Here is a 115,729-nt window from a genome sequence, read left to right as displayed (position 1 = left end):
GGACGCGAAGACATATTTGCCTGCTCCCAACCGTTCCTACACCGATAAGATCAAACAGCTTGAAGAGCAAGATTATGATCCGGAGAATGATCTCAAAGCATATATCATCCAGTGGGACCAGGATGATCACGGTACACTACAGCCGTCGAAAGTCAAGTTGAAAAGTAACTTCCCTGATCAAAGGGTACCACTAAACGCTCTTCTGGAAGTGTCTTCCCAGAAACAATCGCAAGTTGTGGACGCTCCCGATGCAGTGAGCTTGGCGGCTGCAGAATCGAGCGGAGAGCTGCGTTACTTCCACTTTCCAGCCAATAACATGCAGGTATGGCTCGTCTGGATCTGTTCTCAATTGGAGTATAAGCTAACATTCTCCAGTGGGTCGAGGTAAGGAAAGGATCAAAATGGCCAGTGCTGCGAGAGACTTATACTAATCCTATTGCCCAAAGAGAGCAATCGCCGGCTATTTCAAGAATCCTCTGAATTTGAATCATCTCGAAGAGAGTGGAGGCAGAAGCCAGTCTCACATGATACTTCGTCCACAATACTGGCGTGGACAAGAACGCGGAGGCCGTGGCTCTCCAGTCCATACCCGGCATCTGAGACCGCTGTGTAAAGCTGTATCATCGAGTATGTAACATTTGATGAATCGGAGAGTCAGATACGCAATACTAATAAAGAATAGACCCGGAGAAGGATGATGAAGCTGACAATATCGTCCTCTTTGTAAATATACTCAATACCAGGCCGCCTATACTATTTTGAAACTGATGAGCGTTTTTTAGATGCCCTACCTTCACTGGGAAACAGATCGAAAACGCCACCAATTTGCGGAATGGATGAATCAAGTCAGCAAAGATCATCAAAAGAAATTTTCTTCAGGGAACAAGTTGAGGAAAGAGGCACGGAAGAAATTACGTGAAGGTCTTCATAAACCCGAGTGGTTTAAAGAATTGAAGCAGCCATTGGCCCAAAAGTCGCAAAAATGGAAGGAATTATTAGAGGACTTCGGATATTTGAAATCGAAAGACATCATCAAAAATAAACTTGGAAAATACCTTTTGGATGCAGCAGCATTGTACGAATGCATGTCGAATTATCGAGACCAGATGTTCATTCAGAAGTACTTGAATGAGGATCCTCCTCTTCACCCCAGGCGAACTCTGGACCAGGCATACTATTGGACATTAGATGAGACAGAAGTTCGTGACCGGGACCAGGTTGTCTATCGAGCGACGAGGGCACTGGGCCAAAGCTTCCACAGCTACAATCCCGAGATCAAAATGTGGGACGGTCATAGAAGGCAAGACGATGAGCAAGAGGGGAATGACGAGGGCTGTCATCACTGCCGCGATAATATTCGCAAGGTGTCAAGACTTGTCATGGTTGATCAACTATGGATGTGGATTCTTGATGCCAACACCATTCTCACCTTCTTTCCCCGGCGCTATGGTGCAAACAAACACGATATATCTGGAGTTCACAAATCCATTCGAATGCGCCTGAAATCGGCCCCGAAGAACCGGATTCGCTCCGTCTTTGATCTAGGTCTACTTATCATAGAAGAGTGCTCTGGTGTCTTTTTTGACCGGACAAAGCCCCCTGACCCAAGACAACCTCAGGTCATTGACCAGTTCGCACAGGCAATTGCAGACTTGGTAAGAATCGGAATCTGAACTGATTATAAGTAATCCATGTTCCAACAGAGTTGCTGACTTTCAACAGACAAACAAATATACCGATGCATCACAACAACTCTGGCTGTGGACTGAACTTGCTAAATCATGCTACACGTCCAACATCAAACCGCATGCCAACTTACACGTTGCCCTCCTCGACATCAACCACGAAGGAAAACTTCACCGAGAAATCAAGGACATCATCGAAGAAATTGATATTATGCTTTATATTACTCGTAACCAGAAAGAGATACTCAAGAACTACATTTCCCAAGTTGAGGAGATTATCAACCCGGATGGCGAGTTCGGACCGAGAGCGACGACGCGTGCGGTTGATGAGGATAAGCAGGTGACCGAATTTACTACAGGAACTCCTATGGCGAAGTCCCGGCGACACTCTAAGCCAGGAATTCCACGTCTACCACACGTGATGAAGCCAGAGATATATGACGCATTTATGAGACATGCGGATGAAATGACGGGAAAGCTCAGTGGGCATATCGAAGAGCTTGAACAACTTCGATCTGGCGCGCAGACAACATCAGATAGTGTATGTTTTTCTTTCAGTGCCGCTGGTCTCTAACGGCTGAGTTAATGCTGACAAGAGAAATCAATCAGATCAAAGACCTTCTCGCTTTAAAACAACAGCAAGCATCAGTCCTTCAAGCCTGGCAATCCGGTAAAGAGGCCGAAGAAATGGCCAGACAAGGACAATCCATCATGATGTTCACAGTCATCACTATTATTTTTGTACGGCTGTGGTAACTTACTGTTTGAAAAATGGAACACTAACAATTATATAGGCGCCGCTCTCCTTTATGACCGCGATTTTTAGTATGCAGAATGAAATGAAATGGACCATGGGTTACCAGCTAAAATTAATTTGTCAGTTCTCTCTAAATCGTGATTTTATCCTATGACTGACACACGCATAGTTGCTATATCCCTTAGTATCGCTTTTCTGGCTATTGTCCTTGCATTTAATCGCTGGGTTCGAGTGTTCTTTCCTCTCAACTCCATTGTTTACTCACCAATCATGTTCACCACCACTTGGCTCCTTGTCAACGCTCCTTCGCCAAAGTTCTCAATCTATATGGTCTGGTTGCGGGTTACACAGTTCAGCCACGACGTGACTCGAAAAATTGATGACGCAGCTGAGGCCATGAAGGCTAAGATCATGCATGAGGAGCGGAAGCGGAAAAAGAGTAGTGAGACTGCTGAGCGTCGAAGTATGGAAAAGAAAAAGGCCAAATTCAATCTTAAAGCACAGAAACATGGTCATCAAGTTGGGCAAAATTCGCATGGATGGTTAAGTAATTTGCGCCATCGATCCAAAGATTGCCCAGGGCCAATGCCACATGCGAACGACGTTGAAAATGGGCAGCCGGAGATAAAGTATGGCAAATAGAGCCAAGGAAGTTGTGTCAGGGCTCGTATGGAAAAGCTCTATTGCTAAGAGAAGCAGAAATTCCCCAGCCTCCGATGGATGTCTTATATGTCCGCTTCCAGACAGATCTGGGCCAAACAGAGGGTAAATTGTCGTTCTAGGCAAAAATGATCGTGTATTCCAAGCAAAATGAGCATGGCGTTTTCTGTGAATATTATGCCGTCTTTCTCAGCTGAGCCCAGACCCCCCAACAAAATTTTTTTGGGAAACTTTTCTTTGTGCTAAGATGAAACGAAATATGGTGAAAGTTGATTGTCAGTTGCATCTACAAGTGTTTTTAACTTGGCTCAACTCGTGATTCGTTTATTCGTTATTCGCCTAGTCCCGCTTAAATTAGCTCTTACTTCAAGGATAGACTCACATATCTATGTATTCTACTAGACCACAACACGATTCTCTTGACAAACAAACCGTACTCATAATATCCAAAGGATGAAAATTAGTGCATCCCTGTTAGATGACCTTTTCCCCAAACATCGTTTTGACTACCTACATAGCCCATTGACTTTACCTATTCATAATTTCATTAATGAATTTCATGGAATTCATATATATCACAAACTGTCATATTTTCTGTGCCTGGGTGGGAGCTACAAGAACTCACGGCGGACATAAAGACAATACACGGAGGTTTCGATCTTGTATAACCAAATATCAGACCAGCCATAACCGAGGAATCAGTGTTCTGGCCTGATTACAGAGATCATCAATTGACAAGACTTGCCTCTTCGCTCGCCAGCACGAAACCTTTCCATAAGTTCAGCTCTTGACATCTGAAATTTTGAAGCCTCCAGGACACAATTTCTGGAAGACCTGATTAGGATCATATTTGACAGCAACCTCCCTCATCAACTTGAGGTTACTGGCGCCGTAGGTACTCAGCGGATCTTGGCTCTTGTCCGCATAATTGAGATATATCCAATCAAGATTCCCTCCGCCTTCGATCTCAGTGGCAGCATAGTCCACTACGGCATTAACTAATGCTATGACCTTGGGGTATGCAAAAGCCTCCTGCTCAGAGGTCCGTACCATAACAACGAGGGAAAAGATGATACCATTATGCGGCTGTCGCTCCACGCCGAGAACATTCCGCCCTCCTGCCTCGACTGATCTTTGTCCGAAGATCGTGGGGAGCGGCTGAAAGACACATTGTGTGATGAAGTCGCGATCTGGAATATAGTCCGCTAGTTCTTGAACAAGCTGCGTGTGTAGTTCAACCGCTTTGGCAACGATGCAGGCATCACTCTTGAAACAGCAAGTAGCACAGGTGTCACTTATTTACAAACGATGTCAGCTTTCTATCTCTAATCTCATGATAAACAGATGGTAGGTCATCCAAGGTGGTGCTATACTCACTAGTATCCGGCAGATATATGATACTCAGAGGCCATTTCAGAGATGCTTGTCATCTTGGCTTTATTGTCAATCTCCGGCAGGGACAACCACTTATCGTATGCGGGTGGCTTCTCAATGCCTACAATATTGGCGTAGAAGGGGGTGATGACTATATCCTTGAGTCTAGGCGAGTGAGTGAAGAAACAGATCAAATTGCTGTCGTTGTCATTGGTAACATTGTCTGTGAAGGCTACAAAGGCATCGACGGCCTGCGGAGTCACTTGCTTTGGGAGGATTGCCACACCGCCCCATATCTTGTCGGACTTAATGGCATTCATTTTGAAAGATGTCACAATGCCGAAGTTATTGGATCCACCCTTGAGTGCGACGAAGAGATCGCCATTGCGCTCTTTGTCGGCATATGTAATACTTCCATCAGCGAGCACAATCTCGTACTCGATGACATTGTCGCACGCAAATCCCATTCGCGCGCTGAAGAAAGTAAGCCCTCCGCCAAGTAGCAGCCCAGCTACGCCGACGTTACCATCACGGCCGCCTGCGACAGCTCGTCCATGCTTGTGTAGCTCATCATACACATGACGCCAGCGCGCACCTGGCCCAATGCTGACAGTCTCGGAGGCACTGTCAAAGATGGTCGAGTCCAGCAAGCTCATGTCGATGGTTACACCATCTTGTATGTTATTTGAGCCAGCCCACTGGGTGTGTCCACCGCTGCGAACAGCAAATTTCTGGCCAGCGGCAACCAGCGCTTTGACAGCCACGGCCACTTCCTGCGAGGACCGTGGTCGAACGATGCACGCGGGCTTGAGTTTGGCGCTGTTGGACCAGTACGACTCCTCGCGAGCGATGTAGTCAGCCTCCGTCGGCAGGAGAACCTGAGCTTGTAGGCCGGCATTAATTAAACACTCTGCTTGAGGGTAAGCCGGTTTGGGCGTATTCGCGGCCATTCTACACGATGTTGAATCAAGTGTAATCCCAAGACTGTCTCATATATGGGTTATCTTTTGAACTCGATATTATAATAGATGAAAGACAGTTGATGATCGAAGTGCTTCTTGAATATATTTTCCTGTTCGGTATGTACACTGACCAAAGTAACCAAAGGTGGTAGAGCAACATGTCAACGCAACTTCGTAGGCTTGTGGAAGCTAGATATAGCTTCAGCAGAAGTCGCAATAACCTTGACACAGCTGAAAACCCCCCTTGCTAAATAGTATACGACAAGCCATTTACGGTGTCAATTCAAGCCATGCTGCGCAAGCGATACAGTCCGGTGAAGGATTATGGTCCGTCTAATCCTCTCGGGGCCCCCGGATGCCGCGAACGACGGCGCGCATTACGACGGCTTCAGCTTGGAAATGCTCAGGGGTGTTGAACCATTAAGAGTGAGTCTGACATACTTGGCAGATTGCTCGGCATAGGCTGAAAATAATGCTCTGCATCTCGCAAGTATATCTCAGCGCTATTCAGCAAGCGACCGCAAATGTAAGTAATCCTGGGCGATTGGCTAGAGAACACTTCAATTAGCGGCAATAGGTGGAACCCGGTGGGTCGGTGCCCTTTGATCTTTACCACCGTAGCTGTGATAGGGCCGAGGCAGTAGTGCGATTAAACCAGCATATCACTGAAGAGTCATAGTTTTGGTCTACCAGAACCAAAGATATCAGACAATGACACTACCAGCTATAATTGCAGGCTTGTAATTGTCTGTCGTCGCTACTGCAGGTAACAGGGAAAATCTCTATAAATTGGCCAACATCGGGACTATGGCCGCGCGAGAGCTTATCAGTTCAGGCTCTGCCTTCGAAAGTCAGATCGGCTACTCTCGTGCTGTCATTTCTGGCGGAGAATGGGTTTTTGTTTCTGGGTGCACAGGGTGTGTATTTTCCTATCACCCACACATGAGTTCATTACAATGCTTAACAAAGCGTATTGCCACAGCTACGACTACAAGACGGGCATCATTTCCCCCGATGTGGCCGAACAGGCTGAGCAGTGCATGAAGAACATTGCCGCAGCTCTCATAGAGGCCGGAGCCGAGATCAAGGATATTGTCAGAGTGCGCTATATCGTCCCGGATCGCCACGATTTCCCTAAAACGTGGCCGGTGTTGCAGAAATGGTTGGGGGATGTCCGGCCAGCAGCGACGATGATTCAGGCGGGATTGATGGAGGAGGCCATGAAGATAGAGATTGAGGTGACAGCCCGGAAGTCAGCGACGCCGACTTCAGATGCTCCTGCTCCTGCTTCTGCTCCTGGCTTTCTTTAAGTGGTCGACGGGACCAAGCCTCAGCTTCTCGATCATGTCAAGGTACCTCATCAATGGTAGTATCAGTCATCATTGATGTAGCAAGCATACTATCTAGATTTATAAGAATACAAAATGGACGGCCTAAGAAAGTACAGCATGACCACCGGGAACACTGTTGATAGGCGGGAATAGCAAATTCGATCTTAGCGTTCCGAGCTGCCGGGAGGATCGATGAAGGATTCAAAGTCCGGATCTGACCGTGCTTACGGTGTCACTGCATCCGCTGCCGGTGCATCTCGGTTGCCGGCCGAGTGTGGAGCCTCCGGAATGGGCAACCGAAGAAGAGCTTGGACCCGCTGCAAACCCCCAGGTCCCCGACAGGTCGGCGACTCAATGCCACCAGAACCCAGGGACCTGGGAATGGTTTAATATGCGGTACAGGAACGCCCCTGCAGTAAATGGCTGAGACTCTTATGTGGCCGAACGGGAGAGGCTGAAAAGACGATCGCAATCTCCAATCTTTCATGCTGTGAGCCCCAGATTGAGGTGTTTGTAGTCTCGGGAGACACGGCAAACATATCGGCCACTTATCCAAGAATTCTGGGTTAGTAATCGATACAAAATGGTCGCCGTACTGTCTTCCCACATCCAATTCTAGAGAGCATAGAACAGGACTAGCTGGCCAATTTGCTCCACGAAGGAAAGGCTGGCCCCAAAACGCCACAACCCAGATCACGCAAGATGCCAGGCAGATCATTAGCCAGGTAGTGGAAATCATGGGCAGACCCAGCTGGGCAACTGGGCCCTCAATGGGTCCCTCCCTTCCTCCCCACGACTCGCTCACGTTCTTGCACACTACTATGTACATTACTCGCCGTCTGGCCGCCGCGTAGTCTCCAGAGTCGACATTAAAGTTCGGCGAAGTCTGTGGCGCGGGAATTTGGCATCGGCGCCTATTGTTATAAGAGTCGCAGAGACACCTGTGCCGCGATGTGGTCGCGTTGTCGTCATTCGCATTGAACGCTATCTACCATCGAGGGTTCCCGCCGTGGACGTTGCATTAATCTTTCTGATCTGAGGTTGGAACCGCTTTCAGATTTCGAGATCATTCATACATCTTGAACATTCTGTGTACCAATTGTCGAAATGGATGCCCTGGTTACAGGTGCTGCCTTTGGCGCAGCATTGACGGCTTCCGGCGTCTACCAACCCTCAGTCATTGTCTCACAGTTGACTTTCGAGAACTGGCATATGATACAAGCCTTCCTTACTGCCACAGCTGCCAGCGCGTAAGTTGCATTTCGCCTTTGCTGCAGCCTTAGTTGTTGACAACCCATCAGAGTCCTTGTCACCGCGCTCCAGAACACTGGCTACCTCCAAGCTAAACCCCGAGGCTACTCGTCAGTAGGCCTCTTTTCGGCCTACGATGGCAACATCATCGGTGGACTCACTCTCGGTGCCGGCATGGCGCTGGCCGGATCGTGTCCTGGGACCGTCTTCCCGCAGATCGCCCTCGGCATTCGCTCTGGCTACTATGCGGTAGGAGGCGCACTTGCCGGAGGCATCGCCTGGGTCACTTTCCTTCGGCCCATGATCGCTAAGCGGCCGAAGCCTCAGAGCCAGCTGAAGACGGGTGTTTATGAAGCACTGGGCATCAGTCACGCCGCTACTCTTGCGATATTCGAGACTGCCTTCGCCTCCGTCGTTGCTGGCACCGTGCTTTATACCTCTACCGGCCCAGAGGCGAGAATCTCCCCTGTGGTCGGTGGTCTGCTCATCGGTGCCGCCCAACTGTTGTCATTGTTGCTACGGAAGACCCTCATCGGCGTGTCGACGTGTTTCGAGGTGGTCGGTGATTGGGTGACATGGGGTTTTAGCAGCAAGGGTGCACGCCCTGGAGTTAGTTCTCTGGTGTTCTCTGCTGGCATGGTTGCCGGCTCATGGGCATTAGGGCATTGGTATCCCGAGCTTATTAGCCCTGTCTCTCTCATCGTGCCCCCGGCCCAGGCTTTTGCTGGCGGTGTCCTGATGGCGGTTGGTGCGAGAGCCGCGGGCGGCTGCACGTCTGGACATGGCATCAGCGGCATCTCTCTCCTGTCTGTGTCAAGTCTCATCACTATCGGCGCGGCGTTTGGCTTCGGTGCCGTTATATCCAAGTTTCTGTATTGAATAAGTCTAAGAATCGTTTTACCCTGTGAATAGTCAATCTCTTAAACGCCATTTTGGGGCTTATGCCCTATTGCAGCGAAGGTTTTCATTTAGGATACTTGCAAGCTAGCTGAATCACTTCGATATGTCAGAGCATCATCTAATAGCACTTGGCTACTCTAATCGAAAACCATGTCTACTTAGCACTTTGGTAGTCATCATCAAAGTGGTCTTCCCAGCTTTGGCTTTCGATCTTTCACTTGAAGGAGCATAGGTACCGGGTACATTAAATATAATATATCGTTTGTTGCTGAAATTATTCCTGCTTGTGCTACTAGATTCTTATCTGACTATCCTGACTATATGCTGCCTGTTTGAATTCTACAGGCTTTCCTTACAACACACATCGACAATTTGCTGTGCAAAACAGAGATCTGAAGCAGCACCTACAACTGCAGGAATTTGAAAGAAGCGAGTAATGGGCGCACGGGACATCTACAGCTCCGCACATTTCCACCTTCGCCGAACTATGGAACTCGATATCTTGAATTAGCATGTTGCCACTTCCCGCTAGGTGATTTGAAGGTTGTAAGGAAAGAGAAGATATACCCGTATCTGGACTTTTTGACTCCACACCTTGTGAACCGAGGTCCGTGAGGTCCATCTGCTTATAAATCTTTCAATGTATCATTTGCACGCGGAACCACACAAGATACTAAAGTAGAGGTACTACTCGACCATGGTGCAGAAAGGGTGGTCAAAGGAGTGAGTGCGGTGGACGGGGTTCCGAAGGATCCACCCGGACAGGACCCGGCATGATTATTGAGCCCGGGGCTCCTGCCGACGTGCGAATAGCACATGGGGGCCATCTCACGCCGGAATCTGTGGGGTAGGTGACCGTTCATCCGGGGAGGATGTGGGATTGACATCAACCGAGGCTGTTGGCGCCGTGGGTAGTTAGTGGGCGGGGATGAGCGGGGAATCCAAACGTTGGAACTGCCTTTACATCCCATCCGTAAACAAGACCTACCAAGGCACTTACATGCATAGACCTGCATATAAAACCATCAAGTATTGTTGCATATAGGTACGTGAAGGAAGAAGCCCGTTCCACCCGCTCTACCCGTTTGGCGGTTCTACTTTGTACCGCTTCGAGCAGCTTATTAAGCGCTGTTTCATTATACGGTCAACCAGAAAGGCATACATATATCTAATAGTCGGATTCTTCTTATCTTGACTCTTCACTAGGTCGTTGACCAAAAATCAAGATGCCAAAAGCTCTAGCACTAAAGAAGATTGAGGGGGGCAAGCCCGGTCAGGTGTATTATCCGTTCGTAGTGCCCTCCCATTACCCTATCATCGATGGCTTCCGCTGACCTACAACAGCCTGGTGCTCAAGGAGATCCCCAAGCCAGCCTCGCCTGGGCCCAATGAACTTCTTATCCGTCTCAATGCAGCTGCATTGAACCATCGAGACCTGTTCATCAGGCAGCATTTGTATCCAGGCATTTCTTGGGACACTCCCATGCTGGCCGATGGCTACGGCACGGTCGTGGAGGCAGGACCAAACTGCAAAACCAACTTGGTGAATAAGCCAGTGGTCCTGACTCCGTGCCGAGGATGGGAATCCAGTCCCGAAGGCCCAGAGGACATGTTGAAGTACGCTGTCCTCGGCTCTACTGTCTCTTACGATCTTGGCATGGCCCAGGAGTACATCGTCGTGTCAGAAGACGAGGTCGAGCCTGCCCCTGAGCATTTGACGCCTGCCGAGGGAGCTGCATTGCCGCTGGTAGGACTGACGGGATGGCGAGCGCTTGTCACGAAGAGCGCCAATGCCGAGCCCGGGAGGAACATTTTAATCACAGGCATCGGCGGTGGAGTCGCTCTGCAAGTACTGCAATTCGCCGTCGCCAAAGAGTGCAATGTGTTTGTGACGTCCGGGGACGAGGCCAAGCTTGAGAAGGCAAAGAAGATGGGCGCTAAAGGCGGTGTGATATACAAGGCTCCGGACTGGGAGAAGCAGCTGCAGAAGATGCTCCCGGAGGATCGGCCGTACCTCGATGCCGTCGTTGACGGCGCTGGGGGTGATATCATGAAGAGAGTTATCAGAATCATCAAACCTGGGGGCATCATCTCATCATACGGCATGACTCTAGCGCCGAAGATGGATTGGATTGCACAGGCTTTCATGAAGAACGTCGAGCTCAGGGGCAGCACCATGGGTTCTAGAAAGGAGTTCAAGGAGATGATGGATTTCGTTAGAGAGAAGAAGATACGCCCGGTCGTTAGCCGGGTTGTCAAGGGTTTGGATAATCTGGAGGCGTTAGATGGCTTGTTTACGGAGATGCATGAGGGAAAGCAGTTCGGCAAGTTAGTGATTGAAATCAACCCGGATAGGCCTGACTCACCTTCCAAACTGTAATAACGAGTATATCAGTATAATAGAAACGATATTTACAATACAAAAAAGTCTTTTACGGGCACCTATTACGAAGTCACTAGTCTGAGCTTCCAAGGACACATTACACCATTTGGGTATCATTTATTTATACAAGCTAAAGCTCATGTGAAGACCTGAACTAGCGAGGCAATGACCTTATGCAATCCTAAAACGCCGAGAGCTGTATCCGCCCGATGCCATACGTCTAATGCGTACCTCAAGCATCGTCCGTCTTTGACTTCTTCCTTTTCTTGGGCTTGGTGCCTGGCTCTTCCGGCGGCACGAAGTCTTGCTCTCGTTCTCGTTTCTTCTCTTCTTTCCTCTGCTTTGCCTTTTCGGCCCGCTCCGCCTGTGCAGCTCTCTCCTTGGCTTGCTTGCCCAAGAAATACTCTCCGCTCTCGATCTGCAAATCGACCTTGCTCTTCTCGGGCGCGGGAGGGAAAGCAGTATACGTCTTCTTTGATTTGTCCGTGACACTGAAGGGCACACGTCTCTTGCTCAGGTTTCGCTTCTTGAAATTGGGCAAGAACCTGTCCCAACTCTCGTTTGCCAGCTCTGGGTCTTTGGCCAACTCTCGCTTGATCATAAGCTCCTTAATCAAGTAGATGGGATGCACGTTGGCCATACAATCCTCCACCACTCTCCTGACCTCCTTCAAGCCCTTGAATGGTCCCATGACAGAAACTGTGTTGCCGTGAACCAGGATGTAGGTACTCGTGAGTAGCTCGAGGGCTTTCAGCGTTGTGCCGTTGGGCCCTAGAATCCTCTGCCGTCTTTTGATGAAACGCTCCTTATTACGCACAAGGCTTCGAATCTTGATGACATCGCAAGCCACGCCATCGTCCAAAATCTTGACAGCTTGCGGTGCTGGTACGCTTCGGGCCAGAAGCTTGATGAGATCGCGAGCATTCAGAATGGCAGCCGGATCGAAAGTTTTTCTCGTGGTTTTTACGGTCATGGAACCCTCAACGAGATCGAGGGTGCAGGCAATTCCATGCTTCTCAAGGGCCCGCGTGACAAGCGGCCACGCCTCTCTCAGATATACTTCGCGATACTTGGGAAAGAGGGTCTACGAAAGTCAAGGTCAGCGGAGGGCTTCGCATTGCGACAAGAGGGGAGGAAGCGTACCATGAAAGAAGACTCCTCTGCAAAGGTGCCGCCCGCATTGTCATTGGGGGTAAAAGTGTCGACTTTCCATTTATCTATGTCGTCCGTATCCCACGGCTTGTCTTTCTTGTGAGTCGAAGGCATCTTCAAATCGTAGTTGCCTTGCCAATTCCTTGCAATTGCAATGAGGGCAGATGGACAAGTGGTTTTGCAGGCAGAAAAATGTACAGTAGTAGCTGTTTAGCTAGAAATTTTGGCGGTCAGAAAGGCTCCCACCACCAAAGACGGCAAAATAAATCGTGCCCGCCGCACTTACTGTATGTAGGAGTGGAGGTGGAGAGTGGTGGTAGATTAGATAAGGTCCTTTGTACTGCAGATGCACCCGCCTGGCAGCCACCTGGCGACACGTAAAGAGGGTTAGGGTTGAGCATCTAGTGTTGGTACTCGACACTCAGGCATTGATAAGCTGGCTCCCTTTTATAAATGCCTTCAAGGTGAGACTGAGATCTTACCTTGCTCACATCTGACCATTGTTGATGAAATCATCGTGCATACCTTGTAATAAGATTATCACTCATGTACTCTAAAGTTCAACCCAGGATGTGTTGAGTTAGAATGCATGCCTTTGCCTTTTGCATCCTACCATGATTGTGGACGACCTCAATTGGGACACATCATTCTGCGCACATGCGCGAGACGGTCCATGACTACACAGCCCCCTTGGTGCAAGCTCCTGGCCAGTCTTACCGAACTATGTACTAAGGTCACCTGAACACAATCTACTCATGGGTGATTACCATGGTAAGCCATCGAGTATATATAATTGCGTTGATTCCAGAGGTTTTGTTGTGACTACTCAACCTTAATCTACCAACATTGTCAACAGCTATGCTCCGGTTTACTTCAAGAGCTGCCCAGATCGGGAAGCTCCCATCGCCGTACGGGCTGATCACCCGGCGATGGAAAACAACGACAAGTTCCAGCCGCTCATTCTCACGAACACTCCTGTGGGGAACTGGTGGATTATCAGCCGCTGCCACCGGATTTTATTTCTCGAATAACGCCGCCATTGAGACTCCAAGTTCAACGGTAGCCGTCTCTCACATCAAAGAGGTAGTCTCTGAGGAGGACATCTCTATTGTCTCACCAGTCAAAGTTCTCGACCTTCAGGCGGCCAATAAGAAGCTACGAGAAGACGCCCATTCTTTTGCTTTTGAAAGTAAGGATGGAATAAAAGGCCGGGTTGACGTTGTACGGGTCTCAAGTAACGATCCTGTGGAAGATGAGTGGGCTGTTAGTGCTGGAAAGGGTGTTGGCGGTTCCAATACTGTCTTTGCAGGCGTCTACGATGGACATGCGTGGGTTGCTAGTAAGACCCTGATGATTTTCAGCTGATGATCAACAGCGGCGGCGCCACATCTGCAACATTGAAAGCGACATTGATTCCCTATGTGTCGACTGCACTGAACCGTCTTGCTCGGTCGGCTCCAGGCGAAGTGATAGATACAGCCATCAAGGATGCCTTCGTCCATCTCGATGACCGCATCCTCGATATAGCCAAAGTAGCCTGTGAGGCAGGCCATGATCCGGGATCCGCAGAAGTTGTCTCGGCACTCATGCCGGCTGCTCATGGTTCTTGTGCTCTGCTGGCCGTCTATGATCTCCATGCCTCTATTCTGCGCACTGCTGTAACAGGTGACTCACGTGCTGTCCTCGGCTCCTGGTCCGCTACGACTGGCATGTTTTCGGCAGATGTGTTGAGCATTGATCAAACGGGGTTTAACCAGGACGAGGTCAGGCGACTGGACAGGGAGCACCCTGGGGAGATCGGCGAGCTCATCGACACCAAAGAAGGACGCCTTGTAGGGCTCATGGTGACGCGCGCGTTTGGGGATAACCGGCTGAAGTGGCCGAACGATCTTCTCAAGCTGTCGCAGTCGCACTACCACGGCTTTGGCCCACTGGCTAAGAATAAGACACCACCGTACTTAACGGCGCGCCCTGAGATCACTACCCGGCGAGTCCAGACTCAAGATTTTGCCATTCTCGCTTCCGACGGTCTGTGGGACGTCATGTCGAGCGACGACGCCGTAGAGTGCGTCTCACGCTGGTTAGTGGCACGAAACGCTGGCAAATCGGAGCCGGTTCATGATATCAAGGCCGTGGGCAAGGCTGCGGGCAAGCTCGATGATAAGGGCTGGCTTACAAGTTCGATCACGCCCGAGCTGTTCGCCATTGAGGACCTCGACAATGCGGCCGTGTGCCTAGCTAAGAACGCGCTTGGTGGAAAGAGAAGGTCGATGTTCTGCGGGGCGATGACAGTGCCTCCACCGATTAGAAGAAACGTAAGGGATGATATCACAGTACAGGTCATTTTCTTCAAAGACCCGTCAATCTAGGCCTGGCAAGAGGTCTAGTGCTAAAATTAGCGAGCAAGGCCCATTGTTGGCTATATAACGTGGAAGCGATGGTATTCATACAACATCGAGAACTCATGATGAGTCTCGAAAACTGCCCTTCTCATGCCGGAACACTATGCGGTGTTATCAATTTCGTGGAAAAACAAAGACAAAAAAACTTGCCTTTATGTGTAAGGGTAGCCGGAAATACGAGTCTTAGCTTACATACTTAAACCTATCAACCCACCTTTGAACAAAACATTTCCCTTCTCCTCAATATGACCTGGTTCCTGGACGGGCTCAAATTCATTGAATCGGCTGTGACTGAAGCGACCTAGATAGGAAAGGCTATATGGACAGATCTAGTCTAGATTTGAATAGATCTAGGCGTTGAGTTGCGTGCCTGCATACCCGCCGTATAATGGCAGATACGAAACAAGATGATCGCAGATCCCTCGACCACATTTGTACAAGTGGAATTTCTTCAGTTAATCTTTGCTTCTCTGTCACCTAAGTGGATCAGATGAAGTCAGGTATGTTCACTACCCGGATCTCTGTTACGAGCAATGGGCATCACCCCTGTCATCAGATCATAATTTACAGATACCTGCAGTACTTTCTGGATCGAAAGGAGGTCAGGAAGGGGGGAAGGGGGTAAGTGGTTAGTTGCGGTACCTTATCTGATTAGTTAGAGGCAGATTCGCAATCTTATCCATCTCTCCATTGTTAGCGCGTGTCTTGGCAACGACGCGGGTCATCCCCGATGGTGCTACAAGGAATAACTTAAGGTAATGGAAATCAAAATACTGGGGAATGATGCCTCTAGTCTCTGCGCCTTTTGGCTCCGATGTCGTCTTACGGATCCTCGGCCATTGCGTTAACCGCTCATCGGCTTTTTCACGTCTTTGTGTAACGGAGAGAAAAACTCTGCAAGCAGTGTGTAGAAGTTGACAGGTAAAAGTTAAAAGTGTCGCGCGCTGTAACGCCCGCGGTGGCCAGTGTCGGATACATGATACACGCCGCTGTTCAGGAGTAAAAAAAGGCCTGAGAGTGCCAAAGCGCGTGTGCGGCTGGGCAGCTGGACGGGCCTGCATGGATCCGCGGCCGCGCTGATGAGGTTCGGGATTGGATTGGAGGAACGGGCGATCTGGATTCCTCAACTGTGGCATCATCTCTTGTATCGACGGGAGTCAAGTGTGCGTACGGGTACAGTACAGCTCACTTACAGTAGGTAGGTACCTAGGTAGGTACCTAAGAGGTAGGCATGCCTCAGTACCTTCCTTAGGCTTGTTAGCGCGCTGTAGGTGTGTTTTCCCGCTGTAAGGCTGGGTCGTTTTCATCTCGTGCTGGCCAATAGATTGAGAATACATTGAAAATCCTCGAGCCTCAGCTGGGCGAGCCAAATATAACCGTGCTGGAAGGCACATGTACTCCGTACCTGAGGTAAGGTTAGTCAAAGGGGGTATCCGAGTTCTCCATAGGCCCATCTGCCATAATAAGGGGCAGTCATCCATGATTGCTGGCTTCCCGGGGGAGCCCTGTCCTAGTCTAAATAATTTCTGCCTGGGCCGCATTCTTTCTGCCATTCGACCTTTTCACGCCCTGTCCTCATAGTGTCTTCCTTCAGAGTTCATACAAGCATACCTGCACTGGGGGGTTTTTCTTCTCTCTCTAGATCTTTTGCTGGTGTAATGTTGTAGGGTATCTCGGAGAGCAAAGTCATCTATTCCCCCTCTTAACGGACCCTTCCTGCCTTCTTGTCATTCGCTTGTCCTCATTCTCGATCTTGAAGTCACTCGTTCTTCGGTTGGACCGGTGCTTTCTCGTCTTTGTATCTCCCTCGACCGGTGTTACGAAAATCCCTTAACGGCCTTCCTTACCGACCTACGCCGAGTCGACAACAGAAAGCCTCCCTACGCGATTCCATACCAGCTCGAAGTCTTGCACTGTCCCGTTTTCTTCTTTTGCGGGACATCGATCGTTTTTCCCAGTAGAGCAACTTCGGGCTCTACTTCTACACGTCTTCATCCACCGTCACGCTGGCTCCCGTGCAGTCCCCGTTGGCTCTGCCCCTTCCCGTGCCGAAGCCGGCCCTGACACCACCGCCCGATCTTGAACTCCCACCGTTCCGAGCAGTCATGGAGGAGGGAGCAGCAGCAGCCGCGGCAGCAGGGGCAGCAGGGGCACCGCTTCTGCCGCTGCCGACAACCCTCGAGCCAATATCTCGACCGAGCTCCACGTCGACCACGGCATCCATGCCTCAACTGCCAGGGATATCAGCGATAGCAGCCGCTGCCACGGCTTCTGCTACCAGCTCACCACAACTAAGGTGTGTACCAGACTGTTTGTACCTACAAGTTCATCGCCAGAGGAGGGAAGGTCGGGGCTCCCTGTACCCTCGTATCAATGGCGCTGTATTATCGCATTGCTTGTCTTGGTCCAAGTGGAATTTGAGGTACAAGTTGGGGCAGTTCTTGTTGGCCAATTCCGCCTATAGAAGTCCCGTAAAAAGTTTTGCTCGTTCCATTTCACACATGTTGCCTGCTTTGGGGAAATTCGCATAACACAGGCTATGCTATTATCTGGTTTTTTTCTCTCTCTAGAGAGGGGATGCTGGGTTCAGTGAGAATTCATTCGGCGAAAGATGTGAACAGTACTGGTGAGAGCATATAAACTGACACTTGGAGCAGGCCGTCTAACACTCTACCGACAATTTACCCAGCTGCCTCTCCTGCGGGAACAACACCCGGTTCTGGAGGAAACTTGGTGAGTCTTTTCACTTTCAGCTCTACAACAACACAAATAGTATGCATTATTGCTTTGGTCGCTCAACCCTCTGTTACCAATACTCTTGACAAAACACCCAAGATACCCCATGTCAAGAGCGTAGGAGAGTCCTCTGTCTGGAAGTTTGAGACATTCAGTTATTCAATCCCGCTTGTGGTCTCTCCAGAATGAAGAGCCTCCTCCTTGGTCATTTGGCAGATGGTATAAATACACACTCAAGGCAGTGCCTTGTAGTAACGTCAATAGGTTGGAGTAGAGCCAATGGCTATCGGATGGTATCGGCTGGGCCTGTCCGATAGCTGAGATCTGGTTATCTTAGCAGGTGGCCGGTTACACTTCGGCAATAAGGGGTCGGCACTCTTTTGGGCCTTAGCCTCCACTCCTACTCGCTCTTTCCCTCTATTCCCCTCCCCTGCCTTCCTTTTCCTTATCGCCCCACACGCCGATTCCCTTGACCTTGCGCAGATAAGAATTTTCAAGTCACCACGCCGTTCTTTATCTGACCTCGCAATCGCAATCCCCTTGACTTGACTCGACCCATCGTCGCCTGCAACAACACACAACTCTCCACTTCACCGCTGCCCACTCCTCTTCACTTCTCACAACATTGTAATCATGGCGACCATGGCTAATCATGACCGTGAAACCACGCAGCCCACCTGCCAAAACTGCAGCACCTCCACCACGCCGTTATGGCGGCGCGACGAGATGGGCTCGGTCCTCTGCAATGCTTGCGGTCTGTTCCTCAAGCTGCACGGCCGCCCACGCCCGATCTCCCTCAAGACGGATGTAATCAAGAGTCGCAATCGTGTGAAGACCATGCGACCTGAATTGGGTATGAAAAAGAAGGTTCGTTGCCGCCCCACTTGCAGTCGGACCCAGCTGCCTCTTATCGCACTGATACTGATGCTATCGCCAACAGAACCCGACGGTCGCAACTGATGCCAATGGAGCAGAACTTCAGGCCCAGCAGGCTGCCGCGGCAGCCCTTGGTGCTCGGAGGGCCTCCCAAAAATCAGCCAATGGTCATGCCGATGGCTCGCACTCTCCTGTCTCTCGAACTGCAACACCGAACATGTATGGCAACCATCTGCCGTTGTACCATGGTGTGGAGGATCCCCAACTACACGGTCAGAGCCTTCCAGGCTTTGCTGTGTCTGCTGCATCTCCGGGCCGTGCTGCATCGCCCATGAACGGCGAGCGCCTGGACATCCCTCAGACACACGAGGCGCTCCTCGCTGCTAACTCTAGCTTGAAGACGCGTGTCAGTGAATTGGAGGTCATCAACGATTTCATTCGTGGCCGCCTCGAGCAGTATGAGAGTTATGGCGCCGGCCCACGCGAAGGACAGGAGGCTGGCCCGACCGAGGCTCAGCTACGCACCCAATTAGACAACCTTACCAAATCTGAGGGCCAGTTGCGTACTCAGCTTGAGGAAAGCCACCGAAGAGAGAACAACCTAAAGCGCCGCCTCGACGAGATGGAGGTCGAGTTAAAAGAGGCAAAGGAAGCTCTAGAGGTCCATGAAAACGGCCGTGCGAAGAAGCTGCGGGTGTCTGATATGGTCGAAGAGTCCGAGACTTCGACGCCTCAGTCCACCTCATAAGCTATCTATCTTCGGGATCTTCTTGTCTTTCGATGATACCACTCCACGACCTTTTCTTTATCACTACGCGCGCACGTTCTCTTAATGTTGCCTCTTGACGTTTTGCGACCCTCAGACACGACGCCTTGCACTTTTGTAACATTACGACGCATCATTGCCCTACCATATTGCACGAAAACACTCGAAAAAGAAACTGGCTGCGTCTGTTTGGCACCTGTTATGATTCTCTTAATATACCTGGACGAGTCGTTCACGTTGATAGGCGTGATCACTGATGGACTCAACGAAGACTTGCCGTTGAGGTCTGTCTGTCTCATGCCGAGGACCTCGAGGAATAATTGGAGTCGTATCGGCTAGATTATCTGGGGGTTTACCCCTCTCTATCGTGGCCATGCTTCGTTCTTTAGCAGACGGCGATGGTTGGTTGGAATATCATGGATTTTGACGGATTCGCAGCTTGGGCAGTTAGGAGCCAAGGCAAACAGGAATCAGCGTCATGGAGTTGTCGGAGTATATATGGACCTCCTGCGGGGTATATATTGGCCATTGGCCATGGAAACACAAAAGTCGAATTGATTGCTGGTTATAGACGATCATTTGCTGTTCAGATGTGTGTGAAACTATGCCCTCGATATGCCCACATTTGTAACAGACGGCCCTTCTCACCGTGTCAGATCTTGGCCTAGGTCTATAAGATTGGAGCTGAATAGACAACCATGCTACAACTTGTGTAGGCAAGGCTGCTATATATCATTTCTGAGTTGAGCGACTCTCAACTGCAGGCGCAAATCTGCCTGTCTATATATATGTGCCGATACACCCAGTTTTCCAAGTCCGCCTCCGAGCCAATAATCATACATCGTTTCAATATCATGATGAAGACCTCATGGATTACTATTGTTGCTTCTCTTTATCCTTCTCTTTCTCTTGCTCCTTGGGGTCTTCCTCCTCCTGGTTCTTCATCGCCGTCTCGACCTGCCATATAGCTCTCTCCAGCTCAACCTCGAGCTGCGGAAGGTCCAGGAGCTGAGCAGCCTTCTTTCCGTTCGCCTGGTTGAGCAACATCACCTCTCCTGGTGGATCTGTGTGCTTGGCCTTGTTAGGGCTGACATTCTTCGGCAGCCCTTCCTCCTCTGGGCCGGTCGTTGGCTGCGGGGTGGACAGGAGGGGAGGTTGCACTCCCGCATAGACTTCGTCAAGGATGGGTGATGGGCTCAGGGTGAGGAGCTTGTTCTGGATCAGGAATTGAATGTGCTTGCCGCCGGCCAGAGCTCGCCAGTGAGACCAGGCGCGGTAGACGAGGTAGAAGAATGGTAGATTGGGGATGCTAAGCGTATGTTGTTAGGAACGAACAATTGCGGACGACGTGGATCGGGAGCCTTACATTGGTACCAGCGCGAAGGGTATCGTAATAGGCATGCCGATGAGACAGTACACGAGTTTCCTCTTGTGAAGAGCTTCTCGTTCTGTGCTCAGTGTCTCTAATACACTGGAAACCCTGTCTGTGGGGACCAATAGCTTGGGATATATCACCTCGACAGTATCAGTACCACGGAGCTCGTCATCTTTGCGCTTCGTGGACAGCGGCGGGACCGACTTGAGGCCCCATTCTTGGTAGGGTATGCGGCGCAAGGCGTAGTTGCCGTAGTTCACTACCGACTTCTGCCAGCCCTTCTCCTTCTTCTCCCAGTCGGCCCAGAGCTTGGAGGCGCGGTTCTGCGCCTTGTCGAGTATGTTCTGCTGGGCTACCGCTGCCGCCGTGTTGAGACGCTGGCCGTACAGCAGAGTCCGCCGGGTGGTGATGGGGAGGAGATAGAGTCGCATAGTGACGGCGTTGTTGTACGGTGGCTATGGATGGTAGCAGGGCGATGTTTCTGTGTTGTCCTCTACGAACCGTGGTAGAGGTTATCTCGAGTAGCGCATCATGAGGAGGAACAGTCAGGATTGAGAAGGTACACGAAGGAAGACTTTGGGAAAACTTCCGAGGTAAGAGAGAAGAAGTGGGAATTGAAGCTGTTTCAAACAATCTTCAATTTAGACCAAGGTTGGAGCAAGTAAGGGACATGCATCCCCTGCTCCGTCCTGCCTCTAAGTTTGCAAGCTTGCGAGCCAGACAGTGACGCACGAGTCGTCACTTACGGCCAATGGACGATTTGCCTGTGGTCATTCCAGCTGGTGTTAGCTGGATACCACCATAGTCTGGCCTGTATGCCCCTGTGAATGACGAAAGGTAGCCTGTTTCCGCATGCAATACCCCCGGTCTTAATCCTTGAGTGGCCCGGGCTCTAGCAAGGCTCAAGTGCCGGCCTAACAAGCCCCAAAGAAACGGTTCCCAGGCCACCACAGCCTAATAAGGTCCTCACGGTTTTGCAGCCACTGGAGTGATCAATGATGCCAATGCTGTAGCCGCGCTACACCTCTTGGCTCAGAGGCGCAACCCGGCACGTCAGGTCAGGCAAAACCTACCGTCGCCTCACTCAGCACGACGGTCAACGCCTGACTTGGGCCGCACTTCATTTTCTTCAACCGCTAGCTTTTCTTCGTTCGCGGCGCGTTGTTCGTTGTCGTGTGCCTCTTGCCGATGGACGAGGCTTGTTGATGACGATTGCGGCAGTTGTCTCCTCACCATACCCTCCTAGAGCCAGTCTCCGTCTTACCATCCGACCTTTTGCTTACCGCCTCAGCTCCTACTCGATTACTTTCCTACAGTACTTCACTACACCACCTTTCCATAAACACAAAGCCCATCATGAGCGGTGCGCCTGGGTCGTCCGGCTCGAATGCGCCGGCGCAACGCTCATCCGGTGGTACCGGAAGCAGCGCACTCGACAGCCAAGCCGCTCGGAATCGAGTACCCAGGTCTTTGCCTCGTATGATTGCCCCCATGTACTCTTTTAGGAGTGAAGATGCTGATGTGTGCATATACTACAGCTTGGATTGATTCCTATGAAGTGCGCTATGGAACCCCGACTGACGACCAGATGGGCCTGCTCGACCGCCCGGCGAAGGCTGTCAAACCTCAACATAACAATGCCCCCGCCCCACCTCAGCGAAGGGTATCGAAGGACGGATACGAAGACTGGAGCGGCGAGGGGCTAGATGATGCGTCCAAGCCGAAGGCAAGGATATCACTTAGCCGGCGAAGGAGAAATGGCCGTGGCAGAAAGTGGGATCACCTCCGGTCTGCTGAGCCTGTCATCGTCCCAGGCTACATATCTGCAGAGACCGACTCGCCATGGCGGACATTTGTACAGTCCTCTCGCTATGGTCATATGCCGAACGAGTCCGCCGAGATCGTCGACCCGGAAGTCCTGGATAAGCTCCAGCCGGGATTCAACCAGCCTTTCGACTTACCATCACATCATGCCTTGGAGCACAGGCCTACCCAACCCACACGGACACGCGCGTTCTACAAGAGGCTTTGGCATGTAGTGCTCCGCCATCCTTTTGTGCCGCTGACATTCCGATTGATTGTGCTCATCACATCCATCCTCTCTCTCGCCATCTCTGCACGCATTTTCGACATTGACAACGACAAGGACGACACTGGTAATTCTGTATCGCAGGCCATAGTCGCAATAGTGGTGGACTGTGTTGCGGTGCCGTATGTCTTCTATATGACATGGGACGAGTACACGGGCCGACCGTTGGGCCTGAGGTCGGCCACGCAGAAAATCTCCCTCACCTTGATGGACCTCTTTTTCATTATATTTAAAGCGGCGAGTACTACCCTAGCGTTTGAGGCATTAGTATACCATAATCAGGGCGTGCCTCCCACATCGAAACTGATGAAGGCATTGGCAACGTTCTTGCTGATCGGGCTGATATCATGGTCGATGAACCTGACTGTGAGCATTTTCCGGCTGGTGCAGCGACTGGGAGGCGGAGAGGATGAGAACCTACATAAGTAGGTAGCATAGATACCCAAAAAGTAGTCCAAAATGCAACCAGCGCTGTTTCAGCGTTCTTTTATTCCCACTACCTACGTTTCGCTGAGCATGTGTTTTTGTGTCAAAATTGTTGTTGACTCCAGACCCAGTACCGGTTGAGATTGACAAAGAATACTTTTTCCAGTCTCCCACATTCAATTTTTCTTTGATCTGCATACTTGAAAAGACTTCTGGAGTCAGACAGATCATGATATCGCTCTTTCTGAAAACTTCTTACAGCATAATGTGGCTTCCCAGTGATATCATCAAGGTGCAAACTTACTGGTGCTACTAAGCGACGCAAGCGCGGGCATACGCGAGGCGCGCCACGGTGGGATGTGGCAGTGGCACGACACAGACGCTAGGCACGACCTGGCCCCGGCGAAACCTCCACTGCGCTGTCAGCACTCGAGCGAGGAGGCCACTTGAATCTGCCTAACGTTCATCTCCACTATCAACGACTCGAGGTTGTTTGTGGCCACTGCACTGCGTTCCTTTCCCTTCATCATTCCCGTCCCTTCTTCTTTGTGAAGATATCCTTTTGTTGGTTCTGCTGGGTTCCATTTCCTGCTTTCCCACGGCAAGGCCGGCCTCGTCAGACACTGCAAAAGCCCACCTTCCCAGCTGCTTCCCCCACCAAGCGACTGACGACTTTCATCCCAAGGCCTTCATCTCGAGACTCCTTTGAGGTCACAAGAGCTCGTTGCTGCCTTGGAGGAGAGACTCCTCTTATCCAGCAAGCAGAAGAATATTCCTTTCGAGAGCTCTTGATCTCGACACCACCGACCTGCAGCACTGAGCGGCTCTGATAGTGTTGCCACCCACGATGCCTGCTACCGCCTCCCCAGCACGGGGCTTGGGCATGCCCACCCAGCCTAACCGCGATGATATTGACCATACGTGGAACTACCTGGAGGATGGCATTTCACAGATCATGCTGAACTTGCAATCAGGCATGACTATGGCAACGGTACTTGACCTCCTCCCCCTAAGCATCCATCTGCCCCTTAGCAAAGACTGACAAAGAGGTTAATAGTACATGGGTGTCTACACTGCCGTCCACAACTTCTGCACATCTCAGAAGGCCGTTGGCTTTAACCCACAGCAGAACATCAGCACAGGAGCTCATCGAGGCGGTAAGCATATTCATGGTGTCATGTGTCCAGTACAAAAGCTAACATCAGCAGCGCATCTTCTCGGCGAGGATCTTTATAAGAAGTTGATGAACTACCTGAACACCCACCTCGAGACCCTTGTCAAAGAATCGACAAAGCATACCGACGAAGCTCTACTGGCCTTCTACATAAAGGAGTGGGATCGCTACACCGTTGCTGCGAAGTATATCCATCATCTCTTCCGTTACCTCAACCGCCACTGGGTCAAGCGTGAGATGGATGAGGGCAAGAAGAACATATACGATGTATACACTCTGCACCTGGTCCAATGGCGTGCCATCTTCTTCGAGAAGGTGTGGGAGAAGGTCATGGACGCAGTTCTCAAGCTGGTGGAGAAGCAACGAAATGGCGAAACAATTGAGTATGGCCAGATCAAGCAGGTCGTAGACTCTTTCGTTGCCTTGGGCCTGGACGAGACAGATCCGTCTAAGACGACGCTCGACTGTTACCGGTACCACTTCGAGAAGCCTTTCTTGGAGGCAACAAAGCAGTTCTACCAAGCCGAGAGTAAGCAATTCGTCGCAGAGAACAGCGTTGTTGAGTACATGAAGAAGGCCGAGGCCCGATTGGAGGAGGAAGAGGAGCGAGTCCGGCTGTATCTTCACGCAGATATTGCACTGTCGTTGAAGAAGACGTGTAACCAAGCTCTGATTGCTGACCACTCCAACCTACTGCGAGATGAGTTTCAAGTGCTCTTGGACAATGACCGCGAAGAGGATATGGAGCGCATGTACAGCCTCCTGTCGCGCATTCCCGATGGTCTGGACCCCCTGAGGTCAAAGTTCGAGGCACATGTACGCAAGGCAGGCTTGGCAGCCGTAGCCAAGGTTGCTCAAGACGCCGAGAAGCTGGAGCCCAAAGTCTATGTCGATGCTCTTCTGGAGATTCATACTCAGTACCAGGGCTTGGTTAAGCGAGCATTCAACGACGAGCCCGAGTTCACTCGATCTCTGGACAATGCCTGCCGAGAGTTCGTTAACCGAAATGATGTCTGCAAATCTGGATCCAACAAATCGCCCGAACTCCTCGCCAAATACACCGATATTCTGCTCCGAAAGAGTGGCACTGGTGTGGAAGAGGCAGAGCTAGAGGCCACTCTAACGCAGATCATGACTGTCTTCAAATACATCGAAGACAAGGATGTCTTCCAGAAGTACTACTCCCGCATGCTGGCGCGTCGGTTGGTACATAGTAACTCATCATCTGATGACGCCGAGACCAGCATGATCAGCAAGCTCAAGGAAGCATGCGGTTTTGAGTACACAAACAAGCTTCAGCGGATGTTCCAGGACATGCAGATTTCCAAAGACTTGAACCAAGGCTTCAAGGAGCACGCCAGCCAGCTCGAAAACACCACCATCTTGGACTCCCAGTATTCTATTCTGGGTACCGGCTTCTGGCCGTTGACACCTCCTAACACGACATTCAACCCGCCGGCTGAGATCACAAGTGACTACGAGAGGTTCACCCGCTTCTACAAGAACAAGCACGAAGGCCGAAAGCTGACATGGCTCTGGCAACTGTGCAAAGGCGAGCTTAAAGCAGGTTATTGCAAGAATAGTAAAACCCCTTACACCTTCCAAGTATCTCTGTACCAGATGGCCATCTTACTACTCTTCAACGACAAGGACAAGAACACCTACGAAGATATTGCTTCTGCCACTCAGCTGAACAACGAGACGCTGGATCCTTCACTCGGCATTCTACTCAAGGCGAAGGTCCTCACCATCTCCCCTGAAGGAGAGAAGGTTGGACCAGGCAAGACTTTCAACCTGAACTATGACTTCAAGAGCAAGAAGATTCGAGTGAATCTTAATGTTGGCATGAAGTCCGAGTCCAAACAAGAGGAAGTCGAGACGAACAAGACCATCGAGGAGGACCGCAAGCTACTGCTACAGGTACTTATAACCATTTCTGTCTTTGAATATCACCTCCAGTTGCTAATCGCTTTACAGTCTGCTATTGTCCGAATCATGAAGGCTCGCAAGAAGATGAAGCACAGCCAACTCGTCAGCGAAACCATCCACCAGATACGGCAACGGTTCATGCCCCAGGTGTCAGACATCAAGAAGTGCATTGAAATTCTCCTAGATAAGGAATATCTTGAGCGTCTTGAGGATGATGAACTTGGTTACCTCGCCTAAATCAGCAATTGGTGATGGTCTCTCACGAATTTGTACGAGTACTCCCTTGATTGCATTTCAGCACCAATTCCCAATCCTATTAGCTTTAGCCTTTTCTTCCCCGGGTGTTGGAAGCAGAAGGGCAATGGTCACTATGGCTGGCTAGATCGTTTATGCATGGTTTGCGTGTTCACTTTACATGAGAAGACCATCCCGGCCTTGTCGCTGGGGTGCGTTTTCTGGAAGCAGAACGGGGATTAGGTAGGAAAGGGGCGGAAGAGAACCTGCCTGAGCTTACAGGCAGCGTCGGATGGTACACACAAAAGCTTGGCGGGAAGACGTCAAGTTCATGAAATAGCAGATTGGGCACATAGAGAGGGTGTCTGTTGTCCGCAGGGTCCGGCTCGCAGTCATAGCATTTGGCCGGTTGCCGTTTGCTTGCCTCATTTGTTGCGAGCAAGCATCTTGGTATCGTGCCTAGTGTGCCCTGAAGGATTTAATCATGTAGTAAACCAAGTAGACAATGGACATCCATGCATCCAGCCCCTATGTGATCCTCCTGATCAGAGACTGTGTTGATGCGTGTGATAGGTTGCAAATGTACGGCTCTTATAAATTTGTCAAGTCCCCCCTATTCATAACCGTTGATCATTGCTATTACATATGGATAGACATAATAGGCATTAATGCTAGCCAAACACTCGTCAACGGGTATCACTCAGAGAGGAGTTCAGTGCCTGCTGATTCGATACGAGCCTGAATACTCGCGGCGTCTAAGAGGCCTGGACAGGACCAATCAGCGCTCCCAGCCAGCATGGACCGTTTTTGGCCGGTGTCTCGATCGACGGCCAGATCCGTCCATGGCAGCCTATGGCCGGCCGCCTCTGTTGAAATCCCCTTGGCAGGGGTCTGGGAGGAACTACTAAGGTCAAGCCGCACGGTATATGGAGCCTTTTCGATTCTACTATGTAAGGTCAATGGGTTCATGATGCTACGCTGTGTCTGAACGGGCTAGGCGAAGCATAGTCGACGTAACGGTCTGAGACGAACTTCAGATGAGGTGGCGTTTCGGTCGAGACCGGCGTTTTGGACCGGGGCTCTCCCGCTGAGGACCAGCTCTTTTCTGCTTCGAATCTGGATTGTTCGATGAAGGCGCTGGTCACTAGGCACCATGCGCGTAAGCTGAGCGTTATGGAAAATTTTCGATTCTGGTCTGCACCTTGGATGAGGTGAGGTGAGCCTCATTACGGGAGGGCGGCCTTTGATAGCTTGGGGATCCCTGTAAACCACCTGGCAACAGGCCCTGACCAGGACCACCAATTCTAAGACCCTAAAGCACTGCTTTGCTACGGGTCGAAATCATACTCTGAAGTAGATGTGACAATGATAATTGCCTGTTTCGGTGGACGCACATGCTTGGAGTCCCAAGACGCTCTCAGCACCAATAAATACATTATTTTCCTCACGCGCGCAATGCAGGGGATGTGCCTCGGGTGGCTTGACTTCCAGGGGAACATTCACACCGAGCAAAGACTGTCCGTTCGGTACAAAGCCAACCGGAGAATATCCCAATGGCTGTGCGTATCTGTGGAAGTGTTGAGAAGGCCCAGCACAACCTGGAATCATGGGGCCGCAAGAGTGTTCCCGCCCACAGGCACAATCTCACCTGTCCAATAGTGCGGCCAGACTACAGTCTGACGGTCTGATATCGACTTCCAGAGACCTGGGCATGGGCCTTGATAGGCGAGAAGGTGGCTAGTGCTATATTGGACCCTCACTGGGTCGTGGAGACCCTGATACGACACTCTAGGCGAATGATAAGGAGCCCCCTGGAGGCCAGCCCCCCTGGTCGATGTCTGTGAGCGGTGTTGGCCCAGCCCGCAGGCATTCGAGATATGGAACACACGTGGGAGACGATCAGATGGGAGTGGTACTGGTTGCACAACTAACCTTGCTAGGCTGACTGGGCTACTGGGCTGCCATGTAGGCCTTGGAGCCGGCGAGAAGGGCATTGACATCTAACTCGACTCAAGCTCGTGTCTCTCGAATGATGGGTTTGTCTGCCCATCGGCGCCTCGTAAATAGCATAACGCAGCCACGCAGCCTTTTCCAGTGTTTCTTCCTCGTCGGCCTGCCTTGTCGCCGTGCCCGCCGTGCGCTGTCGAATCTCGAAAATCCTTAGTGGAGCAGTCGCCTGGAACTAGAGCGTAGATCCGACCAGTCACAACTGCAACCTCGGGGGGGTGGTGCACGCGGAAGTATGGGGGAGCCTCAATCTCGTGCTAATTAGAGGCAGAGGAAATGGGCGAGACATCCGAGTTCCGGGCGTGTGCTCGGTCACTCATGTGCGGATACTAGGCTCGGCATGTTGAAAGCTCTTACAGATGACAGAAGCTTGCCATACCATACCCACTCTTCGTCTTTGACATTTGCCCATAATAAGCGGTGCCGAGATGGCGAGAGAGAAAGCGAGGGACAGCAGAGAAGACAGGCGGTCGAAACAGGCAGGGACATCGTAGGAACGGACGGGACTCGCGGGAGTCCTTACCGGGCCAAGTGGCAGTATGATTGCCGTCCGTCTATGGGTAGTCTATAGCAGGAGCTTGGACGTCCTCTTTCGCTGCCTGGTTTCTGAGGTAGTGCGGCCGTGTATGGTGTGCTCGTAAGTAGGTAGGCATATACTTGTCATCACTTTCGAAGAATTGTTCCCTTCGTCCAGCCAGCAGTGCACGTTACGTGCGTGCTTATGCAGCGGTAATCAACGGGTGATACGTGAACGGAAGTGCAACGGCTCTACTCAACCCAATCTTGGTCGCATTCAATATCCCGTGTGTCTGAAAATTTGAATTGAGATGAGATTGCGCCTAGACCGCAGGGACTCTCATTAAAATGTTCTGGAAGCAAGTGCATCGAGGCTTTGATGGAGGTTTCAGAAACAATCTTGCATACTCCGGAACATGAAGCAGGTGCGGAACCGTGGTTCCCCTTCCCAATTCTGAACAGTACCTGCCTTGAATTCCGGGGAGACTGAACGCTAAACCCAAGGGACCTTACCTAGGTGGCCAACTAGTCTCTTGGGGGCGGAAGTCGAGCATTAGCATCGTGTTCTAGTAGTTGACGCGGCTTTTTCGACATTGTCTTATTCAATTGAATTGAACAGAATATCTGGACTACACGTGTATACAGGCAGGAGAGAATAGACTAGAGAAGCCTTGTGCTGCTTGAGAGCGGCTGGGAGGGTGCGTCTGGAATCCACTATATGGGGGAAGCCAATGCAGAGACTTGCACTCTTTGGGTAGGTCGAGGGCAAAGATGGAGACCGAAGAGGAAGCTCTGGGTCGAGTGGCTCTTCTTTAAAGTTGATCAGTCGCCGACTACTGCATTAAGTACTACCTAGGTATGTAGTAGAATACCTAAGGTAGGTAACCTCGAAAGCAGTATCTGCAAAGTTAGAGTCTTACTTGGTGGTACCTGCCATGCCATGAGCTACAGCCTCGTACCTTCCACTCTTACCTAGGTATTGATGCTGAAGAAAGAAGGATCAATGAACATTACAGTATGGAACTGCCGTCTAGGTATGCCTGTATACCTACCTAGAGGTAGGTCTTTTCGGATGTCGATTTGTCTGGCTTTATTATTGTGAATGCCTGCGCGCCTTGTCGTGCTGCAAAGGAGAAACATACTCCTCTTGTTGATTGTGCTCAGTTAGCAGCCAGAAGTGTCGCTCCAAGGTACCCAGGTAGCTTATTAGCAGCAGCCATAGCAGGACGTGCTAGGTGTTGTGTGCTGTGCTCTCTCTGCTGTCAAACAGTACTGGAGACTTCAGGTATTATTGCCCAGCCAGACCTGCCGGCGGCCCTCACTACCTGCCTTAGCTAAAAGGGATCCCTGAAAGCCACCGGAATCAGAATCCACCACACCCACCATCGTCGCTTGCTCGGTGGCCTTTTATCTCCTCTTTTCTGGGTTGACCCTCAAGTTTGACGTGGACTATTCCCGCCTCTTTCTCGCTCACATAAACACGCAAACTCTCTCCACACACACACAGAGCGGAGCAGAGCAAAGCAGAATCGAGCTGTCTATCTATCTGTCTGCTTGGGGATAGCATCACGGCTGAGACTCACATCAGTTGCTGTCTGTTGTGTGTTGCTTGATTACCTTACATATCTACACTTACTCGCCGCCCGTCTCACCGTCGGAATTAAGCACTCACTGGGATCCACCATCCTTTGCGCCTCTGGCAAGCCTCCATTGAACCGCCCTCCCGCACCTCCTCCAGTCCAGGTGCTCCTCACCATCCGCTCAAAGCTTGCCGCCTTCACTTCCACGACAACATCTTCCGATCCTCCTCTCCGCTTCAAGCACTTTTCGCTTGTCAGGGCCAGTATCTGCTCAACAATCTCCCTCAGATAACGTCCTCCATCTGCGCCTTGGCTTCCTATCTAATCAACAAGACGCTATCTGCCTCCAATTGTGGGCTCCTCCACAGACCATCTGCGATTCTCAACTTTAAGGACTGCGACAGCTTCATCTCGCCCTGGCGTCGCCAGCAGACCCGCCCCGAGACCCCAGCACAGTTGCCCTGATGGGTTTGTAGCGCATTTCACAGCAACGCAGATAGCAGACTTGCCGGTTTGCCCTACCCGTATCATCGTAGCTCAGCTGCTTCAGCACACAGTCTCTAGGAGCACTCGCCGCCCCCGGCGTGCCACCTACCTGCCACAATGGGTGCCTGCATGAGCTCGAATAGTGAGGAGACAGAGCAGAAGAAGCGGAGCCAGAAGATTGACAAGGACTTGGAGGAGGACTCAAAGAGACTTAGGAGAGAATGCAAGATCCTACTGTTAGGTATGTGGTTTCAATTGTACTGATGGGCAAAAGACATGGCAAGCTGACATCAATTGTGTGTGATAGGATCTGGCGAGAGTGGCAAATCCACCATTGTCAAGCAGATGAAGATCATTCACCTGAAGGGTTATTCCGACGATGAGCTCTACAACTACCGGCCAACAGTCTTCAAGAACCTGATCGAGTGCGCCAAGGCCGTTATCAACGCCATGCGCCAGTTCGACATCGAGCTGTCCGTCGAAGAGAACCAGGCGTACTGCGACTTCCTGCTCGAGTACAGCGTCGAGGCCGGTGCCCAGGCACAGATCGACCCTAGAGTTGGAGATGCTGTGCAGGCCATCTGGAATGACCCGGCAAAAGAGCAGTTGATGGAGAGACAAACCGAATTCTACCTCATGGACTCGGCCGAGTAGTGCGTCATGCCTCCTCTACATGGGCACGCATAACTTTTGGGAGACATAAAACTGACGAGTTGTCTGCAGCTTCTTCGAGCAAGTGATGCGCATCGTCCGCCCCGACTACTTGCCCAACGAGATGGACGTTCTCCGAGCACGAACAAAGACCACAGGTATTTACGAGACTCGGTTCCAGATGGGACAGCTAAGCATACAGTAAGTACAGATTCCTCAGCTATGGGTTATCGCCTATGACAAGACTAACATTGTTCCTAGCATGTTTGATGTTGGTGGCCAGCGAAGCGAGCGTAAGAAGTGGATTCACTGCTTTGAGAACGTGACGTCCATCATCTTCTGCGTGGCCCTTAGTGAGTACGATCAGGTATTACTCGAAGAGAGCAGCCAGGTGCGTAGCTTCGGTCAATGTATTGGTCGACCACTCTATTGACTGCAGTAGAACCGTATGATGGAAAGCTTATTGCTCTTCGACTCGGTCGTCAACTCGCGATGGTTCATGCGAACGAGTATAATTCTCTTCCTGAACAAGGTTGATATCTTCAAGCAGAAGCTGAGCAGATCGCCCCTTGGAAACTACTTCCCCGACTACTCCGGAGGCAACGACGTCAACAAGGCGGCCAAGTACCTCCTATGGCGGTTCAACCAGGTGAACCGTGCACACTTGAATCTCTACCCTCAGTGAGTGGATCTGAAGCAGTATCTCTCTATAGCCCGGAAAATGCTAACGATTATCAGCTTGACCCAAGCTACGGATACTAGCAATGTCCGTCTGGTCTTCGCAGCCGTCAAGGAGACTATTCTCAATAATGCCCTCAAGGATTCAGGAATTCTTTGATTCGATTCCTCGATCACTCTATTATACGATTCCACGACTCGTTCTGATTGTGTACCGCATAATGTCTAAAAGCGGCTTTCCACCACTTGTCGAGTTGCATTGGCCGGCGTTCAGGACTGTGGTTTGCTTTTGTTAGCCTGGCGTACCTGGAGGAATGTGGTACCAAGGCAGTAGAGGCTATCTATGTTGTACGTCTTTGCTTACGATAAGAGCTCTCAGATGCTCGATACGAACCGGTGGGAGGAGGTTGGACGTTTGGAAGATTTTGAAGATTTTCACCGCTGCTTGAGTGGGCGTTCCGGCGCGGACAGCCCACCCACCAGACCAGCAGTATCCTGTCATATCAGGACAGTCGCTGTCATGCTTTTTTTACAGAGGGAGGAAAACTTCGCTGCATCTTCCCAGCCTCAGAGACCGTTGGCAAAGCTCTGTTTTTATTCCCTGGTCATTTTTCTGAGGATATACAATCGTTCTGAGAGCAACTTCGATTCGAGAGTTGCATCGATGTTACGAAAGGGGGACAGGGGAGCCAATGGCTCATTTATTCCGACTGGCCAACAATCAACCACTACCGCCATCACCACCACGCGCTATCGCACGCGCCGTCTTTGTTTTTCAGTTGCTAGAGCCGATAAGAGGACGACAAGTCCTCCACCCGAGTCTGGGTTTGCTATATACCCCGGACTTGAAATTCGATATACCTTGACATGAAAGAACTCGCTCTTGAAAGTGACTTGGTCTAACTAAGCTTGAAGTATCTTTATCGTGCAGCCAAGAAGTTTATATCTCGACTAGCTAAGACCACGGAGCGGGTTTACGCATGTGAATGTGGCTCTAGTTGTTCTAATCTCACTTCGCTCACCATGACATATCGATGATGCGTGAGGCATTACGAGTGCTGTGCCGTGCCAAACAGCGGAGTAAATCTCCTGAATATACCTCACGAGGCTGGTTTCTCACCTAAAAAAATCCTAGCCATTGACTTTGCAAATTCTTCTGAGGAATACTGGAAGGACCTGAGTAACCAAGTGGAATATCGTGAAGGAAGGACCAAAGTAGAAGCAACAATTTATTTTAACATCACACTATTCAACTCTCCAAACGTAAAGCTGACCTGCATCTTACCGGCCACTATTTCAAACCAGTCTTATTTGATGCTTGTTTCCCGCCGAATCCGCGCCTGAGGGGTGTAGAACATGGTGTATGTGTGTAGAGTACCCAGAGAGAGTGGCTGAGACCCCACGCATGCATTGTGACAACGGTGTAACGGTGGGGGGGCACATGTCAGTCCAACATCCTTCCTGCCAGGCGCAAGAAAACGCATGATTGGGTGTTGATCTCGTCCCCGCCGTCATGTGTATCTCTTGTTCCCAGGATCAGGCCATAGGAGGGCGAGGTGCTTATCATTATATATAGGGCATGGAAATTTTCATTCTCAAGATCAGTCGGCGTCCTGCGGCGGGAGGCTGTTGATCTAGATCCCAGTGTACACCTCAGATCTGGATCCGGGCCGGGCAACCCTAGGCTCTCTGGATTAGCGATAAAAGATCAGGCAGTTGTCTGTCAAGAGACATGGTAGCTCCCCTGTGGAGCCTCAAGCGCAGCGTTTAGCAGCTTGCGACATGGCGAATTTCTCGGCCGAATCTGAAAGTCAGTTCACTATAGATCAGTTCACCGGCTGTCAGTTTCTAGATGCGTGCGATGGGCAGAGCCTAGAGCCAGGCCCAAGCCCAAGCCCAAGCCTAGGTGGCCCCGACTGACTGACTGACCGACACTGACCGTCGCCGCCAATATCCAGCGTTCAAGTTTCCTGTCTCGTTGTCTTGTCATGCCAGATGGGGCGTGCCCGCTTTCCGGCGGCCGAAATGATACTCTGGCTGTACAATTACGTCTTTCTGCTTCGACGATGCCTGCAGGCATTGAGACGCGCGTGGGCTGTGCCTTAGGTACAGCAGCCTTCTAACCCTCCTTGAACGTGCCCGTGCCATGTTGCCGGCAGGAAGCCTACAGGGTGCGTACCACAGTGGGGGAGTTCTCTCCATGCCGGCACGACAAGCTTGAAGCTTGCACCTGGAACTAACGAGCAAAGGGGATGGATCATGGGGGGGCATGATGGATGGATGGATGGATGGAATGGAAGGCATCTTCTGCATGCGTCTTAAGTGTGCGCTGTGCAGCTAAGGTAAGTGCAGTCAGTCAGTCAGGCATGCTGCACCAGTCAGTTGCAGCGCGCGCCAGGACGAAGCCATTCTCAGAGCGTCCAGCGTCCAACCCATCACCCCGCATTACATTCCTTTGCTTCTGCCGGGATGCTCTGCTGCGTACAATGTAGTGGCCCTTGCGCAGGTCGACTGCATCTCTCGTCATCGTCCATGTACGTTGCTGAAGCAAGTGTAGTGTGGTGTTCTGTCCTGTGGGCTTGTGTCGTGTAAAGGTCGGTAAATGTAATGTAATGTGATGTATGTAAGAGAGATGAAATCCAACCCGCCATGTCCGCCATCCTTGGCCACGCTATCTGAGTTGTATGTCGGTAGGTAGGTAGGTAGGTAGGTAGGTATTCTTAAGTCCTTGATGCTCCCCTCCCACCTGCCCCCTCGTGTTCTTGTTCCTGGCTTTCCATCTGTCGAGCTCTTCCTACCTAGCTTCTTCTGCTTCTGCTTCTGCTTCACCTTGCTCCAGCTCCTTGTCGTTCTCGGAGAGCACGGCTGCCTCTCGCCATAGCATACCACTCATACCGCTCTTCACCTTCCAAGGTTGTTCCTTCGCGCGGTCTCTTGCCCAGAGAGCACCACTTATATCTACTCCACAGGCGCACCCGGGTTACTCGATTGAGCGGATCCATCACGCCCAAGAGGCTTTCTCCTGATCTCTGCAGCGGTTGAGCCCCATTTGCTCGTGTTCTATCCAGGGCCAGCTACACGGTAGCCCCGAAGCTGTGCTGCGCTGAGTGATAACGCCAGTCAAGCGAACCCCACCAAGCATCAGGCAATTCGAAGCCTACCCCGCCATAGCTGCTGCTATTGGTCCATCTGACGTAGGTGCTTCAAGCTGCTCGCTGCTTGCCTCGCCTTAAGGTACAAGCTCCTACCCGCTACCCGCCGCTCTCTTATTCTTAGGTAGTTCTTGTTGGTGCTGCTTGCAGGTGCGTGCTGTGCTATCAATAAGTTTCCTACCTGGGAGAGCTTGCTTTGGGATTGATTCGATTGATTAATCGCCTGGTTGCTTGCAAGAGCTGCCCCTCATCTCACGCAACCATCTCACCCTCTCACTCACTCTTCACCATCAATTCTCTTACCTCTCTCTCCTCCTCCTTCTTCTCTTGCTGACTCTTTGACTGATATCCTTTTTTGTGTTCCGTTTTTAGCAGATATCCTACGAATTACTGCTCCACCAAGTTATCTTTTGCTACAGTGAGATCATGGCGTCCAAGCAGCCCCAGACACTCCCAACGCGGGAGCGTCGGCCATCGGTGGGCGCCCCCATTGTGGACATCCAGGGCTCTGTTGGCCCCGCGGGCATCTCTCGACCCAAGCACAAGAGAACCTTCACTGGCTTCGGCGCCGGCGAGATCAAGAGCGTTGAGGGTAAGCACCAAACTTTCTCGAATTGGTCTGGTTTTATAAAATCGAATCTGGGGGTCAATTGGCCCCAATGTTGGTGCATTTGGTGTTTGTAAGAGAGCAATTGGATGCTTGCTTGCGTGACTTTGGTCTTGCATTTGGCCCCCGAATCAGGCTATCTGTTGATGCCCACATCTCCCCAACCCTACCTTATCGTCCCGCCCGCTGATCATTGACGATCCACCACAGCTTCCATCCCCGAGCCTCAGCGAGAGGCATGGACCAAGCACCAGGTCAGCGGCTTCAAGGACAAGGATGACTTCGAGCGCGAGGTCGTCCGCCATGTCGAGACCACCCTCGCCCGCAGCATGTTCAACTGCGACGAGACGGCCGCATACGCCGCTACCAGTCTGGCCTTCCGCGATCGCCTCATCCTCCAGTGGAACAGGACGCAGCAGCGCCAGACGTTTGCCGACAGCAAGCGCGTGTACTACCTAAGCTTGGAGTTCTTGATGGGCCGAGCTCTAGACAATGCCATGCTGAACGTGGGCAAAAAGGACATTGCAACCGGTATGGCTGAGCTCCCCATCACTTATACAACTTCAAGATCCGGCCCCCTGACGTTGTCTGTTTTATAGCTGGTCTGACCGACCTCGGTTTCCGCATTGAGGATGTTATTCAACAGGAGCACGATGCTGCCCTTGGAAACGGTGGTCTGGGTCGTCTCGCTGCTTGCTTCCTCGACAGTATGGCTACTCTGAACTTCCCCGCCTGGGGCTATGGGTTGCGTTACCGGTATGGTATCTTCAAGCAGGAGATTATCGACGGGTACCAAGTCGAGGTGCCCGACTACTGGCTGGACTTCAACCCCTGGGAGTTCCCTCGTCACGACGTCACAGTCGATGTGAGAAACTAATCAATGCAATTGACTTCTGAGTAAATGCTAATATTCATAACTAGATCCAATTCTATGGCTATGTACACAAGTCTCAGGACGCATCCGGAAAGACCGTCGCTCACTGGGAGGGCGGCGAGACTGTCAAAGCTGTAGCCTACGATGTCCCCATTCCTGGGTACGCAACGGCATCCACAAACAACTTGAGATTGTGGTCCAGCAAGGCTGCCAGCGGAGAATTCGACTTCCAGAAGTTCAACTCCGGAGAGTACGAGAGCTCTGTGGCAGACCAGCAGCGTGCCGAGACGATCAGCGCCGTCCTGTATCCCAATGACAACTTGGATCGTGGAAAGGAGCTCCGTCTCAAGCAGCAATACTTCTGGGTAGCTGCCTCCCTCTACGACATTGTCCGTCGTTTCAAGAAGTCCAAGCGCGCCTGGAGGGAATTCCCTGATCAGGTTGCCATTCAGCTCAACGATACTCACCCGACTCTAGCTATTGTCGAGTTGCAGCGTATCCTTGTGGACCTGGAGGGCCTTGAGTGGGATGAGGCTTGGGGCATTGTGACCGAGACCGTAAGTGCACACCATCACCTATTGATGAAGAGAATCTCTGACTTGAAGATTAGTTCGGCTACACCAACCACACTGTCCTCCCTGAGGCTCTTGAGAGGTGGCCTGTTGGTCTCATCCAGCACCTGCTTCCCCGCCATCTTCAGATCATCTACGACATCAACCTCTTCTTCCTACAGACTGTCGAGCATGCTCATCCCAATGACAGAGATCTGCTAAGACGTGTGTCGATTATTGAGGAAGGACCCCAAAAGATGGTGCGCATGGCGTATCTTGCCATTGTTGGTTCTCACAAGGTCAATGGTGTCGCAGAGCTTCACTCCGACCTTATCAAGACTACCATCTTCAAGGATTTTGTCGAGATTTTCGGACCTGACAAGTTCACAAACGTGACCAACGGCATCACTCCCCGTCGCTGGCTTCACCAGGCCAACCCTCGCCTGTCTGAGCTGATCGCCAGCAAGACCGGAAGCTACAACTTCTTGAGTGATTTGACAGAGCTCAACAAGGTGGAGCTGTATGTCAACGACAAGGACTTCCGAAAGGAGTGGGCCGAGATCAAGTACGCCAACAAGGTTCGACTTGCCAAGCACATCAAGGCCAGCACTGGCGTTACCGTCAACCCCTCTGCGCTTTTCGATGTCCAGGTCAAGCGTATACACGAGTACAAGCGTCAACAGCTGAACATCTTCGGCACAATCCACAGATATCTCACCCTCAAGGCCCTGTCGCCTGAAGAGAGGAAGAAGGTCCTCCCTCGCGTCTCCATCTTCGGTGGAAAGGCAGCTCCTGGCTACTGGATGGCCAAGCAAATTATTCACTTGATCAACAATGTTGGAGCTGTGGTCAATAAGGATCCGGAGATCGGTGATTTGCTCAAAGTCGTCTTCTTGGAGGACTACAATGTCAGCAAGGCCGAGATCATCATCCCTGCCTCTGACCTGAGTGAACATATTTCTACTGCGGGCACAGAGTAGGCTTACTGCACCCGAGACGAAACGAAAATGGTATGCTAATGTGCAAATAGGGCTTCCGGTACCAGCAACATGAAGTTTGTGCTCAACGGAGGTCTGATCATCGGGACTTGCGATGGTGCCAACGTAAGCAATGATTACCCTTGTCCTTTGAAACTTCCCTAGTATTAACCTATCAAACAGATCGAAATCACTCGTGAGGTTGGCGAGAACAACATTTTCCTTTTCGGCAACCTCGCTGAGGACGTTGAGGATCTCCGCCACGCACACACGTACGGCTCTCACACGGTCGACCCCGACCTGCAGAAGGTGTTCGACGCAATCCAGAGTGGCACGTTCGGTGAGCCTAACGATTTCTCCGGCATGATCTCTGCGGTGCGCGACCATGGTGACTACTACCTGGTGTCCGACGACTTCCACAGCTACATCGAGACGCACCACCTGGTAGACGAGTCGTACAAGAACCAGGAGGAGTGGATCACAAAGAGCATCACCAGCGTGGCGCGCATGGGCTTCTTCAGCAGCGACCGCTGCATCAACGAGTACGCGGAGGGCATCTGGAACATTGAGCCGCTGGTGGCGGAGAAGGACGGCCTGCAGAAGGGAGAGCTCTAGAGACGTGCCTCCCGCGTGGGTGACAGGAACGCCAGAATTTCTTTTAAATGCCCCTTTCCAGAAGACGGCAACGACGACGACAAACAGAACAAGGGTCCGGAGTGAACAGGCACATTGGTTCTTCACTGCTTTTCCAACTTCCTTTCTAGTCTTTTGGGTTTTCCTTGATCATGAAACTTGTCATAAAATGCTACGAAGCAGTAACACAGAGTAGAGAATTCCAAACATTGTTTACATGTCTTTGACTTGATCTGCTCCAGCTGGATTTGGAATGGCTTGGCTGGGTCTATTTACACACTGGCCGCTGCTCTACGTCCCTTGGGGTACTATACCTGATCAGCGTCCTGTCAACCCTAAAGACGATTGCACGATCAAATTGTCTCAGAAGGCGGCGGCGGGTTCGTTTGACAGGTTTTGCGGAGGTTAGGGGGGTGGGTAGGAGGGTGAGAGAGTGGTTCGGGGACTCGGGGGGAGGAGTTCAGGGGGCTTTCCTTCGAACTACATAGGTAGGTAGACCGGGAGACATTGTCTTAGACTTGCCACCGGGGGTGAGGTGCCGATGCCGCGATTCCAGTTGGGAAGCTTAATTCACTTGACTTGCTCAGCTCGTGTCCGTCCAGCAACAACCAGCCATGTGTTGCTGCCATAAGGTGGCTCGTGGGTGGGTTTGATGATGATGAACTGTGCCCACAGGCAGAGAGTAGTGTACATACATGGCTTTCATGCAAGTGATCAATCGGCAGAGAGATGACCTCATGACCCTCATGACCCTCATGGTTGGGAATAGTTTGATACATATAGACTACCGGTACGCGCATACGTTGAGATACGGTTTACTGCTAAGGTGATTGCTTGATTGATTGAACCAGGGGACTTTTTGGATCTAGCGGTCAAGATGGAGTAGAAATGTGGTTCGACGCCTTAGTATGTGGCCGTGGCCCTGATTTCTCCTGCAGGAAGGGACGCGATGACGTAGTTTGACGAGAATTGTGAAGTGTCGCAATGCGGGGTCGAAGGAGACAGAGAAGAAGAAAGCTGGTAAGGGGTTTGCCTGCCCACTTGGGGTACCGGGTCCGCATCTGGGCTATGCAGGGGTTTGGCAAGAGTTTACCTGCTTGCTAGGAAGTAAAGTACATAACTTATAGAAGTTATTTGTGAATGAGAGGAAGAAGATGGTGAGTCCACCTAGCATTCGAGTTGCAACGCGTTGCTTGGGTTTCAGACTCTGGGATTTATTTAGGGCCCGCTATCCAAAGTCCAGATAGACTACCGGTATCGTCTATCTCTTTGATCCTCAGGGTCCTCGCGGCATCGTACAGCTCGAAACCCTGGGAAAACGGAAAGGCTTGGCAAGGGACCCTGAAGGGTGATTTGATGATGTGCTCGCTTCTCGGTTCTGGCAAACCTGGCAAGTGATAAACAGAAGTTCTATCCATCTGCCGTATATGGAGGTACAGAAGGCGAGCTATTTTAGAATACGGAGATCTGATTTCTGTTCTGGGTTACCTAGACTCGTGGAGAGGTCCACGGGTGCTGGCTACCCTTTCTCTGGAGAAGGGAGAATTCAGGGTTCAATTGGCTGGGTAGGTTTCCGTACCAGAATACATAACTCGCTCACTAAAGAGCGATACTTCACTTTCTAAGGAATAGTATTTGCGCCTGTTGTCTTAGCTACCTAGGTAGGTGATACCGTAAAGAAACTCAAATGACTTTTGGGCTATCTTGCTGTATAGCGCATCCATTTGGAGGTGTATAACTCTGCATAGTAAGGTTGTGTTTGTGTAGTGTCAACTGACACGACTTTTGCGCTCCATTCTCCGGTGCAAAAGCTCCGAGAAAGTGAGAGGGAAATACAGGGTTTATCATCAGGCTTGTCAGGATTGTCAGGGCAAAGACCAATGTGAGGCAAGCTCAGAAGTGAGAGAGTGGGAAAAAATGGTGCTAACAGCGCGGGCTGGATGGATGGATGGTGACCTGTTGCTTGGTGCTGAGACACCGCCAGATTGAGGTCTCGATGCGCCGCACCGCGAGCGATGGTCGGGTAATGAGGGCAGCGTTGAATCATGCCTTGCCTTGCCCTGCTGGTGCTCCAAAGTGCAAGTGAAAGCCAAGGTCTGTGCTTGGGGCCGAGTACAGGATACCTGTTTCTTGCATGTAAAAATGGGGAGCGGCGGAGGAACTGGAGACTTGGATCGCTGGAAATCGGAGACACTACGTCATACTCGCAAGCATGTCTGTCTGCAGAGGGCGGTTTGGCGTTGGCTCCTGCACGATGCCTGCAAGAGCCTGCAAGACGCCTGCGCCGTGGGGTCAGGAGCCACCTCTAGAGCCCGCACCAAAACGCACCAGCCAGCGCCCAGCGCCAGAAGACTGTCTCGACACAGCCTTTGCGCGAAGAGTCTGGCTTGTCTGGGTCCAAGGAGGGTCTGGGATGTGGCTTGACTAGGGGGCTAGGGGGGGCAAGTTCGTAACAACACGGCAGTGATTGGGAAGCCGGAGATGGGTGGTATCACAGGTATGGCATGGCATCGGCGAATGGCACCGGCAGGTCCCCCGGTGGGTGGCGCATCAGGGAGCAAGGGATTCAGGGTTGTCATCGCATCAAGAATGATGGGCAGCAACAGGATTGTGACAGAAGCGGGATATCTCTTTTCAGATGAGATGGGATGGGATGGGATGGGACAGCATGGCATGGCATGGTATGGTGGCGTTCAAGGAGTGGCTTGATGTCTGTAACGACATTGACTGATAGAGGAATACTGGACACTGCATACCTAGGTAGTGTAGAAGAGGAAGAGAGAGTGAGGTACCGGGATGGTATAGAAGAAGGAGGGGCATATACCTGCAAGCCTGCCACGCCTGCCTGCTTACCTTAGTCGGTGGATCAGATTCAGAGGAGGGGAGGGGACGGCAAAGTGGGCGCCCAGAGCATGGAATTTGAAGATTCAGGGAAATCGGACACAGAAATGCCATCGACCCCCTCTACCAATCGGTGGGCTCATCCGTCCATTCAATCGTCGGGTTCACTACATCTGTACCTTACGCCGTAGCCCTTCCTTATGAGCATGCTGGTATATGGTATACACTCGAGACACTCTCCACTGGACAGTCCCATTCACTTGTTATCCCCACAGCCCACCTGCTCACGCTCACTTACTGACAAGCAACCCGACTGGGCTACCTGCTCGTAGCCAATTGTACTAATTGCCTTCTGGTACCGGCAGTCTCTTTTGGTAGTCTCTTTGGGTAGGTTTACACGGGCGACACGGGCGACACGGGCCTGTTTGTGCTAGGGCGAAACACGGCGCCTCACTCTCGAGCTGTGAATACCTCCCTCAAGTTAGACTTAGTACATCCAAGGAACATGAAGCAAAAGCCTTTCGGAAGCCAGCCCAACCCTGCTAAGCCCGCTGTTTGATGATGGACCTATAACCCAAAGGAGCTTCTGTGCCTGCTGTCCTCGTGCCTGGTGTTGCCCGCCTAGACAAAACTCCCCATCCAGCCCTGATAGCTTCGCTGCTCTCCCTCTTCTCCTCCTCCTGCTCCTTCTCCTGCTCTTGCTCTCTGTTTTCCAACCAGAAGAGAAAAACCTGAAGTCGCCTATAAACTCCATCTCCTTCATCTACCAGGGAGCCAAATTACCACCCTACAGCTTGACGCCGATAGCCGTCCTTGACTTGCCGAGGCTTGCCAGGCGACCCAACGATCGAGATCTGAAGAGACCGGTGGCGGGGCAGCTCATTTCACCTTCTCCCCATTCAGCTTCAGGTTCAGCCACATCGCCATTGCGCGGTGTCCAGACATCGCGAACGACTGCACCGGCTTCTGAAAGAATACAGGACGTTCTACGGTTACCCGTTTTGAAGTAAATAATAAATAGCTCTAGGCGCCCCGACACCCTGAAGTGCCTTTGCCGCTGTTGATCTCTGGAAAGAGGAGGGATCGGCCCTTTTTGCGCGTCCATTTGCCTCGAACACGTGCGGCTAAACCCGCCGCCCGCCAGCACTCAGCACCCAGCACCCAGCACAGCGCCAACAGGACCTGAGCTGGCACACCATTCCAGCGAAAATAGTGGCTGCTACTGGCTCTATCCCAGCTACTGGTCCTTTTAATCCTGCTCCTCCTCCTCCTAGGGTGCCTGTCCGGCGCTGTCCTCGAGGTCGACACAATTTATCCAACCGCCCGCCCGCCCGCCGTCAGTCGTCGTCGTCGACTCTCTTCCCCCTTCGTCGACTGTCCGAAACCCTGTCCTCAGGGTTTGTTATACGCGCTCGCAGACGGCTTTTCTTCTCGGACTCTCTCCCGAACGAGCGAACATCGCCCTGTTGGTCAAGGCATTCGATTGAGCTTTTCTCTACTCTCGCTTCAGTTACCTACCTACCAACATTACATCTGGTCTTGCGCCGCGCTGCGAAGTCTCAGAGCCCACCACTTATCCCTTCAGTGCCACCTTCCGCGGATTCCTGTCCCGTCTTTACTCGCTGCTAATTCTCTACGCGATTGAGAGAAAATACTGCACCGCCCTTCTTAGGCTCTAATCAGAGCTCTTGCGAACAATTTTTATCATCATTTGCCACTGCGACCAGTGACCGCCCAGGCATTCGTTTTGCACGCTCGCTCGCTGAATTCCCACCCAAAACCCCCGCCGCGACCGTTTTAACAGTAGCAAAATCCCCCACATTTCCAACTTCTCCCATCTTCATCCATCCTCAGCTGTCGACTGCCACAGCATCCAACCGTCAAAATGGCCGAGTTCGTGCGCGCGCAAATCTTCGGAACTACCTTTGAGATCACCTCAAGGTACTCCGACCTACAGCCCGTCGGCATGGGCGCCTTTGGATTGGTCTGGTACGAGCATTTCCTGCAGTCCCCGGCGTTCTTTGGCGGGGATCCTTACTGACTTGCGCGCTCGACCTTCCAGCTCTGCTAGAGATCAACTTACCAACCAGAATGTCGCCATCAAGAAGATCATGAAGCCCTTTAGCACCCCTGTGCTTGCTAAGAGGACTTATCGAGAGCTGAAGCTGCTCAAGCACCTGAGGCATGAGAATGTTAGTCTCGACTGAAGTGTCTTCGTCCTACGCATTCTGACGTGTAAAGGTCATCTCCCTAAGTGATATTTTCATCTCTCCTCTGGAAGATATGTAAGTCGCCAAATCTGTCGTCTTGCGCCTCTGGTAGAGACTGACCGCCTTCTTTGCAGCTACTTCGTCACCGAATTGCTGGGCACCGATCTGCACAGACTGCTCACTTCAAGACCGCTCGAGAAACAGTTCATCCAATACTTCCTGTACCAGATCATGGTATGCACTCTTGCCAACCGCCCTGCTCTTCATGCGCCCAAGATTAACAATTGAGTAGCGTGGTCTGAAATATGTCCACTCCGCTGGCGTCGTCCACCGAGACCTGAAACCCAGCAATATTCTGGTCAACGAGAACTGCGATCTGAAGATTTGCGACTTCGGCCTGGCCCGTATCCAGGACCCCCAGATGACCGGATATGTGTCCACCCGGTACTACCGTGCGCCGGAGATCATGCTCACCTGGCAAAAGTACGACGTCGAGGTCGATATCTGGAGCGCTGGCTGCATCTTTGCAGAAATGCTCGAGGGCAAACCCCTCTTCCCCGGCAAGGATCACGTCAACCAGTTCTCCATCATCACGGAGCTTCTGGGAACTCCTCCAGATGATGTTATTAACACAATCGCGAGTGAGAACGTATGATGCCCCTTGGATGTTTCAGGTTCATGAAAGCAGAAGCTGATGATTTGTAGACTCTGAGATTTGTCAAGTCACTCCCGAAGAGGGAACGGCAACCGTTGAAGAATAAGTTCAAGAATGCGGATCCCTCAGGTAAACTCAACTCTTAAAAAAAAAAAAACCTGCCAAAATTTCTGTTCTGACTGATCTAGCGATTGACCTGTTGGAGCGCATGCTTGTGTTCGACCCCAAGAAGCGGATAACTGCCACTGAGGCTTTGGGGCACGACTACCTTGCACCGTATCACGATCCTACGGATGAGCCTGTGGCCGATGAGAAGTTCGACTGGAGCTTCAACGATGCTGACCTACCCGTTGACACGTGGAAGATCATGATGTGAGTTGATGCCGTGCTCCAGCGCGCTCTGTCGCCTCTTCTGTGCAAGTAGCTAATCGACTGCCCTCGTTCAGGTACTCTGAAATTCTGGACTACCACAACGTGGAAGCTAATACGCAGATGGAGGACCAATTCAACGGTCAATAAGCTGTCCGAGGCGAACCAGAACGATCGAGCAGCGCATCCCTTGTTATGATACCACGAATATAAACACCATACTTTCAAACATGGCTGCTTCATTCCAAGGTGTTGGGAGAGGGCGTCATTTGCTATTCTCACGATGCACTAAAAGGGATACACGAGAGGGGCATCATACGTGTGAATTATTACTTTCCATTTGTTGGTTCTCGCTTGATCCTTTCGGTAGAGGGTTGGGAACGTCACGTTCAGTATAGTGGTCTTCTATGACCGTGGGTTGTGTCTTGTCTCTCCGAGAGAGGCAAAGAAGGACCAAAAAAAAATATGGAATCAGCAAAGTAGAGAGAGATAAGGTGTAATGGACTCAAGGGCTTCTGATGCGTTTCCTGCATATCTAGGTATGGCAGTGAGTTGGCAAGAGGTTCGGTAAACGGATGGGTTGGGATGTGTTGGCATGAAACCCTCGTCCCTGCTTTTGCAGCCGCGGGACAGACCGCGTGGCGTGGCATCAGCACGGATACGACGACGGGGGCCAGCTATTAGAGATTCACAACCCGCAGGTATAGGAATTCTAACTCTGCTAAGGAAAAACTGCCAGCTCACGATCTGATTCCTGATGATTGACAAATTGGCTCACTGGCCACCTCCCACCTCCCACATCAGGTCTAAGATAGCTACAGGTCGCCCATCATCTCGACCGACATTCCTTGATCGGACGCGGAAAGGATGTGGCATATGACGGATCTACTACGACAGCTGTGCACCACTAGACGCTTCGTTTCAGGAAGCTCCTTGGCTCTCGCGGCATCTCCTGGTCCTGATCGTTCGTTCTGTGCGTTTTCCAATTCGCGACCACGGGGTGGCGGAGTGGACGAACTCTGGATTACGTGCATCTCCGAGCCAGGCCATGCAATGCAAGACAGCTGGCAGCTCCATCGCCCTCTTTGGTGTCACCCGTCGATGGCTGCCGGTGCTGCTGGCTGCAGCACAACCTCGATTTGCTGGCAGGTGTGCAGGCGTGCAGGCTTGCAAGTGACCTTACGATGTACCTCTCCTGAATGTGTGTCTTGCGAGCTGGATGGATCTGTTATCGCGTTATCAAATCGGCAGCTCTGCCACGCCCGAGACATGCGCAAGGGGCGGATCGGTGGGGTTTGTGGGCTAACCGAGTCGCCTGGCCAGAGTTAAGAATAGCACCCCCCCCCAAATAGACTAACACGGGTCCCAGTTCCAGCCTTTGAAGTGGCAACATGGTTCTTTGGCTGGGAGAACGGCGTTTTGACAAGCTGCATGTATGTAAAATCCAGCTTTGCTGTCTCATGTAGGTTGCATCCCAAGTCCTCGTATATAACACGTAGACATCCCAACTGATATTCTCTCTCTTTTGATCGAGGGAGTTGTGGACTGGGGCAAAATACAGCATCCCTCTATTATTCCCGAGGATCTGGAACCACGTGATGCTCGGCGACCCGAGTCCCAAGTCGCAACCTTGGAAGAGGAAGTCACCGAATGAATGCACTGTAAACAGACAGACAGATACGGCAGGCACGGCGGGGTGCAGTGACGTGGGACGGCAGCTTCCATTCTCCGTCAGTCTCGATTAATTGATCTGTATCTGGAATGCCAACTAGCTACCTACCTTGGGTACTTCATGACCAAAGGACCCTTCTTCTAAGCTCCCGGCTTCTGCATGCCAGGATTCCGCCTGCTGTAAATAGATCGGCACTGGGGAGGAATTGTCCATCCATCCACCCATTCACGCATATATGTTGAAAGTCACAGATCTACGTTTACTCGATCACCACCCACCCGTTGCTGCGGGAATGAACGTATGCGCCAGGAACGCGGCTGCCATCTGGATCAAGGAGGATAGTTGCGAGTTCGATCGGCATTGACGCTGCCGACACATTTACATTGGAATTGACCCTGAGGCTGCAGCTAGATCTGGGCTTAACTACCTGATCTATCTCCTCTTCCAAGCTGATGATTCACCGACATCTGTCGTGCGACTACTGCTGCGATTCGCCAACACTGCCTCGACCACGTCGCCAAAGCCTTGACCGCCTCCTCGGCGTCGGCTTCTAGGGAAGATCGAGGGATAAATAGTCAATTCCTTCTTTGATCCCATTCAAATCTAGCAACTAGAATACGCCGCAAACACTCGATGCGCCATTGAAAGCTTTGCGCATCCTTTGTTTGCTCACTCCGAGACCTTACTTCTGTTAGTCCTGGTGCTGTCAGTCACACTGCTTGGGGGAATTTTTAACGTCATCCAATCCGTGGGGCATTTCCCAAGCTCATAAGCGCTTCAAGCTTCCACTTTGCTATAGGTCCAGGTACCCCAGCCATTGATCGACACCTTCACCCAAACCGTTCAAAAGAGCCGCATCCACGGAAATTGGACCTCGAGATCTTTTACCAAGCCTGACACCATCGCCCATTGATTCCCGAATTGTACGACTTTGACCCTCCAGCTCCATTTGATGGCCCTATTATAGGGAGACTTGCCACTGTCGAGGGAGGCACGAGGATTGAACCCCCCGAGCCTTGGACCCCGCGTAACCGCCGACCTGCCTTGCCCGCACGCCCGCCCGCCATGGCCGCGCCACTGAATGGAACAAACGGCGCCGAGGGCCTGGGTGCCGAACCGCCCAAGAGCCCGGGAAAGGTCGGATTCATTCCTCTGGTGACGGTCGTCGACTTCCACCACCTGCGAGGACCGGAGGTGGAGACGTGGTTCGGTGTTGCTGAGGATAGCGACCCTGCCGCCGAGAATAACTGGACTTTGCTGCCGTTCATGGCATTGAGTGACGGGGCTCATGCGTGAGTTGATCCCATGATTTGCGCTTGCGACTCCTGGGAGAGGAGACTATCGGCTTTGGTCTTAGGCTGTGGTATCTCGATGTGTGGGCTAACAACTGGAATTGCAACCTCTAGATCGACCGAAGACTTCTCTTACTTCACACTCCTCCGACCCGGGACCGAGAATGTCCCCGGAACCTCCCTGTTTGGGATATCATGTACAAGGCAAATGGATGCCTCACAATTGCTGGTTCGGCCTGCGGATGTAACGCGCTCCACGGTTCAAAAGGCGGTCGTAGTAATTGCGGATAGCCCTCAGTCCTTTGGCATGCTAAGAGAGAGGCTCGGTATCGTCACAAAGGCATGGTTCGCCCAGCGCAATTTTAGTGACATCGACATTTTGCGACATTTTCAGGAGAGCCTTGCGGAGGAGAAGAGGCGAGGACTGCTCAACGGCGAGGAAGACGGGGACCAGTACTTGGGAATGAGCCTTCGCGAGATGGTCCATGAGTTCAGGTGGCAGACATTGGTGCTGCTGAAGTGCTGCTTGCTACAGCCGAAGGTGAGTCTCTCAGAGCACACCCTCCTAGATTGTCAATACACGGCGGATGATGCTAACGATCCGTAGATGCTCTTCTTTGGGTCGCGTTGTGAGCGGCTATGTATGATGCAATTTTCTTTGATATCATTGATACCCGGTCTTCTCCGTAATCTACAGGACTGCGCCGACCCCGAGCTCAACGGCTATGAGAAGAACCTATCTAAGCCGACGAGTCTGAGGACTAGTGACCGAGGCTCGATGCTCTCCTACATGGGCTTGCCCCTGCAAGTATTCGGAAAGGTATTTTTAGCTTGCATTTCAAGATCCAATGCCTTTGCTGCCTACTAATACTATCTCCAGGGAAGCTTATTTGGCCCGTATACTCCCCTACAGCAACTGGACCTTCTTGCAGACCGGAGCACAAAATCTTACATAGTAGGCAGTACGAACTCGCTCCTCCTGCAACAAAAAGATCGATATAGCGACGTGCTAATTAACCTCGACGACGACACCATCAATATTACTTCTACATCCTTAAGAGCCGCTCTTCAGTTGTCCGTGCCTGATCGGCGGTGGATCGACTTCATAACTCAAGCCGTGAACGACACCTGGGACGACGCCAATCCCGGACGACCGAAGACCATGGGGTATGTTGGCAGTGAGGAATTCATCCGACTGCAATTTGAAGACTACCTTCTCGGCTTGATTTCATCTGTCAAGTACCATAATATTCTTGTAAAGCATGGCAACGACCCTAGGATGACATTGCCCCATATAGAGGGCGATCCATCAATAGACTTTGGGACCGAGTGGGTGGAGATGTGGATGCGGACGGAGAACTACCGCATCTGGGACGCGAATACGGAAGACCACCTCGTCTCCGTCGTGGAGCCAAAGCATCTATGCGCAGGTGGACTCACCATTGACGACGTGCAGCGACGGCTCGCCCAGCAGGTGCAGGATCTGCATCTGGACGAGCGGTTTGCTCAGGGGCGCGAGGTGCTGGGTAGGAACCTGGCAGCCGGCCGCGACAAGGCCAGCACCATGTTCAATAAGCTGTACGCTGACATGGAAGCCCTGCGTGAGGCGCAGAGGAGGAGAGCTGAAGAGGCAAAGGCGAACGAGAGTAGGCAACCCACTGACAGGAATGGCCAGGGGTTCGGCGCCGTGGATCTATCGAAAGCCCAGCAAACGGTCCAGTCTGTGGGCGTCAGGGCCGGCGCGTACATGAGCAGCTGGGCATCCTGGGCCGGGGAGAAGCGGAAAGCTGCTGGCTGGGGGAGGTCTTCGGGTAGCAGCGCTGCTTCTGGCGGTAGTGGAGGTAGTGGTGGCGGCTGGGGCTTGGGTGGAAGCCGGGGCAAGAACAAGAAGGAGGGCAGCATTCTGTCAACGGATTCCCAATCTGAGAAAGAAGTGCAGATGGGCCTTGTCAAGAGTCCGAGAATGTCGACTTCATCAGCCAGGACGGGAGACAGCGAGAAGGCCAGGCCGTTGACGCAGGGGTCCTTTAGTGAAAGCATCTTCGATGCTGCGGGCTCGGATACAGCTTCGTCGAACCCGGCCTCGCCGAGAAGAGATCGGCCGTCGTCAACAGCGGCTAACACGGCGGCTGCACCGCATTCGCTTGTGAAAATAGACAGCATCGGCGCGGGAGAGACCAAAGGAGAAGGGAAGGGGACGTCATGATATGCAAATCCCAAAGGCAAATAAAGGACGCAAAAAGAAACCATAACAACAACAGCGAGTGGGAGGCGGCTGTAATAGATTATCCCCCCCCCTCTGCTTCGGCACTGAGTAACGACAGGCCTTCCCTGGGCACCTATGTTAATGTATAGAAGGTGGATGAAACGGCCAAATAAGCATCATTGGACGGGCTGGTTCTAGGATACGCTGTGGCTAGGGTAGATTGAGCGTAGTTGTATATATACTGCGGATCGCCTTTGAATATCAGAAGCGTCGTTCAAGAACAAGAGGTGAAGATGTTGCAATATTAACTCATAGAATCCGTGTTCCATTATGCTATCTATGTCCATTATTCTTCAATGGGTATCTCTAAATTTTGACGACACAACCGCGCTCTCATCTACCGTTAGGCTTTGGCAGCGGACTCGCCGGAATCGCCGCTGAAACCCTGCTTGCTCCAGGTCGACACTCTCTCCTGGTCGCATGTCTGCCATATCCTCCTCAGGAGGGCCTTGTGCATCCCCGCGTCGGCCCCCGAGTTTGGCTTCGCCGCCTGCGCCTCCAACCACGAGACTATGCCAAAGCGCGTGACGAGCGTGGTGCTGCCGCCCTCGACGCACGTGGTCCTGAACAGGATCTTGAGAATCTCGAGCTTGAGGTGGTCCCGGATGTACGGGTTGCTCGCCAGGGAGAGCAGCCGCTCGAACAGCCGCCGCTTGTGGAACAGCGCCACGTCCGCGGGGCTGCGCAGGCCGCCCAGGAGGCAGGAAAGCAGCCACCCCAGCTCGGTGTAGTAGGCGTCGTCCGCCTCGGGCCCTCCCTGCACAATGTCGTGCACCAGGGGGAACCTGTCCAGGGCCCAGACCGGGCCCCGGGTCAGGAAGGTGTTGACCTTGCCGTACAGGCAGTGGAGCGGGTTCTTGACGATCTCCAGCGCGTGTGTGGCGAAGGCAATGATGGGGCCGGGCAACGGCGCGGTGTCGACTTGTGGCCGGGAGGTCTCTGCGAGCTCTGACAGCAGAAGCCAGACTTGCTCTTTCTCCTCGTATGCTGACTCCTGGACCTTTGCTGCGATCTTCAGGAGGCTGATGAGGGCTTCCTTGCGGATGCTGACGTGTTCGGACCCCAGGAGCGTGATCAGGGAGGATGCGTACCCCTCCTCGATGAGCTCGTCGGCCTCTTTCGACGCCCATTTGGAGAGCACTGAGTTGTCCACGTCAGGAATTGGTATCAATAGATGTCCCTCCAGTGATTCGTCGGACATGCCCTCGTCGTCATTGGTAGAAGTCTGCGAAGCACCACTTGCCTCTCCAGCAGAGAAATCGGCACCCCAGCTCTCGAGATTCTGCTGGGCGGGGCCTTCAACTGACAATTTGAGGAGTTTACGCGCCGCATGCTTCTCAGGAAAGACAGTAACTATCTTCTCCAGAATTGCTTTCAAGGAGCGCTTGTCTTCTCCAGCCTGCTTCAAGAAGCTTAGGTATGCGGCGATGAACCGCGCTATTGTCACAAGCGTCTCGTCGCTTGCCGACGCTTTCACAAATGGCAATTGCTCGAGAATCGTCAAGACGAGAGGGCTTACGGCGGACGAGGTCGCCCGTGACTTCTTTGTCTTTGCACTCGGCACGGTATCCTCCATCATCTCGAGGTACTTGATAGGTGAGCCGGCGCATCGAGTGGTGCAATTGTCTAAGAAGGCCCATAGTTCGCTAGGCAGGCTCTCCTTGCTTGACTGCTTAGTACGTTGCAGGCCGTCGAGTAGAGCATTCAAGCTTCCACGCCCCTTTTGAGGTAGAACGAGCTGCGTTTCTTCCGCGACGGTACCAAGAACTTCCCTCAGCTGGTGAAGGGCCACCCCCTCTGGAGCGTCAAGAATAACCTTAAGGAGGGCGGTGTATGGCGAGAGTGAGAGCACATCTGACTTCGAAAACCACTTCATGCCCGGCGAATAGCCAGCTATCGCAAGAACATTCTCGAGCTCGACCAGAACGAGAGCGTGGTCTTGAGGATTATCCTCGAACTGCCCTAACCTAGCGATCGCCGCGATCAGGAGCGGAGAGATGTCAAATTTCGCTGAGAGAGCTATTTGAGGGATTACTTCGTAATATAGTCGTAGTGCCCGACTTGCAGCCTCGCGCTGAAGAAGATCAATTTCCGGTATGCCTCGATAAACATTGAATATATCCTTGATATCAGGAGTTCTCTGACAGAATTCGTTGACAAGTTTCTGTGCGGACTCTGCCCAGAGGTTCTGACTCGACCCAGACGCCCGCGCTTCGTCATGCAGACGTAGAACAGCCTGAAGTTTCTGCAATGACACTACCAGCAGACGAGTCGCGAAGAATGGGATCAAGTCTGACTGCTGTGTTAGGCAACGACGGAGGACCTTTTGATTCAGGGGTAGCGGGATGATGTTGTCAATCATGACCGATGTTGGTGGCGGTATGCGCGCGTAGCCTGACCTGTTACCAAAGGCTGTAGGGATAGGCAACTGGACAGTATTGAAAATGAATGCCGCATAACCGATCCAGGTTGCGGACAGCTTTGGTTCAAAGGTGAATGACTTTTTAGCCAGAAAGTAGGGGCAGACCAATTCTGGAGCGGCTTCGAATATGGCAATAATCAGCTCACTGTGCTTCATGTTGGACCATGGTCGTAACTGTTGGATGAAGTCGAGTAGGCTCATGTTCCGTACCGGGACATCCTCTATAAATAGATTCATCCAAGAGACAGTGTCGAGTCCCTGCTCATCAGCCGTCTCCGATTCTATCAGCAGAGGCGCATCTGGGTCAACTCCTCGTGGATAGAAGCCTGATTGTGGTCTCAATATACCAGCATTCGGTGTTGTGCACGCAAATACAAGGAAAGAGTGCACAGCATCCTCGACCGACGTCTTGCCCTCTTCTTCTGTCACAGTATGCTCGTAGTTATATAACGATGCGATCCGGGACAGAGTGCCTGAGTTGAGAAGTTTGCCCTTGATATTGCCGGGCAGTTTGTCGTCCTTCAGAACGTGGTTCTTAAGAGTATCGAGAATCTCGAAAATAAGATATGGGGGGTCATCTCTAAGGTGTTTTGTCAAAGCGGGCCCAATCTCTCTCTGCGATAGCAGTTCTACTTTTGCTTCGAGGTGTAGGAACTTGACCGCACTTAGGAAGAATCGGACAGCGGTTGTACGAGCAGAGGGTCGTTTTAATTCTTCAAGCCCTTCTCCTAGAAATCGGATGCCCATGTTCCGCGCTAACGCCTTGAAGGTGTTGCTGCGCGCCCGAAAGATGGGCTTTGCGAGCGCACCGCCATCGAGGCATAATGCCTCTCTGAGTAGTCGTAGAGTGGGAGATATTATGAACTCCTTGCTCTTGTCGGTGGCTAGGTTCCGCGCGATCAGTTCTTGCGGTCGCTTCTGAAGAATGGTTCGACCGATCCCGAGACCATGTGGCACAAGATCGAGCCTCTGCGAGATGAATTTCAGCAGTAGAGCCAATACAACCGGCACTGCTGACATGACGTTGTCGTTATTCATTTGTGCTGCATAACTCCATGTCTCCATGATGTCTGGGAGGTACATCGCTTCGGCATCATCATGTCGAGGCCTCGTAGACTCTAGATAATCCCTGAGAATGTCAACGTCTTCATTCTTGGGGCCAGTCTCATTCGTGAGCCCGTCAAGAAACACTTTGAACGATTGCAAGCCTAGAAAGTATTGTTAGCCTGATTCATCCAATGTAATGGCCATTTGCACTAACCATGTCTTGCTTTCTGCAGGTCCTGCTCGAAGGCGAGAAGTTGCATGAGCTGCCGGCTGTTATGGACATCTTCCGCGGTGGGAGTTTCGTGGACAATCCGCAGCCGTTTCCGAGGATTATCGGCGCCATCACCGCCTCTATTTCGTTTCTTTGCCATTTTCAACAATCCTTCTGCCCCATTGGCAGTGACATAGTACCAAGGTGGGTTATATCGAGGCGATGGTACTGCCAGGAAATTTATGGCAGAACCGCTATACTGCTATCACTGACCGCCTCCCCTCCATCCTTAAGCGGCCTAGCCTGATGGTAGGGGACCAGGACCCCTGTTCAAAGTTGCCTTGTCCTGGTCCCGCTACAGTCTTTTAACCCCACTATCATAGACAGCAACATTTCCATCAACTTCCAGTTTCCAACAGGCAAGGCTGACTCTGCAAACTACAACAATCCTGTCAACGTTACAGACACATCTGCGAAACTTCACCAAAAGGCTTCACCCACGCCCTTGACAGAGACATCATCAGCTGAGTTAAGATACAAGAGGCAGACGCCATGGGCTCCGTCGTCATTCCCCATCTCGAGACCGGCTGGCACGTCGACCAGGCGATCTTGTCCGAGGACGAGCGCCTGGTGGTGATTCGATTCGGGCGCGACCACGACCCGGACTGCATGCGACAAGACGAGGTCCTCTACCGAATCACCGAGCGCGTCAAGAACTTTGCCGTCGTCTACGTGTGCGACATCGACCGCGTGCCCGACTTCAACCAGATGTACGAGCTGTACGACCCGTGCACCATCATGTTTTTCTTCCGCAACAAGCACATCATGTGCGATTTCGGCACGGGAAACAACAATAAGCTGAACTGGGTGCTTGAGGACAAGCAGGAGCTGATCGATATCATTGAGACGATCTACCGAGGCGCGAAGAAGGGCCGTGGTTTGGTTGTTAGTCCGAAGGGTAGGCTTTCCCCAACGAAGTCACATCAACTCTAGGCATTTTGCTAACCCACTTTGCAGATTATTCGACTAGATACCGCTACTAGAGATGTTGGCGCTTGGCATTCATGTTATGGACTGATTTATTGGCAGGGTAGCGATCGGTTGATTGAGGCACATCAACATCTCGAACAGGGAAAATGGCAGGGCGTTAGGGTTGGTCTCACAATTTAATACTTTCATTCCTGAACTGAAGATGCTAATGCTCATTTGAAAAGAGACATCATGACATTTGTGATATCAACAGGTACGCCAGCATTCCGATCATCCACTATGACCGAACGCGCGACAAGTGAACTACGCCGTATGCTCCCCATCAGCCTTATATACTGAGTGATCTTTCACGTGTTTCCTGCTTGATATACTGTAGAAAAAAGTTACATCGCTCTGTTCGCCCATCGGTATTGTAATATTAGCAATAATAGAAGGTATCCTGCAACGCGGGCTGAAATCACAATCGTCTGTCCATTTTCATTACAACATGCCGCCTTGGGGTGAATTTTGCAGAAATGCATCAGGCACCTTCGGTACCTGTGGTGAAATGGCGGTATTGGACCGCAGTAGTTCTGGCATCCGCTCGTCTCTGGAGCGGCTCCCCGTAAGTCTTCGTACACGGGTTCGCGTGCTGTGTGCCAGAGGCTTGATCATGTTCTCAAGGAAAAAAGATCCATCTCCACCTCCCGTGTTGGGTCGTTCGTCGTCGCCATCCGAGAAGACATCTTCTGTCAGCTCGTCATCAGACATGAAATCGTTCATGTGTGGCTGATACGAAGCAGGGGCCGATGGCGATGTGATAGACCGCGAGTGTAGTCCAGGGCGGCTGAATGAAGCAAACGCACCCGGATTCATAGTATTGGCATTGCCGTCGCGAGACATGAGTGGTCGATCAGCAAAGCCATTCTGGAAGGAAACATTGTTCGACGCCTGGTGTAGGATAGGTAAGATCTGTTCGTCATATAACTGTGCACCAGATTCGAATGCATCAGGTGCATACTCGGTAATCGTGCGGGACGAGCGACCATCACTTGGTGGGCTCTGGGAAAGATCATCGAAGAAATCGTCCAAGCTATCCAACTTGGAGACAAGGTCACCCATGCTGCCATCCGCACGAGCTTCGTCCGACATCATGGTCTCGGTTCGATCAGATGGAGGGAAGTATCCATACGGAAATTCGTCTGCATGGAACTCAACGTCTGGGGTAGGAGTGGCATCCGTAGCTACGCCCTCTACATCTTGACACATATAGAAAGCAGCATGAATGTTTGCCCGGGTTGACTCCGTTTTCTTAGCAGGCATCGGAATAGCCCACCCAGAATCTTCTGGTATACCAAACAAGCTCTGTGTTCTCTCATACTCCTTGCGAATTGCTTTGGAAGTAGAGCGTGTCATGCTCATACGAAGATGGTGCTTATCCATTGATGATCCAGACATGGTCATGATGTTATCCAATACATCAAGGGCTTCCATGCAGTATTCGGTTTGAAGTAACCTCAGTAATGGAGATATGAGGTCTGAGCCGTGGCCAGCCAATTCGGATCTCTTCATGTCAATTTCGGGAATGATTCGGCAGAGGATGCGCATCGTCTTGATTTTGACCCAGGGCGTCTTGTTGGTCAAACAGCCGATCAGAGTGGTGATCATCTTGAAGTCCAAGTCAGGTAGGAAATATTCTTTGAGTGCAGAAAACATCTGAATGATGAAATCGTCACCGGTCTGGTAATGCTTCGACAGATAGTTATCCAGTACAAGAGCGATGCTTGCCAAGCCCTGCCCTATAGTGACGGTCAGGAGATTTTCTGTCGTCTTCAAGATACTCTCGCTGAAGGAGTCTTGTTCCAATTCGTAAAGGAAACGAGGGAAATTTGCCAGGATGGTAAAGAAAACGCGACTGTCATCACCAACCAGGGCATCAGTCGGTAATCGCACAACCTTGTCCAATGTGTTAAGGGTCGCCTGATAGCACATAGACGACCTCAAGCCCTGATACAAGAGTGGTTGAAGGCCATCAAATGACCCCTCCCACTTCGACGGCTGACCTTCCAACAGTAGACGCCGAACATTCGGTGACTGAAAATCAACTTTGTCAAGAAACTCGTTGAGCATTTCCACAGACTCAAGAAATTCGCGCTCGTTGATTGACTCTAAGCATGCGCATGTGGTCCAGAAGAGTTGAGGGAATGTGATGAGCTTGTCGGCGTCTAGCTTGGAGATGAGTGTCTTTAGCGTTGTGAGAATCTCCATTGCAAATGTCTGGATTTCAGTATCTTCATCGGCGATTGTATTTGACAGCCTCGCAAGCATATCCCCAAGCATGTATTGATCCAGCGACGTAAGGATGCACCTGAATATCTGGAAAGAGCGGCATGCAAGGTGTCTGACAGGACATGTAGTCGCCCAGGTCAAAGACAGGCGGCTCCACTGTTCCTTCATTCCGGGGAAGGTAAGCTCGAAAGTTTTAACAACTTCTCCTGTCAGATACTCCATGCTTGGGGGCACTTTGGTGTCGTGGTCATCGACCTTGCCATTGCTGTCCTCGTAGCCCCACACAACAGTACGATCATGTCGACGAATCGACTCTATCAAATCTTCAATCTCTTCTCTTGTTGAAGCTGGAGTAGAGTCATCAAGCTTGGAGATGACAAGCTCATGGATAAGATGAACGAGCATCTCCCGGGCTTGCTCTTGGACGAGTGGTGTGTAATGATCCCATAGGACTGTAACGACCTGAAGCAGAACGGGAATGTTATCTTTCTGCAAGTTGACAGGCGAAACCATTAGGTCGACCAGCAGAATCAGAGACAACTGGCCAAGCGAGAAGCCAGCTTGTTTGGTGCCGACAGGAAGCACGTCAGCGAGATCGGCACAGTATGGAAACTGGACGATGTCAGGCGGTGGAGGTGCCGTTTCCCGCTTCTCGTTCGGAACCATGGCCTTGGGTGTAATTTGCAAGAGTAGAAAGTCAACGACCTTATGAGCGGGATTGCTATTTGTGCTCGCAAGGAAGACCACAATCTGCTTGGCGTACTCAACAAAGTTTTGCTCGCGCCGCTCCAAGCACAAAGACATTATAAAGTCGAGAACAAGTCTGACATTGCCGGGGTATGGTCCGGTGGCAAGCGCCTGCCACAGTGCTTGTACCTCATTATGCAGAGCTGCACTAGACTTGATGGTAATTTCCAATAAATTCGCCAAGAGAAGGTATGACTGAGCAGTCGGTCCACCATTCGGATCAACCTTGAGCTCTATGGCTTGGATCCAAGGTAGTATAACAGCAACAACATTCCTTTGAGCCACCGGTGGAAGGTCTTTGAAGAAGAATGTGAATTCTGAAAAGATGTGGAAGGCTAGCTCGGTGTGTTGTTTGGACAGTCTCTCAGAGATCTTGTACTGCGCAAGCTTGTAGACTGCTTTGGTCTTATCCGAGATACTGATATCGAAATCCTGGATTTTGGAAATCTTGGCCTGTTGTTGTCGTTCTTCGAGAGCCCTAAGGACGTGCGCCGACTTAACTCGAATCTCGCTCCGGTCATTTCCAAGATTGAATAAGCACAGCCCGAGAAGTCTCCAGAACGGAGATGGATAGTCGGCATGTTCCAGAAGGACCTCGGTCACTACAGTGAAGTAACTTCGAGGTATGTCGGTCAAATAACACTTGGCAATGCAGTGCTCGAACAAAATCGCAACATCCTTATTGTAGACAATTAGGTTTTTGAGCGCACGTCGCCCTATAACCTTCATACGATCATTTCCAGAATTGAAGATTGCTTCAACCCACAGTAAAATTCTTCGTATGTCAAATTGAAGTGAGGCACCACTGTCGGTCGTGGCACTGATAGGGCCGCCACAAAGCGATGCCATTGCGCTCAGAGCTGCCGTTCTGAGGTTTCGCTTCTCGATCTCCATGGCAGCGGTGAGTGTGCCTCTCTCGCCCATTGTCTGCTGGTCAATTACTGATTGCCTCATATTGTTTTCGCGTTGCTGTATCTGGTTCTGATTAGGCGAGAAGCCGCACCATTCTTCCATCAAGGCAAAGGCAGATTTGCGGGCTTCGAAAGTCATCCACTTTGAGGGATCTTTGGTGCGATTGATGCCTTCGAATAGTTCTTCCATCAGCCCGCAGTAATGGCGGCGCAACTTTTGAAATTCCCAATCCATTTGTACTTCGCCATCCATCAAGAATAGCTTGAGATCTTTAGTGTAAGTGACAAGGTTACTGAGAACCCAATCATCTTGATAGACATCCGGCTCTTTCAAGAAGTGAGATGTCAGCTTGTACACGTGCGTTATTTCGGTCCGCAGCAGATCCATCTTCCGGTTCCGACGGGGACTACTGTTTGTTCGTTGGTGGATACGTGCTCTGGCATCGTCGTTACACCGAGAAACGTGCCCCTGCAGCTCTTCGAGCAGAGTTCGGTAGATATTGATGTTGCTTGAGCCCATCGCCACAACCACTGCATCCCGCACGGAAGCTGAAGATACGGAAAGAAGTGGATTCAGATATTTGAATAATGTCCTCGCTGAAACGATCTTATCAGTCGATGAGGGTTTAGAGCCTTTACGGAGATGCTGAGTGCCATGCAACGGGTCTGACTGCGGGTTTCCGGGATCCGCCAGGGTTGTACAGGCAAAAATGAGATAAAGTTTCCATTGCTCAACCAATACGTCAGGCTGCGTCGTAGGGGTCCTGCCAGCCATGCGAGCACTGCCCGGATCGGAGCCATAGTACAACCCTCTCGAGGGTTCGGATAGCAAAGTGATGGTCTTGTACATTTGTAGAATTCGATTGCAAATCAAGTCACGTCCAATCGTTACTGTGAATGGACATTTCTCGTATGCAATACGGATGAGGTTTGGAAACAGCTTGAACCAGAGCGTTGTATCGTAAGAGACATCACTAGTGCATAGTTCGATGAGTGCTCCTTGATTGCTCGTATTCTGCATTCCGCGTTGCAGACGGCTTCGCTCGGCTACTGACAGCTGTTCATCGTTGAAGCTCATAACTTGTATCGAATCGTTCTCGAGTACATCAATCAATCGTAGCGCGTCTTTCTCGGAAGTCTTGGATTTTCCCAGTGCAGTATCGAATTCCCTGATCAATCGCAAGACCGTGATAGCGAAGTAACGAACCCTTCGCGACTGAGAACAGAGGAAGAACAAGCCATGAGCTTCGGCTTGATCAACCTCAGCCCATATGCTAGATAGATCGAGCTTCATTCCTCGTTTGTCCCCGGCCGAAGCCTCGGTTGGCTCGGCTGCAGCATCTTTGCTCTTCTGTTTGATTTCCTCAATCCAAATTTGCAAAAGTTCAACATAGAGCCTCAACGTGCTTTCTACGTGTCCGGGACCCAGCATGCCACCATCTGACATGGTGGAGTATCTGTCATCAAAGTTGAAGATGAAGCGGGCAAACCCCATAGTCACCTGTTGCGCATGAGATTGACGTGCAATAGCTTTGAGAGACCGTGCAGAGGAATTTGCGATGTTGTACTGCACGTGGGCAGTCCCCGTGCACAACAGGTTGATGAGCGAATTGAAGGGTATGTCGGCCGACAGACAACGTGGCAGGGCTTGCACGGCAACGTGCAGGAGTTCATAAAACGCTTGCTTCTGGTCGGAAGGATTCTGGTGGTCCTCACGACGGAAATTGAAAGTATCGGTGATGGGCGTCTTTGGACCAGGACTGTTAAACTTCTCGTCCAACGCGGCTTGCCCGCCGAAGGTGTTGTCGCATATAATTGTTATCTTCCCCAAGATCTCACAAAACCGTGCGTAGTAGTTTCGTACACTATCGCTCAGTGCAGAAGTGGCCACCGGTCGAGATAACTGATCTTCAACCGAGACAACAGGCGGGGGGACCACCAATGGAGTGTTTTTGGGAGACCCGATTACTGGGGAGGTTGGCATACGATCTGGCGATGATGCAGGCGCATACATTTGCGGGAAAGGTGGTCGGCCAGACTCTCCTTTTTCCAAGTCGGCCATGATGGCCAGGAAGGCTCTGATACCAATGACCATCCTATCCGGATCCAAATGCTCGATTTTCAAGTCCTTATTCGAATTGAATTGATCAGCATTCACCAAGGGAAAGATGATTGTCTTGAAGCAATATTCAGGTTGCTTGAAGCCAATGATGCGTATAATCTGTATCAAGGGATCTGCGACAGCGGTGTCACTTGCGATGATGGAGCGCCTGCTGGGAGGAATAACGAGTTTCATCACCTCATCGAGCTTCCGTGCCATGCCCGGTGTTGAGTCGTTTGTGCGGTAGAGGTAAGTCCAAACTAGTCTCGATATGACTTGCAGGCAAAGTGGTCTTGTATATCTGTCTTTTAGCTTCGGTTGTAATGGCAATATGAGCTGTAGCCATTGAGATGAGAAACTCTCCGGCGGAGACAGACAGAGCATCGTGGCTGTCAGAGGAAAAGCAAATGACCAGTGCCGAGGCTTGACATAGATTGAAGCAAGGCGCGGGCTGACATTGCTTAGAACCTCAGTCCACTTATGGTGAGCCAAATCAGTGCTTGTTGCTGTACCGGCGATAGGCAAGAGGAGCATTTCTAGAACCTGACAAAATGCGGATTTGACTTTCTGGCCATGCGACCGCGCAAAAAGTCTACCAAGGTTTACCATGAAGTTGCATGCCACCTCCCAGTTATCAACTGCTGCTGTTTTGATGCGAAGGTGCTTCATTCCTCCAAGGACGAGCTCCATCTTTCCTTCGACATTTTCGCGAGTAGCTGAGATTGGACTCCTGACATTGCCAAATTCGTGAAGTGACCGGTCCAAGTCCGTGATGAACCGGTCCGTAACGCTTGTGAAGTTGATTTCGCTCATGACACCAAGGAGCTGAGCGAACAGGTTCCAATTCGCCAGCTTCAAAGGCGAGAGCAGTAGTTGCTCTGTGTCGGCAATTTTCAGTTGCCCAAAAATGATTCCCTCCAATTTATCCTCCATTTCTGGGGTGATCGAAGCAAGAGTGGTCTGGCTGATAACTTCTAATAACACCCGGCAGAGTATGTAGATAGAGACGGTTGACCGACGTTCGGCCTGCGCGACAAACTCCTGCTTCGCTGCAAGAGACTGGTTGTTCGCCTGGCCATTTTCTGTTCCATTTGAACCGCTGGGCTGTAGAGGTTCCGTGTTCCTTCTTTGCAGCGGCCCTCCAGGGAGGTTACTTTTTGAAGCATGTAGCTGGGATCGGGCTTCGTTTGCAGCGTCACTCTTACTCTTGCGCCAGAGCATCATAGAGTCAATGAGAGCTTTTGGCTTGGGACTAGCTATGTGACCTAATGCGACGATACTCTGGTCAAAAGCGGGATCAACTCCTGGACCACATATTGATTCTATTTGAGGTTCGGGGTCGAAAGGGACCGTGATGCAATCGTTGAGTTTCTCTTCGGCTTGTGCAATGAACTGGGACATGGTCAGCGCTTGACTTTGATACACTTCTCGAAAGCACTTACTGAAGTGAAGAGAACGTGTAGTGCGTACTCGCCCACGGTCTTCTGCTCGTCCTTATGATGCCGTGACGAGTGAGATTGGTGATGGGAATGGTCACGCCTAGTCTTGCTATGCATTCTTTCTGGTCGTCTCTGGACTACTGTGTTGGAGCTAACATCTGTTGCGGACGAGATCCTATCGGGAAACTGAGGCCCAGACGCCAAAGTCGTGCCAGAGTATGTGGTCGATGGTCGAGAACCCAGACCAAGGTCGGCGTCTGCCCGAGCGAAGGATTGCATGTCGTCTCTCTCTGGCGCAAGGGCACCACCACCTGCTGCAGCGATCATTTGTGGGCTAAGAGGACTCGATGATGAGCTCGCTAGGCTACCGTTTCTCGAATGTTGTATCCCATGAACGATTGACGTCTGTCTGTTGTGGGCGTACGCAGCTGCTTTTGGGTCTACAGTCCTTTCAATCACAGCCCCTATCGCTTGTCGCGGAGCGCCTGTGTGAAGTCGAGGGGAAATCGCTGAGGAGGGAGATTGGGTTGCGGTGTTAGGCAGTCCTGCAATGCCTTGCGACTGAAGTTTCTCAAGAGAGGACTCGCGGGAGTGCGCGACAAGTCGAGTATTCGGTGGCTCTAGCACGACGGGCCGTAGTGTTCTTTCCCAATCTTCGTCTTCTTCATCAATCACCGGGCCGGGCGAGAATTTCAATGGCTCGGAGGCATGTTCGGGCAGCGTCTGGGACGGAGCTGTATGATGACTTCATTAGTGCATTATTCAACAGAGTGGCCAGAGCGACACAGATCAAGACAGGGCCAAACGCAATGATGGGCACTCCTTCGAGTTGATTCGCAAAGAAGAGATCTTTGCATTCGGTAGAACGAGGAGCAGCCCATCAAAGCAAAGGTGTCTGCCCGTCCAGGCAGGAAAGGCGAGGTGGCGGGTGCACTGGCAGTGCGAGATGCCGATGTTTCAAGGCCGAGACCAAGGGAACGTCAGTCCAGGACTTACCCATGTTGCGCCTGTCTCAAGGCTTCCCATGATCTTTTCCCCACGTGTACAGTCGATGGTTGTACGGCATGCGCAGAAGAAGTGAGCTGATCCAGGGGAATAGGAGGGATGGTCAGGTGGCCGCCGTAGATGCTCCAAGTGGTGATAGGGTAGGGAAGGTAGTGGTTCACGTCGAGTAAGGCAAGCCCCAGGTACGACAGCGCAGCAATACACGACGAAAATCCAATCGCGGTGCTGCAAGGCACAAGGCACGGCCCAATAGGACGGTCTTGGGAGGGGCTAGAGACCCCTGAACGTCAAAATAGGGACCAACTAGATAGCCGCGTGGAAGGCTGCCGCTACTTTACGCCAGGACCCCATCCATTTCTGCCACACCTGCGAGCTTATCTAACGTTAATTCCCTACCTTCTTTCTTTGCGACTGCAACAGTCAGAGCAACCTGGGGAGACTCTTCGGGTGCTCGAGCATACTCAACAGCATTTCAGAGAGGCTGCTCTATGATGAATTCCGCCTTGTCGTCGTAATGTCACTTGGTAATCAGTCACACGAACCCAGTACCCAGTGCATGCTTTTACGCTGCTCCTCGATGGCTTGTCTTGCAGATTTCCAATCCTTCCAAGGCAACCCAGTCAATCTCATCCCCACATGTAATCGAACTGATATGGTGAAGAACATCGATGTCTTGTTAGAGTGAAGAGCCGCAAAGCCTATGGGCTCAATGGAACCTCGAGAGTGATACAGAGACAGGTTATGAAGAGCCAAGGCACTTACTTTGGTGGCATCGGCCCCGCATCCCGATACCAAGGACAGCCCTGGCGCCACTCGCTTCGATGGCTGGTGAGCTGGAGGATGGTAGCATCAAGCACATGAGAAGGTTTGTTCTCTATTACGCCAGCTTTTCGGGACAGCCTCCCGTCAAGATAGCCCCTGGTGAGAGTGATCAAAGAGCAGGGCCTCAGCAGACGCATCTACAGGAGCAAGGAGCTGTTGCCACCTGCCGTTTATTCTATCAGACTCTAGATTCCTAACACCTCAGGACGAGAATTTCTGGTTGGCAGCTAGATAATTCGTGCTGCGATTAGAGTAATGAGTCCTGACATCAACTGAACAGCTATTCGAAGGCCCTCATGTCCATGCAGCCGAAATCGGGTTCCTTGTAAAACTTGGATGACAGCATCCGCTGTGCATTCACGGTTATTACACACCTAGACTCAGTATGCTCCGTTCAAAAGAGGCGGGAGACCAGAATTCCTCTTACAGTAGATCTTACCGATATCATGTCAGATTGTGGATTTGACATCTGCCCAGGTGCTCTACCACCACAAAAACCCGGTAATGGGTGACCGGCAACTTCGCACGCAAACAAATGCCACGTTCGGCAACACTGTCCGCCGGCAAAGACAGTCTAGGCGCTGGAGGAGACTGTCCAGTCCCGCCCGGCTGGCAGCGTCCGGCAAGAGAACGCCATTCCCCAAGATGCCGCCCGGAAGTGTCATCCACCAAAAGCTCCGAAGACAAATCCGAGATCGTGGAAGAGGGGCTTTCTATTTTCCTAGTCTCTCACTAGGGCCGGGTAGGCTGTTCTAATACCGCAATTCGGAATCCATTGCCCAACTAAGCAGGCTTGCCCAAAGAAGCTCGAGAATTGCCTCATACTTACTAGTCGCCGTATCGGTGTTGGGATCTTACTGTACGTGGTAGGGTTAAGAGAAGAACAATGAAGTCGTCCGAACGAGGAATGAAAGTAGACCACCGCGTGTCGTCTACCGTAAGGTGTACCACATTCATCCTGAACAGCAGAGACGTGATACTGTTTGGTCTAGACGCTATGTTCGATGGCCGCATGAATTGATCTTTGAAAGGCCAAGTTTCAAGAGAAAAGAGGTCGCTTTCAAAGCATTCTACGATCTGAAGAGTTTCTATGCGAGAATAAGATTAGGGCATAAGCATCTTACTATGTAGTCTAGGAGGATCCTCAGATCAGGAATCCATCGATCTTACGTGCATTCTCGTGCCGGTAATTTGCATCTAATGCCACTGTTTTCCACCAAAGGTATATTGCTTATCCCACACGCCTGGGAGAGCTTGCGGTCTTCTGTATACCTACTTAGCTCCTCAAACGAGTCAGCGACTTGGACTCTTGGAGACAACAGCAATCGGCCGCATCGGCCAAAGAACAAGCGCCGCATCGAAGCGGCCGTCCTCGGCAAATTCTCACACTGTCCAGCGGTCGGCGGTCTCGCCCACTGAGACCCCGTTCCCCCCTGCTGAGGCGGTGGGTTTAAGATTGTCCAGTGGGAAAAAAAGTTCCCAGGCGGACCCCGAATCGTCCGATAAGGGCCATCGAGCCATCCGTCCATCCATTATCTGATCCTTTGCGGTGTGGTGTGTGCGTGTGCGTCCAGGTGCGTGCCGGTGCCGTATTCGTTCCTGCACACCACCACGCAAGCCTGTCGCTTCTACCGACTACTGTTCTTTTCTGTTTCCTTCTGATTCCCTTCCGAGGCACGTCGTGCGGCTCTTCTTCCCATCGTTCTTCTTCTTGACGTCGTTGTCGTTGTCGTCGTCGTCCTTTGGCAGGCGGTGCATTTTGCTGTCAAGGATCCCGTGCTCCTATTCCTGTTTATCCCACCGCCTAAGCTTCTATTCGCCGTAGTCGCAACCCGTGTCCTTTTCGGCTGCCCCGACGCCGGCAGCAATCTGTAAGTTCCCCAAATCCACACTCGGACTTCCCCTCATCGCGCAACACGTGCAGTTGTTGCTCCTGTTGGTAGCCATTGGATGTCCCAAGTTTGAGACAGACAAGAGAGAAGCAACTGCTCACACAAAGGTCATTGCAGGCGCCACTCGAAACCGAGAGACCCTGGGCGTTTCGCGCATCAGTTGCCAAGATGGCTGAACTCGATACTCTGGACATCATTGTCCTTGCCGCCATCCTCCTGGGAACGGTTGCATACTTCACTAAGGGCAAGTTTTGGGGCATCACAAAAGATCCTTATGCAAACTCCTTCGCGAACGGCAATGCGCTCAAGGCGGGCAAGACGAGAAATATCCTGGAGAAGATGGAGGAGAGTGGCAAGAATTGTGTCATCTTCTACGGATCCCAGACTGGTACTGCTGAGGACTACGCGTCAAGGTTGGCCAAGGAGGGCAAGAGTCGATTTGGACTCGAGACCATGGTCGCCGATCTCGAGGACTACGACTACGACAACCTCGACACCATCCCAAGCGACAAGATCGTCATGTTCGTGCTTGCCACCTATGGCGAGGGTGAGCCCACCGACAATGCGGTAGACTTCTACGAATTTATCACTGGCGAAGATGTCTCTTTCTCCGAGAGCAACGATCCCCCTCTGAGCAACCTGAACTATGTCGCCTTCGGTCTCGGCAACAACACCTACGAGCATTATAACTCCATGGTCCGCAACGTCAACAAGGCACTTGAGAAGCTTGGAGGTCACAGGATTGGCGAGGCCGGCGAGGGTGATGATGGTGCTGGTACCATGGAGGAGGATTTCCTTGCCTGGAAAGATCCCATGTGGGCCGCACTGGCTGAGAAGATGGGCTTGGAGGAGCGTGAGGCCGTGTATGAGCCCATTTTCAGCATCATTGACCGCGAGGGCCTGAACAAGGACTCCCACGAGGTCTACGTCGGCGAGCCGAACAAGATGCACCTCGAGGGGACCGCGAAAGGACCTTTCAATGCTCACAACCCATACATTGCACCGATCGCAGAGTCCAAGGAGCTGTTCTCGGTCAAGGACAGGAACTGCCTGCATATGGAGGTGGATATCAGCGGCTCTAACTTGTCATACCAGACGGGCGATCACATTGCCATCTGGCCCACGAATCCTGGCGAGGAGGTCGACCGTTTCCTGGATCTCCTAGATCTTTCTGGAAAGCGACACAACGTAGTGAGCGTGAAGGCGTTGGAGCCCACCGCAAAGGTTCCGTTCCCTACGCCTACAACGTACGATGCCATTGTCCGCTATCACATGGAAATCTGTGCCCCAGTGTCGCGTCAATTTCTCGCTACCCTAGCAGCTTTCGCTCCCGATGAGGAAGTCAAGGCGGAGATGACTAAGCTTGGCGGTGACAAGGATTACTTTCATGAGAAGATTAGCGTTCACCACCTGAACATTGCACGAGTCCTGTATATTGTTGGTAAGGGCAAGAAATGGGTGAACATCCCTTTCTCGGCGCTGATCGAGGGCGTCACTAAGCTCCAGCCTCGTTACTACTCAATTTCGTCCTCCTCGCTTGTTCAGCCCAAGAAAATTTCCATCACGGCCGTTGTTGAGACTCAGGCTCTGCCTGGCCGAGGCGATCCGTTCCGGGGTGTCGCGACCAATTATCTCCTGGCACTGAAGCAGAAGCAAAACGGCGACCCCAACCCCGAGCCATTCGGGCTTAGCTATGAGATTACCGGCCCGAGGAACAAGTACGATGGCATTCATGTTCCCGTCCACGTGCGCCACTCCAATTTCAAGCTTCCCTCGGATCCTTCCAAGCCTATTATCATGATTGGACCCGGTACAGGTGTGGCTCCTTTCCGTGGCTTTGTCCAGGAGAGGGCTAAGCAGGCTGCGGACGGTGAGAACATTGGCTTCACACTCCTGTTCTTTGGCTGCCGCAAGAAGAAGGAAGACTTCATCTACGCAGACGAGTGGGAAGTACGTAGTTGTTGAAACACCACGAGACGTTAGGACACAAGCTAACTCGGTTTTAGGAGTACAAGAAGGCTATGGGTGACAAGTTCGAAATGGTCACCGCTTTCTCCAGAGATGGTCCAAAGAAGGTCTACGTGCAACATCTACTCAAGGCGCGGGGCAAGGAGATCAATGAGCTGTTAGAAAAGAAGGCATACTTCTACGTCTGCGGTGATGCTGCAAACATGGCTCGGGAGGTCAACACTGTCCTTGCACAGATCCTATCAGAACAACGGGGCATCTCAGAGGCCAAGGCTGAGGAGATCGTCAAGAACATGAGAGCCGCAAACCAATACCAGGTACGTCATGAGGAGACACATTCTATCCAGTCGGATTCTGCACATGCGAGCCGACCGAGCCTCTTCAAGGTATACCCGGCTGGAAGACAGCAAACATTGCTAACTCATCTCGCAGGAGGACGTCTGGTCGTAAGCGGTCAGCGATCGGTGATGCTCGAAGCAGGACTTACTACCACACGTGCATGCATGACATGGGATACAGGAGTCGGTACTTTGGGGACCTCGCGCATTTTTGTACTGTATGGGGGGAGCCACAAATGCTTCTTTCCGCGGCTTTTAGAGATCTTTTCTTCCACGTTTCCTCTGGTCATTTAATCAGAACAAACTTAGCAGCCTAGTAATAACCGATTTTGGTCACGAGGCAATGGTTGTCCGGAGCAGCATTTGTGCGGCCTGAATCTGGGTGGGACAAAGAAGAAGCAAGCAAATGTGACGCATCATAATGGTATAAAAAGTAAGGTTTACCGCTCACACATCATCCAATCCTGAGACAAGTGTGCGGGCTGGAGCGGTGGACTCGGGCACGCTCGGAGGTTCGTTTGGTCGTCCAGTAGGCTAGCTGTTATCTGTCATGTTATGGTTCGTCCAACTATATCAAGCCCATGCGTTACACTATTATCACAGCCTGCCGAGGACGCAGCCTGCCGTACTTGGGAGCAGGATGATGCCTACCACCAGGGTCCTTGCGAGTTGAGGCTGCTGCTCCTGCAAGCACATCCCCTTTGGTAGTAGTCGATCGGGGGTTGCTGGTTCTGAAAACCAGGTAACCGGAATCCGCTGAGCAAATCTCTCTCGTCCAAGTGGATAGATGAAATCTGGGAAACGGGTGGTCGCAGGATTGGTGAGATCGACGGCAGAGATCCGATGCCCCAGGATGAGATGAGTGCACGTTCAACCGGTGAGGCACGCCGCGCCGGGTAGCCCCGCGCTCCTCGCGTATCGTATCGGCCCGTGGGGGCTTAAGGTTTGCAGATACCCTTGTTCAGAGAGCGGAAGGTGCGGATAATGTATGGCCACCATGTTGTCCGACCAAAAGGTTGTCTCCTCGGAGAACTTCAGCTCGTCGACCAGGTTCTCAGCTACCGTAACCTGTGGCTTAGCAGGTTGTAAGTTGTTGGCCAGGAGAAGGGTGAATTACATCCAGGATGCATGTGAATACGAGATGCTAAGTTCCACTAACAGGACTTCTAGAATTTTCAGCCTCATCTTTGACAACATGCCTAGCTCATCATGACAGCTGTGTCGTACTTTCGACAGAGACTCGACGCTTCTTCTCAATGGTCCTAGCAGGTCGTAGTTTGATAATTGCTGTGCTCGCTTCTAGCGGCATGAATCTGACGCTGCAATTGCTTTTTCGCCTTCGTCTCAAGTGCGCCACGTTTCTTTTTCCCACTGGGGATCCTGGTCAAAGTGGTTGCGGGCTGAGACGAAGAGGGTAAGGCTCCCTGTACTGCCAGTTGTTACCTGTCGACATGAAGGAGGCTTCCCCACGGTGGCTGATGGCAATGGCAAGATGGCAGCAGAATGCCAACGATGTTGAGATCGTGATGGTATGATTGGAAGTCTCAGGGCGCCAGGGTCCTACCCTGATCCGTCTCCTGGGTACCGTCCCCGGCCGCGGGATGTTGCCGGCAGGGCTTCACGTCCTCTTGCACTGGCTTCAGGTCGACAGGCTTAACTTACAGCCACGGCGTATCTTTGGGCCCCTGACTTCACATCGAAATACCAGCAAGGATGGCGTATTTTTAAGAAGCCAAGGAAAGAAAAGCAACGCCAGTGCAGCCCGGTCTTGGCATGAGCAATTGTAGAGCACTGCTAGAATGTCTGAACACACTATCACACCTTTTGATGAAATCCTAAACATGTTTCCCAGACAAAAGCAAACATCGACTTGCCTCGATCGACACTAGGGTGGCCTGCCCGAGGCGAAGGCCCGCTGAGAACCCGCGCTCCCCCAGGACATAACTTGTGGTATGGTGCCCACACACTGTTGCCCGGGCTGTGATCCATTGGGCCGGGTCGAAAGAGCAACTCATTGCCGTCAACCTAAGGCGCTATTGTTGCATTGCACACAACCAGGTTCATGGGTTAAGCTCTCGGGACTATGCCGAGTTAGCTGCGCAAGCCACGAGTAAAGGGATGCCCGCACAGCTGGGGATAGATGTAGGGTTCTTGTCGGCTACTATACATAAGGATGGCGCTTAGGCTTTCACCGTCTGTGAAGACGGCCGGTGCTGCTGTAGATGGCCGCGTTATAGTATACTTAGCATTTCATCCTGCATGATTACCTGCATTTATCCCGGTGTCCCTCCCATTTGTTGGCTGGATATTGGCAAGTATTCTTTAGAATTACAACTTGAGAGGTCAAGGATCGGCTTCTGCAGCGCAAGGATTGACGAGTCACTTCCACAACGACGCCCCTATATTGTCGACGGCTCCAAGCATCGCTGGACGATTCGAGGCCATCTTAATGCCAGCCTCCAACCCGAGTTCCCTACTGTGAAAGTATCACACAGTGTACTAAGAGGGGCATTGAGGCGCTTGCCAAGATCGATACCAGCCTGTTGTTGTCTTTCCTTGTATCAAAATCCGGACCTGCGGAAGAAGAGAAAGGAAGATTCGACGCCAGATTCCCACACTCCTCGATCCAACTCAATGCGCAAGTAGCCGTTGGCTGGAGTTCTGGATCTCTTCGGTCTCCGGTGGTTTCTGCAAGTATTCATTACTTTGTGAATGGTGTGGCATTCGGTAGGAATAATCATCAACATACAGGGGGAAGGACAAGGAGGCAGTGTCCAAAAGACTGCTTTGCTCGTTCAGTTTTAATAACATTGGTCAACTCGATACTGAATGTAAGTAATCGCACTCTATGTTCATTAGTTATTTAGAGATAGGACAAGTCACTAAAGATTACCTTAGGCTACATATAAGTCTCGGACCTTGCAGAGCTTTCTCTAGGAGTAGATGGGCTGATTGACTGAACAACCCAGTCTTTCTTACCTGTTCGCTTGCTCGCTCGAAATAGGGGCAGTCGACACAGTTGGTGATCCTGTCATTGTCTTGTTGGTATCCTATTATTAAGGATAAGGGTGTTTCTCTGGAATTGGAAGCAGCAACAGACTACACGACCTATTGTACGGGCGCTCTTTCTCCTTTGAGGGCATACTCTGTGTCTTGGCTCTCCTCTCGAGTCGACGACCTTGGTACACCGGACACTATTGGCATCTGTGGCAGTTGCTACTTCCTCATCTACAGGAAATTCGTGGCCCACCCAAAGAGCTGGGGGAGGTACAGTACGTCTCATCCCATCAGACCTGAACAGTGACGGTGTTGTCGGGACAAAACACCTGGCAGACAGTCCACAACCACCACACCACACACACAACGACGACGACCGCGTTCCTTCCCTCCTTCCTTCCTCCACAACAAAACCTTCGTCGGCACCAGCTATCAGACGTCTTTCTCCTTCCATTCCTTTCTTTCTGCCAAACAGCAGACAAGTGACGAAGAGAGCCTTCCCGATATTCTATCCCCATTGCCTCTTTCTGTCTTATCTTTAAGCAGTCTTTCATCGTTCTTACCACTATCATACCCAGTATTCTCATCAGTAGCCTGCTTTTTTAAAAGCAGACCCGCCATATCGTCTGCTGCCAGAACCGGTCTGTTCTTCTTCTCCTTTCTTCCCGCACACAGCATCACCACTCCACCACAGCCATCGACGACAGTCTCTTCCACTTCATCTTGCTTGCTCGATAGCAAACAATTCCCATCTTACTTAGTCCCCCTGCACTCGCTTCATCCCAGAGTCTTGGTACTAACATTTCCATCATCGAGCAGCCAGGTGCTCGCAAACAGCCAGTTTCTTCTTTCCGACTTGTCCTGTCAGTCGGACCTCACATTGTACCTTTGCAGAGTCAAAGAGTAGTCCATTGCGACAAGGTAAATTTCTATCCATATCCTGATACACAGAATTGCACACTTTCCCAGCCATTCCTCCCGCTTTCTCAGAAGAACCACAGCTATCCTCAGGGGCAGTATCTTGACGTCGTCTATATTAATGTCGTCGCTCCTTTCGATCCCCCAATTTATTTCTCCCCAATACAACCTACCTCCTTTACCTTTGTCGTCGACGACCATCTCTCACCTCACTACACTATCATCGTCGATCCTTATTGTGGATTCCCATCATCTCCATACGTCCATATCACTACTTATCATACTTGATATCACACACACTCACCTCACGATCACCATGGTCATCGTTTTTGACTACGATCGCCCCGCCCACAAGGCGGCTCCGGCAGCTTTGAAGGCGCCCATTCAGGTGCCTGCTCAGCTTCCTCAGCTGCTACTGAACCCATCTCCCATCGTCACTCCTACTAGTATCCTCGTTCCCATGCTTGGATATGCCACTGAGTATCAGACTAGTATTCAGGCTGGCATCACAAGCTACCCTTGTGGATTTTTCACTACTATCATTCACGACAATCTGAGGTAGGCTCCGAATTTTGCGAGAAATTCTGCGAGCTTGCTTGGTCACCTTTGTTTACAGCTTCCTTCCCTTCTACACGTCTGTGCTAGCTTTGTCTCCAGCACCAAAGATTTGGTTTTTTTTTTTCGGCACCTTGTGTGAAAAAGCGCATTTTCCTTTGCAGATTCATCACCCAGCTGTTGTTTTGGTTCATTTGTCTGTTTTTGGACTTGATTTGCTCTAGCCAGTGTCATTTGCTTCTCACCTCAGTTTCACCCCTATCTTCTGCACATGAAAATTTCCCAACTTATTCATCCTTTTCCACATCAGCCTAGTGTCCTGTGCGACAAATCCGACTAACTCATTGCTTACTCTAGATCTTCTACCATGTCTTACCAGACTGCCACTGCCCTGCCCGTCGACGTTGGCAACCCAGCTTCTCGTCGTGGCATGCCTTCATACATGTCGGCCCCTGCTGCTTCCCACCATGACACCGCTGCTGCAATGAACGGTCATCAGTTCTCTGCCACTGCTCAGGCTGACAACAATCTTGTTGCTCAGTTTGGCTCGATGTCTCTCCCCGCTACCAATCCAGTCATTGCTGGCCAGCCTACTGGTTATATGACGACTGCTGATTCCTCTGGAATCTTCGGCGGATACGGAGCCGCAGTTCAGCCTTCCTTCAATATGGGTCAGGCCCCTGAGAACTTCTACAACGCCGTCATGCCTGGCGCTTCCTACCTTCACCAGGGCCCGGTCTCGGCCAGCTATGCCCCGTGCTTCCTGCCCTACACCCCAGGTCGTGGCGTCTCCTTTGGCGAGCGTGCTCTGCGCGAAGTCCCAGGTCTCGACAACCGACGTGGCTCCTACTCTACGACCGCTACGGAGTCTACTCCTGGCACTCCGTTCTTTGGAGGCTTGTCTGACCGCCATAATGCTCCCCGCGTGATCTCGACTGATCGCTCCAGCTACACTACACCATCTCCGCAGCAGATTGCTGTCTCCGGCATGATTGGCCACACTTCTTCCAAGGCAACTCGCATCTATGAGCCTGACCTCCAGAATCTAATCAACCAGGATCCTGTCATCCCTGCCGCTGTTCCTGCTGTCTTCACCACTCCCGAGCAGCGCAAGTCTCTTGACCAGTGCCTCGAGAACCGTATCGCGGGCAACAAGAACGTCTACATTCGCGGCTTGCACCCCACCACTGACGATGAGCTTCTGATGCAGTACACTTCCCGATTCGGTGAGGTTGAGCAGTCAAAGGCTATCATCGACACCTCCACCGGCGCTTGCAAGGGGTATGTTGCATCGCCTACGTACCCGATCGTTCACTGACATTCTGCAGTTTTGGCTTCGCCAAGTTCAGACACGTCCGAGATTCCGAGAAGTGCATCCAAGGCTTCTATCTTCTCGGCTACGAAGTGGGTTTTGCGAGAGTAGGTCCCCTTTATTTGGAGTTTATTTTACTGACTGACTGGAGCCCACTTTCGCGAAACAGGAGAGTTTCAATGCCCGCCTGAAGGCTGAGGGCGATGATGACTCTACCAACCTGTACATCTCCAACCTTCCCAAGTCCATTGGTGAGAATGTAAGTGCTGATTCGCATGGAGGTCATTTGCCGGCAAGATGCTGACATCCACCAGGAGCTTGTCGCTATCTTGTCACCCTTCCGCATCTTGTCCAGCAAGATTCTTCGTGACAGCATGGGTAACAGCCGCGGTGTTGGTTTTGCTCGGTACGTCTTCTCACCAGGTTATCCTAGCCACTTTGTGCACATTCTCATGTCTTAATCCAGCTTCGAGTCCCGTGAGATCTGCGAGGATGTCATCAAGAAGTACCACGGCCAAGCCGTCGGCGAGGAGTGTTTGGCCATGCAGGTCCGCTACGCCGATACCCCGGCCCAGAAGGAGTTGAAGCGTATCACTGCGGAGCGTCGCCAGTATCGCACCAACGAGTACAACATCGGTGCTTACGGCACCATGGCTGTCGGTATTAACCCGAGCATCTACAACTCTCGACCTACCTGGCCTCGTGCTCCCACCTACGTCAAGTAAGCACCCCATTTGGTTTGCGAGCCCGTTTTTCAGAATGCTCATCAGTCTCTAGCGACGGCGGTTCTTACCGATCTGCCTACAATGGCAGGAGCGGGAACGTGACACAGGGTCGGGACCATCAGTATGGTGCCCCGCGCCACTACCTCTCCTCCTTGTAAACTAACTCTAGGTCCATTGTCAGGCAGAGCGCAGCTGTCTCTCGCACTCCAACCTCGAACGGCGGCTCGGGCGATGAAGAGGTGACGATCAACGACTCTCCCACTGTCGCTGTCAAACTGCAGGCATCCCCGACCGCCAAGAAGGAGGACTAGGCACAAATGCTCTATCCTGTTACGCGTCTCACGTTATGACATTGCTATCGTTTGTTCTCTTACATTGGGAATCCCAGCACATTATCTATCATCATCAAACAGCCTTATTGTACGGCTCGTGGTGGTTGAAATTCGCTGGGAATCTTACGTCTCACGTCTCACTTTTCGTCTTGTATCTTGCTACCCCAAAAGTATGTCACTTATCAACCCAACGTCAGTCGCCATCGGAGGAAACTTGTTTTTGGAGGTTCTTCTACGCAATTAAGACAGGGTCGTGCATACATATCATCTTCATCTTCGCCTCTCTGTACTTATCATTTTCCCTTTTACTTGTACCTACATTACGCAGGGCAGGTAGGAAAGAGGTAGTATAGATAGAATGAAAGACTCAATCACATCTTCGTCCCTTATTGTGCTTAATGCGTTTGATCTGTGTGCTGACCGTGTTCAAGTGTTTCTATTCCTACTGTCATGTTTTTGACGCATCGGTCGCTATGTCTAACTGCCCTATCTTCTCGGTAGGCAATTTGGCGGGGTCGGCTTCCTCCTCAGAATGTATTTGATCCGCAGGCTGCTCATCTGACCCTTCTGGAATATCGCTTTCGACACTTTCTGGCTGCTCGTCTTCCTCATCCTCCTCACCCTCCTCATCAGAACCTTCGGACTCTCCGTTGTCCGAATAATCACTGTCTCGTTTCGATGATCGCTTTTCTCGAATTGCTGCCTCCAGTTCCTTGGCCATCTTCTTGGTGAACCCAGATGCCTCGACTACAGCATCTATCCTCCTCGCACCATCCTTACCAACAGACTTCTTCGCATCCTTGAAGAAGGGTCCAGGCTCAGTGCTCACAAAATGATACCGCCTCTCAAAGTACCTCTTGATGCAATTGACGTCCCGATCGAAGTACATCTCTGCATTTTGATGATCCATAGATACCATCTGGGGAAAGTCGATGACCACGGGGGTGAGTGTGACCGCAGCCTCCTCAGTCTCTACCCCTGTTGACTCGGCCTTCTCCTCTTTAATGAGGATATTGAATTCATTGTAATCGCCATGTATCAAGCCGTGCTTCGCGAGTCGTAGTATCAGAGCTATCAGCTCGGCATAGAGACTGGCTGGGTCAGGAACAGACGCTATTTGCCGGAGTGGAAAGGCATCAATGAAAGACATAACAATGGTATGCCGCGACTGGGCCAGAGGGTCTGGAACGGGAAACCCGTCTTCCTTTAGTGCTTTCATGAACGCAAACTCCTTCATGGCGGCTAACCTGGACAGATACATCCATGATCCGCCCTGCCGGTTCTTGAGGTAGTCCCGGTTTGCCTTGACTGTGCGAAAAGATATACGCCCCAGACGGTGGATCTTGAGCACTCGTTGTGTTCCGGTCTCATCTGCCACCATCATGATATCGCTTTCCTTTCCCACGCCAATGCGACTTCCAACACTGTACACATCTTTGCGTGTTGAATAGGTGTGGAGCGCTAGATAGTCTAGCCCGCCGTATGTGAGCCTATACCCATCGTACTTGGCCTCCTTGATTCGGCCGATGAGTCCTGTCTTTGCGAGGTTCGATATGCTCTTGTGCACGCCGCTAGCTCCTCCTCGTAGTCGTGAAAGCTTCTCGATGAGTGGTGTGGGTACGATCTCGTGGTTCTTGCTGCCCATTTCGACCTGTATGTTAAGCCAGTTAGTCCAAGTCCAAACTCAACACCTCCCGGAAGAGGGGTGGACAAACAGCTGTAAGAACTTTCCAATCCTCATTTGTGAGGTGGCGCATGGCCTTTGTGTCTAACTTCATGGTGCTGTCTTGTTTTCCTGGTGTGGATCACAGTCAACAGCTGGTTGAAGTATTCCTGTAAGTGTTCCTGTGCACCTGGAGAAAAAGCCCCGCCAGTACGGATCTTAGATGCTGTCACAGAATGAAATTTGAAGTGGGCTGTATCGATAAGATCGATAAGATAAATCATTGCCAGGCGTCACCGCCCAAGCATTCAGAGGACTGTCGGAAGGGGAGCTTCTTTCTACCGAAGGACGGCGCTTGGACCCGGTGCTGAGGTACGTACCAGCCAGGCTGGCCCCCGACCGCCTTGCCTCTGGTGCTTGCTAAGTAACTGGAGCTGCTAGGCGGCAAAGCCTCGCGTAAACCACCACAGGAGCTAAGGTGCTGCTACCTCTGGAGGTTTACAAAGCTTCCAGATTGTTCGCATCAGCAAAACATCCATTTCCTCCAAACCTCATCCTACTACACACATACCTGTAACCTTGAGCACAGAAAGGTTACTGTTCCTGTGGATTTCTTTTCCCCCTTTGTTTGCGACCAATATTTCGGCGTACTTCGGCTGGCGATTCCCTCATCGGTCTGATTGTTTTGAAGGCGTCGGCTGTGCTAAGAATCCGCAACCATGGCTCAGGACAGTGAGACTCCGACGGCTGCCGACAAGGGCAAGGGCAAGGCTGTCGAGAAGGCCGAAGATGCTAAGAAAGACAAGGAGCCCGTTGTCAATGGGAAGAAGGATGACGAGAAGGACGAATGTTGGTCGCATCCGTGTGCTCCCAAGCGTACGAAGCTAATCCATCCAACTCTAGCCACAGAGGAGCTCAACGAGGAAGATCAGCAGCTCAAGAACGAGCTGGACATGCTCGTCGAGAGACTGACAGTACGAATTACTAACGCCTTCCTGCTTGTCATGTCGTTGCTGATAGGTTTCTAGGAATCGGACACCTCGCTTTACAAACCCGCCCTCGAGGCAATGAAGAACTTCATCAAGACTTCTACATCCTCGATGACAGCAGTGCCGAAACCCCTCAAGTTCCTACGCCCTCATTATGTCAACTTGACGAAGCTACACGAGGAGTGGTCTGCAGGTGACGACAAGACTTCGCTCGCAGATGTTTTGTCGGTGATAGGCATGACCTTCTCTGATGAAGATCGACAAGACACCCTCAAATATCGCCTCTTGGCTCCGACGTCAGACATCGGCTCGTGGGGTCATGAGTACACCCGGCATCTCGCCCTCGAGATCGGCGAAGTCTACGGCAAGCGTATCACCGCCGATGAGAGCACAAAGGATCTTGTGGATCTTGCCTTCACTCTTATACCTCTGTTCCTCAAGAGCAACGCAGAGGCAGATGCTGTTGACTTGATGAGCGAGTTGGAGATTATTGAGAAGCTTCCGGACTTTGTCGACCAAGACACCTACGCCAGAGTTTGTCTGTACATGGTCTCCATGGTCAACCTCCTCACATACCCCGATAATGATCAATTCCTGCGAGTGGCGCATGATATCTATAAGCAGTATAAGCAGCACACCCAGGCCATGGTTCTTGCTATTCGACTAAACGACATGGACCTGATCAGAGCCGATTTCGACCAAGCTGCCGACCCCGCCTTGAAGAAACAGCTCGCATTCCTCATTGCTCGCCAAAGGATATGGCTGGATTATCCTACGGAGTCTGAGGAGGATCAGGAGATCACAGAGTCTCTCTGTAACATAAGATTATCAGAACACTTCAAGTCCCTTGGAAAGGAGCTCAACCTGCTCGACCCCAAAACCACCGAGGATATTTACAAAAGCCATCTGGAGAGCAGCCGCGTTGCAGGCATGACTAACCTGGATTCGGCGCGCCACAATCTAGCTGCTGCATTCGTCAATGCCTTTGTCAATGCCGGCTTTGGTAACGACAAGATGATGCTTGTTGATAAGGACACGGGCAGCTGGGTCTGGAAGACCAAGGACGAAGGCATGATGTCGACTGTCGCTTCTCTTGGTACCCTACTTCTCTGGGATATTGAGAACGGCCTTGACAAGATCGACAAGTACACATATGCAGAGGAGGAGCAGATCCAGGCCGGTGCTATGCTTGCGATCGGTATCATGAACGCAGGTGTTAGGCTAGATTCCGAGCCTGCCCTTGCGTTGCTTGGCGACACCGATAAGCTAGAGCACAAGAACCCTCTCATTCGTGTGGCTTCTATCATGGGTCTTGGTCTGTCTTATGCTGGCTCAAACAAGGAGGAACTGCTCGAGAAGCTGCTTCCCATCATCACGGATGCATCCCAGGACATGCAAATATCCGCCATGGCGGCACTCTCCTGCGGTCTCATCTTTGTTGGTTCATCTCACCCGGAAGTTAGTGAGGCTATCGTGACAACCTTACTTGATGATGACCGAAAGAGCCAGTTGACAGACAAGTGGACGCGTTTCTTGGCACTTGGTCTTGGTCTTCTCTTCTTCGGCCGGCAAGAGGAGGTGGATGTGATCTTGGAGACGCTCAAGGCTGTCGACCACCCTACTGCGAAGCCTACTGCAGTATTGGCGGAGATTTGCGCTTGGGCTGGCACTGGTGCCGTCCTGAAGATCCAAGAGCTCCTGCACGTCTGCAATGAGCACATTGAGGAATCTGAGGAGAAGAAGGGTGATGAGCTGTTGCAAGCATATGCCGTGCTTGGTATCGGCCTTATTGCCATGGGTGAAGAGGTTGGCCAGGAGATGGTGCTACGCCAATTCGGTCACCTCATGCACTATGGTGAGGCGAACATCAGGCGTGCTGTACCCTTGGCGATGGGATTGGTGAGCCCAAGCAACCCCCAGATGAAGGTCTACGACACCCTGTCTCGTTACAGTCACGACAATGACAATGATGTTGCACTGAACGCCATCTTTGCCATGGGTCTTCTCGGAGCCGGCACGAACAATGCCAGACTGGCACAGCTGTTGAGGCAGCTGGCTAGCTACTACCACCGCGATCAAGAATCCCTGTTCATGGTCAGAATCGCTCAGGGTCTTCTACACATGGGCAAGGGCACTCTTTCCGTTAGCCCCTTCCACACCGACAGACAGATTCTCTCCCGTGTATCCGCTGCTGGCTTGATGGCCGTGCTTGTTGCCATGATCGACGCTAAGCAGTTCATCACATCTAACTCTCACTACCTCCTCTACTTCCTAGTCACTGCGATGCACCCACGCTTCCTTGTCACCCTGGACGAGAACCTGAAGCCTCTGACCGTCAACGTCCGCGTTGGTCAGGCTGTCGATGTTGTCGGCCAGGCTGGTCGACCCAAGACCATCACTGGTTGGCAAACCCAGAGCACACCTGTCTTGCTCGCGTACGGTGAGAGAGCTGAGCTGGAGGACGAGGAGTACATCAGCCTGAGCAGCACCCTGGAGGGCCTAGTAATCCTGAAGAAGGTATGTTTCACACCCTATTCCAGACTTGAACACAGCTAACCTGATATGAACAGAACCCAGAATGGGAGGATGGCAAATAAAATACTAGCGTCATAGGTGTTAGAGAGACAGGGATGAACAGATACAGTGTACAATAATGTTGCGCCTATAGGGGCTAGGATGCCCCGGTGCCTTTATCAAGGATAGATGAATGGTCATTCATAGTTACGAGGTTTAAGTTCACGAAAAACTGCTGTGCTTTTTTTTTTTTCAAAGTCATGTTAATGCTCAGCTATAATATTACATGCTCTTAAGTTTATTGAGGTTGAAATCCCAAACAGGCTTTCAACATCTTTCAAACACCCTATACAGTCCCTTGAGATTAGCGATCTCTAGTACACCACCCTTCATCAAAGATCTCGTTGCAACAAGTCTAGCCTTGAACGCCGGGAAGAAGACATGCTCCAATGCCCAGCGGACATGCTTGCGCCTCTCCTTGAGCTCTTCGTCGATTTGCTCCGCAGCTGCATCCCCATCTGTGCCCGGAGTGGGAGGGAGTTGTTCAGGGACATAAAAGGTAGCTAACTCTTTGAGGAAAGTCTCAAAACACAGCTTCTCATCCGTCCAGTTGATATGTGGCCCCAGCCGGAGCAGGAAACGGGGTAACTTAACTATGGCCGGTGTATACCCCTTGACCAAGAGCGGAATGCTAATTAATTCACCGACGGGCGAGATCTCGAGGCTAAAATACTCGAGCAGCATCTCCCGCCGCTCGATAAGCTGCTTAGCTACGAGATCTACCACCTCCTCGACGTGAAAGTCCGCTGCATCTTCCTCGGGAGTAGCGACTTTCTCGCGCTCCGCAGCTATCTTGAGCAAATCTCGGAGATCCAGTGGGGGACTGAAGCGGATCACGCCAAAGTTGCCAAAGTCGGTCAAGCCAACTTGATAGAGATACTCGTAGCAGACGCGTCCATAATCAACCAGATAAAGCTTGACGCCGCCCTGCATGGCTGCCAAGCGCCGTCGTTCGTCCACTATCCCTACAAAGGTATGATTGGCGAAGACTTCCGTAAGTTCATGATGCATCTCGTCTCGGACGGCAGCACGCAGTTCTCTCACGCTGCTGAGGCGGCACACCGTAGACTCCCGCTCATTGTTGACTTCATACTCGATTGTATCAGGTGTTTCACCAGCGGCGGAAGTGACACCAGCAGCAGGTGATCCCCTTGCTGCAGCCGTTGGAGTGAACATGCTAGTGATCTTGCGGAGGTTTGTATCTGTTCTGACGAGATTATTTTCGTTCGGCCGTGCTGGTGTTCTCCTTGGATTAGTCTTCGAGCCCGACGGAGTGCCATCTGAATCCTGCTGCCCATCAGGTGTTGTTGACCAAGCGCCACCGGGAAGGAGAGTCTGTGTCATGAACGTCCGGCTCATGTCGACGGCTGCAAGCTTGCTTCGGATGTTTTCACAGATTGCCTGGATGATTTCATCTTCATTGAGGAAGTTGACCTCTCTCTTTGTTGGGTGGACATTCACGTCGACCCGTTGCGGGTCAATTTCGAGGCTGAGATAGACGAATGGATGGCCATTCTTCGGGAGGAAGGCAGAATATGTCTGCTCAATTGCTCTCCTGATATTAGTTGACTCGACAGAGCGGTGATTGATGAAGAGCAGGAAGGTAGTCTTTTTGATGTTGTAATTCGCGTTGGTTGCCCAGCCCTCGGCCTTGAATCCCCATCTATCGTCAGATGTAGAGTACTCGATGAGCTCATTGGCCACGGCACCGCCATAGATCATTCGAATCCGATCCACCGCAGAAGCGTTGCTTTGGACAGCTACGCTTGCAGATGACTCGCCGTATTTCTTGCAAGAGAAGGCGACATTGCTGCAGTGTATGGCGTAGCGGCCGACCATGTCAATGATCTTATTGTACTCATCTGACGGCGAACGGAACGCCCGTCGTCGGGTGGGCACGTTGTAGAAGAGGTCCTCTACCGTGATCTGAGTACCTTGTCTTCCGGCCACAGGTTTCGGATCTGGCGTCTGCCCCGGCTTTGCAGGCACCAGCTTACCACTATCATAATGGGCTCTGAAGGCGGGCTGAGGACCCTTAGTTTTGGTGGTGACCGTGAGATGGGCGATATGGCTGATACTGGCTAAGGCTTCACCTCGGAAGCCATATGTGGCGATTGAGCTCAGATCCTCAAACTTCTGGAGCTTGGAGGTTGTGAAGCGCTCACAGAGAATCGGCAGGTCTTCCTTCTGCACTTGGATTAGGAAAATAGCAAGAAAGATTGATTCAGCTACATGGAGACACACCTCAATACCGCTGCCGTTATCCGTGATCTGAAGGAGTTTGAGCCCGCCTTCTTTCACGAGGACCTCTAGGTTGGTTGAGCCAGCATCGACCGCGTTCTCGATGAGCTCCTTCAACGCGTGCACAGGCGCAACGATGATTTCGCCAGCTGCGATCTTGTTGACTACGTCAGGGTCAAGAGCCTGTTTAAGAATCAGCACGGGATTTCATGTGTGTGGAGGACTGTGGCATGCCTTAATACGATGTGCACCAGGCGAGAGCTCATCTGCTTTCCTTTTGGTGCCTCGTGGCTCATCTACGTCCATCGCGTCCGCCATCTCTCCTCTGCATCAAATGGTCGGATCTTCTACATAAACCCAACTCTTGAGTCCGATTTAGAGGCATGAAGCTCTCACTGGATGTAGGCAGCCACGCTCTCCCGTCTTACAATGATCTTTGGACTTGATTGGTGATTCGCTGGTTTGATGTTTGTTGAATGCCAGGTGTGGCAGGTGCGACCGTGTGGTGCACTCACGAGGCACCTACTACAGCTTCTCAGTGTCGATGAATTTCAGCCCACTTCAAGCCACTTCAAACGTACGTCAAGTTAGATTGATAAAAACAGACTAAATTAATATAAATACCGAATCTCTTTAGCCCCCCAATGATTATAAGAAGATATTAGAGTTACAAGAACTCTTACATGAATAATACTACTTCACTCTGGCATACATGGGCGCCTCGAGCTCTTTGTGATAGCGCCTGTCTTGGTGAAGTATACACCGAGTCTCCCCGTCTTACAATGCAACAAAGCTATAATCCCAGTTATATTGTTAGTGAATACTTGATTAAGGCTGGAAACCCACTTAAACGGGCGCCTATACTAACTTGAGATACCGGGAGCTAAACAGTATAAGGAATTATCGTTACTTCAGCCTTTTTCAGTCAATTAAAGCAAAGAGCGTTCCCTCAAGATAGTCTTAGACTTTGATGTATGTGAGGTAATCGCCTAGATAGGTAATAAACGCCTAACCCTTCTATCTTGTAATAAACAAGTGGTGTAGCTCGTCTAGAATAGTTCATGTAAGAGACTGTCGTATCTTAAAAGGTGACATCGTTAGTGCAAATGTACTTCTGCTTGGGGAAATCGCCTAGGTCGTTCCTTCCATCCGTTATGCTTATGCGTAAGGAAGGCGCCACCCTTCTAGCTCCAGAGTTCTAATTTATAAGTCCTCTTGCCCTCTCGAATGTTACCAACATGTTTAGTCGTGATGGTACAGCAAGTTAGATCCTTCGTTAGGAAGACAACGAAATGTCCACAACTGCAAGGTCATCTCCCGGCAGTATGGCCCCAGTAACTGCAACAGCCGGGGGTCCGAGCATTTCCCACTATGTTAAGCCCAAGACTCGCCAGAGAATCTACAAAACACCACCCGCCATTGATGTTCCAAACATAAACGAGGATGCAGCTGAGAGAAAGAGGCTTTTGAACGTCTTAGCCCAAAGAAGATATAGTACATTGCCCCTCATAGTCTATCCTAACTTCACAACTTGGCACAAATTACTAATACCAAAATAGGAGAGCGGAAGCGGCAGTTGAAGCAGACAGGACGCTTGCCAACTCAGGAAGACCCTTCAGAACAGCTCGGTGATACACAATATGGTGACAAAAATGATGGGAGCACTCAGAGCGATGCCGTACAGACATTTACCGCGGGTGATGAGGAAGGTTCTTCAATCCAAGAACCTACCGTGATGTTTGATACAGCGTTTAATGGGAACGACGATATACTAGACATGCAACTTGACTCAGCATGGCCCCTAGATCCCTTCAATGAATCGTCTATCTCAACAGCCATGCATACAATAGTGCTGGCTAATGGTGAAATGCCAATAGTCCAGTCATTTGGCGGAGACGGGGCCACCAATTCGTCGACCGTCTCACCGGATAGCCTTCCCGCCACAATCAATCCGTCCTCCCTATTCGACTCGGCATCGATATCCACTGATAGCAACTTCTCCTTCCCAGACTCCTATCTTCTACCCATGTCTGAGCTAGCTCTCCTTCGTGCGTTCTTACGCATCGGAGCTCGACTCGGCTGCACTGCTGGGGCCGGTATGTGGGACATGTCAGCCAAGTCCATCTTCTCCCGTCCCAACAGGCTGCCATTGCTCCTTCCGGAAGAGTGGGAGCCGACGCCGTCTCAGCTAAGGGTGCCACATCACCCGGTTCTTGATTTCCTTCCGTGGCCGTTAGTGAGGGAGCGGGTAATAACCGTTCTTGACCTGCCCGACGACGCCCGCCCGCCAAGCGCAGCCGGTCCGTTAGCTGTGGTCCAGTTCGTCTACGATATGGAGGATACGGCAGAGGGGATGAGGATCTGGGGAGGGAACCCTTGCGATCCGCAGGCATGGGAAGTGGGACAGGTGCTCTTTGAGCGCTGGTGGTATATATTTGACCGAGCCGTCATCGACCAGAGCAATCGCTGGAGAGAGCTTCGCGGGGCACCAAGGCTCTGTCTCAAGGGGCCGGTGGAAGAGGGCCAACCTGTGAGTGAACTTGTCGGAGAGATGTAAAAGCAACAAGACTTTGGTTTTATCACAGAGAGCTCTGCAACACACAGAAAAGGTAATAAACAAGGAGTAATTAACTCTAGTTCGGGGACATGTCATTGGATCAGGGCATTGAGATGGTATTCGACGATTATTCCATTGTTCATCAAGAAATTAGTCTAGTTTATTACGCCCATACGTTTGCCATCATGAGATGGTTATTACATGTCCAGGTTCTTTATGCATCAGTCATTCAATTCTAGAGGCATCTTGCCCTCCTTTGATCTTTTCAGGCGGTCGGCCTCGATAGTGGAGGCTGTTATCCGCATCTCTAATGCATCACGACCCCTCGAAACATCACTTTCGGGCCGTCTATGAGACCCGCCGCGCAGCACTATTGATCGGTGCAATCATCTCATCTCACCTCATCAGAAACATTAATCCCTCAATCATGATGCTCGATGACTGGCCAACGCAGCTGGAACCAAGATACCAGCTCCCGTGATACCGCCGTCATGGCAAGGGCTGAGGACCACGCGCACCGGCGCAAAACCGGATTCGAGAGAGAGGATCTTGTCAAGGAACGCCTGGCAATGCTGCAGATAGTCCTGAAAATGAGAAATGCAGCCGCCAGTGTAGCCGACTACCAGCTCCTGAGGTGCCGTGCTTCTTCGAGATCTTGACGCCTCGCTATCCAGCGGTATCTCCTCGGCGCAACTCAAAAGGCCAATGATAGCTGCAGCGATTATACCTGCTGCCCGGAGCTCGATTGCTTTCGCGATGCGGTAGAGGGCGTTGGCGATCTCTTCGGTCCATTGGAATTCTGTCCTCTCATTTTCGAGAGGAAACTCGTTTTCGAGCTTGTCGAGGAGTGTCCTCTTTTCGGCAGGACGGTAGTGACTGAGAAACGTGGTCGTCAAACCAAACCTCGTCCTAATTTTGCTTGGTAGAGTCTCCTCGGGTACTCGTAATACGCTGGTAATGTAGTCGACTAGAATGAGACGGCCGAGTTCACCGAGATACCGCCCGGCTGTCATGTATTCAAGCGGTTGAAATCCAGGGATCTCACCAGCCTCGTCAAGCTCTATGTCCCAACGGCTGACGAGCCCAAGTTTCCGCAGAGGTGTCGCTGAGCCATTGATACTCCACTCCGTATTTACAGCTATCCTGACGTCTTCGCCATTCTGCTCCGAGAGGATACTCACGGCGGCGGGCCGCTTATCTGGGTGCAGACTGCTGAGCTTAAGGGGGATCGTGGCATTACTCCCTGTGCCGCATATGAGGCCCATCACCGCCTTCTGGTTTTCCGCAGTTGGCACCTGATAGATGAACGAGACCAAGGTTGCCACGGCATCGTTTGCTATGGCAGCTATCCGTATCCGGGGTAAACTGTCCACCAAGGCACTCTCGTATCCCTTGAGCAGTTGGGAGCCCAGGTCAAGGTGAGATGAGAAAGCAAAGCCTTTGCCCATGGGCATGAGGGTCGCCTCGGACAAGGAACGCTGTATCATGGGGAAGCTGAATGTGACTCCCATGGGAAGATCCACTGTGGGGTCGATGTTGAAAGCTGTAACGCCATCCTTCACCACGGACGCGATGCACTGGCCGATCCATGCGAAGAGGCTGTCCTCGTTCTTAGTTTTGAGGGGCTCTCCGATGGCCCACGATTTTTCCAGGAGGCGTCTAATGCGTGACGGAGATTCCCCATCTGTGGTCGTGCGATCCGCGCCCCCTAATAGCTCGATGAAGCCAACACGAAGATTTGTGCCACCACTGAGGACGATTAGTCATGAACACAAAGCAGGTAGATTGATGGTACTCACATATCTATGGCCAGATATCTGTCATTGATGCCAGTTAGCGCTCATTTGTTCACATTTAAGTTATCAGAGAAATGAGGTCATCTGGTTCTAAGTCCTGACTCATTACAGACAGCTTCTTGGCCATGAAACTTACCGGCCGTGATCTGCTCCGTCCGTCCGCCTGAGGATGGACTCGGAAATAGGAGTCGGCAGGAACTGGTCTTTGGACTCTGCAGACAGCTGTTTGAAGGTGGTGCACAGGTCGCGTGACAGGCGGAGGACCAGGCTGTCATCGACGTAGAGCGGGCTCAGGAACGACTCCAAGTCGCTGCCTGTTGACGCCATTGCGAACCGGATCTTGCTGGACTCGTCGATGCTTTGCGAGGAATCATTCTCACGTCTCGTCTCTGGGTCTCCGCACCGGGTAATAATAAAGGAGACGGTGGCCCCTACGGTCGCATTGAAATTGCAATTGTGTGATTCACCGGAGAGGTTCCAAGGTAAGGTTGTATGGAGCTTTTTAAAGCACAAACGAGTAATACCGAGCAATACGTCGGTACGTCAAGTTATGGGGGTCCCCTTCCCCAAGCGAACAAGGCCAGGCGAGGCAAGGCAGCTTTTGATCGGGCAGCTAGAGCTAGCGTTACCGATCCACCAAAAGGGCTGAGGCAGCATTTACCAACAGTTGTCTTTCAGTGGCTGACGCTGTGTCGAGTCGATTGCTGCCCGGAGGCGCCAGGAACGAGACTAACTCGGCCCCCGCCAACGGTCCTACGCCACCCTAACCACCCCGCAGTCAAAGGCGCGCTGGAATCACTGATTACCCGCCTGTAACTTAGCGAGTAGGCGTCGTATGAAGGTCAACCTGACCTACCGGTACCTAACGTTACAGGATAAGGGAAGCGATCCTTGCCCAGGATCATGTGCCCTGGCGCATCCGGTTGTGGTCATCTTGGTTTGCGTCCATTGAAATGCGTTCTTGGTGACGCGATAGCCTACCTCGCTGAGGTGTCTGCAGAATACCACCAGCTTAAGGCAAACTCTGGCTGGAGACATTCCCCTCCAACATTCCATCTTCTTTACACTTTTTAAAAGGAAAAAAGAACTACAACATCCTTGAGCCTCGCTTATATCCAAGATCGCCATCCCAAGAAAGGATCCCCCAGAGAACGCTGTTACAGATAAACCCCCCTGTACCGAACCGCCGGAAAGCGCCGGGGCCACCAAGCTTGGAAAGTTCTGACAATCCTTCGGCAGCACACACCACCGTATATTATCAGCACTAACGCCCAGAAGAGCATTCTGCAGCAGCAATGGACGAGAAAGCTCCCGCAGGAGCTATGATGCATCACGCCCCGAAGAGAGCCCGGCCGTTGATCGCTATCGCATCGCTGCTCCTCTGCGTCCTCGTCTACCTGCACATACGACCTTTCCAGGCTCTTGAGACCCATGGATCGCCCATCTCTCTCGATCCGGCCCGGCCAGTGGCGCCAAAGGAGCACAAGCTCGTGCCCCTGGAGGCGCACATCATGAGCAAGTGTCCCGATGCGAGGGTGAGCTGCCCTCCGAATTGAAGACCGACCTATGGGATTCTTGAGAAATTTGACTAACGGATTTCTTCCCGGCAGGATTGCCTACGCGATATGATCCTGCCAACGATGCAGCGCGTCCACGACAAGGTCAACTTCACGCTGTCCTTCCTAGGAACGTAAGTCTAGATCTCACCAAAGACATGCCGAGTGACGAGCATCGACTAACTCCCCCCTAGACCAACTGCCAACGACGGCGTCGACTGCAAGCATGGCCCTGCGGAGTGCATGGGCAACATCCTCGAACTTTGCGCCGCGAAACTGTACCCTGACCCCAAAACCTACCTCGGATTCACGATGTGTATAACAAGGGACTACAAGGCAATCCCAGAACGGAGCCTGATCGAGGACTGCGCACTCGAGCATGCTATCGATGCAAAGGCGCTCAACGACTGTGCCGTCAAGGATGACGGTGGGTTCGGTATAGGCTTGCTGAGAGATAGCGTGAGGAGGTCTTCGGACGTGAGTTCTCCGGAATGCAATACGAGTAACTCCAAAGGGCTCTTAGCTAACATCACATAGGCTGGCGTCACGAAGAGCTGTACGGTGCGACTGGACGAGAAGATCTACTGCATCCGTGACGACGGACAATGGACAGACTGTCCCCAGGGGCCAGAGGTCAACGATCTCATCATTGCGATTGAGAAGCTGTACCGCTCCTCTTGATGGGCTCGTATATCTCGGTCCAGAGCTCGCTCGCTTCGCCGAGTGTATAACTTAATGATACCTGCTCCATACCCGCCTCGTCGTCCCCGCCCATACTCCTCAGCTGCTCGATTATGCTGTCTAGTCCGATCGCTTTCCCCACTGCTTGTGTCGCGCCCGCCTCGAGCTGGACATGGACGATGTGAATGTGGAAGTGGTAGTATGTCGGTTGGTAGTGGACGTAGAGCTTCAGCTGGTCGGTCTCGATCTCAGGGTAGACCTTCTCCGTCGCTTCTATGAACTTGGTCTTCATGTGTTGTAGCCAAGGAATATGCTTCTTCCTGAGGTCTCTCAAGCTCCAGATGTCCCGCCTCTCGACAATACCCAGGAGGTGCAGGGCTTCGACTGTCTTTCTGTCCCAGTTCAGGTCGGGCAAGAGCAGGAACCCCTCGTCCCCTGCCTCGCCCAGTTTGGTTCTGTATATAACGTCCTCTACCTCTTTTCGTCCCTCTATAATGTTGAAGACCCAGTTGAGCCGCCCCTGCTCGCGCTTCGAGAGCATGTACGGCCGTATCTTGTCCCTGTATATCTCGGGCGTCTCCGTCACGAAGCGCACCCCTTGCTTGCTGTACTTCTTGACATGCTGCTCCGTGCACGGGTAGATGAGATTGATCTTCAGGTCGGCGAACTGGTCGCTGTCTGGGTGGTCAATGGCCCCGCTGCTGGCCATGTACCAGTGGTAGATGTCATTGGCACCGAGGTTCTTGAGCGTCCGTAGGCTGCCCGCCACGGAGCCTAGGTAGTCGGTGGAGCTGGGGAAGGGGGCGCGCTCGAGGATCAGGAGGGCCGGCTGCTCGTCGATCGTGCCGAGCACAGAGGTTCGTCGTCCTGCCTGGTCTTTTTCCAAGCGGGAAATCGGTCAGTCTCAAATGGTGTAGGCGGCGGTCAGGCCAAACGCACCCTGGTTGAGCAGCCGCTCGAGCTTGAATTTGGGAACCAGCTCCTCTGGAGTTGGCATGATTGCGGTCAAGTAGTCCCGAGGTTATACGAGGAGCTTGTTCAAGCTATTGACGCTGGTAGATGCTTCTGACGCACAAGAACGTCCTTGGAGATGGTTCAGAAGTTGGACCCTGCGACCAGCTACTAAATTACCCCACTACCTTATGCCACACGAAGGCCAACCCCACCACACCCTCAATTACAGGGGTCTCGGTTCACGCACTAAGATGGTGATAGTGGTATCACCAGTAGACCACAGCTCTCAAAAACAGCAAAATACCTAATGTCTAAAAAACAACGCTTTCTCGTCAGACCATAGCAAACTTTCATACTTGTGAAGCCAGGCTATGGGTGTCTATGCATACTCAACAAGGCTTCTGCTATAATTGCCTGTGAAGTAGACGTTGTGATTGATCTAAACATGAAGGGCCGTCGTCATAGTGGTCATCTGCTCTGGGTCCCCTCCCTCAATGCGCCAGTTGTCATGCAGAGCTTCGTTCAGGAAGCTTCTTTAGAGAGTATTCATCATTAAGAAAGCGCCCGGTTTGTTTATTTATAGGTTCGAATAACAAACCTTTAAGGTGAGTGTCATTGTGGAGAACAGCTGGGAAACATTGATCGTAATCTCTATGGAGTTGTTGGAAAGAGGTTTGGGACGGAGGTCTCCTTAAATGGCTAGTGTTAGTGTTTACCCGGTTGTCTGGTCGTATTGAAGTCGGCAATATCAAAATCAAACTAATTGTGTCCGTGTAGCCATCTCTACTTGGTTTACTCTTGCAGGAATTGCACAAGTACTTTGTCCATGCAGTCCGTATATTGAACGATGTTACAAATAGTCTGTACAGGTCTTTATATGCCTAAGCGTAGATGGCGGAGCTAAACAAATATCTAAGGACATTGACTAGTTGCATTTCTCTCTAATCTGAGCGGTTACGCTCTTACATCTCAATTAATACATCAGCTTCACGAGGAAAACTGGAGAGTCGCGCAATGCTACAGTGGCTATGTATGCAAGCTGCGCTGAGTTGGCACACTTTCGTTGGCGAGTCGATACCCCGTAATTTTCGAAAGCAAGCAAGCAATATCGAAGGTATCTAGAGCCAGTACTGTGCTACAATCATGGACGAAATGCAAACTGGGCATGGATGTATGATCGCGGTGTAGCTCTTACGACAAGGCTGGGTTGACCAAAGACTCCCATTTTCAAATTACCGTGGAATCATTCTCAACGTTCGGCTTCGAGAGAGACATGCAGAACAGAAGCGCAGAATTGGCTCACTTGAAAATACTAGAGCATAGTTCTTCTATCGTGTCTCCGGTCGTAGCATGTTTAACAAGCTTGTACATCTCTGGCTCTCCAATTATTCAATCTAACTTTGAAACGAAGAATAATAACTCAGACACCAATCAATTCCTCAGGAGCTTATAATACTTTCCTTTCGAGCACGCATATATTATCAATGGATAGGAACAAGCCAGACGTTGCTTGCTGGCCGCTACACAATATATTCATTGTTAGGGTTGAGGCGTTGCCATTACTAGCTGTGTGCAATCTTCATTTTCAGCCCTATGACCAAGCAGCTTTGTAAGAGGCTGCTCATTTCCGGTTTCTCGGGGCAAGCTACCATAAGTCGGGACCGAAAACAAGTGATTTGACGGGCGCCACGGTGCCGTCATTACTTCGCATGAACGCATGTGTTTGATGAGATGCACGTTGGGGACCCTGAATGTTGACTTGGATAACAACGTGGGGCCCCTGAGCCAGCATCAAGAGAGCAGGCAACCGCGAATATGATACACGAGTGATCCGTGCTCCAGGGCTGCGAGTTCGCCCTGGCCTGTTTCCTAACCTGGAAACCGCCATGTCTGCCGAGCCAGTCGCGAGGATTCTGTTTCAGGGCCTGTGACACTCCCCAGGATGATGAGCCCGGCTAGGCATTGCGATGAAGATCGACCTCATCAGAACGTGTTGATCCATCCTGGTTATACTTGTGATTATGCTGGTTACCAGTAAACAACGGGCAGTGAGCTTTGCCCTCAGAAAGGCTCTTCACTCTCGTGATCTACTCTTCACCCATGACGAATAAGGTGAGTTTGCAGTGTATTGATCGAATGGTCTAGATAAGTTGGTAGTCAATTGTGGCACTCAATCAATCAAGCGACAACCAATCTGGCGAGCCACACCACTAAAACCCGCTGAGACGGGAGCTTCCCGAGCACAGCCCACTTGTTAGCGGAAGTGCTGAGCCTCGATCGTACAGGAATGCGAATAAAGATAAGCTATTCCTGGTCCCCTCGCTACTCGTTAGTTTCACCCGCAACAGCGACAGAAGCCTGGTCAACATGGCGCCAGACACGGGAAGGATTTACAAGTGGGTTGCGAGGTCCTGGATCTCCCAACTCCTCGACGACCTGGATCTGTTTCTGAAAGGAATATCCTTCTCACTCTTCTTGGACAAGGGGAAGCGACCTTGATATTTGTAAGTGTGCAGCAGTGCTGAAGGCGCGATTTCTAGAGCATAAATTTGTGCTCTTCTGTCTTCAGCGTCAGCACTAGCGAGCCGAACGCCTTACGAGCCCAGCGGCCGCCGTAATTTCGACGCATTTAATGATGCTGCCTCGCTAGTAGAGGTGTGAGATGTCATGTTCACTGCTCATTCGTTGAATACCTTCCACACTAAGAAATGTCGCTCTGATCAGCTTGTCCGGACATAGTTGAGTCGTCTGTTTGCTTCTGAAGACCAAATCATAGAGCAAAGTCTTCCGAGTTCCAGCGGTCAAGAAGCTTTGTCGTGTTAAATTCCCGACTTACAACTTGAAGTGACTGCCGTTGGCGGCGGTTCTGGACTCGTACCATCGATCTAAGGTAGCGTTTGGACATGGCTGAATCAAGCATCGATCACCACACTCTACGTGTAGAATGGACTAACGTGCTTTGGGGTCCGAGGCTACTTTAGAGGACTTTCCGAGTTTAATGGGCCAGTGTTAAGCGCCAATGGTGGTTCACCCTCGTTAACGGCTTTTTGCCTCCATGAGTCCTGGTATCTTTAACAGCTCCATGATTGTACAGCTGCCTCCCGGCATACTCTCCTTTCGGCAGGGCTGAGGCCCCAAGCTTCTCTATTGCAAGCTTAATGAAGCCAGCGAATGCTTCACCCGAACAATTGTTCATCCTGAAGTTGAAGAGAATCCAAAGCGGGCAAGAATTGGTGAACAAGCCCCTGTTCAGAGAACCGATCCCCTGCAAGCCAAAGTAAAGCACGGTTCTTCGGTTGTCCAAAAGACAATGCATGTGCTCAATATTCCAGCCCACCTTCGCCCCCCTCCCGCCAGGAGACGATGAGACCAGGGGCTACATGCTTGTGGCTTTGGCCGGGATCCCCTAGTGCATGTCGTACCCCGTTACTCAGACAGAGTCCATGTAAGTGTTAAATCCTTCGATCACACCTCGCACTACGACCCGTTGATCTTCACACTTCGCGGACTCTTGCTGATCTCTTCTTCTCTCGCCCATATGTCTAGGCCACAAACCCGGAGTTCGCTTTCTTTCTGATCGGCGTTCTACATAAGCGTCTTTTTCCTATATCAGCAGCCAATTACGCCTACAAAATGGCGCCGGCAGTAAGCTTCTCTGCTTTCTTCCCATCTCAGCTTACTGGCTGAGTGTAAACAGAAAAGGTGTTGTAGCTAATCCGTGATGACTTCAAAGTTTGAAGAGGCACCGGAGGTGGCTCCAACAGCAGACTATCCAGAGGTGGCTCATCATCCTCAATATCATCAACCATATCAACAGCCGCCGCAACAGTACCAGCAGTATCCTCCTCAGACACCAGTCAAGCCCGAAGGGACGCCGTCACCTCACCCATTTGGAGGCGTGCCGCCACCACCATCAGCATATGGGAGCCAGTATAACACCAATTCACCCCATACACAACATGCCGTACCCGTCGGTTCTCAAAAGCAGTCATCCAAGGGGACGATATGTGGCTGCACAATTCTCGTCTTCATTCTGTCATGTATCATAGCCCTTTTATCTGCTGCAGTAATTGGACTGGCCGCTGGAACTGGAGTTGAGGCCAACCGAGCGAATGATGCGACGACCAAACTTGCACAGCTGAGCTCCTCAATATCCGCGGGGGCAGTCAAGGCAACGAAGACTGTCACAACGACTGCGACGCCTACCTCTACCGCCTTCGCTGATCTCGACAATAACTGCTCGGATGATCCTGGTGGTGTTACTGGCCAGACCTACACTGCCTTCACATGTAAGCGCAGTTTCACACAATGACAGCAGAACTCCGCAGCTAATTACTTGTAGTCTTGGGCAATGCTTCATTCACTATGATGTGCAACAAGGACGCCGCCAACACCCCTCTCATGTCGCTCTTCACCTCCGACTTCAACACTTGCATGGACGCGTGTGCCGCGTACACATTCTACATGCCGAGCCTCTTCGGGGACAACGACAACACCACCTGCACGGGAGTCAGCTTCATTCCACTATGGACGACAAAGTCAGGGGCGCTTGCTGGCAAAGCGCCTGGAAACTGTTACCTCAAGCCCGGCGAACAGAACGATGACACAATTACGACTCCGAACATTGGCACCGAGTGCCATGCTGGTATCCTGAATACGGGCGACTCATCGTAGCTGATTGCGCCCGGTCTGTTCCTTCAGACAGGGTTTAACGATTTTACAAAAGGGCTGCCGTTCGTGACGGCACACATGGTTGATTTTCGGAAAATATCAGCTATCATGATGCATCATGACATTGTATTCATAAAAGGCTACAAATTCTGGCGGACATGGCGTTGCAGGATTGGCCTAGCGATTTTAGATACCTTAACTATACCACTATCAACAACCTGCATTAGTATCTTCACCGTGGAGACCTTAACTTGGAAGCAAAATGTGTTGTCTTCGGATGGTTGAATGATTGTTTAAATCAAAGTTTCTTCATCACTTGGGCAAGGCTGGGACTTCTCCGTAGTGTTAGGCGACCTCGTTCTTCCTCGGCCCACTGGCAAGTACCGAGCACAGGCTGAACGCCTCGAGCCAGAAATGCAACGTTTGCACCTACGAGACATGACGAGTAATTGAGTTCTTGCATACCATTCAGGACATGCTGACACTCCACCAGTGCTTCAGAGCCGCCCTATTATTGATATACATAAAGCATTCTCAGAGTTCAAGCGTCAAGAAGTGGCCGCTTGGCATGCTTGGGAAGCAAACCACCCGGCAGAGAATATCCCTGAGGAAGAGATATCTCCTACTTTCCTTCGAGACCCATCAGGTTCATTGGACTCTGATATTGCTCATAGGCTGAACCAGCCATCATTCTGCACCTCAAATCCACACGACGGCAAATGCGCAGATGCTTCTAGCTACTGGATTGCCATGGTAATGGGAGGCACTGCCTACTCTTCTGATACATTGATCTTCGACCATATATCCAGAAGAAGCAAGTCTTCTGAGGCAATTCAAGGAGTCGAGTATCTATAAGAAGTCTTTAAGTGTCATGAACAGTTTTCAGATGATATTTCCGATTCGACTATGGCAAAAGTCGAGATCATTTATGGTAGAAAAGTCGAAGGCCGGATGCGTATTAGGCAAAGCTTTGAATGTCTTCCTCTGTGGGATAAGTATGAAGGAGTTGAGGTTCTGTTTGCCCTGGAAGAAGATTACGAGAATCCAGACCATAAGTACAAGTTCCGCCGAGCCATGGTCATGGTTAGTCACCCCCAGAAGATGGTTTGGGAACAAAAGCACGGTGCTCTTGCCACAAAGCAAGATAGATCGATCGAAGTTGCATGGCTTATGGCGAAAGGCCCTGGACAATTGCCATTTGTTCCTTATTACTACTCAGAGAGAAAGTGGAAGGAATATGTTCCAAGCCTCGCGGAGATGGCCGAGATCAAAGTTTTTGGACACAGTGTTCGGAGACTTGGTGAAGTTACGTCTCGAACCATTTTAGGAGACGGCAAGACGGAAGACTATGTTGGAACCTGGGACTCCTTCTTCATGAGGATCTTAGATAATCGATCCCTTTAGCATTGCAAGCTCTTGAACTCAAATACTTCGAAGAGTGGTCACATCCTATCGATCTTCCGGCGGAAGTTCAAGACTGACTTCGAGATCAGAAACAAGTCTTATTTGCCAAGACATCTATCTCGAGCTTTGGAGATATTGCAGAAGAACTTTCCAGAATACTGCGCTGCAACGAACAGAATTATACAAATCTCAAAGACCTCCTTCGACTTACTCTGCTCCATCAAATACGGTCCCTTAATCAAGAAGCTTGGGCATGGCAAGACAGATGGCATAGTCGATTCGACGACAGTACTGTCCACACTCGCTGGTTAATTTGCAACATGCAGCTGAAAGTTGTTGACGATAATCCTCGATGGTCTAGTATCTCTCCCGGACACTACGTCTGTCACAAGAGGCGGTGCAAACAGTGTAAAAAGAGTACAATATCAATACCGGTTGATGAAAGCATTGCATATCAGGAGAATGAGCGACGCCAAACGCGGCGCGCCTCGAGGGTGGACAGGAACAGGGTTATCTCGCTACATCCGCCAGAGCAAAGATGCCGATCTTCCCTCTTCAGTACTCTGCTGGTGTTTCAAATGCAAAGAAAACACCATTACAGCTGATAAGACGAGAACGTGGATTGACTTGGAGCCTCGCTACACAATAGGAAATCCTCGTTACGTTCTACGATTCCACAAATGCGAAAATTGCTCTAGCTGCAGCCATTTCATACCGAAAGAATCTACGATACCATATCTTCCACCGGAGAGACTTGACAAATTTCATCAGAGTTACAATCACCTAGCTTTGGAAGAAGCGGAGAAATTCCTCAATGAAATCCTCTCATCTGTGCTAGGGAAGAAAGTACGGAGGGCACGTGCAACTGCATTGGAAACACTCAACACGATGGGTGGATCAGAAAGACATGCCCAGGAGTTGTTTTCACCCGTTCCCAGGTATCCTCCAAGCTCTTCAGAGCGGCGACCTTCGCCTAAATCGGCGGAGAAGCGAAAGAGGCAACATTTCAAGAATCGTATAAGCAGACGAGCTCGTCAAAGCATGATTCGTCACCTCAACCAGTGAAGAAGCGACAGAGGCGAGTGAGGCAAAATGAGCTCAAGAGCTCTTCAGAGAAGCAAAGCTCGGCCAAGGGGCCGTCAGCGATTCCGATGAATAACCCAGACGGCTCAAATCCATCGACTAAAACCACTCAAGAACGTCCAGCCATTGTTGAGCCTCATTCACTGATTGCACCAGGTATGAAATCACGAAGCCCCATGGGAGAAAGGGGGTTCAGTCTTTCATTTCCGAATTAATTCGAGCGGCTTTAACTCCGAGGCTGCAAGACAGCTGTGTTGTGTTGGCGAGTTGGACAAGTCGGACAAGTCAAAAGCTGTTCTCGATGATCAATGGGAGGAAATCCCCGTCCCGGTCCAGTGTTGGCTTCAGAATCAGGACGGCTTGAAGATCGACGGTCGTGGCATTTCTTCGGTTGAGGACTTCGAACGGATCTATCACCTTCCATGCAGATTCGAAGAACATCGAGATTTCCACAACCTCGGTAATGTCACTGCCATTGTCGCATTGGCAATGAGATATTATAAGCAGATCGTGTGAACCAGGCACGGAGATGGCAAGATCGGTCATCTCATTGTCTCTGGGGCCGTCATGCCCCGCAAATGCGGCAAGTGCTCACCCAAATTGATAGACGATGCATTGGCGCATTACAAGAAACTCGACACATGCCGTTATGTTGTCCGGTAGCTCAAGAAAGTTTGCGGCTCGCCTCAATGCCCAGAGGGGCCAGGAAGCTAGTTGCTGGGCGATGATTCAAGATGACGGTCAATTGTGGTCAAAAGGCCGGATCCGAATGTCTTGTTTCGAGAACCTGTTAAAGGCGGCAGCACATTGCTTCAAGAATTCCAGCTGCTGCGGCCGATGATCTCCATCAGCTCTCTTGATACCAATACAACGATAATGTGCTGCGGATGCGCTCCGGTGGGAATTGATGTTGTGTGTATTAATAGATCTAGTAATTTCAAGAAATGCCTTGTGAGTCACTACAACTTGCGCAAATTTTTGCTGTCTTATGGCACAGTGAGCTTGATTGTATTTGAAATTCATATTCATTCAACATTCCAGAACCATAAACCTCCAAATTGAAATAGTCCTGCGTATGGTAAGACTTAACTGCCTGTGCACTCTTTCAGTTACAGTAAACAGTATTACGCAAGCTTGAGATTCATAAGATCAATGAAGGGGCAATATCGGAGGATCTATTTCATGGTTGTCACCAGGCCGCCCGCAGTCACCCATTCTCCAACCGAACATCAGAGCCTCAGTCGAGTAATTGAGCCCCTATTGATAGTAATTAAATCGACACATTGCCAGCATGTAAGAGCTACCCCTACCCAGTAGCAAATCACGAGTAGCCTTTGGATTAGCCGCTCTGTCTCGACTCTGAAGAAGGCTGACTAATGGGCCGGGGACACCGATGCTGCAGACTGCTCGGCATGTCCCAAATCCAAGTTGGGTTTCCCAGCAATATCATAATGACATTGAGTCGGAGTGCTTGGGCTGGCTGCTATTTCTCCCCTTGAAATCAGCTTCTATATACTTTATATAGGTATGTAGAATCTCAGAGTGAATAATCTGACACGGTGAATACATTATCATTACTAGTACTATAGAAGCTTGAGATCTCAATCGTTACCCGGCATCGTGCTGTTCAGCATGGCAAAGTCTGGGCATTTAAGGCAGGGCTGAGAGGAAGGCCGAGGTGGGGGAAACTGACAAGGTTTGGGTTCCAGATTCATATATTTAACTAAGAGCAAAATCGCATAAGTAGGGGAAGTGGCGCAATGGTGTAAGTCTTGCTTCTTCAAAATTCGGATTTCCAAAATAGGAAAATTCCGATTTCCAAAACAGGGAGCAGAAGCTGACTATTCCTAAAAGAGCGCGTTAGATTCCAGCGCTAAGCTTAATCGGGATTCCTAAAGGTCAGCATTCAAAGAATTCAATTCTTCAAATTTCCATATTAACACTCTACTAGGTTGTGGGTTCAATTCCTACCTTCCTCAAAAATCTTTTTTTTTTTTTTAATCTTTTCCTAAATTTTTTATTTAGTTTTTTATCTTTGGGGTTTGCTCCCTTGGAAAAGTACTTTCTCTTCCGCACAGCTGCGATTTTGCCTGGCTTTTACTTGAGATAGTTTTCTCGGGTGGGCAGATTCAGAGAGATTTCCCTGGCCGTCCTTACCTTCTCAGCAGCACTAGCCCTATCTAGGCAATAGGATAGAAGCCTTGCCGTGTCGGAGCTTACATAGCAGCTGAGCAGCAAGGAAGGAGGAGTTCCCACTAGTATGGAGAAAAGGTGGGGTTAAGTCATCCGAAAGGCGTACGAGGATCAATGTCATGTCAATTGCCCACAATCCCTGCTCTGATGATGACTCTAAGGCAGCCCTCCAGCAAAGTTAGGACAAGGCAAACGAGAGCCCTGGAGGCTGAGGTCCTATACGTCGACATAAACACTTATTCACGAGTATCAATTAATTGACACATTGCAGGAATATTTTCTTATCTAACATCATCCTGTCTCAATTCTTTCCTTCCTTCCTGTCCTCCTCTTCAAACTGATTGCTCCAGAACATCCACATCCTATAAACCACGGCAGGCGGCTCCTCGCAGTGCCTCACCTCCATCTCGAACAGATTTCGAGAGATAGGAGGGGAAGGGCGTATAATTAATTGCCATATCGCCCAGCTCGTTATCCGGATCTGAAGGGTTGGACTGGAGTCAGCACTAATTACATCCAATCAATCTTGCCTGGCAAACTTGACACGCCGCCCTTCGACTTACAAAAGTCGAGAGAAACCTCCACTACTGTGCGCGCCCTTCCGTCTGTTGCCTCGCGGTAGAGCATGCCCGTCATCCCCGAGCACTCTGAAATGGACGACTTTGTTAACTGGGACAATGCCGACCCGGCCACGGGTATGGTTGGTCTGGACCTCATGCCTCCGCAGACGACCATGACCAACGATGATCCCAATCACAATCTCGATCTTGCCTTGGCAAACGTAGATGGCGACGACTTCTCATTCTGGGCACTGGAGCATTTCGAAGCCAATAACGTGGCGCTCGACAACATGCTGGCACTCCCTGACCCCCTGAATGTCAATGAACTGCAAGTGGAGACCCCCGGAGCGCCCTGTGCCCATTGTCAGACTGGCGGCTTCTCATGCAAGAGGATTCAGGAGGGTCAGTACCAGGGCTACTGTACCAGCTGCGTGGCATTGGGGTGCGAATGCAGCTTTGCTCTATCTAAATCCCCTGTTGGGGCAGCGGCTTTCCCTTCAAATCCGTGGCCTACCCTCGGAGATCACCCCAATTCTATCACTCACGAAGACATCAACCCAAGCCAACTTCACAGCACCTCATCTCCAGACCTCCAAGGAACCACAGTCATGACAGGCGAACAAAACGTCAGTCCCACTGCTCCCAGCATGCCCAAGATTGGTGCTCGGTTCTCGCGAGAGTCCGTCAGGATCCTCAAGAATTGGTTATCAACACATAATAGGCATCCCTATCCTACCGAAGAGGAGAAGGAGACCCTTCAGAGACTTACCGGCCTCAACAAGACACAAATCACAAATTGGCTCGCCAATGCTCGGCGCAGGGGCAAGATTCAACCGACCCGATCGACTTCTCCCCATGTTCGAAGCTGGTCCGGTACAGGTGCTATCGACATTCCTAAGAGACGGGGTACTCCAGCCCTGGATAACAAAAACCCCTTGGAGAGATGGGTGGACTCTCCACCTGAAAATGAGCCTGCCTCCGTGACTGCTATAGCTCGTGCCGTCACAGCTTCGGCATCTACAATGTCATCGGGACTAGACAGCCCCCACAGCCTTAACTATACGGATGATGGTTCTGGGAGATCGCTTGCCAACGTCTCCTCGGCTAGTAGTGTCAATACAACCTCGAACTCGTCTGGTTCGGCCTATTCACATCACTCTAGAGGGTCTCTAGGCTCATTCGGGTCCTTTGGTCGTGGACGAAGACGCAGAAGGAGAAGGACTGCACCTAAGAACCCGGACGAAAAGACAGCCCTTCTTGCCCCGCCTAAGACATTCATGTGCACTTTCTGTACCGAGACCTTTAGAACGAAGCATGACTGGCAGAGGCATGAGAAATCGTTGCATCTCTCGCTCGAGCGGTGGGTCTGCGCTCCCAAAGGACCCCGCGCGCTCAATTCTGAGACGAACGAGGCTTCTTGCGTTTTCTGTGGAATAGCAAACCCTGACGATACGCACCTGGAGAGCCACAATTACTCTTCTTGTCAGGAGAGGATGCTCGAGGAGAGGACTTTCTATCGAAAGGATCATCTTCGGCAGCATTTGAAGCTTGTACACAACGTCAAGTTTATGAATTGGTCCATGGAGCCGTGGAAAGTTGCTACTCCAGAGATCAGATCCCGATGCGGTTTCTGTGGAATCGTCATGGATACGTGGACAATCCGAGTGGATCATCTGGCCGAGCACTTTAAAACTGGTAACACTATGGCTGATTGGAAGGGAGATTGGGGTTTCGAAGCTCCTGTTCTCGAGATGGTCGAGAATTCCATTCCTCCATGTATGCGATCGCCCGGCAAATTTCTGTCCGAAGAGTATCTGACGTTTCTGCTAAATAGATCTAATCCATGATGAGAGAAATTCTCCATTGCCCTATCAAGCAAGTCAGCGATACTCTGATTCCCCACGGAACGCATATGAGTTGATCAAGGTTGAGCTTATCAATTTCATCCTGAATCGACGAGAAGCCACTGGAGCCGACCCAACAGACGAGGAAATACTCTTTGAGACATGTCGCGTCATCTTCGCTTCAGAAGTCTTAGCTCAAAATCCTCCTTCATCAGCGCCAACTTGGTTACGAGACCTACTCCTATCGTCTGACCAGATTGCGCTGAAAGCGAAACTCGCTCCTATCCGATCGGGAGTCGAGAATATGCTAGGATCACTCAGAATCAATGGCAAAGATAGCATCTTCGAAGCGTGCCCCTTGGAACAACAGCTCTTAGAATTTGTCAAGGCCCGCAGGCTCTTGGGTCTTACAGCCATGGATACGGAATTGCAGAACGAAGCATGTAAAATTGTGAGCAGGATGGAAGAGTCATCTGGGACTCCCTCTGAGATCGTCGCAAACTTTTTCTTGCGGTTGATCCACGGATCACCGAGCTGGCTTGCTTCGTTTAGACAACGAGCTCAGTTGCCTCGATCAGAGGATATCGTCGATGAAGAACTCCTCTCAAAGGACCTCAAGTCTATTGATTCAACCATACACAATTACAGCAGACTGGAGACGGAGCTTGCAGAATTCGTCAGAAACCAGCTTGCTATGGGTACCGAACCAAATGATTCAGAGTTGCAGAAGCAAGCCCGCATCATTGTCTACGAGTCTGACAGCGGGAAACAGACCGCTGCGGACAACGAGGACTGGCTCAATGCCTTCAAGTCCCGTCATCTTTACCCAGCAACTGGTTCTTCGGTATCGTCGATACCAAGCGACTCACTACTCGCATTAGAGTCAACTTTGGCCAATGCCAATCATGGGGGCATGAAGACTACATTCCTCTCCACCCTACCCAATAATTGCTATGAAAACTCTATGTATGCCGGCCTTGGTAGGGCTCACGGCAATTCTGTGAGGACGGGCCCGTTCTTCTTAAACGATGCGAATTGCTATCGACGCCTCGCACGAGAGTTGAGTCGCTGGGTTGCGTCGACAACATCACCGAATAATCCTAACCGCCATATACCGTCTGACGAAGAACTCCAGCACCAAGCACGCTGGATTCTGTACGATGAGTGCGTTTCATCCCCACTCCCCCCGTATCACAATAATATAGACTAATATTTTTCAGTGACGATCCATGGAATCAGACAGCCGCTGACAATGCGGAATGGCTCCGGCGATTCAAGCGTGATGCAGGTCTAATAACAGAGGATGATGGACCAGGGTTGCCTGTCGGCACGCAGTGGAATCTGGCACAAGGCGGCTCCGGATTTGCGCCTCCTTATGTCTTCCCCAAGGGACAAATGACACCTTTTACCGGTGACAAGGTGTCAATAACACTGAACCTTGATGACCGTCCCCAGGACTTTGAAGCCGAGGCTAGCACTGCAAACAAGTACTTGAATTCAATCACGAAACGTTATCCGGCCCCTGCCGTGGTATTCTGCAGTCGTGAGCTGGAAAATGGCCTTGTGGAATTTGCGACTTCTAAATGGGCAATGTCTGGTTCGCTACCGACGGACGAAGCTTTCCGTGCGAAGGCTCGTGGAATTCTGAAGCTGAACGTCACCGCGGCCGATGACCCGGTGTTGTTAGAGAAGTTTAAGACTATGATGCTTGGAAGACTGGGCCTCACTCAGCCAGCTTCTTCAGTGGGGACAACTGGTCTGGCCATGGAGGGCATCGTAGAGGAATCGCCCGTCACCAACACCGTGAGCGCCGCGGGCGCTTCGGAAATGAGCCCTGGAGCTCTGAATCTAGATGTGAATGTGTCAGAGAGTGAGATGAATGATATTCTCAAAGACATGAGCTATGAATTCACACATGGGGGCGATTTGATGGTGGACGGCGGCGGTAACATGCTGATCTAGCTCGGGGGTCTAGCGGATGATTCATTCCCATTATGAAGGGACGCCATTCATCACATATATACTTGATGAGGATATGGCTATGGCCGTTAACGAGCTCAACGACTTGCACAGGATGACGGCAAATGGATAGACGGGGGTTTTCTAATTAAACTGCGTAGCTTCTTTTGGCTGGGTCAGGCATATTTAATATAACGCCCCTTACTCGATGTACCAGGATTTGTCAAGTGATGATGTTAATTGTAAGACGGTATAAGACTGCCCTGTCTTGTGACAATTCATGTACACAGTTTGACGTTCAATCCCTCGCTCGAGTTATGTCCCTCACTAGCCTCAGTTGCTTTTACTGCAGGTATTTACGATTGTCTATGCATACGTACATAGAAGAAAACCTCTTCTTAGGATTTAACCTTTTTTAAACAGATGCCTCTCACCTGACGAAAGATCAGGGGCCCGGAAGGACGAGCTGTTGCTCTCTAATGATTGAACACGAGACCCACGTAGTCGAATTCATCAAAGTCATGGCCATGTGAATCTGAGAGCCCTACTAGATCGACCTGTAGCGGCTCTGGCGCGTGTCTGGCATGGCGCCCATCCGGGGCAACCTTGGCTTGCTTACGTAGCTCACCGCTGCTTTCACTAGTAGTCGTCTAGAGGTAACAACTCTGAGATTTGAGCTCCTAGAAGCTAGATTTGTGGCCTAACGAGCTTCAATGGGAGTCGCGTAGATTCTCGAAACACCATTACCATAATAAATTGTGTTATATCAAGGTGTTTCGTCGCCCGCTCCTGCCTTTGACCTGCCAAATAATCTCCTGAATCCACCAGTCTTTGGTGTCTTTGGTCGTAGTCCACCCTGGTCCATTGACGCCTTCTTCGTCAGAATGGGCGGTAGTTCCTTGTCGGGGACTCTGGGCCGCCTGTCCCTGGGCGGCCTCGGCTCCCTCTCCGCCTGGTCGTAGCCCATCTCCCGCCTCAGCTTCTCCCTCTCGCGCTCCCTCATGGCGTCCTTGTCCTCAAAGATCTGCTGCTGGTTGATGTACTGCGCGTGGTGCGTCTGCTGGGCGCGCATCGCCGCCGTGTCCTCCCTGCCGGGCGGCTCGTCGGGCCAGGCGCGCTCCTCGTCGCCGTTCACCACGACGTACCAGCGGATGTCCTCGCCGCGCTGCAGCTGGTCACGCAGCTTCTCGAACCAGCCGGGCTTCTTGCTCTTGCCAGTCACGGGCGGGTCTGGCGATGCGCGCAGCCGCTCCTCGTAGCGGGCAATCTCTTCGGCCACGTTGCATGACAGATCGATGCGCACGACGTAGTCAGCCACGTAGGCATGGGGCTGCGACACGGCCGTCAGGTCCAGGGGATCGTACTCCTCTAATAGCTTGACAGCCGACCAGTCCTGAGCTGAGACATCGTCACTCTCTTCATGCAACGAGGCGGCCGGGGGTTGGGAAGCTGGCGGAGATGGCGGCGTCTGGCTCTGCAGCGTGGGCCGCCGCGAGCGAGACTGGGACTGGCTGCGCTTGCTTTGGCTCCGGTCCCGTTTGCCTCCCCGGCTCTGGCTACGGCTCCTATTCCGGGTCCTGTCATCGTCGCCCCTATGGCTGCTCCCGAGAGTATTGGAGCGTGAGCGGCTCCCCACAACACTGCCGGTCCTGGGTGGGCAGCAGTCAGGTAGGAAGTCAAAGAGGTTGTAGAAGGACTCGAGGAGGGAGAAGGCAGAGGCGGGCCGCACAATCCACTCCGGAGAGGCATCATCCAGGTTCTGGACGATGATAAAGACGCGAATGCTTCGCCGCTGCCAGCGGAAGCCGTGGCAGAGGTAGGTGGGCATGCTACCCAGGTCAGTAGGTATATGCACCCTGTGCGAGACAACAAGCTACCTAGGTAGGTTCCGGATAGTATGATAGGGCTGCTAGCCCCAAAAGCTTCCCTCGTGTATCCCGGTCGTCAAGCGCAACTACCTATGACAAGCTCTATTTCCTTTGAGTAATCGACCAGTTTGAGTTACGAAGTCGGTTAAGGTGGTGTGGACAGAGTCAATTGGCAAGGGACAGTAGACCAAGTGGGCGTGGGTTAGGTGACTGGGCGGGGTAAATGCGATTGATCAAATGCAATAGATCAATTCATTCCCAGATGAGATTGATTAGAGGCTCCAACGAGGTATAAACGTGTGCAACGGGTAATTGAGGAAATCACTAGATCAGATGTGAGAAGAGGAAGAGTCAAATGGAAAGATTGGCCAGAAACAAAAGGCCGCCCGCCCGCGAATGCATCTGAAGAGCTCGATGTGCCCCCCTCTTGTTCGTCAAAACAGACGGCTCGTCTTTTGCCACAGAAACACGAGTTGTCGCAGCTCAACAGCCTGGAAACCTGGGCTACAGCAAGCCATGCAAGCCCCATTCCTACATCCAGGGTAATGCGTCTCTTCACTTTTATTAGGCCTAAGAAAAGGCATTGCAAGTAGACAGTATGCTCAGTAGTCGTCGCTAAGTTGACTTCAGAATAAATGTCACATCATGAAATTGAGCTCTGCATGAGCACTACCTATCTGTGTCATCGTCTTCATAGCGATGTCTGGGGGAGAAGTGTCTTGCAATTATCTTGCTCCCCAACAATTGCTCGGCTCTCGAGTTACACAACAATTGTATCACCATGCAAGTTAAAGCCCGTGAACAAGAGATCAGTAAGCAAAACGCAGGCAGGGGGTCTGCTTCCCGAGCGGCCTGTCGTCCCAAGTCGAGGATATCTTAGCACTTCTTTAGCGAGCCTGTTGTGGTTGTATTTGGCACTCTCTGACTCTCTTGGCTTCCCCAAATAGCCCATCCGATCGTTTCCTCGTCCAAGGCCTTGTTTGATGTGCAAATCCCAGCTCGATATCGACGATCGATGTTCTAAACCAGGATGTCTCAGCTGCACAGACATTGCTTTCTTGCAGAATCTGTCCGGCCAGTCATGGAGGGGGCCTGGCAGAAGAACAAATATGGTAAAAACCTATCCAATGAAACTCGATACTGTTACGATTGATTCGACAGTCTACGCTACGGTAAGGATGACTTGTTTCACCTAACTGCTTCCCATTTTGTCTGCCATTTCTTCTTCTGCCTTGGATATCGAACTTGAAGCCCTCTAATTTCTATCCCCGCCATTTCATCGAGCGCCAATAGCTCTTTTCCATCTATCGTTTTTGGACATGCTGTAGAGTCCTATCCAGTTTCGGCAAACTTAACCTATACGGCAAACGAGCTATTGATGCTTGGCCTTTGACATTTATCTGAATCTATCGGCGCAGTCTTAATCCGGCGCGGACTCGGGCTTGATACAGTAGCCACCGAATAATATGTGCTTACGGTTTGCGGGCAGTGCCGATTAACTTTTCCGAGTGATACTGCTAACTGCAGAGAGCTGTAGTCTTTGTAGCCGGGCTGACTATCAAGCCGTCGGTCAGTTTGCCCGTCCCAACTCCCTCCATGTCCATGGACTTAACTTGGACCGGCAAGCGGCTTAAAGACAAACACACACCAGCGCCTACAACTAATGCGATTGAATATAAATCATGATCCTGAGTCTGATGTGGAGCAGCTGGGGTCCGTTGGAGTGGAAAGACAGTCATTTCAACGAAAGAAGACAAAATGTCTCGCTTTTTCGGATGTTCGACATATAAGAGACGCGTTTTCTTGCAGCCTGCTACACCTCCGCGGTGTTATCCCGTAGGCTCTGATGTTGACTCTTCGCTACTCGCATCTTGGATGATCACTAGGCCGAGCTTTGCCCATGTAACGGCGGAATTAAGGAACGCTTCAGTATCATGAGGCTTGTTGTGTTTATCATGGTGCCACAGGTTGCTGCCATATAAAAGACGACCCATTGCGGATCGTTCTCAGATGGATGTCATTCCTAATTGCCTCCATATCTTGACAGATAAACCAACCCTCAATTTGAAAATTATACAGTTTGATACTTACTGAAATGTTTCGAGTTTCGAGTTTATTGGGCTGTGCCATTTCTCTTCTCGCCACGAGCGTGTTCGCCTCGCCTGATAATTCGACATCTACCCCTTTACCGCCCAGCCAAGATCCATGGTACACAGCCCCAGCCAATTTAGAGCATGCCAAACTAGGAACTGTTCTTCGCATGAGAACTGCACCTGGAGATCTCGCATCGACGGTTGGCAATGCCAGTGCGGCATACAACGTCCTCTACCGCACTACAGACAGCCGACGTGAGCCATCATGGGCGGTAACAACCATCTTCGTCCCAGTCACATCCAAGCGAGACTGCCACCAACCGACGTGGTCTTCTCTGTTGTCCTATCTGGATCCATATGATGTTGCTACAGTCGATGCTAGTCCGAGTTACAGCCTATACTCAAATCCTCTTCCCGACATCCCGACCGCGTTGGGAAAAGGCTGGGTTGTCAACGTGCCTGATTACGAAGGACCCTTAGCATCATTCATCGCAGGTCTTCAAGCCGGCCAAGCTACCCTTGACTCAGTTCGGGCTACATTGTCCCTTTCGGCAACTCTCGGGTTGACCCCAAAGACCAAGAATGTTCTATGGGGTTACTCAGGTGGCGGGTTCGCAGCAGTCTGGGCCTCGGAGCTACAGCCAACATATGCACCAGAGCTACATATTTCAGGAGCCGCTATTGGAGGCATGAATGCCAACGCGACGTCCTCGATTGCGGCAATCAACGGCGGTCTGTACTCGGGACTCATACCTGTTGGCCTGCTCGGCTTAACAAGCCAGTTTCCCGACGTTCGCAATGTGCTAGTGTCCTCCCTGAAGACTGAAGGAGAGTATAATCGTAGTCGATTCCTCGCGGCGGCAGATATGACGCTTCAGGAGTGGGTGGTCGCCTACGCGAACCAGGACATCTATCGATACTTCAAGAACGGCGCTTCCGATGTTCTGGATGGTCCTATTCGTGAGCTTGCCGATCGGGATGGCACCGCTGGTCACTATGGCGTGCCCAAGATACCATTGTTCGTGTACCAGGCTATTCAGGACCATGTCAACCCAGCGAAGCCTGTCGACGCACTTATTGAGAAGTATTGCTCAAAGGGCGCGGATATACTCTATCAACGTAACTCGGTGGGCGGGCACGTGGAGGAAGCTGCAAACGGAGCTCCTAGCGCATGGAAATGGCTCGCTTCTGTGTTGTCTGGAGAGCCTCAACAAAAAGGATGTGTTGTCCAGAATGTAACAATCTCTGTTGGGTGAAAAGTATGTGAGGAACTTTGGTTACGTCGCTTCATGGCTTAGCGCAAGCAAGTTATTTTGACAAGAATGAAGACCCTCAACTCGAAATATCCCAATCGGCTATCCTTTATTACAAGTCCTTTACCTATACCGAGACCTGCTATTAGAATAAGTTACTATATTAATAATTACTATAGAACTTTGTCGTAACGAGTAAAGCCGCGTTTGTATGTTTAGTAATAAGTTGTTGGAATATTGGTAAGTTTACAAAATCCATGGTCAGCGACATCTCTATTTTGAGTCATCCTGAGAAGATGGCACTGCCTTCGAGTATAAAATGGCACGATGTTCGTCATTGGGTATGTTTCTATTTCTCGATTTCGCCGTATTATCTTGCCGAGACAGCATGTCAAGGTAGAGAAGATCGCAGCTCACAACCGTGAAGCACCAATACTACAACTGCACCCAGATCTTTTGCTCACCGTTTCAGATCTATTGCCCACCTCAAGTGCCATCTGCCTTGCATTGATATGCCGCGCTTTCTACCATGGGACACTAACTAAATCAACTTGGAGCACAATTCAAGCCCGGCAAGTGCGAGTCATCGACGACTCGAGTGGCCCCAGCTACGAAGCAGTTGACAGCACTGAACACCTGAAGTTGCTAAAGCTACTTGAACGGGATAACTGGCAATACGAATTGTGTCACTACTGCCTCATTCTTCACATAAACCGCCAGCCACTTCCAAGGTCTCAGTAAAGGCTCTCGGGACAATACTGTCAAACTATGTCGATGGTATGAATCAACGAATATTTGCTGGTGGTCCTGTTGGCATCTTAAATTTCGCGATTTATACCTAGCCATGTGACATTACCGGCTCGGCGATCCCGAAGGGCGCCATTGGCCATCCCTAGGCGTCGAGAGTTCTCGATGACTGGCTTTCTACGGGCCTGATAACAGACACAGAACCACAGTTGACAGACAATAAGCCGCCTCTATAAAGCTCTCACGATCACTATGGTTAGGCATAGGATGCTGATGAAATCGAAATTGGAAAGAGAATGGAACAATTAGCCCCTCTAGCTCTGCAATGTTTGGATCTTTTGAGACGAAATCTTTGATTTTGATGGTTCTTGCTATTCCCAATCTCCTGAGGTACGAGGTTCCATTGGCATACATTTGGAAAGGGAAGAAAATGGTATATACTAACAAAGAATGACCTTCTATCAGTCTTCATTCCTAACACTGTATAGCTTCACTATTCAACCCCAACTACTTGTCAACTTGACTCGGATCCTGGGGCCAGCATAAAGAGAGCTGCTTATTTTGCATACGTGTGATGACTGACTCGAGACATCTGAAAGGCTTCAAGTAACAGTCTGCACTCATAGGAGAGAGATAACTTGAGTATTGCACGCGTCATGTCTATCCGGCTAGTCTTGTGTGGTCTGCATCTGATAATTTGATGGATGAAAAATTGTGACTCGTTACTCAAAGTGTTGTCAAGTCATGTCGTGCCTTTATGGTCAGTCTCTGTCACCAAGATGCCACTCCCCTGACGTGGCCGTTGGCAGCACAAGTTTTCTTCCCTGATCAGAGATATTTCTTTTCTTTGGGAAGCGCAGCATAGACTACTCTATTCTATCAGGTTCAAAAGCATCTTGGATCGATAATCATGGGTGGACAAAAGTCTGCGATTCTGTTATGGCTGTTGGCTTGCGGCGGTCTTGGTGCTCAAGGCGCCGTAACGCCGACTCCTTATGCTCCCGTGGGCACTACGACGGCACTGCCTTCTCACCCGCCAGCTTGCCAGTATATGCTGGACACCATAGGATCCTGCAAGACCAAAGAGGCAAACTCCTTTGCGTCATGTATCTGGTAAACTCACTGCCGTCGACCACGACGACCTCCCTGAAACCACAAGCTAATGCCGTGTCTAGCTACAGCAGCATCGGCAAGTCCTCATCTACCTACAACACCATCTTCGATAGCTGGGCGGCCAACTGTGCATCATGGGCGCAGACTGCAGATCCTGCAGGCTATTCCAGTATGTCAAGCAAAGGAGATCCGCCGCATCTACCTAGTTCTAATGGCTGACTGACTATGCGTAGTTGTGTACGCGCCTTTGACGACCTTCTGCGATGCCTACGAGCCGGCAACAACAGTAGTGCTTGCGTCGTTGACCACCACGAAAACAACGACCGTGACTAGAACCGCGACGTCAACTAATCTGACAGCGTCTGCAACGCCTCAAGGCAGTGCGTCGACAACTTCATCGGCGCTTGCGGTATCCAATCTAGGCGGAGGGCTGGTGGTGTGGATAGCCAACGTGTTGGCCTTCTTCTTCTCTATCGTCTTGCTCTAATAGAGAGGGTGACAAGTTCTGCTGAGTGTGTACTCTGAAATCGAGATGATTTTGCGATACGCTGGGTCTATGATAGGCTATCACATACCCATGCTTCCGTAGTTTGAAGATGAATAAAGTCACCAGTTTCACAATCATACGAAGAGCCAGCAGTGATTTTTGGTTGTTAGTCTTGCATTAGATCAACGCCGACCCCTTTCAGGGCGTCGACCGCCCATTCTGGATAATCTGCTCTGTCAGAGTACAGATCTGCGAAGAACTGCCTGATGAAGGCAGGGAACTCGTCGGCGATGACCGCGTCCCGCACCTGGCGCATGAGGTCGAGCTGGTAGTAGACATTGTGCATCGTCAGCAGGTGCGCCGCGACCGTTTCCTTGGCGATGTTGTGGTGCGCAAACGCGCGCGTGATGCCCATGCCGCCCTGCTCCGCCGTCCGGCAGCACGCGCAGCCGCAGCCCTCCTCGATGGGGCGAAAGTCGTTCGCATACTCGGCGTTCTTCAGCCGGAGCATGCCGCGCCTCGTGACGGCGTTGCCGAAGCGCGCCGTCCGCGTCGGCCACACACAGTCGAACATGTCGGCGCCGAGCGCGACGCTGACCACCAGGTCCTCCGGGTAGCCGATGCCCATGACGTAGCGCGGCTTCAGCTCGGGCAGCATCTCGGTGCAGGCGGCGACGACGCGACAGTAGTCGGCTTTGGCCTCGCCGCCGCTCAGGCCGCCGATGGCAATACCGGGGGTGTCGCGCTCGAGCATGGCAGCACAGCACTCGCGGCGCATGTCGAGGTCCAGACCGCCCTGGATGATGCAGAACAGGTTTTGGGTCGTCGGGTTCTTGTGGGCAGCGATGCAGCGGTCGAGCCAGCGCACGCTGCGCTCCATGGCCTGGCGCATGCGCACCTTGTCCGGCGACGTCGTCACTAGCACGTCGTCTAGTTGCATCATGATGTCGGACCCAATGCTGTTCTGCAGCGCCATGGAGTGCTCAGGGGTCAGCAGCATGGGGGTCCCGTCGTGGGGAGAGAGGAAGCGCACGCCTTCTTCGGTGATATTGGCGAGCTTGAGCAAGGAGACCATCTGGAATCTGTTCACTCGGCCGTGCCGAGACGATCATTAGCTAATGCCCTCAGGTGAGAACCCAGGACTTGGTTTCCTGGACCATCAGTACATACCCTCCGCTATCAGTCAGGATGTTGTGTGGCCATCCTTGCAGCTTGTGAGCGCCGCCAACAGCATCAAGAACCTGCTGGCCAGGCTTCAGGCCGAGGTGGTAGGTGTTGTTCAGGCATAGACGGCAGCTGGTATCCTCCAATTGTTCCGGGGTGAGGCCCTTGAGCGACGCCTGAGTCGCAACAGGCATGAAGATTGGTAGCTTGACAGGGCCATGTGGGAGGGTCAAAACAGAGGCACGAGCTCGAGTGGTCTACTGGAGAAGACTGGTGAGTCAAACAGCGTCGAGTTGAAGCAAGCAAAACGGAAGCGAGGCCGAGTGGGAGGAAGACAGAGACATCGGGAATGGCTGGAGATGCTGGTGTGGGAAGCACATGCCATTGCGATAGGGGCAGGCAATGGCCAAGGAGAGGTAAGGTAAGGGTAGCTTACGGAACAGCTGGCGACCAGGTCAAAGGTCAGGGCGGCGGAAGACGCGGATTTAGTCGAGGCCATCCTGCGCGCTGCCCACATCACTCACTTCACTGCTACGGCCGATCGTCGTGGTGTGCTGCGTAGGAGGTGGGAGGTCGTCGCGCGATGCTGGTCGCAAAATTAGAAAAAAAAAAGTTGCGATTTTCGTAGGTCATAGCCAAGGAGCGAATCGGGAGGCTAGAACAAGAGACTACCCTGATGTTAGTGGCCGAGGTGGACTGCTCTAGCGTGCTCCACCGCTGTCGCCCACTGCAGCATGTCCACGTTGCCCGCTGAAACTCACCTATGGTCCACCTCCCTGATAAGGAGCCGACTGAAAGGAGCAGCTGGAGAACGATGTCAATGGACGACAGACACTGCGTGCTTGCTCCAGATAAGCAGAAGCGAATAGCATCATAATGTGTAGGATCAGGCCAGATGTATACCCATAAATACATTGTCAATCTTGACCTTTGACCTTGATGATAAGCCGTTGACACCCTCAACATTCCGTATCAATCCGCATGCAGACCCAACTCCATACAATTAAGTACCCGAAATAGCAAGCTGATTAGGTATCATCGCATCCAAGAACTGTAAAACACACTCTACATCATGCTGTGCGCAATCGAGATGATCCAACTAGAAAAATGACAGGTAGCAAGCCCATAAAAAACGAAACATGACAGACCAATACATCCTATCGCCTAACTTCATAAGCCGTGTTGTCAAAGCATGCCATCTATGGCGATCAAGCTGTGATAGGCTCCCCTTCCGGGGCACCTGGTTCCACATGTGTTCGCCATTCGAACACCCGGCCCATGCCACGCCCAGGGCCTCCCAGCCCAGCCATGACCGACTGCCTAGGTGGTTCACGCTGGTGCTGCCGCCGAGCGAGTGGCGTGTGCACCATCGCCTCGCTCTCGTAGTCGTGCCTGATCCGCCCGGACAAACTGCGTTCCGACGGCCAAGTGCCTGCAGCATTGTTGTACAAGTCTTCCTCCATGGTGTGCCTCCGCATCATTGGCGCTCCGATTGGTGCTGCTGGTGGGGGCACGGGAGCAATCGGCATAGAGGGCATCGTCGCAGCCGTCTGCAGAGACGGCGGCGGAGGTGGCCCATGGGGTGACATCAGGGGATGGTGTGAGTGTGTTGGGCTGTTTCTCGGGCTCTGCCTGAGGTCTGCATTGAACCTGTCGGCAAGCCGCCTCTCTAAGGACGTCGCCCTGACGCCCCGAGCTCTGTTGACCCCTGAGATATAATCGGTCACTGTATTAGCCCTGTCAAACGGGTTCTGTTGGTGTGGAGGTGGTGGTGGTACACTAATGTTCTCTGGCCTTCGTCGATAGTCATCATTCATGAAATGTCCTGCCGAGTTACCAATACCGTGGATATCGCCAAATCCTCCGGTGTAGTCATCCATAGCTTCGTCATAGTCGTCAAGTTGTAATCTGCGTGCCATGTGCTCGTCTCGTTGCTCTTGAAGACGTCGTAAATACAGCTCCTCCTCGTAGTTCTGAGGCCGAGGACGGGCTGCTGTTGGTGGTGCATGAACGCCCGGGCGGAAGTCTCTTGGAGATGGAGGATCATGGTGCTCGTAGCGGTCGCGGTCCCCGTTCCGCGTAGGAATGGGTATTTGCATATGCTCGAGGCGGTCGTTCTCGACAGCGTCATAATTAAACCAGGGGCATTCACAGCTCTTCCACTTAGCCCCGCAGATCATACAAAATTCAGCTCCGCAACGGCTTGTCCTAGGTGTTAACAGTAATGATCATCGCCGAGTTGTTGTCGAGTTGGTACATACCAGGTCATATGGTTACAGCCTTCCTTGAGTTCTACCATAGCCTTGCATTTATAGCAGCGCTGCCAGCCTTCCTCCTTGGCTTGCTCGAGGAATCGGTTGGTTTCTTCATCTCTTGGGCAGTCTCTGGACTCATGCCACTTGCCGTTGCAACGACAGCAGACCTTCGTCTTGCAACGCCCGCACTTGCCGATTTTTCGGCCATCTTCACGATGAATGTTTTCAGGCTTGATCCACTCGCCGCATCGTCTCGATGGGCAATATACTCGGTTGCGGGAGGAGTACTCGGCGAACTTCTTGTTCCAGTTCTTCTTGAATTCCAAGTCAAACAATTTTTCAACATGTTTTAGAGGAATATTTTCTGATGAACAACACTTGGGTGGCATGTGCTGAGGATCTTTGACAGACAGCTTGAAGCTTCGCTTGAGGCAATGGGTGCACATTCGGTGTCCACATTTGAGCTTTGCTGCCTTCCGAGGAGCAACATCATCCATACAAACAACACATTCAACACTTTTACATGTTAGAAGAATGAATCAACG

The 115,729-nt window shown here is 51.3% G+C and overlaps 29 protein-coding genes across 29 annotated transcripts; 18 read left to right on the top strand and 11 right to left on the bottom strand.

Annotated features, from left to right (window-relative positions):
* Positions 1–4,478: 4,478 nt before the first annotated feature.
* UCRPA7_5556 (putative fad binding domain containing protein) lies at positions 4,479–5,426 on the bottom strand (the record flags this gene model as incomplete). Its single annotated transcript, XM_007918102.1, has 1 exon — positions 4,479–5,426. The coding sequence occupies one exon, from the start codon at positions 5,424–5,426 to the stop codon at positions 4,479–4,481; it is 948 nt and encodes a 315-aa protein (XP_007916293.1).
* A 968-nt stretch (positions 5,427–6,394) lies between these two features.
* Positions 6,395–6,748, top strand: UCRPA7_5555 (putative endoribonuclease l-psp protein; the record flags this gene model as incomplete). Its single annotated transcript, XM_007918101.1, has 1 exon — positions 6,395–6,748. The coding sequence occupies one exon, from the start codon at positions 6,395–6,397 to the stop codon at positions 6,746–6,748; it is 354 nt and encodes a 117-aa protein (XP_007916292.1).
* Positions 6,749–7,876: 1,128 nt separating this feature from the next.
* On the top strand, positions 7,877–8,899 carry UCRPA7_5554 (putative family protein; the record flags this gene model as incomplete). Its single annotated transcript, XM_007918100.1, has 2 exons — positions 7,877–8,019; positions 8,071–8,899. The coding sequence occupies 2 exons, from the start codon at positions 7,877–7,879 to the stop codon at positions 8,897–8,899; spliced, it is 972 nt and encodes a 323-aa protein (XP_007916291.1).
* Positions 8,900–10,146: 1,247 nt separating this feature from the next.
* On the top strand, positions 10,147–11,300 carry UCRPA7_5553 (putative oxidoreductase protein; the record flags this gene model as incomplete). Its single annotated transcript, XM_007918099.1, has 2 exons — positions 10,147–10,208; positions 10,265–11,300. The coding sequence occupies 2 exons, from the start codon at positions 10,147–10,149 to the stop codon at positions 11,298–11,300; spliced, it is 1,098 nt and encodes a 365-aa protein (XP_007916290.1).
* Positions 11,301–11,535: 235 nt separating this feature from the next.
* On the bottom strand, positions 11,536–12,569 carry UCRPA7_5552 (putative ribosomal rna assembly protein krr1 protein; the record flags this gene model as incomplete). The annotated part of the gene is made up of 2 exons (XM_007918098.1): positions 11,536–12,387; positions 12,447–12,569. 2 exons carry the CDS (start codon positions 12,567–12,569, stop codon positions 11,536–11,538), a joined length of 975 nt encoding a protein of 324 aa, XP_007916289.1.
* Positions 12,570–13,210: 641 nt separating this feature from the next.
* UCRPA7_5551 (putative protein phosphatase 2c protein) lies at positions 13,211–14,824 on the top strand (the record flags this gene model as incomplete). Its single annotated transcript, XM_007918097.1, has 3 exons — positions 13,211–13,226; positions 13,456–13,783; positions 13,831–14,824. The coding sequence occupies 3 exons, from the start codon at positions 13,211–13,213 to the stop codon at positions 14,822–14,824; spliced, it is 1,338 nt and encodes a 445-aa protein (XP_007916288.1).
* A 3,402-nt stretch (positions 14,825–18,226) lies between these two features.
* Positions 18,227–19,217, top strand: UCRPA7_5550 (putative gata transcription factor protein; the record flags this gene model as incomplete). The annotated part of the gene is made up of 2 exons (XM_007918096.1): positions 18,227–18,460; positions 18,534–19,217. The coding sequence occupies 2 exons, from the start codon at positions 18,227–18,229 to the stop codon at positions 19,215–19,217; spliced, it is 918 nt and encodes a 305-aa protein (XP_007916287.1).
* Positions 19,218–20,111: 894 nt separating this feature from the next.
* On the bottom strand, positions 20,112–21,041 carry UCRPA7_5549 (hypothetical protein; the record flags this gene model as incomplete). Its single annotated transcript, XM_007918095.1, has 2 exons — positions 20,112–20,544; positions 20,602–21,041. The coding sequence occupies 2 exons, from the start codon at positions 21,039–21,041 to the stop codon at positions 20,112–20,114; spliced, it is 873 nt and encodes a 290-aa protein (XP_007916286.1).
* A 2,931-nt stretch (positions 21,042–23,972) lies between these two features.
* On the top strand, positions 23,973–26,465 carry UCRPA7_5548 (putative cullin family protein; the record flags this gene model as incomplete). Its single annotated transcript, XM_007918094.1, has 3 exons — positions 23,973–24,116; positions 24,183–26,219; positions 26,277–26,465. The coding sequence occupies 3 exons, from the start codon at positions 23,973–23,975 to the stop codon at positions 26,463–26,465; spliced, it is 2,370 nt and encodes a 789-aa protein (XP_007916285.1).
* A 4,703-nt stretch (positions 26,466–31,168) lies between these two features.
* UCRPA7_5547 (putative guanine nucleotide-binding protein alpha-3 subunit protein) lies at positions 31,169–32,540 on the top strand (the record flags this gene model as incomplete). Its single annotated transcript, XM_007918093.1, has 6 exons — positions 31,169–31,292; positions 31,359–31,704; positions 31,775–31,903; positions 31,964–32,093; positions 32,145–32,383; positions 32,441–32,540. The coding sequence occupies 6 exons, from the start codon at positions 31,169–31,171 to the stop codon at positions 32,538–32,540; spliced, it is 1,068 nt and encodes a 355-aa protein (XP_007916284.1).
* A 3,418-nt stretch (positions 32,541–35,958) lies between these two features.
* Positions 35,959–39,156, top strand: UCRPA7_5546 (putative glycogen phosphorylase protein; the record flags this gene model as incomplete). The annotated part of the gene is made up of 7 exons (XM_007918092.1): positions 35,959–36,124; positions 36,350–36,670; positions 36,739–37,004; positions 37,061–37,570; positions 37,624–38,540; positions 38,595–38,667; positions 38,725–39,156. The coding sequence occupies 7 exons, from the start codon at positions 35,959–35,961 to the stop codon at positions 39,154–39,156; spliced, it is 2,685 nt and encodes an 894-aa protein (XP_007916283.1).
* Positions 39,157–47,986: 8,830 nt separating this feature from the next.
* Positions 47,987–50,334, top strand: UCRPA7_5544 (putative lalv9 family protein; the record flags this gene model as incomplete). The annotated part of the gene is made up of 5 exons (XM_007918091.1): positions 47,987–48,213; positions 48,529–48,754; positions 48,911–49,033; positions 49,094–50,223; positions 50,280–50,334. 5 exons carry the CDS (start codon positions 47,987–47,989, stop codon positions 50,332–50,334), a joined length of 1,761 nt encoding a protein of 586 aa, XP_007916282.1.
* A 488-nt stretch (positions 50,335–50,822) lies between these two features.
* UCRPA7_5543 (putative ribosome biogenesis protein urb1 protein) lies at positions 50,823–54,319 on the bottom strand (the record flags this gene model as incomplete). Its single annotated transcript, XM_007918090.1, has 2 exons — positions 50,823–54,109; positions 54,163–54,319. The coding sequence occupies 2 exons, from the start codon at positions 54,317–54,319 to the stop codon at positions 50,823–50,825; spliced, it is 3,444 nt and encodes a 1,147-aa protein (XP_007916281.1).
* A 392-nt stretch (positions 54,320–54,711) lies between these two features.
* UCRPA7_5542 (putative mitosis protein dim1 protein) lies at positions 54,712–55,202 on the top strand (the record flags this gene model as incomplete). Its single annotated transcript, XM_007918089.1, has 2 exons — positions 54,712–55,117; positions 55,177–55,202. The coding sequence occupies 2 exons, from the start codon at positions 54,712–54,714 to the stop codon at positions 55,200–55,202; spliced, it is 432 nt and encodes a 143-aa protein (XP_007916280.1).
* A 427-nt stretch (positions 55,203–55,629) lies between these two features.
* On the bottom strand, positions 55,630–59,088 carry UCRPA7_5541 (putative cell morphogenesis protein pag1 protein; the record flags this gene model as incomplete). The annotated part of the gene is made up of 1 exon (XM_007918088.1): positions 55,630–59,088. One exon carries the CDS (start codon positions 59,086–59,088, stop codon positions 55,630–55,632), a length of 3,459 nt encoding a protein of 1,152 aa, XP_007916279.1.
* A 7,414-nt stretch (positions 59,089–66,502) lies between these two features.
* On the top strand, positions 66,503–68,752 carry UCRPA7_5540 (putative nadph-cytochrome p450 reductase protein; the record flags this gene model as incomplete). Its single annotated transcript, XM_007918087.1, has 3 exons — positions 66,503–68,284; positions 68,341–68,619; positions 68,735–68,752. 3 exons carry the CDS (start codon positions 66,503–66,505, stop codon positions 68,750–68,752), a joined length of 2,079 nt encoding a protein of 692 aa, XP_007916278.1.
* A 4,119-nt stretch (positions 68,753–72,871) lies between these two features.
* On the top strand, positions 72,872–75,458 carry UCRPA7_5539 (putative sporulation-specific protein 5 protein; the record flags this gene model as incomplete). Its single annotated transcript, XM_007918086.1, has 8 exons — positions 72,872–73,113; positions 73,468–74,391; positions 74,439–74,529; positions 74,592–74,681; positions 74,737–74,828; positions 74,889–75,143; positions 75,200–75,268; positions 75,329–75,458. 8 exons carry the CDS (start codon positions 72,872–72,874, stop codon positions 75,456–75,458), a joined length of 1,893 nt encoding a protein of 630 aa, XP_007916277.1.
* Positions 75,459–75,927: 469 nt separating this feature from the next.
* UCRPA7_5538 (putative rio1 family protein) lies at positions 75,928–77,257 on the bottom strand (the record flags this gene model as incomplete). Its single annotated transcript, XM_007918085.1, has 2 exons — positions 75,928–77,130; positions 77,195–77,257. The coding sequence occupies 2 exons, from the start codon at positions 77,255–77,257 to the stop codon at positions 75,928–75,930; spliced, it is 1,266 nt and encodes a 421-aa protein (XP_007916276.1).
* Positions 77,258–77,861: 604 nt separating this feature from the next.
* Positions 77,862–80,728, top strand: UCRPA7_5537 (putative 26s proteasome regulatory subunit rpn-1 protein; the record flags this gene model as incomplete). Its single annotated transcript, XM_007918084.1, has 4 exons — positions 77,862–77,991; positions 78,046–78,116; positions 78,171–80,648; positions 80,702–80,728. 4 exons carry the CDS (start codon positions 77,862–77,864, stop codon positions 80,726–80,728), a joined length of 2,706 nt encoding a protein of 901 aa, XP_007916275.1.
* Positions 80,729–80,972: 244 nt separating this feature from the next.
* Positions 80,973–83,252, bottom strand: UCRPA7_5536 (putative dna mismatch repair protein; the record flags this gene model as incomplete). Its single annotated transcript, XM_007918083.1, has 3 exons — positions 80,973–82,892; positions 82,950–83,129; positions 83,247–83,252. 3 exons carry the CDS (start codon positions 83,250–83,252, stop codon positions 80,973–80,975), a joined length of 2,106 nt encoding a protein of 701 aa, XP_007916274.1.
* Positions 83,253–85,928: 2,676 nt separating this feature from the next.
* Positions 85,929–87,742, bottom strand: UCRPA7_5535 (putative hexokinase family protein; the record flags this gene model as incomplete). The annotated part of the gene is made up of 4 exons (XM_007918082.1): positions 85,929–87,252; positions 87,303–87,320; positions 87,436–87,657; positions 87,735–87,742. The coding sequence occupies 4 exons, from the start codon at positions 87,740–87,742 to the stop codon at positions 85,929–85,931; spliced, it is 1,572 nt and encodes a 523-aa protein (XP_007916273.1).
* Positions 87,743–88,621: 879 nt separating this feature from the next.
* Positions 88,622–89,451, top strand: UCRPA7_5534 (putative gamma interferon inducible lysosomal thiol reductase protein; the record flags this gene model as incomplete). The annotated part of the gene is made up of 4 exons (XM_007918081.1): positions 88,622–88,834; positions 88,910–88,989; positions 89,050–89,291; positions 89,393–89,451. The coding sequence occupies 4 exons, from the start codon at positions 88,622–88,624 to the stop codon at positions 89,449–89,451; spliced, it is 594 nt and encodes a 197-aa protein (XP_007916272.1).
* A 50-nt stretch (positions 89,452–89,501) lies between these two features.
* Positions 89,502–90,533, bottom strand: UCRPA7_5533 (putative mrna decapping protein; the record flags this gene model as incomplete). The annotated part of the gene is made up of 2 exons (XM_007918080.1): positions 89,502–90,412; positions 90,476–90,533. The coding sequence occupies 2 exons, from the start codon at positions 90,531–90,533 to the stop codon at positions 89,502–89,504; spliced, it is 969 nt and encodes a 322-aa protein (XP_007916271.1).
* Positions 90,534–94,449: 3,916 nt separating this feature from the next.
* UCRPA7_5532 (hypothetical protein) lies at positions 94,450–95,164 on the top strand (the record flags this gene model as incomplete). The annotated part of the gene is made up of 3 exons (XM_007918079.1): positions 94,450–94,477; positions 94,540–94,779; positions 94,833–95,164. The coding sequence occupies 3 exons, from the start codon at positions 94,450–94,452 to the stop codon at positions 95,162–95,164; spliced, it is 600 nt and encodes a 199-aa protein (XP_007916270.1).
* Positions 95,165–100,493: 5,329 nt separating this feature from the next.
* UCRPA7_5531 (putative c2h2 transcription factor protein) lies at positions 100,494–101,013 on the top strand (the record flags this gene model as incomplete). The annotated part of the gene is made up of 2 exons (XM_007918078.1): positions 100,494–100,803; positions 100,964–101,013. The coding sequence occupies 2 exons, from the start codon at positions 100,494–100,496 to the stop codon at positions 101,011–101,013; spliced, it is 360 nt and encodes a 119-aa protein (XP_007916269.1).
* A 1,926-nt stretch (positions 101,014–102,939) lies between these two features.
* Positions 102,940–104,207, top strand: UCRPA7_5530 (putative c2h2 type zinc finger containing protein; the record flags this gene model as incomplete). Its single annotated transcript, XM_007918077.1, has 2 exons — positions 102,940–103,211; positions 103,466–104,207. The coding sequence occupies 2 exons, from the start codon at positions 102,940–102,942 to the stop codon at positions 104,205–104,207; spliced, it is 1,014 nt and encodes a 337-aa protein (XP_007916268.1).
* A 763-nt stretch (positions 104,208–104,970) lies between these two features.
* UCRPA7_5529 (putative developmental regulator protein) lies at positions 104,971–106,032 on the bottom strand (the record flags this gene model as incomplete). The annotated part of the gene is made up of 1 exon (XM_007918076.1): positions 104,971–106,032. The coding sequence occupies one exon, from the start codon at positions 106,030–106,032 to the stop codon at positions 104,971–104,973; it is 1,062 nt and encodes a 353-aa protein (XP_007916267.1).
* A 2,300-nt stretch (positions 106,033–108,332) lies between these two features.
* Positions 108,333–109,421, top strand: UCRPA7_5528 (putative lipase 1 precursor protein; the record flags this gene model as incomplete). The annotated part of the gene is made up of 1 exon (XM_007918075.1): positions 108,333–109,421. The coding sequence occupies one exon, from the start codon at positions 108,333–108,335 to the stop codon at positions 109,419–109,421; it is 1,089 nt and encodes a 362-aa protein (XP_007916266.1).
* A 2,510-nt stretch (positions 109,422–111,931) lies between these two features.
* On the bottom strand, positions 111,932–113,123 carry UCRPA7_5527 (putative queuine trna-ribosyltransferase protein; the record flags this gene model as incomplete). Its single annotated transcript, XM_007918074.1, has 2 exons — positions 111,932–112,847; positions 112,936–113,123. 2 exons carry the CDS (start codon positions 113,121–113,123, stop codon positions 111,932–111,934), a joined length of 1,104 nt encoding a protein of 367 aa, XP_007916265.1.
* Between the last annotated feature and the right edge of the window lie 2,606 nt (positions 113,124–115,729).

Source organism: Phaeoacremonium minimum, assembly GCF_000392275.1.
Source record: "Phaeoacremonium minimum UCRPA7 unplaced genomic scaffold PA7_03_scaffold_415, whole genome shotgun sequence".
Classification (NCBI taxonomy): domain Eukaryota; kingdom Fungi; phylum Ascomycota; class Sordariomycetes; order Togniniales; family Togniniaceae; genus Phaeoacremonium; species Phaeoacremonium minimum.
Note: the sequence above shows the minus strand (reverse complement) of the source record. Positions and strands in the feature narration are given on the sequence as shown.